The sequence below is a fragment of the Myzus persicae genome, unplaced genomic scaffold (genome assembly GCF_001856785.1).
Source record: "Myzus persicae strain clone G006 unplaced genomic scaffold, MPER_G0061.0, whole genome shotgun sequence".
Lineage (NCBI taxonomy): Eukaryota > Metazoa > Arthropoda > Insecta > Hemiptera > Aphididae > Myzus > Myzus persicae.
The window spans coordinates 47,736-191,914 of NW_019103923.1; the positions used below are offsets into that span (position 1 = coordinate 47,736).

General features: G+C 27.0%; 10 protein-coding genes and 1 long non-coding RNA gene across 15 annotated transcripts; 7 read left to right on the plus strand and 4 right to left on the minus strand.

The window, feature by feature from the left end:
• Positions 1-9,041: 9,041 nt before the first annotated feature.
• LOC111036390 (meiosis-specific with OB domain-containing protein-like) lies at positions 9,042-9,821 on the plus strand. The gene is made up of 3 exons (XM_022318404.1): positions 9,042-9,159; positions 9,551-9,679; positions 9,748-9,821. Exons 1-3 carry the CDS (start codon positions 9,042-9,044, stop codon positions 9,819-9,821), a joined length of 321 nt encoding a protein of 106 aa, XP_022174096.1.
• A 58-nt stretch (positions 9,822-9,879) lies between these two features.
• Positions 9,880-11,306, plus strand: LOC111036391 (protein hold'em-like). Its single transcript, XM_022318405.1, has 4 exons — positions 9,880-10,092; positions 10,153-10,306; positions 10,779-11,104; positions 11,295-11,306. The coding sequence occupies exons 1-4, from the start codon at positions 9,937-9,939 to the stop codon at positions 11,304-11,306; spliced, it is 648 nt and encodes a 215-aa protein (XP_022174097.1). The 5' UTR covers positions 9,880-9,936.
• Positions 11,189-12,187, plus strand: LOC111036397 (protein hold'em-like). Its single transcript, XM_022318413.1, has 2 exons — positions 11,189-11,703; positions 11,919-12,187. The coding sequence occupies exons 1-2, from the start codon at positions 11,521-11,523 to the stop codon at positions 12,105-12,107; spliced, it is 372 nt and encodes a 123-aa protein (XP_022174105.1). The 5' UTR covers positions 11,189-11,520; the 3' UTR covers positions 12,108-12,187.
• A 599-nt stretch (positions 12,188-12,786) lies between these two features.
• On the minus strand, positions 12,787-18,310 carry LOC111036401 (probable dimethyladenosine transferase). The gene is made up of 7 exons (XM_022318418.1): positions 18,113-18,310; positions 16,455-16,641; positions 15,728-15,895; positions 15,405-15,540; positions 15,110-15,331; positions 13,068-13,174; positions 12,787-12,921 (listed from the first exon to the last, which is right to left on the minus strand). The coding sequence occupies exons 1-7, from the start codon at positions 18,159-18,161 to the stop codon at positions 12,879-12,881; spliced, it is 912 nt and encodes a 303-aa protein (XP_022174110.1). The 5' UTR covers positions 18,162-18,310; the 3' UTR covers positions 12,787-12,878.
• A 2,204-nt stretch (positions 18,311-20,514) lies between these two features.
• On the minus strand, positions 20,515-22,712 carry LOC111036402. Its single transcript, XM_022318419.1, has one exon. The coding sequence runs from the start codon at positions 22,370-22,372 to the stop codon at positions 20,585-20,587; it is 1,788 nt and encodes a 595-aa protein (XP_022174111.1). The 5' UTR covers positions 22,373-22,712; the 3' UTR covers positions 20,515-20,584.
• Positions 22,713-40,710: 17,998 nt separating this feature from the next.
• LOC111036395 (kinesin heavy chain) lies at positions 40,711-52,337 on the plus strand. The gene is made up of 19 exons (XM_022318410.1): positions 40,711-41,252; positions 45,002-45,089; positions 45,503-45,730; positions 45,810-45,953; positions 46,025-46,149; positions 46,245-46,498; positions 47,302-47,439; positions 47,496-47,593; positions 47,825-48,015; positions 48,077-48,283; positions 48,366-48,512; positions 48,588-48,734; positions 48,805-48,973; positions 50,131-50,249; positions 50,905-51,183; positions 51,247-51,456; positions 51,532-51,667; positions 51,730-51,822; positions 51,906-52,337. Exons 1-19 carry the CDS (start codon positions 41,106-41,108, stop codon positions 51,923-51,925), a joined length of 2,940 nt encoding a protein of 979 aa, XP_022174102.1. The 5' UTR covers positions 40,711-41,105; the 3' UTR covers positions 51,926-52,337.
• Positions 52,338-55,707: 3,370 nt separating this feature from the next.
• On the plus strand, positions 55,708-56,496 carry LOC111036400. The gene is made up of 2 exons (XR_002604763.1): positions 55,708-55,818; positions 55,966-56,496. It is a non-coding gene; the product is annotated as an uncharacterized LOC111036400 (long non-coding RNA).
• A 1,240-nt stretch (positions 56,497-57,736) lies between these two features.
• Positions 57,737-60,863, minus strand: LOC111036399 (bifunctional coenzyme A synthase-like). The gene is made up of 7 exons (XM_022318416.1): positions 60,630-60,863; positions 59,863-60,469; positions 59,166-59,314; positions 58,893-59,102; positions 58,568-58,822; positions 58,316-58,492; positions 57,737-58,057 (listed from the first exon to the last, which is right to left on the minus strand). The coding sequence occupies exons 2-7, from the start codon at positions 60,419-60,421 to the stop codon at positions 57,860-57,862; spliced, it is 1,548 nt and encodes a 515-aa protein (XP_022174108.1). The 5' UTR covers positions 60,422-60,469; positions 60,630-60,863; the 3' UTR covers positions 57,737-57,859.
• A 10,735-nt stretch (positions 60,864-71,598) lies between these two features.
• Positions 71,599-83,649, plus strand: LOC111036394 (cyclin-dependent kinase 12-like). 3 transcript variants are annotated; one of them, XR_002604762.1, is made up of 13 exons: positions 71,599-72,169; positions 74,459-75,426; positions 75,584-75,703; positions 75,771-76,019; positions 76,799-77,859; positions 78,343-78,705; positions 78,838-79,001; positions 79,095-79,291; positions 79,871-80,075; positions 80,293-80,561; positions 80,656-80,787; positions 80,872-81,134; positions 82,651-82,755. XR_002604762.1 is itself a non-coding variant. In XM_022318407.1 (13 exons), the coding sequence occupies exons 2-13, from the start codon at positions 74,681-74,683 to the stop codon at positions 82,756-82,758; spliced, it is 3,792 nt and encodes a 1,263-aa protein (XP_022174099.1). In that variant the 5' UTR covers positions 71,599-72,169; positions 74,459-74,680. The 3 variants fall into 3 exon arrangements, 2 of the variants coding, with proteins under 2 accessions (XP_022174099.1, XP_022174100.1); XM_022318407.1 differs by having other exon boundaries at positions 80,872-81,049; positions 82,651-82,758; XM_022318408.1 differs by lacking the exon at positions 71,599-72,169 and having other exon boundaries at positions 74,681-75,426; positions 80,872-81,049; positions 82,651-83,649.
• A 5,915-nt stretch (positions 83,650-89,564) lies between these two features.
• Positions 89,565-114,321, minus strand: LOC111036396 (leucine-rich repeat flightless-interacting protein 2). Of its 2 annotated transcripts, XM_022318412.1 has the most exons (12): positions 114,046-114,321; positions 111,802-111,935; positions 95,381-95,510; positions 92,659-92,813; positions 92,451-92,597; positions 92,265-92,381; positions 91,742-91,877; positions 90,385-90,528; positions 90,231-90,310; positions 90,050-90,154; positions 89,714-89,855; positions 89,565-89,638 (listed from the first exon to the last, which is right to left on the minus strand). In XM_022318412.1, exons 2-11 carry the CDS (start codon positions 111,892-111,894, stop codon positions 89,745-89,747), a joined length of 1,218 nt encoding a protein of 405 aa, XP_022174104.1. In that variant the 5' UTR covers positions 111,895-111,935; positions 114,046-114,321; the 3' UTR covers positions 89,565-89,638; positions 89,714-89,744. The 2 variants fall into 2 exon arrangements, with proteins under 2 accessions (XP_022174104.1, XP_022174103.1); XM_022318411.1 differs by lacking the exons at positions 111,802-111,935; positions 114,046-114,321 and adding an exon at positions 95,746-96,419.
• Positions 114,322-116,493: 2,172 nt separating this feature from the next.
• On the plus strand, positions 116,494-133,988 carry LOC111036398. Of its 2 annotated transcripts, none has more exons than XM_022318414.1 (22): positions 116,494-116,676; positions 117,383-117,516; positions 117,679-117,824; positions 118,936-118,995; positions 119,072-119,222; positions 119,292-119,455; positions 120,316-120,402; positions 122,279-122,447; positions 123,053-123,201; positions 123,294-123,414; positions 124,008-124,159; positions 124,244-124,315; positions 124,377-124,563; positions 125,892-126,034; positions 127,206-127,401; positions 127,633-127,829; positions 127,905-128,042; positions 129,158-129,203; positions 129,272-129,410; positions 129,802-130,006; positions 130,091-130,185; positions 133,774-133,988. In XM_022318414.1, exons 2-22 carry the CDS (start codon positions 117,477-117,479, stop codon positions 133,793-133,795), a joined length of 2,679 nt encoding a protein of 892 aa, XP_022174106.1. In that variant the 5' UTR covers positions 116,494-116,676; positions 117,383-117,476; the 3' UTR covers positions 133,796-133,988. The 2 variants fall into 2 exon arrangements, with proteins under 2 accessions (XP_022174106.1, XP_022174107.1); XM_022318415.1 differs by lacking the exon at positions 116,494-116,676 and adding an exon at positions 117,087-117,105.
• Positions 133,989-144,179: the final 10,191 nt, after the last annotated feature.

Here is a 144,179-nt window from a genome sequence, read left to right on the forward strand (position 1 = left end):
ACATTTCTATTTTAATAAATCTATATACATAAAAATGGAGCCAAAAATGTATAACAATTCATCAATTAAGAACGGCTGGGCCGATTTGGCTCAAATATTTTTTTAATTGTTCGTAATTGCCAGGAGAAGGTTTTTACCAAAACAATTTTGGAAAAAACCCTTTTTTTAAATTTTTTTCTATTAATATAAATTATAATTGCGTAGGTTTAATTATTATAAGGTATAATATATATTTTAATGTTCAATTATATATATATATATACGTATGATTCATGGTCTTACTATTATATTTTTATCAATAATTGTTAGATACATATTAATATATTATTATATTATAATATGGTATAGTTATTATATATATTGGCTATAGGAGAAATACAAATTTATTTAATAGAAATTGGTAATTTTATTTGTTAACGGTCGGCAGTGGTTATTAATCGGGCAAACCAGGTATATATATATAGGATGCATAAAATTGAATCATTGCACATCGCCCACCAATCATACTGGCAATTCTACTACCACTTTAAGGTGGCTAAATTGCACTTATGTATAGCCCCTCATCAGCGCGGCATGTTCAAAATAAAAATAAATAAATAAAAGAGAAATGTGTTTTTTGTATAGATGAGTGGGCACTATCACTAGCGAGTGTCACTAATATAAGACTTGGCATTTTTAACGGGCAACGAAGTGCACGTGATCAGCTAGTATTTTATAAATAAATTAACTAATAAACATAAGTCATTGGTAGCGATGAGTAAAATAAATAAATAATAGTAATTGTATTTTTTTTCGTTTCAAAAAAAAAAAAAAACATTGATATAGATGCTTAGAGATAGAAAAAAACAATTTTTAAGGAAACAAATATAAAACTCTAATATCATATAAAATATATCATGACTAATATATCATTAAACTATTGCAATTATTCATTAAAACTACCAACACAAATAAAATTGTGAGCAATTACGGCACTCCAGCATATCCTTAGGTACTCTTTTTCCATTTCCTTGAGTTAACCTTAAAGATATATTAAAGACTTTTACAAAATAAAATGTCAGTGTCACCACTATCCAACAAAATGTTAATATTAACATTGGTAAACATTTCAAGTATCAAAGGATATTAGTTTTTGAATTTTAAGTTATAACAAATTAAAAGAATCGGTTTTGCATAAACATGTCGATCTTTTTTAGCTATTTATAGGCATTAGAAATTTTTGATTTTTTTCTTTAAAAATTGTCAAAAAAATTACAATTATGTGTATAATATAATTCATTTATAATAGTTTACAATCTAAACGGGAACGCTGGCTTAGGCAACTATACAAACGTCTTGGATTGTAGGCAACTACACACCATAATTATATATTATTATCGTTATCCATCCAAAGTCCAAGAGACGTCGCAGGATATTGATTAACATTAATCTCCCACTATTTGCACCTATATGCTTAAAGGTTAAGTTATTATAATATTATATATATTATATAATATACATTCCTATAATTAATTTTAACTAATTTTTGTGCCAATAACAAATTTAAACTTATGTAAAGTTCTACTGTTTTCCTTCAATCAAAAATCGAGGTTGTGATTTTCAAACGAATCAATCATGCTTAATATATCTTAAATATATAAAAAATATAAATATTCTGCTATAAGAGTTTTAAAATTTGTAAGAAATTATAATAACTATAATATATTGAGCTTTTTAAACGGTATTTCACACATTCACAGTTTAAGTCTACATATTTGATATAGTTATGTAGGTACAATTGTTATAAATATTAATATAAGACTATTTATTACACAATGTTATATAGTAAACTAAATTACTATAATATAACTAAAAAATTGTATTGTGTGAAAATAATAATTTGGGTGGTTCAAACATTGTTGTTGGACAATAATTGATTAATTCCTTATTTAAAAAAGTAAGTTGCGTTTTACGCGTGACGTCTTAAAATCACATCGTCCGACGGGTTGTATCTAAAATACACGCTTGGTATTTATTTCGCGAGATTAAAATAACTAGAGAAACATTGATTCAAGGTATAAATTATTAAAGTACATGAATAAAAAGGTTATACATTTCTTTTAGATGATCATATTATTTTTAAAGTGTTAAAATTTTTGTTTTCTAGTTAGTTTATATACCTATACTGTCTTTAGGGAAGACAAAAAATAAAAATATATAAAAGAGCAAACATAAATAATATTATACGTATAATCCGTTCTCTACAAGACAACGTTCACTATTTTTTTTTTTGACTTCATATGATTAAATACCAACACTATTCTCTATGGCCTATAGTATAAGAAATGATCAATAAATAAGAATGAATTATTAGATTTAGTCACAGACTTTGACTTGGACTAGAATGGTAATAACACAAATGTACGGAAACGCTGTTTTCAAAAATGTCTTCAATCGTTTTTATCATAGCAAGTTCAAAATCAATAGAGAATGACTTCACTGATAAAAATGTGTCTTTGAGAGTCATCAAAAGTTCTACATAAACTGTCTGTGTTTTTTTTTTTTGGAAATAACGCATAAACGACAGGTAAAATTTCATTCTATAAATTACGTTTAGTGCATAAAGTTGATAAAATCCTTTAAGGCAAAATGAAAATGTTCCGACCATGCAAAACATGATCACTTTATGATAATATTTCTAGGCAGTCTGGAGAATCAAATATAACTATGCGACTATTAATTGATCGATTATCATAAAATAAAAACTTTTTTTTTATTAGGATCATTAATTCGTTTTCACAATAAATTTCACAGTTAAATACATTGAATATATTCACAATAAATTTAAATCCCTCGTAATAACTAACTACAATCTGTCTGTACTCCAAATAATCGTAGTATTCAACATCGGTAACCAAATGCTCAAAATTGTACAGAATTACAGACATAATAAGGTATCTATTCAATTTTTTTTCATAAAATCCGAAATAGAATAAAAAATCTTTGCTGTTTTGATTGTAGTATAAATAAGTTTAATAATCGCGCGAAATGGGTCAAAATATATTATGATGTATAATAATTAATAGGCATATCTAGAAATTGTTTAATATTTGGTAAAAGTGTCAAGTATTTGCTCGATTATTTGTTTTTGAATTAAACCAAAATATTTTCGTTTTCCGAAAAGTTTTTGTGATTATTTAAAAATTACTGGGTATTTTTGTACTTGACCACCAAAAGTATTTTTTGTTTTTCTTGACACTTAAAAAGCACTGGGAATTTTTTGCTTTTGATCCCTCGAGGACCCATGCTGGAGTAGAAAATCGAAGTATTTTTTTTGACCTGAAAGAAGATAATAGACACACAGTTACAAAGACACAAAAAAAATACATATCATTGTAAAATCAAACATAATAATGTGCTACTCAGCCTACTCACAGAATCTGAAATAGCGAGAACACTTAAGTGATTTTGAAGAGTTAATTGGTTTTATAACTGTTTTAAAAATAACTTATTATAGGTAGGTTTAATCGAAACGATACTAGAAAAAATCTAAACAGTCAAATAACTATGAATAATAGCTAAAAAATATTTTGAAAACTATTTATCAATTCCACACAAACAGCTAATATAAATAAGTCCATGTCCATAGCTTAAAGCTTTATATATGGTTATTAATTTTTAAATTATAGGTACAACATAAAAACAAAATCGATTTAAAAAAACTGCAGGTGTTGAGTAAATATTATGTTTTCACTTTTTCCCCACACTTTCCACGTTATTACTTATAGTGTTATAAATAATAAAATACTAAAATACGAATAATGCAGGTATCTACATTTTACATTTGCCTGAAAAACATTGTTTATAATACCTTGGAGAAGTATGCATGGTACTTAAAAGTTTAAACCCGTTTAAAATCATTTAAAATTCTTCTATTTACATTTAAAAATTAACAAGATGTTAAATTAAATTTTAGATTTATTTCATTACAATAATAGTTAAACAAATTCAATAATTTAATATTAATATAATATACAATTTATATTGACATTTTACATTCGACATATTCAATAGAATCGTATAAAAATAAATTAAATGAATACCTGCCTAACCACCTATGTATAATATATTCATATTTTAAAGGTAATATAATTATTAATTTACTAACGTCAGGTACCTACTCAGATAAATACCTTGATTTCAAATAAATTGATTTTTAAAAACAAAAATTTAAGTCAAAACCATAATTTTCAATTTATTCAAATTAGATATTTATTAATTGTTATATCATATTTGTTTTCTATTTCCATAGTCATACACATATACGTGTATACACAATACCTATATCATAGAATATGTATAATATAACAATAGGTCGCTATAATTTTCGATTGTCATACAGATATAATATGTAGGCACCTAATACCTATACATATTATATATTCAGAACTAGGCATAATTTCAAAATTGAAGTAAATCTATTTTTAAAACCAAAATCAAGATTTTAGGTTTTCAAATCATTTTTCCCGAATTATTGTCAGCGACGCTGTGTCCAGTTCCCTTCATGATTACCATACATACTCTGCCTAGCTAAAGAACTCGCCGATTCTGGGCATTCCCCTGCGTCACCCTGCTATCGAAACATGTTCCTCTGAGGCAAGTTGTCGCGTAGGGATGCTCAGAAGGCCAGAAAACCCGATTTCATGTGCCCGCTGTCCCGCTGGACAAAGTACAGGTCGTAGGTGGTAGGTATCCCGTGCTTACTTACTTGTGTTGTTAGTTTGTCATATATTTATTCTTGGTTTTTATGTGTAATTTCGTACAATTTTGAATTTAAAATAACTCTTTTGAAAAAACCTGTGTTTATATACAGTTTTTAGATTTTGTCGGTTACAAAATGGACTACTTATATGTGACTTTGTTTTAAATGTTCAATCCTTAGCTTTAAAAATTGAACATTTTTACATAGCTAAACATTTTTTTTATATTAATTTTCAAACTAATAATCACATAATTTAAGCATTGGTAATATGTTGAGAGAGGTGTGGGGAGCAACCCCCCCCACGGATATGTGAGCGATTCATAATTGTAGTACTCCCAATATTTGAACTATATATATATATATATAGTTGCGCCACTAGAGTGTTTATATTGTTCATACTATTAGGTATATAAACTTTATTCTTCCATCACAGTGTCAAATTTTGTTTTCGTATTCAATTTAATAAAACTGGTACAGACCTAGTGCAACACTCGTGGAAAATAGAATTACTGGGTGTACCCATAAATCTTCAAATCAAAAACGGTACCTAGCTATATGAACCACGGCTATTGTAAGGTTCGTCTACCATCGGCAGCCCGTACATAAGATATTCGTTCCCACCGCCCAAGCTTTTTTTGTGTACCTATTAACTCATTTATTATTAGTTATTACTTGTAAGGTACTATTAATATTATTATACTGCAAAACGTAATACAAAAGCTGTTTGTATGCCATTGCAGTATATTGTATTTAATCTTATTTTAGATTCTTATATCTAAGATTTAAAAATTTAATACATGATTCCCTACAAGTTTGCCTATCTTTATCAAAAAAGAAAAAGCCTCGATGTTCTTAATTACATTTTATGAGCGTTTGAAGTTGAAATTTTTACAACACGGATATTCACTTGATTTTTCTTGTAGCGATTTTTTTATTTTGTTGTAATTCAAAAACGAATTTCTGTAGACACTTGAAATTTACACCAAATGTTTATTTCATCAATTCATATACTTGATACAATTTTCAAAATATTTTGACTCGTTTTAAGCTGTTAATGGACATTTTCAATTTTCATTTTTTTTTCATTTGTATTTCTATAAATGTCAATAAAATTGTATTTGTTGTGTAAAAAAACATGAAAATTTAATACAAGCCTCTTGATAACTTATTACAATAGCAGGTGAAAAATATTAAAAATACATTAGCACGATTTGTTTTGATAAGCATTTAAAGTTCAAGTTTTGACAATATTTATGAAAATGGAAAATTGAAAATGATTTTGTAGTTAAAAATGTATATAATTTTCAATTTTTAAAGCTAAGGATTAAAAACTTAAAACAAGGTTCCACTTAGCAGTTTTTTCCGTAACTAAAAAATCTAAAAAATATATAAATACAGTTTTTTTTACAGACATTTAAAGCTCAAATTTGGATAAAATTGCATATTAATAACACAAAAGAACAACGTGTATCAAAAAACAGCCCAATATAGGTATATTTAATATTTTTTCAGAATCACTGAAAAAGAGAGCAACATTTTCCGAGTAACATAATAGTTTTCATAATATTACATTATTAGATATATAACATTCTGCACATATCAGGCAACTGTGCAGAATATCAACGAACAAAATTTCCTATTCCTATTATGAAATTCTGATAAAATGAGTTTTAAAATTTTACAGCTGTGACAAAATGCTTTTAAGTATTCTAGTATTTTAATATATTTAAATTCAATATAATTCATAACTACTTATACTTAAATATTTTGTATGTTCTGTGTATTGTTGATTTTTACGATTTTTCAATTTTTAATTGAATTATGAGCATTTTCAAATATTTATTCTTAACATACACATAACTCACTTTAAAATTAAAATATCGTAAAAAACCAATGAGAGAACACAGATAATGTTCATACCTGAAAGTTTGAAAATAGATCAATATTCACTCTAATATCATAACATTCATAACTGACAACACACTATTGAAACTAGTGAACAAAAATTTGTCATGTCGTAATTACAATTAAGACAGAGACAACACATTCGAGTGTGACACCGAGACGTCCTCTTAACAATGTTTTAAAAAATGCTCAAAATTTCACAAATGCATCAAAGTCTAAAAGAAACATTTTAAACACTATTACGGTTATATGGTTCGCAAAATCAACTCTGAAGGATATAAAAAATGATGAGACGCTTAGCAAAGTTATGTGTGCAATGCAATAAGTGCCAATTTAATAACAATATTTAATAGTTCATTTTTGCCTTTGAACGTCGAATGCACGCCATAGGTTACATATAACAGTATGTATTCAATTGACCAGTTTTAGCTCACTCAACATAACATTCGACAATACACAATTAAGACGTTGATTTCTCTCGCATATTTCTACCTGTATAATTCTATAACGGTAGATTTACATAAAACGACAATTAATCTAAAACTCAAAAAAAAATTTTCATGTACCTATAGGTAGCTAGAAATTACCTACGTACCTAAGTAATAAATTATTATAATTTAATTCCACTGACCTTGTGTGTGTTTATTTGTCTTAGCACCCATGTGCATTATTAGTCACTTTAACTTAAACCTTGTTCTATAGGTACCTACTACCTAGCCTGATAATTATTTTTTACTACTTACAGTTAAAAATTGATTGCTGATCAGGTAAAAAATATTATAAACGCGTAAAATGTATGATAATATCCAATATTTAGTCATGCTATGAAGATAGTAGGTAGGTACCTAAATACGTGTAGTGCCTAATTCATGATTTAAATGTACCTACACCTTGTGGCTTGTACATTGTACATAGAACCACGGAGGCACAGAAAAACATAACGTCTCCTTATCATAGACCTTTAAGGTCTATGCTCCTTATAGTATTTAAAGATTTACTTGGATAAACTCTGTGTAGAGTCCGGTCATCTATTGGTTATTTAGGTAGATACCTCGATGATGAGTCCGGTATCCGGTTCGCTACCATTTGCCCGCACATACTATTATACCACAGTTGCGTCTGAGTGGTTTTTAAAATTAATAGCAAAATCTGTTGTTTTTTTTCCAGTCGAATCGTGAATAGATAATTAACGTTTGACGTTTAAAGTTTAAAGTTCGAATTCATTCAACTTTTCGGCCTTACCTAGTGCATGCCGCGATATGCGATTTATGTACCTATCGATTTATATTGTATATTATGACATAAATATGATTATACCGATGTGCAGTGTGAGACTGTGAACAGTGAAGGCCAGATCCTGGCTCCAAAACAACAGTATGTAATTATATGTCGTATACCAATATCATTGATTGTATTATATATTTTGATTGTACTTCTAATTAGATTATAAGTAAGTAGTAAGTACCTAAATCCTAATCAATGGGTTGCCAAAAAAGGTTTATATTGTTTTTCGTTGACACCGGTCCATACCTATCTGAATATTAGGTACCTAGTTGGTATATTAACAGTAAACACAAAAAATTGTGTAGCTATTTGGGCTGCAAAGTACAGATTGAAAATTATAATAGAAAAATTAAAATACTAACCTATTAGAAAGACGCAGATCAGTCTTCGAAGTTGATTAAAATCCTAATCCCCCAGTTTTATATGCATTTATATTTTGTATAATACTACCTATTAATAATACGTATTATAATTTGTAAAACTGAATTCCTAGGTACTTTTAAATTAATTTATTGGCTAGACAAAAAAAAAAGAATGTAGACATTTTTTGGCTTCATTAAAGCACTAGAAACTAAAAAGTTAATACATTTTCCAAAATAATAAGTTTCAATGATTATATTTTAATTATCATACAATATAAGAAAATAAGTATCAATAAGTATGTAAAACCATTGAGTTTGGGTAAAAGTATATAATTGTACAGTGATTCACCAAGCATGCTCATTGCTCGCCACCCTTTTTCCTTGAATATGTCTTTAACTATATTTAAAAATATGCTAAAAATCTAAATTATTGAAATTCATTATAAAAGGGGAACATAAGGGTAGGTATTTCTAATGAATCACACTGTAATTAAATCAATATTTGATTGCAGCCAATATTTATAAAATAAGTCAATTTAAACCTACTACATTACAAGTGGTATTATCACATAATTTTCTTAAATATTCTATTCCCTTTCTATAATTTATAAGCTTTAATCCAAATTTATATTTAATTATTTTCTACATATATAATATGACGTTATCTATTCATAATTATATTATATAATATTATGCTGTTTAGGTGTATTATAGGTACTTATAGAATTACTAATTACTAATTTTAAAAAATGAATACCGGAGTAATGAAACTCAAGCTTAATTCAATTTTCCCAGGAACAACAAATATTTTGGTAGTTGGCATTATTATTGCTAAACAATATCCTAAAGTAATAGTATCAAAACAAGGTAAAGTAATAATATTTTGGAGTAAACTATTATCTGTTAACATTAAACAACAAATACAAATATAGACTTTATGTTAAATTTTAATAAAATATAATCTATGCATATTATATTTATATAAATATATATATAATTATTAATTTATTTAATTTCAAGTTTCAAATCATATTTGAATATATACTAATATACTTATCCAAGACTTAACCAATACGCATAGTGGAACAATTTTTTTTGATTCAAAATAATGAAATATTAGTTTTACAATTTATTATTGAAACTATTAACAATAATTTTATATAAAAATTGATTATAAATACCTTTGTGGTATTAATTATTATACAATATAAAAAAACTAAAAATATGAATACTTACCTAATTATATATTTTTTAACAGATAATAAAGAAAAATCTGTATTTTCGTTTACTATACGTGACTCTCCAGATGATGTGGTTAATATAAGTGTTTGGGGTTCTAATGATTATACTAGACGTTTATATAATGATTTTAAAATCGGAGATGTTGGTAAATATATAATAATATGCAATAGATCATTTCTGTAAGTTTTTGAAATGATTTATTTATGCTTATAGTTGATTTAATTAATTCAAATGTTACTTATAACATGGATATCAAAGATAAATATATGCCGAAAAGTTCAAGGTAAATGTAATATACTTAATGACTTAAATGTTTACTTATGTTGCATACCTACCCATCTAATTTCATGTTATTCAATATCTAGTTCATTTTATTTGACATTAAATGAAATTTCATCTCAAATGTTGCTCCATGATATTCATGATTCTATGAAGTATAAATATCTTCTCAGAATTCCCACTTGTCCACGACACATGTATATTAACATTGAAGATATCCATTCTAGTGGAAAAGAGATGAGTGGGAAATTTTGTTGTTTGTTGGTTGCAGTAAGATGTGTAAGTTATCAACTTCTTAAAAATGCAAAAGTGTTATTTAACTCCTAATTTATTATTAAGGTTAAGTCTACAAAATTAATAAAAACCAAAATTGGCAAGGAAGCTTTCTTAAAAGAAATTATTGTCATGGACAAAACATACCCAACACTTTTAATAAGAATTTGGGATAAGGAACTATCAGAAAGAGCTGCACAATGGATACCGAAAAAAACAAGTAAGTACATAATTAAATATAAAATTATACAGTTAAATGAGGAACAATTTTCTTTTTATTTAATAGAAGAATTTAAGGATTTTTTTGAATAGCATTGAAGTATCTTTAACAATAAGATGAATTCAAATATATTAACTATTTTTACTAACAAGTATATTTTTTGAATTTGATCTAGTGGAAAACTTTCAAATAGGTTTTAAATATATAAAAGCATCGTTTCATTGAAATATATATATATAGATAATTTTTATTAAATTGTCTACTGACCATAATAGTATAATACCATATACTACAGTTCAATGGTATAATTTGTTTTATTCACTTTAAAAATTAAGTTTTTAAGTTCCGTGTTAAATTAATATTACCTTCCACAACTCACAAGTCCCATTAAGGTGTATCAATTAACTAAATATGCATTAAGTTTAAATTTAAAAGAAAAACATAATTGATTGGTTATATTTTTGTATTTTAGTCTTGGCTTTCTCAAATTTATACTTGGAATGGAATATTTTTAAAAGAAGCATGACAGCTGTTGTTTCCAATAAAACCATTATTACCGAGGATCCAATTACAAATGAAGCTAACGATTTAAAAAATTACGCAAATACACACTTGACTGGCCTATCTACTATTTTAAACATTAACATTCCCAATTGTAATTTATACTTATTAACTTATATTTATGATTATAGTTATAAAACTACTAAGTGTAATAATAGTTTTGAAGGAAAATTTGAATGGCTGTACATTGTGGATACTATTGTTGATTTCTTATACAATTTCCTACATAATATACAGGCATATAGTTTTTGTTTTTTAGGTATAAATAAATTAAAATTGGATTGTATTACTCTATAATAGATATTTATTACACCGTATAAGACATTTTGTTTTATTTATCTAACACCCAAAATTTAAAAATGTTATACTTAGGTTTGAGTATTTATTCTAACCAACTAATAGTGTAAATAATTGTTTATGTTTTCAGTGTTATCTATAACAGACATTATGACTTGTAAACGAGTTTTAGTCAGGTCTAATGAAATTAATAGACAGTTTACAGCTTTATTATATGCCATTGTGAGCAAATTTAATATTGATGGATTATCTCCATTGGTTCTAACTAAGTGGCAAGTAATTTTATTGCTCTACATTTTAATTGTAACAAACAATTCTTAAACATATGAAACACTTTATGCAGTAATCTATGTGGTATGAATGTGAACAGTACATACTTAATGTGTCTTAATCCAGAATGTACTTCTAATTTTGAAATGGAAATTGGATCACATGAATTAGAAACTATATTAAATATACGATTATCAATAACAGATTCAACGGGCACTCTAGAAAACTGTATATTGCATCATCAAGTAGCCACAAAAATATTAAACGAGGTAAGTAATATTGGAAAAAAGAAATAAGTTTGGTATTGACGCTCGTAAAATAAAAATTAAGAAAAAATAATGAAACGCTTTATTTAATATCTAACAGTATCTTTAAACATTTATTGATATTTCATTTAACATTAATTAAATAGTTTAAAAATTAAAATATATAAAACTTATCAATCATAGTTAGTAATTGTTAATTACATAATATTTTTTATCAGGTTAATTATTTTCAAAATATGAGCTTGAATCAAAGAACAGAATTAAAATGGAAGTATTTATTCACTAACTGTATGGTCAAATTAGTGGTGACAGAAGCCCATCCTTATGAAAAGTTAACAATTTTAGTAGTAGATATAGAAAATGAAGGGCCAATATCTAAATTTATATCGCGTATACCAATATATTAAACTTAATATACAATTTAAAACAAATCTCAAAAATTCAAATGTATTCTTGTATTTAAAAAGTATGACTTCATGATTTGTAATTAAATATTTTAAATGTAAAAAATTAATTTCACAAAGCACTATGCATGTGTAAATACTAAAATTAAGTAGATAAAGTTTAATCAACATTATAATTTATAACTATACATGGAGTTGCTTATTGCTTAATGAAAGTATATCTAAACCGTACCATCTTATTTTTAATTTTCTTAAAATATACAAGCGTACGATCACCAGATAATTTAGCAAAAGAGTGGTGATGTCTGTCTTTAAGCACAATAAAAGCGTTAATATTTTTTTTATATATACAATATACATATATATTAAAAATTAGCAACATTTGTTAGTTTACAATACTGAATACAAGCCTATAATTTATAGTATGTCAATATAAGTTTTTGGATTATATACGATTACTGATCACAGAACCAAGTCTGGGAGAAATAACTGATAAACAACAGCTGGAAAGCCTTAAATAGCCATCAAATTGTTTGGTAAAGACTATAAAAAATATATTATATTTTTATATAGACAAAACTAAAAAAGAGTTAATAATATTAAAGTTAAACAAGAAGTTAAACTTAATTTTTATTATTTGTAAGTCCTACTAAAATTGTAAGTAAAATAACTTAAAAAAAACTGATTGTATACTTGAACATATTTCTTTATTTTTCAAATCCAAGTTGTAACAGTTTAAAAAATTAAAAATTACATTTTCTGATTTTTTTATGATCATTGAAAATGAATTCCTTCTTTATTAAAGGCAAGTAGTAGTCTGAAACAAAAAAACAAAAAAAATCAAGCAGATATTACACATAAAAAATGTTCAATCGATTGATAGCTTTCAAATATGAAATTATTTTACTGGCCGAAAACAATATCCGTTCATGAAATTTTAAATGCATATAATGGTTTACTTACTCAATAAATTCATCAATGTCCATTTTTCTTGCTCTTTTGTCGCAAAAATCACTTTTATTTAAAACTTCGTCCAATTTTTGTTTGATGTCAAAGTCATCTCCTATTTCCTAATTTTAAAATAAATAATTAATGGATTTATAAAAAAACATAGCAATATAATACATTTTATTTTGAACTAAACATATTATTAATGGACTTAAAAAAAAAAAATTTACAAAAACCAAATCATAAGTTGAAAATAATATCGGTCACTTCATTTATTTAGTAGACGTTTAAAAATGGTACATAATATCATGGGTTCTATGTGCTGGCCTGCATGACAATACACCCATCTCCTTAAAATTTCTTCATTATTTTATTTATACAACACAAGCTTATATATTTTCCAACATTTGAGACCAACACCTTATTGAAATAATAAATATTAAAAGTAGAAATCATTTATTTCATCCATAAATTAAATATTTGTTTGTTATTTAATAATATTTTACAAATGGACACGAATACATGTAGTGCATGGTATATGAAATGATGGATTTATTAACTTAAGGGGATTCGATACCATCATTTTTTGTTTTTGCCAAACATACTAATTGATCTAATGAAGCGATAATAAATCTGAAAACCGATTTGAATTTTTCGTTAAGTCTACTTAAAATCAACTTTCCCACATTTTTGATATTATCCCCCAAATTCCTAAAAATGTCGTATTAAAAAAGAGCATTTAAAAATTTTTGTATTTCAATTTTTGGAGAAGTTAAAATCAAAAAATCATAAATGTGGGAAAGTCAATTTCAAGTAGACTTGACGACAAATTAAAATCTGTTTTTAGAATTCTTATCGCTTCATTAGATCAATTGATATATTTGGCAAAAAATACGTCTAAATTACTATGTCACGAGTGTGTTGGACAAAAACAGAAAATGACGGTAGCGAATCCCCTTAAAGAACATAAAAACACTAAAATCAAGTTTGCTTAGATTTAAAGTCCATACACTGTGTGTATTAATCTTAGATATATGGTGTGGATCTCATACTTCAACTCTAATTATTCAATGTTTTAAAATATGTGCGTGACAGAATTGAAATCTAAATAACGGTGTATGTATATTGGCTATACTCTGTTCAAGTTAAGAAATACTTTCATGCTGAAATGTGAGCAGGGGTGTGGTAATACTACACAACAGGTGTACAGATAATTGTCAGCGGGGAGTAGTCCGACTACCGTTGACGGAAACGGGTCACTATCGTTGAACAGAGTATAGATTAATACAACAATTTTAATACCTAACTAAAGTTAACATTTTTTTATTTTACTTAAATGTAATCTGATGTGTATTTGTGAACATGACGCTGGTGTGATTTTGATATACTTTGTAATTTGTTCTTAGTGTTTAGAACTATTAGAGTGAATTTCGTAAAATGTTGTTTATACTGACTCAACAGCAGTTAACAGTATATATATATATTGAACAATATCACATTATTGTCAAAGACACAAAAAACATAAACACCCATGAGATTAGAAAAAAAATTAATAGTAACCTAAGTTATTGAAACATTGTGTAAATCTAGCAAATTAGACATGTAAAATATAGGCTGTACACTCTCTGCTCTATGACATCACGTAGCTATTTATCAACCTTCATTATCTAGTCGAATAACCATTTTTAACCTCAGATTATACAAAACGTTTTTCATTTTATTGACTACAAAACATGGAATACAATTTTATAAATTAGTGTTATGTCCTTAATTATTTTAATAGATTGTTGGAACCAAATTATAGGAAAATATCTTAGTTTTTGAAAAAATAAAAACAGATTTCATTTGAAGTAGCACAAGTTAATATATAAATAAATGCATGAAGACACCAAATAAATGAATGTATTGTGATGGACTAGTGACCTGCAGATAGAACCCGGGACATAGCGCATCATTTTTAAACGACACTTAAGATAAAAATTAATTCAAAATAGATTTCTGAAAATTCCTCATTGAATAGTCCTTAAACAAAACATAAAAATTGTTTCTCAACTAACTTGATTTGTTAAAGAACAATAAACTCTATAATTTTTCTCTAGTGTTACTGCAACAGCATTTTGTTTAAAAATTGCACCTAACGTTTTATTTTTCCGAGAGAATGCAATTCTTGTTAAGCCATCCCATTCTTTGAAGTTAATTGGAGGTGGTGGATTACGAGGTTCTATACGCACCACGTTAGACTCTACTTTTGGAGGAGGTCTAAAATTATTTTTTCCAACCTAAAACATTTGAAGAAATGAACATTTTAGTAACAAATAAATATTTAAAAACTAAAATAAATCTATAACTTACTTTCATTATAAGATCAACTCTAGCCAATAGCTGTGTGTTGATTGATAAACGACAGTAAAGTTTGTCTCCAGGCTTGGCCACTAGACGATATGCAAATTCTCGTTGGAACATAAGTACAGCACACCGGAAAAAAGGCCTGTGCAAAAATTTAAAGTTATGAAATGTTTTAATTAAAAGTACTTAAGTACCAATCAATATACTACAATGTTATATCCTTCTTTTTACATAAGGTAAATAATATCAATAATACTTATTTAAGTACTATTTAAATAAATTAACTTTTTTGTGTAAAGTTCATAAAACAATATTTTATAATATTTTACCTGTGTAGAAGTAGCTTGAAAACCAACGGAGATGATATTTGATATGGAATATTAGCTACACAAACATTGAAAAATGGTAGTTCAGATTTAAGGACGTCTCCAACTCTTATTTGCAATTTATTTTGGTAAGGGGTATTCATAACACGCTTTTTCAACTCAGCCACTAACCTATAAATACAATAAATTATAACCAATTTCCAAGTTCCATTTAAAATATATTGATTCATTTTGATTTTCGATATAACTTTAATTAGAAAAAACATTAATACCTTAATAAATTTGATTATTTAAGAAGACATGGTACCCGCTACGTCTCTGTCTTTTTTACATTGACAATTTTTGTTCAGTAGTATCAATAGTGTGCTGTTAGTTTTAATATTTAAGTGAAGTTACCTATTTTAAAAATTTCAGGTAAGAACATTTTTTGTGTTCACTCATTCGTTTTACGATATTTTAACTTTTTAGTGAATTATGAGATTTTACAAATATTAATGCTTTGCATACTCATAGCTCACTCAATAATTAAAATATCTTAAAAAACCAATGGGATAGTACAAAAAATGTTCTTACCTAATAGGTCGATTCACTCTAGTTTCAAAACTAACATCACACTGTTGAAACTAGACAACAAAAATTGTCTATGTCATGAGTGTAAGACGGAGACAACACATGCTGGTGCAACGCCCTCTAACATCTGAATCAAAGATATTATTTCAAGTAAATTTACCTGACATCAATTTCACAAGCTACCACTGTTTTAACACGTTCCAATAACTTAACCGTTAAGTTTCCAGTTCCAGGGCCAATTTCAAGTACAGTATCTGTAGGTAATAAAGCTGACTTTTCCACCATGCCTTGAATAATGAGTGGATTTTTCAATATATGTTGTCCAAAATCTTTTTTGAACATTATACCTAAAAATAAAAATAACATTAATATTGTGCAGAGAAGTAGCTCACTAGATGCAAAATACTTTTAGTGTCAATATAAGCTAATATATATTTTATTGATACATTAGTTTAATTTTTTAAGTTATATCCAAGTAGAGCTTTGGAATAAAAGTTAATGTATTTTTGTTTATTGTAGTGCACTACCTTTTTTTACTAATTCATCACTGGTCAATTTTAAAATGTTAGTTGTAATTTTCAGCATTAAATGTAATTGTTTTACGATACACTCAAAATATTAATATAAGTATTTACGATACAATAAACAATTCATGCATTATACATAGCAAAAATCAATCCAAATTGGTCAGACTAATCTACTAATCAGAAAAAAAATTGTGGAATATCTACATAATACACACTAACTACATATTAAAGTAAACAGTAATAAGTAATAACTATTAACTATTAACTAATAGTACTAACTAGTATTTTAAAGTAAAAGTAAATAATTATAATATATTGTCTATTGCTTAAACAAAGTTATCTAAAAAGATTACTTTACTATCTTGTGTCATAGTTTTGTTGATTTGATCAAATAAATCGATATTTTTTTCAAATTCTATTTATTAGACTTAGACATAATATTTATTTTTTCTTATAATATTTGGTTTGGAAATAGGAATACTGAAAAGTCGTAAGCATGAGTTGCTGAATATACCCATTATTATGTATCACTGATAACAAAATTAATAATAATATCATTAGTGATCAAAATAAATGTATTAGATGCATATTATTATAGTTCTTTCGTAAATGTACTCACGTTGGCACTAGTAAGTACTAAAGTGCAACAGACGACAGTTTCTCAGAATATGTACTTAATATTTTCTATATTAGGTAAAATCTTAGACATTAATTTAACAGAGAAGATATTTCTATACTTATTATTTATTTGAAAAATCCAGATTGCAAACTAACCCCCCCTCCTAGTGTCATTGGTATTGTGTATTTTATTAATATGAAATCCAGTATTCTTACGCTTTTTGCCACAGTTTAAAACCAAAACATATTGAACTACATGCCTAATTCTCATAAACAGTACTTAATGAATAACAAAAATTAAAAACACACGTGCTAGCGTTAACAATTTTAGGATAGTTTATCTCTAAGAATTAGCAGCTCTCAGAGCTTATCATGAGTGACCACTTATTCACTCCAGACCTATGTGACAAAAAACCATAACATAATGAAAATCAATAGTAAAAATTCATTATCAACTGAAACAATGAATTATTCACTGAACTTTTCTAGTCAATAAAAAGAGCCTAAAGTTGGGTAAATGTCATCGAGACTAAAAGTACTATTATAGTAACAGTTGTGAATAATCGGAAAACTTTACTTAGGTAGGTTCAAATGAATTACAAAATACCATTTTGAAACAAAAAAGAGGCAGGATAATGGAGTAAAAATGTCTTTACATATTTTAAAATATTACCTTGTTTGCCATAGTCACTAGGACCTTTTTCCTTTTTCACTTTGGGCATATTGAACAGATAATGCTATTTTGTTTATATTAATATACTTCAACTTTAAGTATTCAAAAACATTAGGTACCTAGCCGTAAAAAAAAATAATACATGAACATTAAACACTTCTAACAATTCACATGTGCTGTTGTTCAGCACTAATGATAAGACTTTTAATCAAGTCGTCGCCTTATCATTATTGTTACCAGTCATGAAGGTAAGTATGCCTGGTTTCTGGTATTCTGGATCATATGAAATTTACGTCTTGTTGCTTTCGGAAAATTGATAAGTGATAACATGTCAATTGATTTTTCGATAAGTACGTACTAAAAGTATTTTTATTTGATTTTTATGCAAGTAAAATTAAATAAATTAGTACTATTTAGTGGGTACTTACTACCTACACATATTTATCTCGTATTTACTTATGTCTTAGTCAAGTATGGACCTTTCCACATGGGGCATTAGGCGGTATTTAAAGTTGAAACGCAATGATGTATTGTATTTAAAAAATTGTATGTAGAGCATTTTGTTTTAAATATCTATGTTATGTTTTTATTTTATTGAATAATATTTGCACTAATTCAGTTACGTTCACAGCCAGATAGGAAAAGTATCAGCCCATTGAGTCTTTAACCATAAGGTTATCATAAGGTACATCCCATTTTTCAATAAAACATAATATTTATTATTTTTTATCATTCATATTTCATTATTCAGAATTTGAGATATTTAAATATTTTTGGCCATATTTTACTAAGCCAGCCCAAATTTTAACTTGGTAACTCACTTGGTCTGGTTGTGTGTAGTAATAACTTATGTTTATAATACCTATTGCCTATTGGCCATATACTGTAAATCACCAGTTAGTAAGGTGTTGGCTGACAGAGTTATAGGATTTCTAACGTTTGATAACAGTTAGCATTAGAACTACTGTGTGGCTTTATAAATACATTCAATTATATTTTCTACTTATGTTTATAGTCATTCTTCATTATCAACCTTCAGTAAAATCATTTTGTGATTCCACAAAATGCAAACTTACTCTTAATATGTTTGATTGGAAAATTAGTTTTTTTTCAGTGACATTTTTGATAACTGATGTCTTAAATATTGTTAAAAACTGATATTATGACAGTTTTATAACTAATTATTAGCTATGAATTTTACCATTTATGATTTACATTGCATAATATACCTTCATTAAATATTAACATTTTAATTGACTATTTGTATTTTCTATTATATAAAGATCAATCATCAAATAAATTGGCTAACTCCTATGAATATATATTTTTTTTAAAATGTTAATGTATGTATGAAAATTAAATCAAACAAAATATTATCTTTACAGCTTAAACCACCCTTAAATAATCTCTGTCCACAATTTGATGCAACATTATCATTTCATAGTTATTGTAATATTTAGATTACAAGAGTTTTATAATTAATGATTCAGCCCGCATTGTCTGTCAATATTTTTAAGTTACTTTAATACTTATCTTGCATACATTTTTATCTTAAACTATTCTGTTTACGCACCACTAAAAATAAAGAAAAGTTTATAACATTTTTATTAAATGCTTCTAATTTTTTTGTCTATTGAACCTAATAAGTTTGTTATAGACACGTTTTTCAATCACAGTTTAAAAATTTAAAAATGATTAAAAGCATGCAGCCAGTATATTTTATTATTTTAATAACTTACTTAAATATCATATGCTACGATAATCTTCAATAAGTTTTTAAATTAGATATTTCTTCTTGCTATAAATAAATTTAAATGGAAAAGGAAATTTAAATAAAAAACAAGTCAAAGTACACATTCTGTTAATTTTATTAACACTTAAAAAATTCAGTTGCGGCAAAATTGTAAAATTCTTAAAAAATTAGTAAATAAATAAATAAATAACTCAAAACAAATATTTTCAAAATAAGTTGCATAATATTATGAACACGTTAATACCAAAAAAAAAAAATAATAATATTTATGTATAATCAGATCAAAAAGCGATTCATTGACTATATATTAAAACATAAACCATTCTAAAAATGTAAATAAAATCCAACATTCAATAAATTAAGTTAAAATTTTAAATTAAAAAGTAGTGCTATTAACAATCAAGCAATATATTATATAAATACATAATAATAACATTTTCTCTCAATAAATAAGTATTTTACTCTCAATAAATAAGCATTTTTTCTCAATAAATAAGCATTTTTCTCTCAATAGACAAAGATTTTTTTTTTATCAATCAACAATAATTTTTTTCTACTAATAATAAATAAGTTGTTCCACACTTTTTTTGTATTTTGTATTTTCTTATTTTTTTGTATTTTTCTTATTATATTATTTTTTTTTTTTTTTTTAATATAATACAATTGTAAAAGTTCCCAATCAAATAATTTATGCACAATTTAATACAAAATAAAAATTATCAAAAATCAAATAGTATACCTTTAGGTTCTTCAATAGACCCAGTACATAGACTTCTTGACAAGAAGCTATTTAAACGAGTAATAGGTCCTCCATTACCTTCAGGTGTAACCAATATGATTTTTTTTAAAAAGTGTGAATTAATATGTTGTAATAATTTAATGAACTGACTTCCATATCCTTGATGCATTGCAAAACCAACAATTTTTAGAAATTCAACTAATATAGTGGCTGTGATGTCTGCAACTGGGTTTTGATTTAATGTTCCGGCCACAAAAATCCATGCATGACTTAGACCAATTACAGGTTGGTCACATTTCGATGAGGTAACTATTAGAGATGCATAAAGTCGAATAATGCCTGTCATCCGCTGTAGATACTTGGCATCAGATTCAACATTTCCTAAAGAATCAAACTTGTAACCAAATGATTCATGGTCTAGCTGCTCACAATGTAAATGTTTTGCTATAGGGTAATAAAATGGAACTAGCAAAGGACATTTTTGTTTCATTTCGGCAAAAAGAATTTTACCGAATTGCTGATGAACATTCCAAAGCTTAGTTACAATTGTTGCAATTTCATAAGCAGCTTGAGTCTTTACACATATTACTTCCTCTGCATAGTTTACTATTTTTGTAGCTAAAGTTGCCATACAAAATGCCAATGCTTCTTTATTCTCACCAATCATAACTCGTGTGTTTGCGACACAGACAAGTTTTCCGCTCAACAATGCGTTTAGCTTATTATATTTATCAGTTAAATGTGTGACATTTGTAGTTGATATAGTATTAACTAGTGTGTTAATTACTTTAATTACATTTTGTCTAAATACTTTTGTGTTTGGATCATTTACAAATGGTAATTCTCTTACATTAGTTAAGTTGTTAATTAATACTTTATTATTTTTCACTAAAGCAACATATTGTCGTCTGACATTTTTTACCAAGTGATCAACAGGCTTATTAACAGAAAATATATGCAACATATTCTTTTTTTTATCCATTTCTATTTCTGCTTGAATTGGCATAACTACATTATTTTTATATAATGTTAGGTCCTTTAACAAGCTTTTTGCGGCAATTAATGGGGCTTCTTCGACAACTTTAATATTCTTTAAGACATCTAATCTTGACTCCATTGAATGATAATCCTCGATTTGTTTGCCAATTTTTAATACTAATTTTTGATTGTTGAAGTAACTGTTCAAAATATTTCCAATTAAAACCGCTTTTGTCAAGACGGCTTTAAAGCAAATTTCTCTACTACGTTGTTGGTGATCAATGTTTATTGCCTGTTCATCTGTGATGTGTGTGCGTTTTTTAATTTGATCGAAAATCATTTTGTAATTTTCTTTTTTAACCAAAATTTCATCACGTTGAAATTTTGATTTGAACGAAATGTCAAATTTTCTATTTCGTGTCATTTCATCTTTTTTCTGTTGCCACAACTCCATTTTTTCTCTCATTGTTTGTTGAATAGTCATCTTACGCATAAAATCCAAACGCATACATGAAACGGATCGCATCTCATTCAGCCATGTATTTTCAGTTTTTTCCCTTCTAACAAAAGTTGAAGGCGAATAATGACTGACTGGTTCTATGACGTTTTCCCTTAAATAATGGCTGTTGACTGCTACAAACTGTTCTCTTATTGATTTCAAACGACTTCTGAACAGCGATATTGTACTAGTTTTGTTATTGTAATTAAAATTATGGCAGACATTTTTTTGAATATGAACAGCGTGATTGTCCATGTTAAAATTAAAGAATGGTGATGCATTTGGAGCCATTGCAGCATAGGTAACGAATGTGTACGGATTAAAAAAAAAAAAAATTTACTCAATAGTGGTGTATAGTACTCACGTGGTTTTTTGACGTAAAATCCAAACGTAAAATTTTGAACATACAATATTATTAAAACGCACACCGTTCACACTCCTGGCGTGTTTGGTATTAACTGAAAACATTAATCTAAAGTACCTAACTATACACGCCACACTGTAACGAGCTATGTACATTATCTGTCTCGTACCCCCATAAATTACACTTTTATAAAACCCGTTGTACCTTGTGTAGCTGTATGCCTGTATGACTATATTATATCTGCTTTAATTGAACAACGATAAACATTATTACGATAGTGAAATACCTACCAATTTCCCAATGATAATACAAAAATGTAACTTTATTAATATCGACCGACGATCGTGAGTCGCGATTAATACTACTACAAGACGTCTTCAAAGTGTGCGTTATTCGTGAATGACTAAAATGAAAAAAATACATTTTTAAAAGTTCTTTGCTTGGCAAATATACGCTTTTGCGGCTTTGGTTACAGCCATTGCCGAACGAATTATACAAATTAATAATTATTTTTATAATATATAGTATAAGAGTATCTGTAGGATCGATAATAATATTATAATGCATTTTTTGTTGTAGATAAACGGTATTCCTACCTACCATATTTACCCGAGTCCAGATGCAAACGTCATTATTTCGTAAAAAAACATAATCATATTTTAATATTTTATAGTTCTCATGCGACAGTGCGGTAGACGGTAGTGTATATACGTCATATTGTGTTTAATGGTGTGATTCCTAAAGCTGCCCACACACTATATTATACTATTTTGTATTTTTGTTTGTTCGTGAACAATGTTCGCCTCGGTTTAATTCGAAGTTAAAATTATGTATACAGATAGTGTGTGGAGTTTAAAGTGAAAATTTTAAAGAGAAAAAAATCCGGATTATAATGTTACTTACAATCATATGAAAATGATTGAACAATTAATATTTTTTAAACAACAATAATTACCACATTATTAGTATGCAATTACAAATAATATGCCCTTAAAACTTATAGTATAAATGTACTTTGAATATTTAATATCATTTATCAGTAATTTAAGTATTAAGTATAATACATTAATACTAATCATTAAAACAATTAATATATATTTTATTATAAATAATGTTCAAACAATTACATTTAACAATCATTTTTTGTTTTATACAACTATATTATTAACATTTACAATTAAATCCCCGAAATAAAATATTATGTTTCCTATAACATTTTCCTGATTTTTTTTTTATTCAAAAGCCACAATATTAGGAAACAGTTGGTTAGGTAACTACATTCATCAACTATTGTTTTTTATATTTGTTTAATTATTGTTATTATTTGTACCTATTATTCGATTATTCGAAATATTTGGGTAATATTGCATATTTTTAGCTGCGACTATACCTACATAATGTACGTTCAAACTATTGTTTGATAATTATTTTTGTTTTCTATTTTATACGATCTTTTAAATAATATTGTGTCTATAAACTATAAAGTGAAACTTGTAAAAATGTCTCCTAATAATTATATCAAATATTAGATAAAATATATTATAGGAAACGTTATATCTGATTTCGGGAATTTAATTTTTGCAGAATTATTCATAGTATAAAACAAATTTTACAAATTATTATAAAAAATTTTTGTTCTATCATTTTCATATGGTTGTGACTTGTGAGTATTATTGTAGTCTTCAGATTTTTTTTCCTATGGTCGGGATTTTTATTCCGATTACCGTTTAAAGTATAGATACCTGCACCATACACACAAACGGAATAAAAACTGATAAATTGTACCATGTTTATTGGTGTTCAAAATAAGTATAAGTAAGAAAAAATGCGTGTTCGAACTCTACGGTAATAATACATAATATTTAAATATTATTCATTGACATATTATAATTATGGCTAACTATTAAAAAAAGTTCATTACATTTAATTAATAATAAAAAAAGCGAGTACTAAGCAGATGTCGCTCATCTGTACGCAGTAGGTTACAAGTGGGTCATTGTAATGAATGGTGTTAAATTTGAATAATATTCTGATATAAAATCATTGTAAACGAAAAACGATTCTGAGCGAAGACGGTCTGTACCTACAAATAATATTTTTTAATTACAACAAAATAGCTTAAATCCTTATTCTTGGTTATTTAATATGTTATTTCGTCCAAATATAAACATAAAACAACTTTAAAAAAAAACTGTGCTTATACATTTTTTTTATTTTTTGGTACAGAAGAACCTACTTACGTGGAACCTTATATAAATATTCAATCCTTAGCAATAAAATTTGAACTCTTTATACATTTTTAACTATAAAATAATTTAAATTTTATAAAAATTTGAATTTTAAATTACTATGTATTTTAAATCTACTGAGAATAATGATTTTACAATGATTTGGTTTTTTAATTAATTTTTTTTGTGTCTGTCATCATGGTTTCTTGCAGTAAAAGTGCTTCGACTTTCTTCAACAACAACTTTTTTGGTAGGAAAGTGAATCTAGTTGGTGCATTCGGGAGGTAAGATTCAAAATTCCCAATAGTTTTCAAAAGCAACAGGAAAAACACACAAAAAAATAAGGGAAACACGAGCATTTTTACGTAAAACCATTTTTCTAAAAAAATCAATATTTGTTTTTAGCGTAACCTTTTACAAAAATGACCACAGGTACCTACATGAAATTTTTATCACTAAATATTTGTGTAAGTATTAGCTGTACACCATACAATTTTTAAAATATTTTGATTTGTGTTAAACTATTAAGGCATATGACATTTTCGATTATTATTTATTTTTTTTAAACCCAAGTAGATAAAAAAATGTTCGCTTCTTCAAAAAAATTGAAAATGTAATACAAGGTTTATGGTTTTTAATGGAAATCAAAAAAAAAGTTCACAATAATTTTTTATGAGCATTTAAACATAAAATTTTGACAAAATTTGTAAAAATCATGAAAATAAGCAAATTATATTTAGTTAGAAATTCATAAATAAATGTTCTACTTATATCTAAGATTTGAAAATTTAATACAAGATTCCTTACAGGTTTGTCTACCTTTATAAATAAAAAAAATATAAAAAATAATTATAATAATCTAATTATGTTATGCCTATTAATAACTTAACACTATTCAAAATATTTCGAAAATTGTTTATGTATAGCAAATGGTAATATATGCATTCAGTAAAAGTTTCATGTATCTACGCCGTATCGATTCTACGGTAATTTGTTTTAAAGTACACCAAGAATCTAAGTCTATATTGTCAAAAAAAAATTTTGCTTGAAAATGCCCGTGTTTTCTGAATTGTTGTTTGTTTTGCCTGCGCTTTTGAAAACTTTAGGGAATTTTAATTTTGACCTTCCAAATGCACCAACCAGATTCAATTTCCTAGTTGAAGAACGAATCATTATTTCGACTACTTATTGTGTACACGGCCAAAAATAACAACACCCACACCATGGTAAAATAAAATCAATACATTTCATGACTCATGACTAGGGTTCGGGACTTGTTGCATTTGCATATTGTTTAATAATGACTGCAGAATAGTCTAAGTAAGTTATATAAAATTGTTTTAAGCCATAATGGACTGACATACAAAAATTGTAATTGCATATTTTTGCATATTTCACCGTTTTCTGAGCAAAACCTATACTTCACAAATTTTGGCAATTTATATGTTATTCATACCATATTTACCCAATGTTCGTGTTATGTTAAGTCAATTTATTTTAAAGGTTAACACTAATATTTTTTTACTTTCATGTTTCGGTCAATATGCGTTATCATAGAACTAATCAGGGCAGGCCAACTACGGAAATACCTAATTGTTCCTGCATCTACTATCGGTTATCGTTAATAGTGTTATTAAATTACGAATTAAAAAACATTGTCTACATTTAAATGAATAATTCAAATTTTTAATTGGGATTAAAAAAATATTCTGTAACATATTTTTTAGTATATTTCGGTTATTTTAAGTGCATATGTGCATGCAAATTTCCTATACAATTTGTGTGCAATAAGTTCCGAACCCTACGTCATGACTTTAATCACTCCCGGCCCTTCCCCTGGAATCTAAAAAAAAAAGAATTTAATTTTAAAGCTAGGCAGTAGATTGTATCTATCATCCACTCATAATATGAATACTATAAATACATTGCGTAACAAGCACTAATAGCAGTATGTAGGAAAAAAGTTTAAATACCAATACAATTTTAAATCTAACAACATTTCAAGGAAATGGAAATGGGGTAAACAATTTTCGCTCCATGGAACTTATAAAATTAATGAAAATATTATTTATGATATTTTTAAAATACGTTGGGAATTGTATCTAGTTTCATAAGATATATATATATAGTAGCTATACGTTCATTATACATAAATATGTACAGACGAGCAGACTTATAGTCATACAATAATTTATACATAGTTGTAAGTTTGTAACTTATAAAACATAATTTAATATTAATCTGCATTTAGTAAATAGGTAGTTGTATAGTTTTTGGGAGGTGATATAGTCTACAGAATGATAATGTTTTTTCGCTGCGTGACTAAATACGAGTAAGTTTCTGTATTTCTGTAGAATTGCAGCGGCAACAGATTCTAAGTGAAATGAAAAGTAATAAATGAATAGGTATATTGGCAATTTATACAAATAGGTAGGTATACAATTAAGTATCATAATAATAAATTAATATTATAATAATTTTGTTATTAACTTATAAGTCAATACTGACATAACACTTTATATATATATTATATATCATATTCATATATTATGATTATGAACTATGGTGCATATACTTGCAACTTCAGCGTTTTAAAAATAACTTTTAATTAAACTAAATAATTATATTATCTACATAATGGCACAAAGTTTCCAATCTATATATGTGGTTCACTACAATATAACTAAAAAAGTTTTTTTTCGTTTAAATATCCAATTTTGTCAAGATTAATCGAACTTCGAAGGTCTATAAATACAAATATTTATTATACTGCTGTATGAATAACTACCGATTAGCAATCTTGTATTAAATTGTCAAACCTAAGATATAAAAATTGAAAATTGTATGAAATTCAACAAGAAAATAATTTGCAATTTTTCGTGATTTTTATGTATACCTACATTCATATATTTGTCAAAATTTAAACTTCAAACGCTTAAACAAAATAAATTTAACCATATAGATATTTTAAAAATTCTTAAGTTTCTGTTTTAACATATTTTAAGGAACCTTGTATTACATTTTCAAACTTATTGACCAAGAGACAATTTGTATCAACATTTATACAAGTTTTAAAGTTTATACTAAAGTGAGTATGCGCCATGCGACTTTATTGCACGTACCTACGCCACTAGGGGGACATACATGGGCGGATAGGCCCATTGGGAAATCGGGATATTCCTGGTAGGCCCCCATCAATATTATACTCAGAAGCCCCAATCCCCCCCCCCAAAAAAAAATAAAAATAATAATAATATAAAAGTAAACTTTTATGATACTGGCTGCGGTTGTACAGAATTAATGCGTATTTGTAATATTTGTATACTCCATTAGGACCTAGGGGCCTCTGTACATACTCGTCGATACCCGACGATAAATAAATATCTATTTTGTTGTATGTACTATTGTGCTAAAATTAAATTATGTATAAAATATAAATACAAATAAATATAATCGATGTTTGAATATCAAAAATTAAAAAAAAAAAGAATGGATTAACATTTGTGAAGTAAACGTGCCAACGATAAAACTTAAAAGAAGTTAAATTTTTTTATATACAATATATAGGCGCTATGTGTATGTGGCCCTAATAAATACATCCCGGCAAAAAAAGTACCTATTCGCCCATGGGGACACACGCATGCGGCTGTAATCGGCGAGACACTTCACACCTATAGTATTTCAGTACCTATAATACTCGTATTTATTTATTTCATACGGAGTAATGAACCTATATTATATAGACGTATTACACTATTAGGTATCTTCCTACCTACGGTATACTGTTTTCATATAGTTCAGACATATAATATTTCTATAATTATAACCTAATCTGTAATCTGTACCTACATTGTAGTTACCATAATATGATAGCTTATCTAATATTTATTTTAGATTCTAAGCGGAAAGATGAATTTGATTTTACAATAATGTATGTTTTTTTCTTTGTGTTTGTCATCACATTTTGGGACAGTAAAAGTACTTCGATTTTCTTCAACAGCATCATCTTTGTAGTAGGAACATGATTCTAGTTAGAACTTAAAAAAGTACACTAGTAGCAAAAAGTAAACATTTCCCAATAGTTTTAAAAAACGGCTGGAAAAACAATCAAAAAATTAAGGAAAAGCGAATTTTTACTGAAATCCGACTTACAGAAAATGTAATACAAAATTCCTCGTAAGTTGTCATTAGTGGAGATTAAAAAAAAAGTTGAGCATAAATCCCGGTGGAAGACATAAGCGCCGAAATAAGATAAGAAACAAAAAGTCGTATCGTACAAAAGCGCCAGAAATTAAATAACAGATATTAAATTCCGGATAATGAGGTTATACGAACTACAAATGCAGCTGAATCATATCATTGACATTTAAAAGACCAATTTTATGGTTCTCATTGTTCCGTTCATATAGTAATTGATGTCTTATTAAAATTACAAAGCGAAACATATTTATTTACGAACTCTCCTCCTGTAACAATAAATTAAGGATATCTCACGATGAAATAATTGTGGAATGGAAGAAATACCAGGATGGTGAAATAAATCGTATGGAATATGTCAAAAAAATGGGATTAAAAAATCAACCAATTTATTAAATGTATTAAATATTGATATGCATGTACCAACCTATATTATAATTTACTTTCAATATATAATAATATTAATACAATATAATTTTTATAAGATATAGAAATTTTTAAATTACTACTTACTTAATACTTATATAAAATATTAATTTTGACGCAAATTATAGGTCATTTTTGTACGTCTGGCGCTTAAGTCATACAGCCGTAAATCCACAATAATTGTTTATGAGCACTTGAATTTAGAATTTCGACCAAATTCGTGGAAATTACTCAAATTATTTTGAGTTAGAAATTCATAATCATTTTTCCTATTATATCTGAGAACAAAAAACACAATACGAGATTATTTATAAGTTCGTCTAACTTTATCAAAAAAAAAAAAATGTTTAACGGAGAGTCAAATTAAACTTTTATGAGCGTTTGAAGTTGATATTTTTACAACATTTGGATATTCACTCGATTTCTCGAATAGCGATTTTCTTATTTTGTTGTAACTCAAAAACGAATGACTGTAGACACTTGAAATGTACACTTTATGTTTATTTCACCAATTTATGGACTTGATATAACATTTTCAAAATATTTTAACTCTTTTTAAGCTGTTGACGAACATTTTCAACTTTCAATTTTTTTTAGTTTTTTTTTTCTAAAATAAAATTGTATACTCGAAGTACAACGATTTTATTTTCTGCTGAACTGCTGCCGACTGTTGACGTCGTAAATACGTAAAATTTACGTGAGTACAACATTTTGGTAATTTATTTGTCTAGCTTTTAAGCCTCTAAGGACTCGTACAAAACTACAAACTATAATATGTAAAAAAATATTTAAATTAATTAATCTATGTATATAAAAATGGATTTCTATCTGTCTGTTTGTCCTTTATGCATTCCTAAACGGCTGGACCGATTGCAACGAAATTTGGTACCGAAATTTGGCCACAGAGATTTTTTAGACCTATACGAGCAGAAGATAGGTTAAATTAAAAAGTGATAGGCCCAATTATGATTCAATTGAATATTTGAATTGTCAGACTTTTCTTGATAAAACGAATAAAATTACATAATGATAAATTAAACTGAATATTGGTGTGAGCTATACTTAGTACATTTTAACCATTATCTGTCTATTAGAATAAAAAAATATACTGCTAGCATAATCACAGGAAACAAATTTAACACACAGTTTGAGACATACAAAAAGTAAGATTTTTAACGGGCTACAGAGTGCACGGGTTCAGATAGTTTAATACAAAATTAAAAAGTATTTGATAATGTTTTTGTGTTCTTAAATCAGTGAAAATGGCATAAAAGAAACAAACTTCTATTTCGTCTTTTATGAAAATATCTAACGGTCGCAGTCAATCCGATTCTAAGCAGGACATTTCCTCATGTATTACGTCTGAATTAGAAGATACGTCACGTTCATTATCATCTCCCTCCAATAACCAAGCACATTCTTCTATAATTTCCTCAATAAAAAATACAGATTTTTCAACCACTATTTCTCTCGTCGCAAGAAATCTAACAAAAAAATACTCAGTAAATGTAAGTGTTAGATTTGTTTTATTTTATTCAGTAAAATTGTTCATACTTTATTTCTGTCATAATTTTATTACAATTAAAAATTTAAGTATCAATCCTAAAATGTTTTTACAAAAACATTATCACTTATATAAGGTATTAAGATGTATTATAAACAGGTATGAATTTGTGATGGAACTATTAATATTTGTGGAGATAAAGTATTGCTAGGAGTTAGGACACCCACCAAAAAAAATCCCAAAATATGCCACTGTAATACCCTTATTTTAAAATATAATATGTTTTAAACTTTCAAGTAACATAATAATATTTTCCTCACTGTAATATTTAAAGCTTAAAGAAAAAACAAAAACTCAATAACATACCATAACTATCATGATAAACAAATCTATTTAGTCATGAACAGGACAATATTGGCCTGCCTCTAGTGCAGGTCGTGTGGATCGCATCACTCGCATTCACTCGTAGTACTATCTTTAATTGCGATCGCATACTCGTTTATGTGAAGTGTCGAGAAGCGTCAAACCATAGACATAAATACACAATATTACAATAAACAATATTTATATATTTTAATCCGTGCAACAGACAACAACTGTTGTGTAAGGTAGTATAATGAGGAAGGAAAATATCAATATTTTAAAATCCTCATAATTCCCCTTAAAAATTCAAATATCGTAAAAAAACATCACGAGAACACAGATAATGTTCGTTCATTAACTATTTAAGTTTAATAACAGGTCAATTCACTTTAATATTTAAGCTAACAAGTAACAACACAAAATTGAACTGCTAGACGTACATTTTGGTACATTAATATATTATGCGTTAGTAAGACGAAGACAACATAATAAGCGAGTGCGACCGCGACGTACTCTTAAATTTCAAATTAAGCATGGTCCGTGTGCCCGACAGGACAATTTAATGTTTGTAGGTACACACTTGTATAAATATTTATTAGTATATTATAGCTGCGTTCAAACCACGATTTAAGATTATAGATAAATTAGCTATAGGCTATAGCCGTGGTTGCAACCGAAACGCATAGTGTATAATGACTTTATCTACTCATGTCGCATGGGTCATGGAGCGATAAGCGAATCGACGGTTTTCGTGATGTTGTATACACACTACTTAGGAACAGTAATGGGCACGATCTTATTGTTCACAGGACTGTGCTAATAGGTATATATTAGGTATCATTAATCACTTATCATCGGCGTCCTATATATGGGTCATATGTAATGTTCGAAAAAAATAATTGACAGTGCGTCAGTACAACAAACGACAGATGATGCAGCAATAGTTATATAATTTAGTTGATCTAATCGTGCCAGGTATTTCCCGCACAAAACAGTTTTTGCTATGTCTTACATTTGTAAGACGGAGACAAACCATCATGGTGTAGCGTCCTCTTAAATTCAGTTTTTCTCTATAGGTACAACATTAAAAGTGTCATTTTAGGGTTACCAATATTATAATGATAAGGTACGTATACGTTACACGGACAGAATAAATATAAATACAATTAAGAAATTACCATTCCAGTATTTAAAAATTAACGAAATATGAACTAATACGCATAAAAATGTATAGAAACAATTAAAAATATTTAAATATGCAATTTTTTCTAAAACAAAATGATTCATTTTTTATTTTTATTTTATGAACTCTTCACTGCAGTATAGGAAAGATTTTTATCCTGATTTGCTATGAATCGAAATCGGAGCCGTAATGATTATTGTCAGTGGTAGTATCGTAAAAAAACTGAAGGCCGTAGGATGTACGTTTATTTATTTAAGAATTTATTTAATTTAAGACAAAAATGAAAATATGCAATGAACATTGTAATTTTATAAGCTCACAATTAATCAAATTAAACCTATCAAAAGTCCGCTCTCTTCTCTCATGAACAATTATTTTATTATTACGTAAATACTGAATACATTCATTAATTTGCAAACTTTACAAAAGTACATTTTTTGTTACTCAGTTTTAAAATTTTTATTTATTTTCCTAGAAAATTATCTTGGGAATTATAATTATTAGGTACTCTGTGATGGCGACAACAAACATATTTTTATCAAAATAACTGCAATTTAATCAATGTCGTCACCCGTCGGTCACGAACGTTAGCATACCAATGATAGGTACCTAAACACGTATACTATTGTTCTGTGCTTATACGACATACGTGGTAATAATCAATATTAATTATTTGTTGATTGAAAAATATCATATGACGGTAAATAATAATAAAAAACACGGATTGCTTCATTTTTTTTAAATATGAAGGTAATAGGAATGCGATTGTACATTATAGGTATACGTGCGTATTTGTAGTTTGTACCTACCTATACTATTTTTACACAGTGTACGCTAATTCACCAAATACTAAATAGTATAAACCTCTGAAATCCGAATACCCTCCAAAACAACACTTTTTATTGTATTACTATACTACTCGACATATAATAAATGCAACATGTAATGAAAAATAACTAGTTTACTTGTGTATATTTAAGTTTTCTATATTTAACTATATTAGTACCTAATAAGGTCAGTAGGATTAATATTTGCGAAAACTGCATTTTTTTTACTATTATTGATATTTGGTTACCTATTACTTATTATAATGGGGAGTGCAGTGTGCGCCTAAGTACAATATATCATTTTTTTTTTTTTTTAATTATTAGCTGCTAGCGCGAAACTATAATAGCTCAACAATTATGGTTTTAAACAAGATAAAATAATAATCATATAGAAGCTACAATATATCATTAATATTAACTCTTGAGTCAATAATCATTATATCGAATTACACAGTAATAACAGAATAAGTTATAGTCATAAAGAGACTACTTATATAGTATATAGCTTGATATTAATTTATAAATATTTTGAAAAATACAATTGCTAATGTATTATAGGTAGGGATATAATAGACGTACGGTAAATGATAATATAGGCAATAAGCATTAACGAACAGATTCAAGTTGTAACAAATATTTTTTTTAAATCTCAAAAAAATCTCAATAATCGTTGTTTTACGTGTGTATACTGCAATTACTATATATTATGTTTTCAATATCGTAAAATTTTAACTTTAGACGCTCATAAAAAGTAATTGTGCTATGTTATGCTCGACTTTTTTAAAATTAATTTGTTAACTAAAAATTATGACGAATTTTGTATAACATTTTCAAAACTTAGGTATCGCAATATTAAACATTTTATGAATTTTCACTATAAAATCATTTGCAAATGTTCGTGATTATGATGAATTTTGTGAATATTTAAACTTCGAATGCTTACAAAAAGAAAGAATAAATATGTTTTTTTTATTTGATGAATGAAAGCAATTATGAGGAACCTAGGATTAAATAGTCAGGGTTTTTTACTCACAAATTACAATTTGGTCGTATATAATATACAAATCAAAATAAAACTAAAAACATTTTTATATATCTATAAATAGCACAAAATATTTTGAAAATTATTATTTGATTTCTGGTAAATGCTTATATTAATATTTGGTAAACTTCAAGTTTCTGTTATTTATTTTTCAATATAAAAAAAAAACAAATTTGATTTTGTCAAAAACTAGTTTTGCTTAAGAATTCCCGTTTGTCCCTATATTTTTTTTTTTTTGTTTTTTTTTTTTATTATTATGAAAAATATTGGAAATTTTAAATTTTAACTACACATAAGTACCAACTAAATTTACTATCGTAGGTAAGTATCAAAAATTCAGAAACTTTTCTCAAAGCCTCAAAGTTGAAAATCGTATCATTTTTTTCTGCTATAAACCGTGTTTACACATACACGACAAGACACACATCATTGTAAAATCAATATCGATTTATCATCGATATCCTCAAAATCTAAAACGGAGAAGTGAATCTGTTGTATAGTAAGTTTAGAAACGTTTTGAGTAGGTATACCTCGTCATTGAGTTCGTAATTTTAATTGATTTGTTAAATTTGAATTCAATAATAAAAATTGTATGCGAATTTCGGGCGTAGCGGTATACATATATGTGCTCAAAAAATACGACCCGTATTACAATTAATCTATTAGATATTGCTTAAAGCTTAATATAACTATTTTATTGAGATCGCTAATCGGACTGGTAATTCCTATTTCATGAGATAAGCGCGTTCGAACATACAAACTGTTTAGCTTATATATAAGGATATTAGTACCTAGCTGAGCTAGCTGTAGAATCACCTAATACTTTGCCCGAAAAAAATTAACAATCATAAATACGGCGTTGAATTTCAGTATAGGTACCTTTGTAAACTAATTCGATCGAAATAGGTAATCCGCGCTTGTGGCCGATTAGATGTAGGCATAGTATAATAGTATAGCACTTTTATACAGAGTGCAACAGAAAGATCGCCAAATAAAAATAAAACATTCATACTAGTTCAACGCATGACAGCAATTGTGAAAATTATGAATAATAAATAATTTAAAAAATAATCATGTCGGAAAATTCCAAAAAAGAATATCTTGAAAAAAGTTATTACGTTTCAAATTAATTTACAACAAAAGAAATATTAAATATATATATAAATATATAAATATATATATATATTAAATATATTTAAAAACAATTGTAAAATTTAAATAATTACTATTAACTTAAATAAATGTTTTTACATTTTACTATCAAAATTTGTCTAAACATTATATTTAAAAATCGACTATTTTGTAATTATCTGATATCTCTATAAAAACAGTATCTGAAACTTAAATATCCGTAAAATTAGTTGAATAGTTGTTGAGTACGGTAAAGTTATATTTTGTCGTGGTTTTCGGACGGCGATTCAGGCGATTGCCGCTTTTGTTTACTATTTAATTTTAATATCACAGTATAAAATCTCAAAATAATTTGTATTTTCCACTAGCTATACTTGTAGAAAAATAGTTCTATGCGTTTATGTTTTCGACGTATTATGTCGGACACAAATATAATATTATAACGAATAAGGATAACCACATATTTCTAAACCTCGAACAAATAATTTGCCTGTTTTACAAATAATAGGTTATTAATTATATGTTGACGCTGTTCTTAAAATAAGAAAATTATAACACCGGGGGCAGTTGACCACTTTGCCCCCTTTAAACATGCCTCTGAGTATACTAGTATATGTATAATAGTTTTACATAAATATTATTATTTAATGTAATATTATAATTAATATATACCGACACTTATGAAAATGGCTATCGTAACATTAATAGAAAAAATGATAAAAAAAAATAAGTGTCAAATGTCTGTAAACAACTTAAGTTGGGTTGAATTATTTTGACAATTTCTTTGTATATATACTGTATAGAAGATTATAGCAGCAATACTATAGAATGTCTCATAACTTAATTTTAATTTTTTGAGATTTATTACAATAAAATAAAAAAGGTGTGTAAGTGGGTGTCACCCGCTGTACCTACATTAGGTGTGTGGATCATTGAAATGGATGTATCTCGTGTACTCATGTGTATAAGGTGTAACTGTAACATTTGAATTCAATAATATTATTATACCATTGGCCGTTGCATACAAAAAAAGATTTTGAGTGAGTGATTTAGTGATTACCTATATTAGTATATTAGTATAGGTATTACTGAGTAGGTACATATTTTATAACATTATTGCTATAATAATAATTTATTGTAGCCTGTATAGGTACTCTACTAGCACGTAATACAGTACTATTATAGGCTACAGCTATAGAATTAATTAATTTTTGCCAAAATAATTTTTCATTTGAAAATGTCATTGTGTGTATAAAATATAATAATATACTTTAAAAGTGTCAAGTACCCACAAATTATGCTATAAAATTACAACAAAAATAACCAAAATCGTTGTTCTACTTTTAAATCAAATTTCCTAAAAAATTGAACTTCAGATATTTAGAAAAAAACGTGTGACACGATATACTACATCAGCAAGTTAAAAGTAATAACGACCTATCTACTTTCTATCAACCAACACCGCAGGACACACTGACACCCACCAGACCCGCGACTCTACGCAGTCGACTCTCCCACCGAGCCGCAAAGGCGCAAGGCGGGACGGGAAAGCAAATCGGCGGCCATCGGCGATAGTCCTACGCATGATAAAAGAACATGGTATGATGACATCTTTTCCAAATAATTGACGGACCGCGTACACAAATCGTGTTCTTTTATCATGGTCCTACGCATATTATGTCGCCAAGTCGTTCGCGGACAATTTACTGTGTTCTACACTTCTACCTTCTACCGCTGACTTTCGTATTCGTACTTCTTGTAAAACCAAATCCGACACGTCGTGTCATCCTGTACACATTCGTATTCATAAATAAGTGATTACTGATTATTATATTAATTATTAAACTCAAGTGTGGTGTTATTTCGGTGTTACCTCCTACCTCCCTCCCATCATACACTGCGACCGAACACCGCAGACATACCTAAACATCACCGCCATAGCCGCGTCAAATTGGCTCCTCGGCTTGAACCCCGGTCACCCGCGTGACATGCGTTGATACTAACACTATACCTTCGAGGACTTACCTTTTATATATTTTTTGGTTAAAGTAAAACTACTTGTGAGAAACTTTGTTTTAAATTTTCAACCCTGAGCTGCAAAAATTTAACTAAATTAATAATTGTTTATCTACAAAATGATTTGGAAATTGTCTTGACTTTGATCAATTTTGTCAACAATTTAACTTAAGTGTTTATACAAAATTATCATTCCAAAGTATGTATCTTCAATATTTTAATCTGCAATTATAGAAACTTATGAGGAACCTTATCATCATCAATAATCAATCACTTTCATACCTATCTGACCCAGAGAAAACTTTTATCGATATTTATAGGCTAAAAAACTTAGAAAATTCAAATGCCAGTAATGCCAGTAAGTATTTTAAGAACATTTAAAATATTTTTTTTAATTTATCATTTATAAGAAATTATAAAATAAACATTTCGTGAACATTTCAAATATAAACTCTATTCGTTAACAACAAAATAAGAAAATCGCTCAAAGAAAAATTGTTAATTTAAATAGGTAAATGCTGCAATGTCGTAAAAATAACTTCAAAGGCTCATAAAAAATGAATGTGAATTTCCAGGAAACTTTTTTTTTCTTCAAAGATATAAAAACTTATAAGGAATCTTGTACTAAAATATCAAATCTTAGATATAAAAAGAAAATTGTGTATGAATTTCTGACCTAAAAATAGTTTACAAATTTTCATGATTTTGTCAAGTGCGTATAAAAAATATTGCGAATTCACTCTCCATTTTTTTGGGTTACAAAAATAACAACTTATCCGAAATCATGACAAGAAAATACATAAATACATTGTATCAAATTTTCAAGTGCACTTCAAACATGTTTGACCAAAAATTTTTTTTAAAAATCTAAATTTTTTTATTCCAATAAATAGTTTAAATAGTCATACTATTTTATAATATAATATAAAACATTCAGACATTCATTAAATATTTCTGGTACCTACCTTTTATACTTATTGTCAAAACCTAGTTTTGTGTAAAAATTTCCGTTTTTCCTTAATTTTTTTGTTTTCAAGACGCATTTGAGAACTATTGAGAATTTTCCATTTTGACTTCTTGAAAGTCTCAACTAAAATCCACTTTCCCACCAGAAAATATATTAGTATTATTAGCACAAAGTATTATTTTGACTATACTTTCCTTTAGTAATATCAACTATCGTGTATTAATCAAAAAAGCAAAAAAAAGTTTAAAAAAATAATAATAAGTTTTCATGTAAGTGAAGAAATTTATTGATATTATATACAAATAAACAATATTAAATTTCGTCAAAAATTGAACTTCAAGAGCTCAAAAAAAAGAATTTACATTAATTTTATGTTAACTTATATTAGGAAAACTTGTAAATTGTAATTAAATAAACCTTTTCATTTTTATCATATTTTCAAACCTTTGGTAGGCATTAAATGCATTTTTAACTACAAAATAATAATAAGTACTAGGTAATTCAGTAATTTGTAAATTGTAAGTATTTTAAGTTAAAAGTATTCTTCTCAAGTGTTTATATTTTATAACAACACTGAATAAACCTATAATACTACATTAAAAAAAAAAAGAGTAAAAAAACGTACCTATAAATAATATTATAAGCAATAACATTACGCTTGTATGATACAATAAGACCGCGGGAGGCCAAAATAGTACTTCTAAAATCACGATATCAACGCAGAATAACGATGCGACTGAAAAATTGTCTGATGGCAACATCTGCTCCGACTTAAGACCATTAACGATTAACCATCATGTTGCAACTTATTATTGCACATATGATGTGCCTACGATGTAGGTAACTAAATCCTTACAACAGGCAATAATTATTAATTTTTGTGCTAACTGTCATGTAATATAATTTCGTATTTTAATTTAGGTGCTTAATTAATAACCATGACGGTCTACGATAATATTATACTATCTAACCATTATTGAACCGTTGTCTCGCGTGCTTGTGAGTGTGCGACACATGACAATTGGTCAATAACTTGACAACTTGACGAGCTCTTAGTGAACTTCGTCGTGTATCTACTATGTACAGGTAAAGTAAGCGTTTTATTAAAATTTTATGTATGATACATATACCTTAATATTATAATTGATTATTTTAGACTTTAGTTCAAGATGATCATAAATCATAATAAGTTAGGAGCCCCAAACTACCATAGGGAAGTTGGATGACTTATAAAATCATATTTAGTCGTAACCAGTTTCCTGAACACGTGATGCAAAGAAAAACGAGTACGGAGTAGCTGTAGATTAGTCCTGACTCCTTCAGATATATCAATTTCATTAAGAAAAGCGGCAAGGGGATTATTAAATATTTTAATTTAGGACAAGGAAAAATGTAAATCAAATAATAAAAGTTCAACTAAATACATACCTAGTTAGGGAATAATATCGATAAGGCAATTATATTTTATTCGCTATTAAATACCTACCCAAGTAGGTACCTAAATATTTTTCCAAATAAAAATTATTTAAATTTATTATGGCATCCGCCTACTACAGATTTAATCATAAAAAATAAATTAAAAACGATTTTGGTTTACGTCGTCCAAGCCAGACCGGCAAAATTCTACATGTAGCTCGGGCAATGTCTATTATAGTTTTGTTTACACAGCCTATCGGCCGTCGTAATCGGACGATACCATAATGCCCGGGAAACGTATGCATTGCGACGCATTAACCGTCGGCTCAATTAGGCGTGTTACATGATTAAAGAATAATTAATATAAACGCTCCCGTCTGCGGCACTCGACGCCGAGCCGCGCGGTCCAGCCCCAGTGCTCCTGCAGTCGTCGAACGCCGCCTAATTTTCCGACTAATAAGACGAACGCAATATAAACAATAGGGCGATAGGTGCGCACTACAGCTGCTGCAGCTGGCAGCTGCTCCGAACGGTTACCTCCATGCCCCCGCGAGCGTATACCGAGTATAATATTGTCGTTCCGGTCCGGTTACCGCGTCCGCGATTGCTTTGTGCCGGCGACGACTGCCAAGACGAGACGGCTGCTAGATATAAAAAAAAAAAAAAAAAAAAAAAGCGTTTCGCGGAATATCAGCAGCTATTGCCCGTATCGATGTGGCTCAACCTCGATCGCTCGGCGCACGGACATTGCCGTAAACACGTCATCGATATTTATTACCGAAAATTTAATTAAATTTAATATTGTTTTTTTTTAATTTTGTCGACCCGCGACGGCCGATCATCATTACCCCCTCGCCGCCGCTGCCGACGAAATTTGTCTACGCTTTTTCCCGTTTTTGTTATCGGCTTATCGCCGAGCGTTCGTCGCCCCCCAAACCCCCCCACTCCCGCCGCGCGCTCTCCGGCGGCCGCCGCCGACACTCGCGCCTGTACGGCTATTATACGTGTATTTCGTCCACACACGGACACGGTTGCGGTGCGTGCGTTGCCGATCGTCTGATATAAGTGATATTGTTATAATATAATAGTGATAGACGGGTAGATGTCATAATAATAGAGTAGTAGTCTCGCCTGCAGCGGTAGTGTGATGTGTGATTGTCAAACAATAATAGGAAATTAGAAATTAGAAAAAAATAAACTGCGTAAGCTCATCGTCAAGGGTGTGGGTGGCTGCCACCTACTCACGAACCGTTGCACTTCGATAATCGTAGTCTGCACCTTGTCCCGGCAAATCGTGGGTAACGACGAGTGATACGTGTGATTAAATTGCAATCGTTTTTGGAGTTCGCGGTCTGATACAATGGCAGCCGAGAGAGAAATCGCCGCCGAGGACAGCATCAAAGTCGTCTGTCGATTCCGTCCGCTAAACGATTCCGAAGAAAAAGCTGGGTCCAGGTTCGTTGTTAAGTTTCCCACCGGACCCGATGAAAACTGCATCACGATCGGCGTAAGTACACGATACTGGAATCTACGTTGTCATTGCGTCAACAAGTACCTATGCTTTTGCATACTTACCTTTGTTAACTAGAAACTACTTTCAATGATTTTTCAATTGATCTGTTAGTTTGAATCTGACAGTTTAAGAAGTATTTTGTTTACCAATAAACCTTTTGGGAAGCTCCATTGTGTGTATGCTAACTGCCCAATACTAATCATTGGTATATTATAGGTAGGTACTACTAATTGTCCTTTCTGTTTTGGTAAATTCAACCAAAGTATACAAGTCTAATATGCAATTAGATTTTAAATATAAATAAATTCAAGAACAAGTAGGTAACAACAATTTTAATAAAATATAATCATTGTTCCTTAAGGTAATATCCACCTTTAATTTTTAATTTTTTGATATGTTCTGTGAACTGACATTTTTAATGTAGGTACCTATACATTTACCTCTGCATGTGCTTAATTTTAATGTAACAGAACTTTAAGGTTTTTAATTCATTTACTCACAAAGTGATAACAAATTTTTCACGATAAGGTAATTAATTGAGCTTACATAATTTAACTAACTACCTATTAATAGGAAGGTTTTAAAAAAAACTAAAGACAGGTACAATAAATATGAAGTTACAATGATATAGGTACCTACATTTTTTAATGTCTGTTTATTTATTGATCAATCAAATGGTTTTCTTGATTGCTTAAATCAAGATATGCTATAGATGCTATTTATGCTAGATGAAGTATTTTAGAATTTTATAGTTCACAGACAAAACTGTAAATGATACATAAAGCTATGATAAAGAAAACAGTAGAAAAATTTAGTGTAAAAAATCTATTAATGATTAGGTTACCAATAATATTTAGAATAATAAATTGAGATAGATCATTATGAACTTGAATAGTTGCTATCTTTTTACTTCGTGTAGGAAATTTAGAGTATAAAATATAACTATATAATATTAATATATCTATACCTAAAATAGGTATCTAATAATTCCAATAGTAAATATTTAAGAAACAAATTAATAATTAAATGTTCACTTTTTTATACTATTTAGAAACTATTGTTATTTATTTGTTGTGAAGGATGAAACTGTTTTAAATTAAATAACTCATATTGTTTTTTTTTTTAATAAAATTCCAACCAGATTTGACTAATTTAAAATTAATTTATTAAATAGTTTATACTTAATATGAAGGATAATTCTTTCAGGAATCAACATCTTAGGAAATATAAGGAATTTTTTTTATTTATTTGATATTATGTACCTATAAATTTACCTACCTATTTAATTAATATTGGTTTTACCTATGACATTGTTGTCATTATAGCATTTTAATTTGGTGATTGGGGTTTAAACCAAGTTTTAATCTCTTGGTTTTGGCCATGCTTGAGGTGTTAGAAAATGGAAAACCTTGATTTTAGTTGTCTAATCATGTACCTAATCAATTTCTAAAAAAAACCGGTTTTAGGCACTGTTTACTTCAATTAAATAAAAAAATAAAAAACATTTACCATCGAGTTTGTACCAAATAAAAGAACCATCTTATATATATTTGAATGTATGTATATAAATACTAATTATCTACTTGACTTTAAAAATAATTTATCTTTACTCTTTTTAAGGAATTTGCAAAATATTCTGAAAACATTTATTGGATTTGGCTCAAAATTCCTATTATCTATTTCAGTTACCCTATTTATTATTTCCTACTGAAAGTTTTCTCATTGTTTTCAAAATCGCATTCAGGGCATTATCTATTTATAAATACTTTTTACATTGGCTTAATATCTTGTAGTTTTTTAATTTAATTTAATAAATATAGGTAGGTAATAGACTCAAATAAGTGTATATTTTGTTTAGATTTCAAACAAATATAATCAATAATAAATTATTGAACAGAGTTATTAAATTTCCATTATGTTATTTCCATACCTAAAGTTTATTTGTAGGTTCACAAAATGATTTGTGATTCAAGTTTAAGTTTAAAAGAGTCTGAACATTTCAGTTAAAACTTAGTAGATGTTACTGACCATAATTTTAAGGATATCATTATTTAACAAAAAAAAATCAATATTATATCTAAAATGTAAATATTTGTCTTTACTTAAACTAATTTATCCAAGTAGAGGAAACTTTTATTTTCTCCCTGAATTGAAACTTATAAATACCAATTCACTTGTAAAAAGCTTGATTAAAATTATTTTTTAGAGTACACATTGTTTTTATTATTATTATTATTTTAAATTTGTTATTGTTATATTTTTGAAAATTCAAATAAGACTTGAGTTTTTGTTCAGGCAGATCAAAAAAAAAAAAAAAAATGAAGTATGAATTCATGAAAATTCAATTTTGACCTACCTACCTATTCCTGAATCTTGATACTTTTTTTGATTACCGTGCCTATCTTTAATAATATTTAGAAAAGTTTAATCAATCACTAGCAAAATAATGAATTTAAAGTTTTTAAAATAAATTAAAAATGAATGTTTAACAATGAAAATTATCTATAAGTACTTTCCTAATTACAATGGTTAAGAGGGGGCAACACCCTCATGCATCGTCTCCATATTGCAAGCAAATAACTTAGCAAACTGTACGTTCTGAATAATCCATTTAACTATGTTATGTTTTATATTAGAATAAATTGTTATATTATCATCAAATTTTCAAGTAAGAATATTATCTATTGAATCTCATAGGTTTTTTTTATATTTTAATTTTAAAGCGAATTAGGAACATATCAAAATTCTAAATTGCATATACATTTAAATTAGGCATAACTCTCTTTAAAATAAAAAAAAATATAAAAAAAACTTATGAGATTCACTAGACAATATTCTTACTTCTAAATTTGATGATGAATTAATGATGAATTAATCAGAACCAAGTTAAATAAATTATGCAGAGCATACATTTTATAACTAAAGGTTCATATTATTGAGATAGTAATAAACTAATCTTTTTTGGAAACAGTTATTCATTCACTCAAGTATGTACTTTTTAGTGTGTTTACTTTAAGACTTTATGATGATGACCAATAGTTATTTTATTTACTAAACATATTTATTTATTATTATTTCATTTAACTAACATTCATCATAATTTAAACAGTGTTCTTTTAGTTAAGCACATTTTATAATCCTAAAGAAAACTTAATGCATACCTAGATTTGTATTAAAATAAAATCATAAACATCTGAGCATGATGTATTCACTCAAACATTCTACATTTCTAAAAACATTTAATTCGTTTGTCATGTTTAAACATCTTTTTCTATACCTAGTAAATATTAATATATGTAGGTTCATAAGAAAAACAAAATATGTATGCAATAGTAGTATATACAATCAATATTTTTTCAAACACGCAAATTATGAATTTTATGATGAACGTAACAAAATTAATTACTGAATGAAATAAATATTAGTTACAGAGATTAAAAAAATAAAGTAATTCTTATCTTTTTTTTTTTACAAAGTTTACTTTAAATGTATTGTGTACATACATAATATACATTTATATCTTGTATTTCTAATAATTTCCTCCAAGTTAGACAGATAAGTCTACTACTCTAAGTCAATAGTTTTAAAAAGAATCGTTCAAACCATAAATTATTTTTTTGATTTTAATTTTACATTTGTTTTTATATTTGGTTTAAAATATACAAGCAAAGTTGTTAAAATTATTTATATCAGTTAAGTGTAATTGACAATTAACAAATTGTTTTGTTTTATTTTGTGTTTAGGGAAAAGTTTATTTGTTCGATAAAGTCTTCAAGCCAAATGCCAGTCAAGATAAAGTTTATGGTGATGCTGCAAAATCAATTGTATCAGGTAAAACTTTATTTTCACTATATAGCAGTGTTTTACAATAACCTAGAAAAAAGGTTGATCAACTCAAATCTTTTTACAAAATTGAAATCTGGTTATTCTAAGTATGCCTAATCTTGTGAGGCTTTTAGGTGTAAAACGTGAAATAAATACACTGCTTCCAATCACCTTAAACTCATTGTTTTTCCAGTGATTTAGAAATGAAATGTTTATAGTATAATAAGTATTTAAATAATAGAATATAAAAATAATATTTTGCTTTCTTCTTGAAATGATGTTTTTACAAACTTTTTAGGAAAGTAGGAACACAATAGTCAGGCATAATTTAACAAGTACCTTAATAACACATAGTAGTTTTGTTACATCTATATTTAAGTATCTTATAAATGTTAATTAATTAAATTAATTTTAACTAGATGTACTTGCTGGTTATAATGGAACCATTTTTGCATATGGTCAAACCTCTTCTGGTAAAACACATACTATGGAGGGGGTTATTGGTGATCCATCAAAACAAGGTATTATTCCTCGGATTGTAAATGATATATTTAACCATATTTATGCAATGGAAGAAAATTTGGAGTTTCATATAAAGGTCTCTTATTTTGAAATTTATATGGACAAGATTCGTGATTTATTAGACGGTATGTTGATATTTTGTTCATAATTATTTATTTTAGTGTATGGTTTAAATTATTTTGCATTATTATTGCCCGTTTTTAGTATCAAAAGTGAACCTGAGTGTTCATGAAGATAAAAATAGAGTTCCTTTCGTAAAGGGTGCTACTGAACGTTTTGTTTCTAGTCCAGAAGAAGTTTTTGCTGTTATTGAAGAAGGCAAAGCCAACAGACATATAGCTGTGACAAGTAAATTTATGATAGTCCTAAAAATAATTATTAGAATATGTTTAAGTATTATATTTATATTTAAATTTTAGACATGAATGAGCACAGTTCCAGAAGTCATAGTGTGTTTTTGATAAACGTGAAACAAGAAAATTTGGAAAATGAAAAAAAATTATCTGGAAAACTTTATCTTGTAGATTTAGCTGGTAGTGAAAAAGTAAATAATTTAATAATTACACTTACAATTTAAAAAAAAATTGTTCATGTAAAATTTGATCATTAATATTTATATAAAACAATTATTATCTCAAGGTAAGCAAAACTGGTGCAGAAGGTACAGTATTAGATGAAGCAAAAAATATTAACAAATCATTATCAGCTTTGGGTAATGTAATATCTGCATTGGCCGAAGATAAAAAAACACACATACCATATCGAGATTCAAAACTAACACGTATATTACAAGAATCATTGGGTGGAAATGCTCGTACTACAATTATAATTTGCTGTTCTCCTGCATCTTTCAATGAGTCTGAAACAAAATCAACTTTAGATTTTGGTAGAAGGTGAGTGAAACATATATATACCTCTAAGTTAACATCCTAATTAACTAGTAATTTAACACAACTAAATATAGGGTATATTAAAAAAATTCCATAGATTAAAATATGTTTTAATTAAATCACAGTGTGTTTTAAGCTTATAAAAAGTTGACAATTACGAAGAAAAAAAAACATTTATTTTTCTCATAATTTTAAAATTTAATAAATATATAGTGTGCTGAATCAAATAATAATTTGGTTTTATAGATATTAGGGGGTTGCATCTGCATTCTGCATCATATATTATTTTAAAAAATGAAATAAAAATATTATAAGTGTTAAGACTATGGCCTAATTGTTTTGTAATTATAAACACAATGTTGTTAATATTCAATATTGTATGTGATGTATAAATCTATATCATGTATTCCGTAAGGCATAGCCTGGAGCCCTGGCAGACACCGATGTTATACACAGTGGAACATCAAATTATTACCCTTTTTTTTTTGCTCTGGCCGATTTTGATCGAATTTTACTGTAGATTTTTAGTTAAAATAAACTATGGGGATAAGTTATTCATTGCAAGGTTCCCAACCTTTTATGAGCGTAACCCTAGCATTTTAAATTTAACGCTATGCAACTAAAAAAAATCACTATTATTGCAAACATACTGAAATAATATGTGAATTATGCGCTCTTGGCCCACTATAAAAGATTTGAGGTCGGAAATCGCAGAGTTATTAATATTGACATAATAGTCTCTAATAGTCGATTTAATGTAGGTAACATGTATAAAACATAATCATTTATTTTTTTTTACTTTTAAGAGCAAAAACAATCAAGAATGTTATTACTGTTAATGAAGAGTTAACGGCAGAAGAATGGAAAAGACGTTATGAAAAAGAAAAAGAGAAATGTACACGTTATAAAGCCAAGTGTGATAAACTACAGTCTGAACTTAATCGGTAAACAATTTGTATTATATCTATTTTTTATAATTAAATTAATTCAAATTGCATAGTTGGAGATGCGGAGAAACTGTGAAAGAAGATGAACAAGTTAATTTACAAGAGCCAATGGAAGCATCTACACCCAATGTCCAAGTTGATATCAAAAAAGGTATTAAGATAATCTTAATATTTATAGTCTACCTATTATGAATAAAGTACAATTAAATGAATTTTAAATTCTATCTATTTTTTGATATAATTTGTGCTTCCTGCCTTTTTTGTGTGAAAAACACAAATAAATCATAGTAATTTGCTTATCAAAGCAAAGTTTTGTCATCTATTTTGTGTTCTAAAATTACTATACAATAAATAACATCTATTAATTTAATTTTGTACATAGAATTAGTGGTTGGTCCAGTTCCTGCAATACCAGGAGGCGTAATGACTGAATCCATGTCAACCGAGGAAAGACAGAAACTTGAAGAAGAACGTGAAGCATTATATCAGCAATTGGATGATAAGGATGAAGAAATAAATCAACAAAGTCAAGACATAGAAAAATTAAAAGAACAAATAATGGAACAGGAAGAAGTAAGTTTTAAGTCAATGTAACTAAGGAAAAAGTATTACATTTTTAATTTGATGTATATAGCTTCTTACATCAACTCAAAGAGACTATGAGCAGTTACAACAAGAAATGCATAGAATAACTCAAGAGAATGAAAGTGCAAAAGAAGAAGTTAAAGAAGTTCTGCAAGCTCTTGAAGAACTTGCAGTTAATTATGATCAAAAAAGTCAAGAAGTTGATGTGAAAAATAAAGAAAATGAAACTCTGATGGAAGAATTATCAATAAAAGAAGTATACAAATAAATACATTTTATTGCCTATTGTAATCATTAACTGTACTATAGAAAATGTACTAATATTATTCTGTTTTTAGTCATCTTTGAACTCGACATCCTCTGAACTACAACAGTTAAAAGATATGTTTGTACATCAGAAGAAACGTACAACAGATATGTTATCAAATCTTCTAAAAGATATAGCTGAAATTGGAGCAGCAATTGGAAGTGAAGCTGAACTTAATGTAAGAAATTTTCCAATCTACTTTTGCTTATAAAAAGCTGTGTTTAATAAAATAATCTAAATTTATTTATTAAAGCAACAAGCTATTAGTGATGGCAATAGCAAACTGGATGAAGAATTTACTGTTGCTAGACTTTATATTAGTAAAATGAAATCTGAAGTAAAAAACTTGGTTCAAAGATGCAATTTCTTCGAATTAAGTCAAACTGATATGAACAAAAAGGTAATGCTTAGTAGACTTCACAATTGATTTTATTAGAATATTAGTGTATATTTTATTTTACAAAATTTAGGTTAGTGATTATGAGAAAGAACTTGGTGAAAGTCGTTTGAAAATTTCACAAAACGAGGCTCGCCTTAAATCTATGCAAGAATCCTTAAGAGAAGCAGAAAATAAGAAACGTACATTAGAAGAAAACATTGATGCGTTAAGAGAAGAGTTTGCAAAAATGAAAGCAGCTGGTATGACAAGTAGTATTTATTTTCAAAGTCTATACTTAAAAATTGTTTTTGATTAATGTTAAGTATACAACAATTAGAAAAGTAATTATTAGGCTTTTTAAATTAATTTTTGAGATTTTTCTTAATTGCTTTAAGGCTGTTGAAAACGAACCATTTTAAAGACTTAGGCAATATTCTATATCCATTGAGAGTGCTTTATAAATGTGTGTGTAATGACATGGGTTATTAGCCTGGGTGAGTTCATTGAATGCTTGATGTAACTACAGCTTAGATTCTAAACCTGTAACTTCCACACATGCAGTCGCTCGTTATTATATTATGTGACTAAAAAAGTTTAAACCTCTGTGGCTATGAAAATCCCAAAAAGTGAAAGAACAATTCACCCAGCATAGAAAGCCCAATTATAATTTTGAAAGCATATATGAATGCCTTATTCTTTTTTCTAGGTTTTGTATGAAATTAATTTTCATTTTTTCAAAGTGTACTTCACTATAGTGTCACTAAGAAAATAAAATAAAAAATGCAATTCCTAGAATGTTAATTCAATTATTGTTTCAAAATTAAATTGGACTTCTAAAAGTATAAATATTTTTCTTTTGCTTGTTGGTCTAAATGCAAGAAAAAATTATACACCTTCAACAATACATTTTATCAAAAACTTCTTATGATTATTTACAGTGTTCTTTGTAAACATAATCTATTGATAAACATACTATACACAACATAGTTATACAATTTTGATTAAAGGTTATTCGAGTCATTGCTCAAGATACTTAGGTAGGTTGTAGGGCTTTAGATATTTGAGACAATTAGTGTAGCTGAAAGTGGCAAATAGTTTTTTTGAGCCTAGCATTGTTAAAACTAAATAAAAAAAAACTAAAGTAATCATTGCCAAAGTTGTCAACTAACTTTCTAGTGTATTTGTTCAATGATGTTGTTTTTTTATCAGCAACCATTGTTTTCAAAGTAATATGCCCCACTTCTCAACTTATGTGACAATGATAATGTTACAGTCTTTTTAAGTTGCCCCTTCAGAAATAATCCATATCGTGAGGCGGGAAGATAATTGTTGATATAACTCCTATATAATATGTATAAATATATTTTTTTAAATAAAACTGAATCACCAAGATAACCACGTGTGTTCCTGATTTTAGAACAAGTTCACATTGTATCATCATCAAAAGAAAAAGCAGAAGAAAAAGAGAAAGCTACTAGCATGAGAGCTGCTCTTGAAACACAAATGGACCAATTACGTGATGTCCATCATAAACAAGTAAAAATTTGCATTAAATTGTCTATAGCAATATCGATAAATGTGTATGCTAATTGTATACTGACCATTAACAATTTTACTGTGTTAACCAATTTAGATTAAATTCATATTAATTATATGGTAATTTCTATATCATGATTTTGTTGATTGACAAAAGTTAAGACATTTTTAATGATTAACTATTAATATATCTTTCTTGTTGAGCTTCAATTTTCAAACCAAAAAAGTTTGTATGCAGCTTTAGTTGTAACGAAAAGTTTTTTACTTAACTGTATCCTGTTGTTTTCTATTTTTAGTAGGTTTATTTAATATTTATTTATTTTTTACTTTTGTTTCACTTAAAAAAAAGTAAAAATATTCTTAAGCTGCATAGCCAATTTATGCATATTTTAAATCTAAGTATGGTGTAGAAAAAATAAGATTTACAAAAATGATTCACATCATTATAATCAGAATTTATATTAATATATTGTACTGTTATTACCTGATAATAACCTAAAACATTTTCATATTTTTTAGTTAAAATGTTACTATTTTTAATTAAATAAAGTTTTCAACAATAATTAATAATAATAATAATAATAGTTTATAAGAATATTTTCAAGATTGGTTCAAAATTGATAGATATTAATTTGAAATTCATCTTTTTTATTAGGTTGCTGATTTAAGAGATGAGATCAGTGAAAAACAAGCATTAATTGCAGAACTTAAAGATCAAGTTCAAAAATACTCTTTAGCACAACAGCAACTGCAAATAGATTACAATAAATTGTTGCAAGAAGATCAAGAAAAAAGTCAACGCCTCCAAGAATATGTTTTAGCCAATGAGCGTCGCGAACAAGCACGTAAAGATCTCAAAGGCTTGGAAGATACTGTTACCAAAGAACTTCAAACATTACATAATTTACGTAAAATATTTGTGCAAGATTTACAAGTATGTTAAAAAAATTATATTATTTTTGTATGGATGTATGAATAAACTGTATTTATCTGTTAGTCTCGCATGAAAAAATCAGCTACAGCTGAAGATACAGATGAAGCCAGTAGTGGAGGAACATTAGCCCAAAGACAAAAAATTAGTTTCCTGGAGAATAATTTAGATCAACTTACCAAAGTCCACAAACAACTGGTCAGGGATAATGCAGATCTACGATGTGAATTACCCAAATTGGAAAAAAGATTACGAGCTACAATGGATCGTGTTAAGGTTAATTTTAATTTAATAACTGAAAATTATTGAATATAATATTTCATCTTGCTCTTCCTTGTTATTGTTTCTTAGGCACTTGAATCGGCATTGAAAGATGCTAAAGAAGGTGCTATGAGGGATAGGAAAAGGTATCAATATGAAGTAGATCGTATTAAAGATGCAGTAAGACAAAAGAATTTAGCTCGCAGAGGACCTAGTCCACAAATAGGTAAATTTATCAACATAATAATATTGAAAATATTTATTTAATTTCATTATTTAACATTTTAGCCAAACCAATCAGAGCAGGACAACATAATATTATTTCAATTAATCGTATTAGTGAAGATGAACTAAAAAAACGTAAAGCTGCTGCTATACCTGGTATGCATTGATTATTTAACTATAAGTTCTAATAATGTATAACACCACAATTAATTAATATACATTTGTTGTTTAATTTTCAGAGATTGCTGAAAGTAGTTAAAGAGCCTTTCTATGATAATTTACATTTATGCTCTTGCCAAACTGCAAGTGGTGGAAGTATTTGATACAAATTGAATTTATATTATTTACAGAAATAAGTTTTACTATATAATTTTAGAAACCTATTTAATTATTGCACCTTCTATAATATTAATATATACTTACTTACATATTTATATATGCGAGTGTGTATCAACTATGCAGCAGCCATCTTCCTTCTCCTTGCACATACCTTTAAAAAGCTGGATAGAGTGGCTTTTGAAATGTATAATGGTGCTGTTTGTCATTCGCTTTCACATTGTCTGTACTTATAAAAATCTAAATAACTTGATTTTAAATTCATTTTACTCTCCACTACCAAATTATACTTGGCTTATTTAATTTATACATAAAGTTTAGAGGAAAATGATAAATATTATTGTTTTTTTTTTTAAATTAATTAATTATTTAACGTCTAATTTTATTTATTTTATGCAAATGGCATGTATTTTTTTTAGACGGCTGTTTATGCAATTATGTCTTATATTTATTTATTAAACATATTTTCCTATTTTTTTCAAACTTTGTTTATTAACCAACACTAAGCATAGGTTATAATTATATTGAAGCTCCAAATAAAGTTTTTTACATATATATTACAAAAATCAAAAATTTTTTATATCAAATCGGTTTGTGTTTAAAACGAACATAATAATATAAAAAATAATTTTTATATAATTTTCAATGTATTATTAATTTTTAAAATATAGACCATTTGAGTAAAAAATTAACATTATGAAAAATCATGGCATAATAAATAAATATTATTGTCCATTGTTATATTAAAGAATTGTTTGGAGCAATAATTTAAAATTGTTTTTCAAAATCAAACATAAGGACAGTTTTTCGTGTCTTAAAAAAATATTTCTGTAAATGAACAGCAAAGAATGGACAAATATAACACTTGAAGAATGTTGATTTGATCAAAATCATTTCTTAAAACATATTTTTTACTATCTAGAAATTATAAAGGTAGCTTGGAAAAAGTTATTTAATAACCTATGTATATGCACATTTAGTATTGTCTTTTGTAAGTACAAATTATTTGGTGTTTAGTATAATATGATTAATTCATCATGTACTGTAAAAAAAATTGTTCAGGTTTCAATTAATTGAACTTAACGTCATTGAGCTAACCATCCGAGATTTACTTGTGTTTAACTATTTTTAAAGTATTTTTTAAAAATATACATAAAATAATAACATTTAAGTCGCATACTATGCGGTATTTACTTAATTCAGTGTGTTTCTCAAAATTAGAGACTCGAATCTAGTGTGACTGGTGGTAAAAATTTGAATTTCAGTGTAGTCCAAATATGCTTAAAGCAAGAAATTTTAATTTTAATTCCTATAGATTTATAAAAATATATAGCATATACAATTATAGCTATTCACAACATAATATTAACTGTATTCAGTTCATTAAATCACAACCGTTATACTTGTAGTAGAAATATAACAACTTATTTTCTTGAAGGGTAACAATAAATTACACTATAAATTTAAAAAAAACTGTTTCAGTCAACTCAGTAGTGGTATGATTAGGCAAGTTGATAAAAAAACTTAAGGAGTTCCTTTTTGATACAACCGTTAAACTTTTTATTAATCCATATATAAATTTTTAAAAATTATTTATGGCTACATTTTTCAATTTTTGTACCATGACAGAATTATTAACAAAAATTATTTATATATATATTTGTTCTTATTATATTTCAAGTCTCAACTATTAAGATATCTATTTTCCCATGTACAAGAACTGTGAAATAAATATCTTATAACAGTTACAACAGTTAAACACCTACATTCACGATTCAAAATCTTAATCAATCCTTTGCGAATTCACCACCAAATAGTAAAATATTGAACATCTGTAAGATTAACATTAAATGTTTATACTCTTAATCTCAAAAAAAATAATAAGTTATCACTAATGTCCAATTTGGTATCAAATGTTTTATGCTGATATTGACTTAAAATATTTATGTATAATTTACAACTAGAAATACAATTTTATATTATTGGTAAAGCAGCTCCAATAGTGTCACTATTAAAAAATAATACAAAATATCTGGCATTTTAACAAATTCTGTTCCCTGATTATAATGCTTTTTAATAATAAATCAATATCACTTGTCTTAATAACAAAGAAAAATTGGAGAGAAAGTATGTTCGGTTTAAAAAATATTAAAAAAATATGCACATTTCATAACAGTTAATTTAAATTTCAGAATTTATTTATAAATTTATAATAATCATTGACAACAATGTCAGTTTAAAATGATATTGCATAAAAATTGAATCTTAGATGTGTTCCACTATTTTTTTTTCTGAAAAAGTTGAACCAGTTTGGGCTTAGCACCCACGCTATCGTTATTACTTAAGTCTTATACTTTTAACGATTACAAAAAATTTACCTACTTAAAATATTATTAAACTTCAGTAATTTAAATTTTCTTATATATTTTTTAATGCACTGAAAATAGTATGAATAATGACCCATATGCCTAACAATTATGTCTATTTAGGTTTAATAAGATTCAATCTTAAATTGTGCTTGAGAGGATTGGAAGCGATGATTGTTTATAAATTGATGATTGTTTCATATTTGTCTAACACACTTTGAACATAGGAATTTAGATGTGTTTTCATTCCAAGTAGGTACCGAATACATTGATCTAGTGAGGATAAGAATTCTTAAAAACAAAGTTGAATAATTCACAAATAATTCGTCGTCATGTCTATTTAAGATCGACTTAACCACATTTTTGATTTTATCCCTTTGAATCATAAAAAGTTCGTGCTAATAAAGGAAATAGAATATTTAAATTTAAAAAATAGTTAAAATCAAAAAATGATTGTATTGTTTTTAAAATATATGTTAAACTAAGATAGAAAATCACCGCTTCCAATACCCTTAATAACACAAGTCACAGATTCTTCCCCGTGATAAAATGAAACAAAAATATTATATAAATATTATATTATAAGAGTAAGTATGACAGGTATAGCCGGTATAGGTATGTCATATATTATGCTACCTATTTGCGTACGGTTTTTTTTTATAGGTAGCATACACAAGTATCGAAAAATATGTCCAGTAATATAACTTTAAATATCTATGAAAATTTAGAACAAACTATTGATTATCAAATGTGGTAGAAATATCATGTATTTTTTGTTTTGTTAATCCTACAGCCCTACAGGCGTTCGATATAGATTTTTGGCATTTTGGTCTTTAACTTTAATCATAATATTAAAATATAATAACATATAGGTAACTATAAATTTCTGCTTACTAATTAGAATCTAAGAATTTGGCAGTGGGGGTAGCGGCATTTGATAGCCAGTAGAACACTAGTGGGTCTAGATCTAGATCTAGAACCATGACTAATAGGTTGTCAGTTGTCACAACCATACTATTCCATAATCTATGGTCTGGTCACAATTTGATCCGACTGGTGAAGACTGACGGCTCGTCGCTCGTGATTTTCGTATCGTAGCATCATTAGTCATTAATCATAAAATATAAACCATTAGCCATTAGGAAGCTCCACCTCCACGAGTCCGCACAACAGTATGTTATGTATATCAGTAGAATAAATTAATTATTATTTATTATAAACTTACATAGTTTGTTTTGTCCATACACGTATTGGTCTATGGTTATATCTATATATCATGGTGCACACGGTCATTTTTAATATAAGGCCGTGATCATGCACATCGCACATGAACTGCAGCGCGCGGGCTAATGAATCGTAGAGTATGATTGATGTTAATTATTGGTCGTCGGATTCATGACGTGATGAACAGTGAAAGTGGCGTCGAGTGAAACTGTAGAAAATAGATAAAGTGAGTGAAACTATGTCCTAGAAATGAATCTCGATAGACTATACTCTATTGCATTTATATTATGACCTAAGATAAGATCATTTTTCATGATTTAAATTGAATGTATGGATTCGGCAATCCCTTCCTTAACTAAACATACACTTTTAGGCCAACATAGCGGAGAGAGAAACGATGGTTCTCACCTACAGAAGCATTAGGTATAGCTCATTTAAACATGACTGAAAACAGATGCAAATATGCAATGATGTTGCGGTTTACAGTGGTGTCTATATCGCTTGTGTCGGCTTACAGAGTTTTGTGCAATGCCGCATCCGTAAGTTGAATATGAGAACTCTATTGAGAACTTCTTTACATAGTGACTATGTAACACTAGAGTACTCTGTAGACTCAATGAATTTATAAAGTTTATAATTATCCTTTACACATCATAGTGATATTGTGCTGTTTGTACACAATGCCAAAATGGACTTAATCAAACGGTGTCAAACCAATAAATAAATTTAATAATGAGTTTATTGAACATTTTAACAATCATTTAAATTTTGATTTAATGTGCCTTGTTGGGTGAAGGTAGGAACTGAATTATTTATTACTTATCATTTTATCAATTTCAATGCCCATTTGGATTTTCAAGATTGTAGTTATGTGGTATTAGTAATAAAATTACAGTAATTATTTTATGGCTTTTCAGTTTAGTAACTGATGACTGATACATTTTTACATTTATAAACCTCAATTTTGTGAGTTGTAAATTGTTATAGTCTATCAGTCATCATTTAAGGTAAACCATCAATCAACTTATCCCAACAGCTAATAACAGATAGTAAAAATTCAGATTGGTACATTTGTTGAAAATATGATGTAATAGCAATACCTACACAGATCTGTTCATTATTTTATCTTAAACTATGATAAGCTAGTGAGTTATTAAATAATGTTTCTAAATTACAATCTTAAATTGCATTGAATAAAAAATTTAATGGTTTAGTAAAAATGAGTGAGGATTTCATTTTGGATACTATAAATCTTGAGTATTTAATTTAAAAACACTAGTATTTTGACAAAGACATTAATAAATAATGATTGGCTACTGTGCATGTCTTTTAACAATTTCAGAAAATTTTACAAAATAATAATTTTTTTAAATGTTTAATATATTTATTGATAATGTATTTCTCAAATTCTAATTGCATACGGTCATCACTCACTGGGTATTTAAAATAATTCTTAAAATATGTCTCAAGATTACAATAATTTGATAATTTACAATTTTAATCTTCTCAATTAAACTTTTACTTATTCAATTAGTATATAAATAATATAATTATATTTTATCAAATTGATTAAGCTATAATTTTATTTTATTATAATAATTAACAATGCATGACAAGTTGGAGACCATCAACTTATTAGGAAGTCTTGTACCACACAAAACACAGGATCTTTTCTATTTTATTTTAAAACAAAGCTCACTTAAATAACAATCCATGCAATTAGGACCTATTTCATTTGTTCCAGTTAGTTAGTTTCATTTTAACAATGTAAATTATCTTTGATAGGACATAATATATTTTTTTATATTGAATATTTATAAAACTAATAATCAAAATAAAATACTTACGCAAAAAAAATTGTTGTCATTGTTCAATGTACTCAAGTGGTAGTTCAAAGGATAAAGATCAAATTTTTTAGTCAAATAGTTTTTAACTTTAAATGCTAACATATTAACATCAGTTATTCACAAAATATTTATTTTGTTAATTTTTTGACACCGCCCTACATTTTCTTGACATAACTATTTTACACCTTTTCTTTACATTTATAAAATTCATGTTTTTTTTGTAAAATTTCCAAATACAATATTGCCATGTTATTTCTTTTTATTACATAACCATTTTATTATGAATAAAATCATTAAAAAAAGATAACAACAAAAAAAAACATTTCACCAATTAATCTTAACAGTATACATATTGTATTAATATAATAAGCCAAAACCTTTTCAATAAATGTGATAAAACATTTAAAGACCTGAAAAAAATCAGTGCGTACTCGAAATTCTACTCAAAAGACTATTCCATGCTCTTTTAATTTGAATATGAGTAAAATTATAGCTCCATAATGTTGAAAATAAAATATTTGCATTTTTAACATATTCACAATTTGATGGTTGAGAATTAATTCGGTCAAGCGCTTGTTTTTCATTCAAATTATTGCGCTCTTGAAGTCTTTTTGTAGCCTATAAAACATAAACTATGTAACTTAGTTTTTAAATTAGACTCTAGACTATACAACATATAATGCAATTACAATTTTTAAGAGGTTTATTTAAATTAAAATAAGTAATTATTTAATTGAGTCTGTTATCTATCAAATATATTCAAATATTTAAAAAATTATATGTTATGAAGTTAAGCTTAAGTTTCAACAGTTAGGTCATTCCCTCCAACTTAATTAAATTTTTTATATAGCTATTATTTAATGAACCATGTTTTACTTCGTTTGGTGGAATAATTGAAACCCATATTTCATGACAATGGTATTGCCAATTTGCACTTAAAAGAACAGCTGCTTCTAATACAACTATATTATGACCTTTGGTCGATTGGATTATTGATTTTACTCTTTGCAAAATTAGAGGCCAAATTATTGTGTTTAATTGTTCCAGTTTATCCTAAAAAAAAATAATAACATTACAATAATTATGATATAATTTTAATCAATACTGACATAAGTACATAACCATTACCTTGTTATTAAAAACTATAGCACCTAATTTTTTTCTGTCTACTTCGTTATTTGTTGTCAGTATGCTAGGACCAAACACATCAATGACATCTTGATATGCAGGCTGATTTATATCATAAAGTCTATGTGCCAAAGTATCAGCATTAATTACAAAAGCTCCTAGATCTTTTAAATAGTTAGCAATAGATGATTTTCCACTTGCAATTCCACCAGTTAATCCAATAATGTATGGAGATGAGGGTATATTAGTATTTGGCTAAACATAAAAGTGTTGAGTATAAGCTATCAATACGACATAAAACTTCAATTTTTTTTATTTTATTTACTTGTGGAGGTTTTAAGAGTGTACCTAACAATCGCATGCGATAATTGCTTGAACTTATTTTTTGTTCTTCTTCTTCACAACAATCACTCGTTGATTTATCTTCTTCTAATAATGGCACAGGTAATATATCAAGTGGTCGCAAACCAGCTTGAACTCTTTTCTCATTAATTAACTCTCCCCCTTTGACAGTTTCTTCACTTAAAATAATCATCTAAAATATAAAATTTAAAAATACTTAACTAATAAATACAATTTTAAAATAAAAATTAAAAACCTGAAATGTAGGATCATGAATTGTTGGACCATAAATATCATAAATAGGCAATACTTCATATTCTAATGTTGGATCAATATCTCTTAAAAATCCTTCAACATTACTTATTCGAGTATTACAAGGTTCGATTAGTTCCTTTAATTTTTTGGCTGTAAAATTAAATAGAAGTGCACTCAATTCTATGGTTAGGCATGGTAGTAATTAATAATCAATAAAAATAGGTAGCTTAATACAAAATAAACAACAGTTATTATTGTATAAACTCTAATTTACATTATATTAAATGAAAAATGTTTTCTACTTTTACATAGAAAAGAAAGGTACTGTTGGTAGTTACATAAATGATAATGCTTTATCATAATCATTATGTAATTAACAAAATATATACATTTTAATTGTTGCGAAATAAACATAGCAGTAACGATATAAAATATTCTTATTTAATAGATTTGTACTGAACTAAAAGGAAAATGTAAAAATTAAACTAATAGTTTCTTCAGTCTACAGTAATTAAAACTATTTGCATAATATTATGACTTAAAATAATATACTGATATTATCAGTATTAAAATAACAGGTAATAGGTAATAATAATATTACAAATCTATGTTTTTGTGAAACATTTGTTTATAGTATACGTGTAAGTTTAACCTATTAATAAACTTAATTTTATTAAGATATAAATATATAAACTTACAATTTAACATGGAAATGTCGGTTACGCCCACAGTTAATTTTTTAGTGCATTTTAGAGCAGCTGTACTTAATAATATTTTATGACCTTTGTGAAGTCTATCAAAAGTTCCGCCTAAAACCACACTCTCGTACAGTTCATTTTCCATTTCATCGTATTGATTATTTTCTTTTGTATCATTTGAATTGTAAGTTTCATTTGGTGCTACAAATACGGTCTTGCAATTAGGAGACTTGTTACTTAATGACGACATCACATGATGAAGTTGTTCAGACTTTATATGGTCATCATAGAAAATCACATCTACTGGTCGTTTAGTGGTGATCTGAGAGTCTAAAGTGCCCTTGAGACCACATAAAAGGATGCGCACATCCACGTTCATAGGACTTAGATTTTTGTAAGCATCTATCATCATGAATCGATGTCGTACAGTTTTCTTATCCGGCATTGGAATTGGAAAGAAATGGACGTAGAGCGTACTTTGTACATCACGTTGTATTTGCGGAAATATGCGAAGCAGTCGAAATGGATTCGAACATATCAACAATCCAGTGTTAGCCATTATTTATTTAAATAGAACAAACACGTCTTATCGGTAGGTAGGTGGACGCTAATGAACGATTTCAAAAATTAGTGATGTAACTTGAAAAAAACATTTAGTTCGTAAAAAAAATTTGTTAAAATTCAGTATTGAAACTCAACATTTCAATAACACGTGAAAGTTATGTAATATAATTTTACCAACACCTAATTAAGAACAAATATTTCACCTTGGTAATTTGATGAATGATATTTCTATTTTCCGATTTCGCGCTCGAGACTCGAGAGTCGAGAGATCGGATTAATGTAATGATAACTGATAGCAATGATAGCATTGATTACATTATAATAATCAATTGTTGATAGGTTATCAATTGTATCACTTGGGTGAACCCGGCACTTTGGTAGTGATTTTAAAACCTGTTAAGACTTCGCGGAGTGAATTCTAAAATTATATTTTCCTGAACTCCAATTACTCCGTGGTTAGAATAATAATTACATTTTTCTTTTAAGCATATCGCTTACAATATCAAGTACCTAGTTTACCACCGTCCCCCGGTATTGTCCTCATTCGATTATTTGTTTAAGATAATGCAGTAGGTGTATAATATGTGCAATGTATAGCTGCGTACAAGTACCTTTACCTGTCTTGAATAATACAAAGTTATACATCTATAATGTACTAATTGCTCAGACACTTCGTATCTACTTCGGTACTTATCTTAAATGCAGTATAAACAGTAAAACAATGCATATATGTAGGTAGGAACTGTCGTAATTTATTACGTATAGTTAATTATAGACAATAATGACACATTGACACAAAAAGTAAATTATATAATCGATCTTTAATTATACCATGCCTATTATATCCGTAATGGTAATGCGTATACACATCTACAAAATTATTGTGTAGGCGCCTACTTATGCTTAAGTTTACACAGGTATTTAATAAATAGATTTTCTTGTATAGTGGCTAATTCAATTATAAATAATATATACAATTATATTGTATGTAAATATGTAATATGTATTATATGGATTGTAGGTAATGTATGATAATTAAATACAAATTATAACTTGTAACTTATAACTGTTAGTGTTACCGTCACCTATCATAATTCATAATAGAACACGCAAAAGCGTATGTACCTACCCGCGAAATGCGCCTAAAGACAATACTTTTATGTTTTGCCTGCGCTCCAGTACCAGCTGATATAATATATCGACTCCGCTTGCTACGGTTTATAATATCTGCACATCGATTCCACCACATGTGTTCACATTAAGTTCCTATTGATTCTGCAGTCTCAATTTTTTTTTGAAAATGTACAATAACATTTTTAAAAATTATAACAATAAAAAACGAAACATTTTATAAAATATTTTTATTTTTTATTACTTTTTATTAACTTCAAAAACGGAGAATGTCAGCGCAATATTTGTTTCCTTCTTAGACCCTCGCGCAACATGAATGAAACGCAGTCACATAAAATTGTTGGTTTTTTTTTAAGATTTTTTAATATCATCTTATTAAAAATTATTGAGTTTAATATTGTTGGGTTTGACATATTGGTTTTATATTTTATTATTTTGACCTTTATATTAGAAAAAGAAAAAGTATTTTGCATAAATGCGTTTTTTCTCAAGCATGTGAAGCATGTGGGGCGTAGAGGGAAAACAAAATATAGGCAATATGATAAAATAATGATAAATGATTATATAAATTTAAAATAGTATAAAATATGTAATTGTGATTTACGGCATATTGAATTTCTTTTAAATTTGTATTACCTAATTTCTTTGTTTTCGTGATTGTGTTCATTTTTATTTAACGTGATTTTGATTAAATATGATTAACTGGTGTGAGGTATGCGATGTTAGATAAATGTGTATATGTTATTGATACATATCAGTGTGTATGCAGTAGTGAATGATTTGTTTTGGGAAAACTAGTCGGTATTGGTGTATAAAAGTGCACGGATTGTTCAAATCATCGTTCAGGTGACCTTTTTTTGAAAGTTTGCGGTTATGACACGACCTCCAAAACAAAATGTAGTGTTTGGACATCCTTTTAATAGTTTTTGAAATAATGAGTAGATATGATTCATCATTTATGATAAAATATCACCATTTACCCATATGATTAATTCATTTTTTTTATTGATCTTAATAACATATCGGCTACTAGGTCATTAGTTCACATTATATTTACATATAAATATGGCTTACAGTTGTAAGTTTAGCTTAAATTAAGTTATATAGTTGAATTTCCTCAAGAAGCTAATAATGGAATATTATTTTGGAGAGTACAAAAGATTTTTATATATTTATTAAATTACTTATAGCATTTAACTGTAGGTATACATTACATGTATTGTGCATGTACTAGAGGAGAGGCCGAGGACGGTTCCTTTTACCGGCTCTATTTGCTTCCAGATGACCAGATGATTTTTGTTGTATCCTATGTAGTTTTCTTAAAAGTTTGATTTTTGAAGGCTGATTACCTATGCGTTGTGAGTTGAGAGTTTGAGTTCTTTTTTTTATGTATAATACTATTATATAGTACCTATTTATTTTAGTGCAATATGAATGTGGGTCCTCCGTTAAAATGACGTAGGTACATTACATACCTAGTCTCGTGAACCTGTTTTTAATACTGTTTATTTTTTATTTTTGGAATAATCGTGTTATGAATTTTTATCATTTCCATAGCATATAATAGATCGAGTTGTTTTAATACACTGTCTAGATTTTGTACTCCAAGTGTGTTTTCTATAATGCTGTAGTTACTTGAGCTTGTTATTAATGATTTATATTTGTTGGAAAGTTTATATTTTTTTAAATATTTTATACTAGGTGAAAACTTTATCCAATGGGTTAGGTTAGATTATCCAGAGGAATCGATATTTAGATATTATAAACCATAGCCGTCAGAATCAGTATAATTATATAATAACCAATAAATCCAGCCATTGCCCTGTACAATAATTTTTCGTGATAACACATAAACGTTCACACACTGGCACTCATACCTCTGCTATTTTTTTTATAAAAACATGTGCTCCACATACATAACTGTTACGTCAGCGCTAACCAAACACACTGTTGCATATATGTGGCACACCAGTTTAATAATTTATACACTAGTATACTACCCATAGACTATGGTATACACTATACACATACCAATTGTAACAATAACCTATTGGTAGGTATATTTTAGTAATACATAGTCGATTATAATTTGTTCGAGTAAAATATGTAGGTTATTGTAATTTGTAGGTACTATTTGGTAGGTACATATACCAGTACATATGCCAGAAGCAAATACAATGAAACAATAAATCAATTTGCAGTGAATGGTTTTCTAGAGGTTTCTGTTTATAGGTATAATTATTATTATAATTTATAAATAAATGTAAAAAACTTTTTTCAAATTCGATCATTTGAAAATATGTAGTTAACAAAATGAAATAAGATTTCAAATGTTGGCCATATTGTACTTATATTCACACTTAAAATAGGTAACTATATTTATTCTCAAATGATTTTTGAAATTGTTTTGTAATTCAAAAAAACTATAGAAACTTAAAACATTTCATTTATTTCTTAAATCTTTATTGCCAAATAAAACACAATAAAAATTTCAAAATATTTGAAGACTAATTTTATGCAATTTATAGGAATGTGATGTGACATTTTTTGAATTTACCCTTAGGTACAACACAATATTAACTAATTTTGCTTTAAACGCTTATAAGTCGACCATACATAATTGTATATTTCATGTATCATGTATGTCATATATTATGTGATATTTTTAACTGGTGTAAGAATAATTTATACGAAGAACCTTGTAATTAATTGTCTACAATATCAGCCTTATAAGCTAGGTATTAAAATCGACATTTTTAAATTTGAACTATCTACCTATACAAATTAATTTCCAAATGTTCGTGATTTTAAGAGTTTTGTCTTCATTTGAATAAAAAAGTTTCCCCTTCCCACTTTAGATGTTTCAAAACCTATTATTATTTTCTATATTATTAATATACCTAGATATAAGGTCTTTCAATCTGTTGCTGACAAATGACAATATTATATAACTGTACGTTCTAAAAACTGTATACCAACATATATTTCAGAACATATTGCACACATATTGCAAATATATCTTCAAAATTGTTATTCTTTAAAAAATAGATGTATACCTGACAATTAACAATATTTGTTGCACACTGACCCTAAACTATTACATCAACGCAATCTTAAACTGCGCTATATATCCTCCGATTTACCGATTTATTATAGAAATAGAATGGTCGCATATTCGCATTATTCGCACTCCTCTACTATAGTCGTAATTAATAATATTATTGTTAACCTTAAGAAAAAAGATAGAATGTTGAAATAAATAGTACACAACATATTTCACAGATCGATTGAAAGCTATTGTGCTTTGGATTTTGAATTTTAGAAGATTCTAGCGATACATGCGTCGGTTTTAAAATTTTGTGTTTGTCATAAATCATAGTGTAATAAAACCTTTTGGAATAGTAAAAATTATTCAATCTTCAATCTTAATATCTTTTCTAGTTTCAAAATGGATTTATTTGGTACCTATTTTGGATATTTATACTATAAGCATTGTAGTATACTGCATATTATTATTAGTACAACAGTGTACCTACTGGTATTATTGACTATTGTATAGTAATGTAAGAACAGTATGTTTATTGTCAAACATATAAATATTTATTTATTTAACCATACACAATTTATTATTGGTATATATTATATGCATACATTCAATTTTACTACCTCCACCTTTATATTTATATTTAAACGTATTATACACTCAATGGAGCTGAAGCGTTTAAAATATAGATACTTTAACGTATATATCGTCAAGATGCCTCCTCCATCACCATTTTCTCATTTTTCTTTCGATTTAACAATGAGATGCAAAACAAAGTACTCACATAAAGCCATGTATAATAATTTATTTTTAGTTTTTAGTCAAATAAAGATTAGGTTAGGCTATAGTATTTTATAAATAATTTACTACAAAATAGTTTGTACATTTTTAATTTGATAAACGTTATCAACATTTGAACTTCAAATGCTTATAAAACAAAATCGGGCCTATGGCTTTTAATATTTTTAAACTGACAATATATTAGGGATCTCGCATTAAATTGCCATGCTTTTTGACCCAACAATTGCAATTTTATGGACATTGAAAAAAAAACTAAAAAATTTTAAAGTTTAAAATGTCCGTGATCAACTCAAAACGAGTCACGAGTTTTAATTGACTTTCCGGTAGACATTTTTTTCGATAAATATAGACAAACTTATGAGGAATCATGTATTACATTTTTAAATCTCTACGTATTTTGTCAACATTTGAAGTTCAGACGCTCATAAAAAATTATTGTGGATTTACGTTCAACTTTTTTTTTTATTTTACATTACCAACAACTTACGAGGAACCTTGTAATACATTTTTATTTTTTTTAATCGAGCAAAAATTTATTTATCGATATTAATTTAAAAATAACTAATAATCATCGAAAACTGCATGTGCTTCTCAACATGTGTTAAAATATTTTGAAAATTGTATGCAGTATAGAAAATGCTAATGTATATGTTATAGGCATATAGTCAAATCAGGCATTTTATTAAATGCCTAACATTTGATTAAATGTCTGTTTCATGTCAGGCAAATAATAAAAAAACATTTTGTATTATTTTAAAAATTTAAATATATTTTCTATCAGTTATTTATTGCTATTTTATATATAAAAAAATGTATGTATTATTTATTAATATGTCAAACACGTAGAAAATAAAATAATAATAATAATAATAAGACAATAGTTATGTGAAATAATATATATAATTTAGTGTCCACTTTTACTATTATTTTAAAAATGAAATCATAAAAAATAAATAAAAAGTTATATTATAATTACAAGTTTTTGTTACCTATTATTTGTTGTCACATTTTGTTATTTGGTGGTATTTGCTGGAACATTTGAGATTTTTCTTAAAACATAAGCACCGATTAGTTTTACATTGCCGCTTTCCTGACCTTTGTAAATTCATAAGTTTGCTACTGCTTCGCGTATGGACACAAATTTGTCTTTTTTTACTTTGCTGTCTTCTAAGCCATTATTTGACACCAATTTTTTATTATACCAACTTTTGTGCCAATTTGATAAACGCCGTTCCAAATGTCTATCACTAACCCATTTATATTTTGACTATCGAGGGGTTCTTGGTCTACTTTTGGAACACTTAGTAATATAATATGATCACCAACTTTTAGTTATTTAAATAGTTTTTCACTATTTTACGGTACTCACGGTAGGTACTCAATATAGATAAGGTTCTCATACAACCAATGTAACTTTTATTTTTATTTAATAAGAATTTATAGTACCACTACTCGTATTATAGACTAAACTGACTATATAGACCATAGGCCATAGGATATACAGTATACTCCTATAGTCCTACTATCATCTTCGTCTATCACATCTAATTAGTTATTACCTGGATGGCTGTATATATTTATGATTTAATTTTTGAAACAATAGTAATAATGAACACGAAATTAAACTTATTATATTTTCATATACCAACGTGTTTTTCATATTAATAAATAATACATAGCTTTTTTTATATATAAAATAACTGATAGAGAATATATTAATTTTTAAAATAATACAAAATGATTTTTATTATTTGCCTGACATGAAACAGACATTTAATCAAATGTTTAGTCATTTGATTAAAGTCTAGGCGGATAGTGAAATTGCATAAACATTAAATTCGTTGACTATATGCCTAGGCATTTCATAAAATGCCTGATTTGACTATATGCCTACGACATATACATTCAGTAAAGGTTTCATTAATCTATTTTTTCAAAAACCTAATTTGAGTAAAAATTCCCATTTTTCTTAATATTTTATTTGTTTTTCCAGGTGCTTTTGAAAACTACTGGGAATTTTAAATTTTGACCTCCCGAGTGCACCAACTAGATTCACTTTCTAGGCGGAAAAGATACTGAAGTTGAAAATCAAAACATTATTATTTCGACTACTTAGGTATCGACGTCTCGTGTACTCAGACACAAATAAAATTAATTAATTAATAAAAACATACATCATTGTTAAATCAATATATTCATTGCTCCTTTCAATCTAAAACAAGTAAGACATTTACTTTTATGAATTAAGGACAATTTATTTAGATTGTATTGTAATATTATGTACAATATATTAGGTAATATTTAAGTAAATACTTGCTGACTAGACGTGGATATAATAACCAATCGGTATATAATGAACGTCAGATTTAGTTATAAATAGAGCGTTGATTTAAATGCAATAAAAAAACAAGAAAAATGACTTCAAATTAATGCTAAAGCTATTATAAAGCTGAATAATATCTCCAGATAAATTAAAAGTAAATTTAAATTAATATAAAATAACATTTAGATGGCCACTGCAGTCTATGGACAATTAACTGTTATTTAATATTTTCAAATAAAAAGCTTCTTTCATTTTTAAATTCAATGATGATGTATGAAACAATTTTATTGCTTGTGATGCATTGAGATGGTTTACAATAATACCAAAATCTAAAATTTTAAACACCCATTGTAAGAAATTTTGCATACTCACGCATCTTGATACGAAAATGTTTATAATTTATATTTATACCGACTCAGACCCTCTTTTCGGTCAAACCAAAAAGCTTAATAGGTTTTTACTTAATTTATACATTTAGAAATGTATTCAATTTATATAATAGTTGTCATTAATTATTTGATTAATAATAATTAGACACATAAATAAAAACATTGTATATTGGTATCTCTAACTTATATTTTCAATAATTTTCTATATTATGTATAAAATAGAGTAGTTACTTATCTATAAATGTGAACTATAGAAGAGATCGATCAATAATAACTGTTGACAAATAATATACGAATATTTTTACTATTAATTTATATATTACATTATTGTATTCAGCTTATATTTTTAATTATTTTCAATATTTATAACGAAATAGTAGATATTTAACTATATTTTTGCTCTAATAATCAATAATCCACAATAATAAATAGTAAAAAATATAAGATATTTACTACTTTCATACATTAGTACTGTTTATTAGAAAGATTCAAATTTTGACAAAATTCATTAAAATATCGAAAATTTGCATATTATTATGTACTAAAAAATATTCAATTTGTGTAGTTAAGGATTTAAAATTTTAAACAAGGTTTCTTAAAAGTAATGTAGCAAATTCTGTTAGTAAACTATTCATATATAGTAGAGCCTAAATATCTAAAAATTATATCTAGTTTTTTTTAATAGTTTAATTTAATTTATTTTATTTTATTCACGAAATAACGATTTCTAACAGATGATTTTGTAACACAAAAAATATTAATCATTTAGAAACTTGAAATATTTTATTTATTAGGTACTTAAATTATCAATATTCAGAGTAATTTTAAGCTATTTATTGGCATGTGAAATGTTCTAATTACACTTAGGTAGCTCAATCAAAATATCGAAAGTTGTTCAAGGAGAAATTATTTTTAAGTAGTATCTAGGTATCCAATTTCGTTAATATTTAATATTCAAATGGACAATGGTTATAAAGTTATAAATAAATAATTGTTCCTTCGTATTTTGGAGGTTTTCATTTTTAAATTGCTATAATTTATAAGTTCAACTTGAGGAATCTTGTAGTACATTTCCAAACATTTTTATTAAGGGGCTTGCAAACGCTGTTAATTTTTAATCAAAACAACCTAAGCGACTAACAAAATTAAGGTACTTCTAGACTCTAGTGGTTCGGTTTAAAAAAGTAAAGATGTTTGAATTGGTGAACACTAAACAAGTATACTTTGCATCGATCGGAGAATATATTTTATATATTTTAAATCTCTTAATATATTCAATATTAAATATTAAGAATTGACAAATGTATAAAATGTAACATATTTATTCTTCTCATGAATTTGCTTAAATTGAAAAAGAGCTCTGACCTATGCAAAGTAAACTCGTTTACCAATTCAATTATCTGAATGATTTATCGAACGACTAGAAGTATCAACATTTGTTTCAGTCGTAAAGCTATTTCATGGCCATTAATTAGTTTTGAATATTTCAATCTAATGATTAAATGATATGTGCATGAGGATGTATGATTCGGTTAATAACCTAAGAATTGCCTATACCGAACCCCTTAAAAATTGTACGTTTGCAATCCCGTTAAACAAAAGAACGTATAAGAATGTAAACAAATTAATAAAAAGACTCATTCATTTTTAGGAGCGTTTGAGGTTCAAATTTTTAAAGGTAAAAAAAGTTGCAATACATTTACAAATTTTGGAACGGATGCAGTTTAGCAAGCGAAGCTGTCACATTTCCTCTACGGCATTAGCGTGAGCGCCTGTAATTGAATCTTTAAAGTTCATTGAATGATTTATCTTAGAATATTAGATAATTATTAAACATTTTAATTTAATAATCATGTATCAATATTATAACATTACTATAAATATACATATTTATCAATAAAATACATTACTTCCGCTGTATATATTTTAGTTTTTTATTGCTTATTATTTTAACCTATTTCGTCCAACCAAAAAAATATAAGTTAATTCTGATTTCCCCAAAAAATTATTTATGTTATAACAAACCGAATGAAAAAAAGTCCAAAACATGAACTTTGAGTTATACATTGATATGCAAATGTTTGAAATAAATACGTAAATGACTCCATAATTCAGTTTTACATGGTTTATTAACATAAATACTCACATTCAAAATTTTTAAAAATTTAACATGTTGGTATTTTAAACTAAAAACACGATTTTTGGACCATAACTTGTAAATTGAGTTTTAGCGACTTTTTTTGAAAGTGTCATCAGTTTAAGCATACAAAAACAAACATTTTGAAAAAAAAATTCCAAAAAATCGCTTGTAGCTAAACTGCATTTATGCACACATTTTGGATATAGAAAGAAATTGTTTATGTATTTTTTATTCAAAATAATTTTTGGCGAATTCTCGCGATTTTGACGAATTTTGTCGAAATTCCGACTTTAAATCCGGACCGGGCTACGTTTACGAGCACCTTCAAAATATTTAACCTTTGAATCTTCGATCGGTAGTAGGTATATCCACAAAGCGGCCGAAAGATCGATTCTCGAACGTTCCGCGGAAAAACACATTAATAAATATTATATACCGTTACTATTCAGTCCCGTCGTCCGCGGCCCGCAGGTGGTACGACTATTGGTAACCGGTGAATCTATCGCGAATACAATTGATCGCCGAACAAAGAATTTTAGTTTTATAGCTATTTTTTTACAACGTTTATAATTTTACTACATACTATACTTCCGAGTTTTATGTTTATTAACTTAGACTATTCAAATAGGTACCAACTCTTACTTATTTCTTTTTAAATAACGCATTAGTGTTATTTAATATGAGATGATAATTAATTAAATGTTTAAAATATAAATTGAACTTAAAGTTAAAGTTGAACATGATGGTTGATTAATATTAAAAAGTTTATTTTGTATGATAGTCGTTGTATTTTCGTTTATGAAATAGACTTTTTAAAATCAATAGCGCATAATTTTCAACTTCAGTTCTAAACTTAAGAATTTTTAACAATTGACGATGTAATGTTTAATTTATGTTTGATTTAATTTTTTTATAATTTAATTAATTTTCATTTCGTATTAATTGTTTTTAATATAATAACAAGAGAGTTATTAAAAAAAAATAAATGAGAGTTGGTACCTATTTGATGTATAATATTATACGACATAATACGTAGTGTGATAAAATAACTATTTTTTTTTTTATATTTGTTCGGCGATCAATTTCACTGCGACAATCCCACGACTATTACTGTCGTAGTATAATAGTCATTAGTAGTAACTACCTCCACGCAGAAATATTTCGACGACCGGTGACGGTGAACGTTTGTCGCGCGCACGTCGGTAGAACGGTCTCAAGTGAACCGCCAGACCGCCAAAGACTCGGTAAATAAAACGGAACCGGGGACAAAAAAAAAAAAAACAAAAAAAAACAAAACTGCTGAAAATGGCCTCGGCGATTCTTTTTTTCCATTCGTCGACGAGCGGTCATCACTGATAACCGATTTTCCGTCCGTCGTGTACGTCGCCTCATTGCCTCAATAGGGAACACCATTGATACACGAAACGCACGATTATGCGAATACGCTCGTCATATTAAAATCGTGAAAATACGACTGGACGCCCGTAACCGAAAACCAAATGGTGGTGGTTATCATCCGGAATTATTGTTATTCTCGTAAGACCGGAGTCGCGGCGCCTAACGCATCCGAAGGCGAGATCGCATTATTACAATGTTGACACGCGCGAATCGCGATCATAACGTTTTACATTACATTTTTTTTTGGACGTCAGTCATGTGCTAATATAGAGGCACATAATATTATACGCTACATTAATTTACGAGACGTATAATATAATACCGAATGCTGTGATTCACACGTATTTGGATTTTTTTTTTATCTTTCACTGTAAACCGCGGATTTGTCGATTCTCGATTGCAATCACCTGCCTAACTATCTATTATTTTATTTTTTATTTCATTCGTTGAATCATACTTCATGCAGTCAACAAACCGGATTTTTCAAACTGCAAGACAATGCCTACTGGAATACCGAGGTAAGACAATTTTAAATGAATCATATCTTATACGTTTTTGCACCGATTTAATAGACTGGCATTCTCCGTCATGGATAATTGTGCTCGATCTGTATAAGACGTTTGCCGATGTTTTAGTATAGTCTAGATCAGTATAGATAGTATGCATTTTATGGAATTACTGACTGGATATGACATTGGTACTATTTTAACAAACATTAATCTTGCAAAATGTTACTAGGTAATAGGTTTAGTGAACATTGAAATAAATGCATGAAATTATTTTAATCTTTAATACTTATACTAGTTGAAATTAATAAAGTACCTGCCTAAGAATATTTGTATTATGTAAAGTAGGTAGGTGCATACTACATATTATTATGTTTTTGTTTTATAATTGTTTGTAACAATTTTAATTTGTAGGTACTAGGTTTAATATGTTTGAAGATAATCAAATTTTCTTATATTAGTTTAGTTCTACTAGATTAACATTGTAAATTTATAATTTGTTGGCACTTAAAATTATTAGACTTGCACCCACATTTGTTCTATTTTACTAATGCGTAGCATAACTTGCTTACACTTATTAACTATTTAGTTGTAAGTAAATTGACTTATATCAAATTTTATAGTGAGAGTATTATCCCTCAAATTATCTGTGTTCTCTTGTTGGTTATTTCTCAGAAAAAGGCAATAAGAGAATACAAGGTTTTTGCTTTTAAACTTGGTAAGTTAAAGACAAAATACACTTTTCTCAGCCAAGGACGGACTGGGAATTAAAATCGGTACTTGGGAAACAAAATATTCTGGCCAATTCCATTATATTTTTGGCTCAAATTTATTCAAGCAGCCTCCCACCCACTACCCTAGTGGACTGCCCCTGTTCACAGCACTTAAAGCTACTAAACAATTAGTGTATTTTTCTATACTGTATGGAGAGTAAAAATAGGTCAATATAAATCAATTATTTCTAAAAATAATTTACATTTTATAAATATAATTTAGGTAAACTCAAAACTATGGTCGTTTTAAAAGTTTTTAAAAACATATTTTTTAATCATAAAGCAAATTTTGACTATTTACGTAAGTTTTTTATGTTTAACTTTTGTATGAAAACAATCTATCTAAATTTTAAAATATTTAAGAAAGCATTTCTTTGTATATGTATGCTTTATTGCCTGATAAATACAATGGAAGACTAAAAATGTAATAAAAACTATTAACTTGAAATTGTTGAAGTACCTACTTATAGGTACACAAAATTAAATTAGGCCTGGCAATTATTCAATTTATATGTAGTTATATATATTTTAATTTAAAAATGAGTGTTATACCTAACCTAGCTTAACTTACCTAGAACCCATTTTGTCCATTTATTTTCTTTGTCTGATTTTAATTTCATCGTCTAGTTACTATTTAGAAGAACCTTTAACTTGAATAAATTATTATTTGAAATGCAAAATTGTACTTCAATATCTGTATTTTATTTCAGTCTTATTAAATGAAACATTTATTCTCCTATATTTTATTTTTGGATGTTAGTGTATTTTTTCTATAAATCAATGAGATTATTGTAATATTATGTATTATACCTTCCTATTTGTAGTCTATGACTGCTGCTCTAGGTTTACTGTTGTCTTTTGTAGATTGTTGTACATCATAGTGATTAGTTATCAATAATAATACATTTGTAATATTATATTATCCCTATCTCAAAAAGATGAATATTAATATTGAAATATGTACTTATTTAAGTTTTTTTACATAGGTACTTATCGTTGAATTGAAATTTATTGAGATTAAAAAATGTTTTTTAAACTATCATTTTATAATTTGTTAACATTTACATTTAAATATTACAAACTGTAAAACTTGTAAACTAATTTAAATTATACAATTTAACACAAATGTCTATTTTGTTCTATTCATGTTTTATTTTTATGTAATAAAATAATAAATAAAATATTAGTTATAACCATACATTTTATTTTTAGATTAGGTAATTTTAATATTTTTAATACATTTGTTTGAACTACTTATCCATAGATTACTTCTGTGATTAACTCATAATAATTAGAATTGATTTACTTAATCACTTTTATGTACAAGTATATAAGAATACATTGGTTACACATAAAATGTATGACCGACTTATATGATTAAAATACACGCTAATTGTGTTGCTTTAAACATAGCTATTGATGTAAGACCTATTATATTGTTTTAAATAATATCTATAGAAATGTTTTTTAATTGTTATTATTATGTTATTTAATCTTGTTATCAAAATAAATATGTTTTTTTTTTCAGATCCCAACAGTCTTAATGTAACAATTTAAAACAAGAAATGGTATACAGTAGTTGTAAGTAATTACAAAAGACATCTTTATAGACCATTTATATAATAACTTTCAAGTAAAATATATGGCTTAAAATTATTGTTTATTTAAAAAAAAAAAATTGAAGTACCTAATATCTTATAACGTAACTGTTACTAAAATTGACATTTATGAATGGGAATGAATAATAGATATGCTCCCAGCACTGGTTAGAAAATGCAGCACAGCAAGCAGAGAAAAATCTTACCGAAGGACAAAAGAAAAAAAGAACAAGCACAAATTAAAATCAAAGTCGCACAAAAAACCTGCTCTAATTACTTCAAATAAACATTTAGTTCAATATTCAGATGTTAGTTCTGAAGAACTTAGTAGTCCAGAGGCAGGTGAAATACATAGTGATTTTGATGAAAAGCATGGGGCCATACGTTTAAAACCTCCTACCAGAATAATAACTAATAATTTTCGAATTACTACAGTCACTTCACCTAGAAATCTAGTAGCAGCCTGTTCTCCTATAAGTAATCATTGGGAACTAGATCCAGTACTAGAGAAATCTTCAATGTCTACCACTATCAATATAAATAATTGCGTGGACATGACATCAGAAATATCACGTTTAAAATTAAAAAAAGTTAAAAAATCTAATAAAAAACCTAAAAGCCCTAGCACAAAAAAGAAAAAAAAGAAGAAGGAGTTGAAACATACATCTGATGTATTACCAGCCTGTGATAATAGTTTTGTGAAGTTTTCCAAATGTTCTAATTCGGAACCTTCCAAACGAAATGGTGATTTTATTGAACCTGTTAAAAAGCATAAACCTATTGAGGTGTCACATACTCCACCATTAACAAAATCAACTCATATCAAAGTTTCTAAAGTTGAGGTAACACATAAGGAAGAAGAAAAACACACCAAACATCATAGAAAAGAAAATAAAAGGTAATAAATTATCTGACAGGCTCTTGTTAACAAAATAACATTGGTTTTGTTTAATATTTTCTTAGGCGAGTGGGTTATTGTAGGGTTCACAGAAGTATTTTTTAATATTTTGGTAGAAAATAATTAAAATGTCTAATTTTATAAATATATTTTTAAGTTGGATGAAGAGCCCGCCATTATTAAATATAGCAATAAGGAAAGAATATAGCCGTACTCCTGAACCTGTAGATGGTAAATATAATTATCGATCACGAAGTGTTTCAAAACAAAATAATCGGTTTGTGTTATAATTAACTATAAATAGTTATTACTAATCAACCTATTTTAATACAATACAAATTTAGGGATCACAAAAGACGTATGGATGAGTTTGAAAGATACGACACTGACGAACTCAAGTCTAGTAGGACTCGTGATAAACACGAGAGCAAATACGAAAGTAAGCACGAAAGCAAACATGAAAGCAAACACGAGAGCAAATATGAGAGTAAACATGAGAGCAAACACGATAGCAAATATGATAGCAAATATGAAAGGAGTAGAGTACGAAAAACTAAATCTGATAAAGATAGATCACCAGTACATAGTCACAGGTACGTTATTTTTATTCTAGGTTAGTTGTTAAGTCTTACTTAGTATTGATAAATGTTGGTTGCTTAAAGAATGTACCTAATAATTTAGTTTTGATGGAGCAATGAAGGCATAATTCTCTACATTTTTGTGAAAATTACACAAAATAATTTTAATAAAATATCGCATAACGTCAGGTTTAGACATTTGATAATATGCTAGCAATAAATACTTTCTGTAGTGCAACAATCATTTATGTTCTATTACATTATTGGTATTGGTATTGTTTTAGCATACCAATATTGATAGTGTTAGTTTTTTTTTGTGGTTATGTTAATACGGCTATTTATATTATTTTTAAGATGACAAATTTAGTTATTAACAAATTGTTGCTATGGATACCAATTCTTTATAATCTTAGATCACATACCTAAATCTAAGATAGTATATTATATTGTTTCACATTTTTACCTAATTTGAGCAATTAAAACATTGTTTTACCCAATTGTTTATTTCTTTTTTTTAGAATTTGAATTTTATAGATATTAATTGATTTCATACGATTTGTGATACTTTATACATTATAATTCTATTAATTTACCAGATGATTATATTTTCAAAACACTCCTTTATGTGTTTATTTGGGAGTTATTCAATACTTTCCAATAGTTTTAAAATAATATTGAAGATAAATAGTTGTAAAAAAAAAGTTTGGTTTATTTTGTGTGGCTTTAATTATCTTTAACAATATTAAAGCAAATTTAATGAATTCATATTATACATTTGTTAACTGTGATTTTAGATTATCACGAAGTCCAATTCGAGATCGTCGACACCATGAACACTTGAAAAGTTCTAAAGCGGGATATTCACAATCCCATTCTCGTTCCCGTTCCCATTCTCGTTCTCGTTCACATTCCTCTCATCAAACAAGGCATGATCATCATCATGCACACCACTCACCGAAACGTAGTCAGAAATCTCCTCCACGTACTACTGCTTCCAAATCATCAAAGCATACTTCCCATGTACCACGAGCTGTTTCACCTCACAATTCTCGTTCTTTGAAAAAATCAAGTCATATTCGACCAAAATATTCACGTTCTCCATCTAAAAACATTCGTACTCAAAGTAAATCATCTTCTCCGGTAAAGGATTCAAAAAATTCTAAAAAACATTCTGATAGTGATTCACCTGGATGCTATTCTTCAGTTTCTAAGAAAAAAAAATCTACTAAGAGTCCAGCAAAACAATATAATTCCAAAGTAAAACTTAGTGAAACAAGTCTGTTTGCTGAGTTGGTAAAAGATCGGCAGATGCGGGAATTAGCCATGAAGTGTTTAACACAAATAAGTTCAAAGACTATTGATGAAAATGAAGTAGTTGAAATTCATGATGATTCAGATAATGAACAAAATAGTTCTAAATCAAATGATTTAAATACAAAACTACACACATTGAATGTGGGCGATGATGTTGATTCTTGTCTAATAGTAGAGACGTCAGAAAATATGAGTCAAACTTCTAAACTTGATGATGAAACATCTAATGTAAAATCAGTTACTTCACCAATTACAGAAATAGCTCCAAAAATTCCAGTGATTCCTCTAAAAAGTCAAAGTCCATCTAATATGAATGTAGAGATCATAGAAAATGGAATTGAACATTCTGTAGAACTTAAAGAGCATAAGATATCATCGACACCCAAAATAACCCCACCAGAGAAAAAAGCAGAAGTTGTAGAAAATAAAGATATGTCAAAAATGCCATTGCCACCTGTTTTTTCAGTACTTGATGAAACATCACCAGATTCAGAACTTAAGAGTTCAAAAAAAAGCATTAAAGATTTGCCTCTACCACCAGGTAAAAAGTTTTCTTTTGGAATATTAAAATTAATTGATATTGTGGTTTATTCAATAATACATTGTAGAAAAGTTAAAAAATATTTTTATTCAATCCCCATTAAATCCATTATTAAGGTTAATTATTTTAATATAATTTATTCTTATAAAAACATCTAAGTAATTTATTGTTACATTTAAATGTTACCATTTTAAGATCTGAATAACCATAAATTGGGTTTATACGTTAATTAATTAAAAGTTTTAATTTTTGAAACAAATGCATAAAAACAATTGTTACGCTTTGCATATTAATATGCAAGTTTCAATGAACAAATGGTTATACTATATTATTTTTATCACATATTTGAAGATTTTTTTAATACTGATTTAAGCTTAAATTAAATATTATGACTCAATAATAAAATATAAATTTTCCCTTATTTTGGTTATTATCTAATATTTTTAATTTGAATGCGTATAATCTTTAATTGATTGTTTTCAGGACTCATTCAAAATGCGGATAAGATTGATGATGATAAAAATCTTTCCTTGTCAGAAATTGTATCGAATCCTTTACCTGATCATCAACAAAGTGCAATTAAAAGATCAATTATGTTGGGCTTAGGATCAGGGTTTCCACAAAGTTTTTCATTCACTTCAAATGTGGATCGGCCCTCTCGTCCATTAGACCCAAATGTTAAGATTAAACGACCTAAAGTACTTTATCGAAGGCGGAGTACAAAATCTACTGCAACCAATAACCCTATTGATTGGGGAGAGCAGTGTGTTGATATGTTTGAAGTAATAAATCAAATAGGCGAAGGAACCTATGGTCAAGTTTACAAAGCAAAAGATAAAACTTCAGGTATTATACAATTTGTTTAGATTTAATTTTAAGCACCACCAAATGTATTCATAATACAATACAGTGTACATAACCAATATATTAAATTTATGCAATATGTTTAATCACTTTTAAATATTGTTTTACTTTCAGGTACATTTGTAGCATTGAAAAAAGTTCGTCTTGAAAATGAAAAAGAAGGGTTCCCCATAACCGCGGTTCGGGAAATAAAAATTTTACGGCAATTAAACCATAAAAATATTGTTAACCTCAGAGAAATTGTAACTGATAAACAAGATGCCCTTGATTTTAAAAAAGTAAACCATAGATTATATATTTTATAGAAATCCATTTGAACTCTATACAATATCAGAAAAATAAATATTATTAATTTTGTTTTTATTATCTAGGATAGAGGATCATTCTATTTAGTATTTGAATATATGGATCATGATCTTATGGGATTATTAGAATCTGGAATGGTTGACTTTAATGAGACACATAATGCAAGTATTATGCGGCAACTATTGGAAGGTTTAAATTATTGTCATCGTCGAAATTTTCTTCATAGAGATATCAAATGCAGCAATATCTTAATGAATAACAAGTAAAGTTAAAACTTAAAATATTAAAAAATAAATGGCACAATGGTTAAGATCGTTTCATTAAAAAAACTTAACTGTACAGTAAACTTTGATTATTTGAGGAATAGGGTGACACAGAAACCACATAGAACCCCATTAGAAATCAAATTGCCACGTAAGGAGGCAATAATTTGACAACAAATTTCCATTTTTCAATTTCAAACCTTAGAGTAGGACGGTGCATTATCAATCAGCAATACAACTTCTGTGTAAGTTTTGAGACTTGAGATGTTCTCTAACTCGCCAAAAACTGATTCATGGAATCATAATGACTTTTTTACATAAACTTAATTCCTCAAAATGTTGCCAAAGGCCATGGGTAATCCAGAGTTTACTACAGTTCCATATTGAATATTCTGGCTAACTATGTTTTATAATAAATTTATGCATTGACAGTAATATAATATTTGTTAATTGCACAATTATTGTATTTAATAATGACTATTCATTATTCAATTAACAGCTTGCGATTGATTTTAACATTTTCAAATTGTTTATTATTTATGTTTGTTACTAATTTATTGATTTTTTTCTAACTTTAGAGGTGAAGTGAAGTTGGCTGATTTTGGCCTAGCTAGGTTATATAACGCTCAAGATAGACAAAGGCCATATACTAATAAAGTAATAACACTTTGGTATAGGCCACCTGAATTATTACTTGGTGAAGAGAGGTATGGAACTTCAATAGATGTTTGGTCTTGTGGATGTATTTTGGGAGAACTGTTCTTGAAAAAGCCTTTATTTCAGGTAATATTTTATGTGAAATTTACATGCAATTACATTGTATATTACAGGTTTTAATTTAGTGTGAATTTAGCACTGTAAATTTTTAATATACAGAATCCCCTCATACTATTATGAAATCTTCTATTAAATTTAGCAATGTAACAAATTTAATAAATCATAAATAGGTTTTCTTATAACAGTGGTTTTTGATATGTTAATGTGTATAATATGTTTACAGGCCAATGAAGAAATGATGCAATTAGAAACAATATCTCGTTTATGCGGTAGTCCAACACCTGCTGTATGGCCTACTGTGATAAACTTGCCTTTCTGGCACTCCTTAAAAGCTAAGAAAGTACATAGACGTCGGTTGCGTGAAGAATTTACATTTATGAATGATAGTGCCTTAGATCTTTTAGATCACATGTTAGAATTAGACCCTAGCAAACGAATTACTGCTGATAAAGCTCTAAAATGCAATTGGTTAAAAAATGTTCAACCCGATAAGTTAGTATTGAACACTAATTATATTTTCATTAAAAATAAATTGGAAATTAGTTTAAATATTTTATTATAAAATATTTATTTATGAATTGTATAGAATGGATGTGACAGCATTACCAACATGGCAAGATTGTCATGAGCTTTGGAGCAAAAAAAGAAAAAGAGATCAAAGAGTACGAGAAAACCAGCCTAGGACTAACGAATCTGGTGAACCAATACCGGCTGGAGGGTTAGTTTCATATTTTCTTTTATCTGTACATGTTATTGTAAAATATTCATTTTAAGTTAATTATTTATTGTTTTTTTGCTTTAGAATCCCCGCTGATGTACAAAATAATGAAAATAATGTAGCTGATGGTTTAAAATCAACCATTGAAAATAATACCAATGAAGCAGAAAGTGATATTTTAGCATCAAAACTTGCCAATAATAGTTCAACAAAATCTGATATTGAATCTGAAAAACCTAATAACAATGTGGAAACAGATGAGGTACATACACATTGATACAGTATTCAGATAATATATTGTTGTTGATTAGATAAAATAATTAGCTTAATGTTATCTATAGAAATTGGTAAATATAGTAACGTGATGTATTTTATTATTATTCTCTATTAATCACATCTCATTTGACGAGATTTACAAAATATTTAAAAGTGTTTAAAGTAGTATGTTTAATTTATGATGAAATCATTATATTTTTGAAAATCATATTAGCTGATATGAACATTTTACATAAATTATTGAAATGTGTTTAAATGTAAATAAGATAAATTTACCTTATAATGGAATGTTGCTTCAAACAAACTTTTTTCTGTAATAAAAAAGTTCTTTATAGAGAGACTTTTATAGGGAATATAGGGTACACATAACTGTTATTTTTTGTTGTAAGGAGATTTTTGTCTGTTATAATTGACTTTTAGTACATCTGATTTTTAACTTTTAGAAACTAAAGTAATTCTTGCTGTAGGGAAATGTACTTTTCTTTTTATACATAACTTACACTGAAATAAAATAGTATATTTTAAATTACTTGTGTGTCACACAGTTGAAAATTATATTTAAATACCAAATTGAATTATCTTAAAGCGCAAGTTCTAATATCTGATATTAATCTTTTAATAATGGAAGCAAATCTTGCCACATGAAAATGTTTTTGACCAACAACTCATGAATTATACTGAAATAAAATAGTATATTTTAAATTACTTGTGTGTCACACAGCTGAAAATTATATTTAAATACCAAATTGAATTATCTTAAAGCGCAAGTACTAATATCTGATATTAATCTTTTAATAATGGAAGCAAATCTTGCCACATGAAAATGTTTTTGACCAACAACTCATGAATTATACTGAAATAAAATAGTATATTTTAAATTACTTGTGTGTCACACAGCTGAAAATTATATTTAAATACCAAATTGAATTATCTTAAAGCGCAAGTACTAATATCTGATATTAATCTTTTAATAATGGAAGCAAATCTTGCCACATGAAAATGTTTTTGACCAACAACTCATGAATTATACTGAAATAAAATAGTATATTTTAAATTACTTGTGTGTCACACAGCTGAAAATTATATTTAAATACCAAATTGAATTATCTTAAAGCGCAAGTACTAATATCTGATATTAATCTTTTAATAATGGAAGCAAATCTTGCCACATGAAAATGTTTTTGACCAACAACTCATGAATTATACTGAAATAAAATAGTATATTTTAAATTACTTGTGTGTCACACAGCTGAAAATTATATTAAAATACTTTATTGTTTTATCTTAAAACGCAAGTACTAATATCCGTTATTGATCTTTTAATAATGGAAGCAATGCTCTCAACATGAAAATGTTTTCTCTGACTATTAATTATACAACAATAAAATGTACAGTGTGAATGAAATGTGTCATACAGCTATAAACTATTATTTTTGTTAATTTGTTCTTTTTTTAAAATTTTATTGTTTTTTATTTCTTTGTTTAAGTATGAATTTGTCATAACAAACATACTACATAGCATGTTCTTTTAAATTAATTAATTTAGTGTAAGTACACATTTTATAATTTATTGTTTTTATGTTATAGGTATCAAGTACAACTGTTGATGTAATTGATGATTTAAATCTGACTCCACCTATCAACAATTTTAATCCATGCTTAAACACTTTCCTTCCAAAAACTGGTCGATTTTAAGTCTAGTAATTTTTTTTTAAATTCTATTAATTTCTACACTCATAATGGTTTTAATTATTATTATTACTATCATCATTATATATATTTATGTATACATATATGTAGGGTATTTTCCCATTTTCCTGTATTAGTATTATGGGGGAAAAAAACTGGTCTACCGTACATACATCTATATTTATATATATATATAAATTGATATATAATAAATAATATATGTGTATGTATATTTTAGATTTATAATATGTTTAATCATTTTTTACTTCGTTATTACTTAATATTATATAAAGATAACTATATGTTTATTATATTTTTTTCTTAGAGATGATAGTTATATATTTTTACATTCAATTTGGACACGCGTACAATTAAGTTTAGTTTAATGTTTTGTGTTGTATATTTAATATTTATCCATGTAAAATTATAAATATATGTAATTAAATTATTATAATTTAATTGTTATCCTGAAAAAAAAAATTATTTAATGATGAAGCAAATAACAACTGAGCATTTTCTTAAATGTTTGAATTTTTTTTTGTATATAAAAAATACAAAATCGCTCACTGAAAAAACTGCATGCACTTTCATCACCATATTTGTCGAGCATAATTATACAATTTAACTCATTTGAATGAATTATAGTACCAGTATATAAATATCTTTTACTATAAAAACTGTTTGCCTTAATTTATGAATAGTCATATGTTCTTTACAATCAACCAGATTATACCAAAGTAGATTTTTAATCAAAAAATTGTCCTAATTATTAAGTTAATTACTGTTATTTGTGGTAGTATATTTTTATCATTAATAAAATAATAATTGTTAAATAGCTAAGCTTAAATTTAGATTTTCATCTATTAATACATTTGATATGAACTGTTATCAAATAGATAATCAATTTATCTTATAAACTTAAAGCAATTGTTCGTCAGGGTATTAATAATATTGAACTTGCTGTAGCTTTTTTTCCGATAAATCCTTCTTTATATTTTACAAATTAGATTTAATCCTAATAATAGTCTTAAGTAGTTGTATATTTAAGTATATAATCATTATGAACTGATACAAATTGTAAATATTTTTGTTACATCTAATATATAAACTGTTCATTTGTGGTAGAGTATAGTATATATTAAACATATACATATTATATATTATATTTTTTGAATAAAAGGTATTATTGTTTCAATTTTTTACAGTAAGTAGCATTAAGAAAAAACTATTTTAAGCTAAATTGACTTGAGAAAAAAATATTTTGCGAACAATTAGTTCAACTTTATGCTTGATGTACGTTGTTATGTGTGTATAATATTGTATATTTTTTAATATAACAATAAAATGAATTTAAAAAATATTTCTAATTTTGTTCTTTAACACAAATCTTTTGGATTAGTTTGAAGATTTACTCAAATTGTTGAGACAAGTATAATATCACAATCACAATGATGTTCTACATTTAAAATCTTAATAAATTATTGAAATGTATTGCGGTAAACGTTGTTTTGCCATATAAATTATTTTGAAAGAATATTTTTGTAAAATAGCTTAAAAATCCAAAATTATTGTGAGTGTGTGGGGATGTTGTATACTGGCATATGATTGAAAGAGAAATGGAGCACTGTGAATAATGACGGCCTATAAAAATAAAAAAATAACCAAATATTCATGTTTTTCCTAGTCCTCGCCGCCTATTAAGTAAATTTGTAAAAATTTATGTTGTTCGTTTGGCATCGGTTAGGTTGCTCTCAATTCCACTTTATGTTAAACTTGGCTTTTGATTTTGACTGTTGAATTAAATTGTTGATAATTTGCTTAAATGCCTCTTAAGTGACACCTTAACCCATTCTTCCACCACTGCTGTTGGAATTATGGGAGCGTAATAAGATTGTTATGCCCATGCAGTAAACCCATGTTAAAATTTTAATTATATTAATAATATTTTTTAATTTTTAAGTTTTATGTCAGCAATATTATACATTGATGGATAATTTTTAATTTGTTTTTTTACTATGACAACAAACAATTTAAACAATATTGGCATTTACTTTTTCTAATAATGATTAGATTAATTAAACATTCATGTAATTTCTAGTAAAATAAAATAAGATTGTATACACGTAGTTTTTCTGGTAACGCCAACAACGGAAAATGGAAAATGAATAATTATAAAATAATAATCGAATAATCACATTTCATATGGATAAAACCCAAATTTTATCTCTACTATCGACTATTGCGTTCTGTATAAAGAGAGGGTATTTACGGCTACAAATAAAATCGAATGGAATAAAAACGATACGGAAATTATCACTTTACAAAATTTAAAATTTACTTTACATAGTGAAAGTGAAACATAATATTAATACCTAATATTCAATTCATGACATATTTCTTCATGTTGATCAATTTTTTGGTGTTGGCCGGGGGCTATATTTTAACAATTAATTATGTCATATGGACAATTTTATAAGCTAAAGCTTGCTGTAGCTTTTTCAATTTGAAAAAACATTCCAGGACTCAAAAAATAAATCATCAAAAAATTGTTTAAAAAAAGGATAAATACGAACAATTAAAAAAAAATTTGAGCAAAATCGACCCAGCCGTTTTCAATTGATGAATTGTTACACATTTTTGGTTCCATTTTTATATATACAGATTATTGGGGAATATTTTGGTTACAATGATAATGAAAAAATAATTCATAAATACATTCAATACTGTATCAACTATTTATTTTAAATATTTAAATTCCAATTAGGTTTAGGTATTAAAATATTTATCCAATTGCTGTTTGAAGTTTTATTTTAAAATCAAAATAGTACTTATGAAACTTCATTGCGAAAATAGTACTCAAATAGAAAAAACAGTTTAATACTGTTTAATAATTACCGGTGCATATAATATATATTTATGTGTTGATTGATACCTACATCATAAAGGTTATTGTGAATCAGACATTTTAACAAAAATAGCATAAATAGATCTACATAATATATGTCTGCTTTTGCTAATCCAATTGATATCTAATAGATACCTAATGGTCTCTAAAATTATGATGTACCCATGGGCGCCGGGTTTTCCAATTTTCATGGGGTGCCCAAAATCCTAAAGTGATTGAAGTAGGTAATAAGCAAAAAATGCAAAAAAATTCAACAAAGCATTACTTGTTAACTCGTTTAATGACTTTTTTTTGTTTATTTTTACTATGTACCTAATATAAACAAATTATACACAAATAAGCAAAAATAATCTTTTTGTAATAGGTATATAATAATGAATTAAAATGAATTATTATGACATAATTGTATAATGAAATTTATGTATTTATAATTTATTGTATTATAAAATTTCTAAGTTTCTAATAATGAATTAAAATAGCTTTACAAATTTCAAAGGTATTTTGTCTCACTTTGGTGGTCTTTATAAATTTGTTAGCAATATTTTCAATATTTATTTCTTCTTGTTTAGGTACATTTAATAATGCAACATCATTAAGCCGTATTTGCGTCATTGTTGACCTTAAACATGTTTTTAAACGCCTAAGAGCAGAAAAAGAACGCTCAGCAGTACACGACAAAACTGGTACGGTTAACATAATTTTAATTAATTTTACAATTTCTGGTACCAAATCTTGTAAGTACACTTCTTGTTTTAAAAAATCAATTGCGTCTGACACTGATGATATATTAAAATGTTTTGCTTTAACGACATCTAACATAATATTGCGATGCAATTTTAATTTTGTCCTATCGAAATCAGAGCCCATAGTATTCAATTATAATGGATGTGTTTATATTTTGAGGATCTACAATAAAGTAACCAAAATAACAAAAAAACCCAAAACATATATTATTTGAAAATTATTATTTCTTCATGTATTGTAAATGTATAATATTAACGTATTAAATATTTATATGTTTTATTTATTTACCCTATAGAATCAATAGATCATCAGCCTAAGAACGAGGACTTGTAGCCCTAAAAAAAACACTTGAAACTCCTAAAATATGCAATTACTTTTTTTAAAAGTTTAAATAATAAAAATTAAGAAAATACAATTACCTAATTTAAATACATTTCATACTATTGACAAATAAATAATAAAAAATGTTTTATCTTAATGAAATTAACTAATCTTTATTTTTATTGATAAATAGTAAATTACATTGGTTGTTGATTGATGAACATCATGAATTGTTAACTAATTTGGAATTTTTTCATCCATGTGCTGGTTACCAGTCATCATGTGTCTATGTTTAAATTATGTTTAAAGAAATGTCGTTTTTATAATACAGTAGTCTCGCTAATCCGGACTAGATGGGAACGGAACTCTAACCAGATTAAGCAGAATGACATTTTTTTTTAAACTTACATATAAATATTAACAAAAAAAACATTTAATGTATTTATACAAATTCCAAATTTATTGATTTACAATTATACATTACACATCATTATTGTTATTATTGTGATATATGTATTACATATGTACATAATATATCAATACAAATTTAAAGAAAAATTAAAGAAAATGAGAATGAACTCACTTGAAAAAATAATACAAACACAAAACATATGTAATCGAAATGATAATATCTTAATTGTGGGTATTCCTGAATATAACCATCGCACACGAGTACTAAAGAACGAAATATAGATTATCCGGATTAGCTGGACTCTACTGTACATATTATTATAAGAAAAGTTGTAAAAAAAGCCAAAAATAAAGAAATATGCCTCAAAACTCAAATATAAGTCCATATATGAACAAAAGTATGCAACATACAATTATAGATTTGGATTTTTCATAACATGAATCAAATTTGTATCTCATTAGTCTTTTATGATTGTGCTAAACAAATAGGCAAATACTAGATGTTCTCCGCTTTAATCATCATAGATAAATGTTTTGTTGTTGAACAACACAGAACTCAGAATCCCGAACACAGTTATGATGTCATATGCCACATTTCTAAATTATTAGGTTGGTAACTTAAAATATTTTAGAAAATAAAATAAAATAAAAATAACCGTTGAAACATGAGTGACATGAAACATTTCAGTGATCTATACTTACAGATATAGGTTAAATATTTTAATTTCAACTAGTTAATATTACATTCTTAAGGATTAAATTATAAATATTATAATTTTTAATACATAATAAGCAATGTATAAATATTCATTAATCATATCAATATCATTAAACTTAAGTAAATAAGTATCATTGATTTTAGAATAACAAATAAATTGTGCCAATGTGGTATGAAGTTAATCGTATTCACCAAACAAAAATCACTACACAACTTAAAAATGGTGGGTACCCTCACTGTTGAAGGAAATACTAATATGCTTAGTCACTCTCTATATTTTTAAACATGAACATTTATCAGTATATTCTAAAATCAAAGGTAATATATAGTATAGGGTGTTGCTATTTTTCCAGACAAGTTAATGCTTTTATTTCATTTTAGTATAGTAAATATATTTATAGAAATGCATTTAAAATTATTTTGATACCTACTTTTTTAAATAACAATTTTAATTTTAATAGTATATAAAGATAAAAATTAGATAGAAGACTAAACTAAATGATTGTTGTAATTATTATTTTTAGTAAAATGCACATGTTATCTGTAATAATTTATATAATATATATTTCATAACTTTAACTACATAAAATATGTGTCTCATATAAGAATAGTCTCACGTGGCGACTTAGACCGTCACACCCAAAGATAAATCTGATTAGGTTTGCCATGGTAAAACAATAGTTTAACAGTGTTAATCTAAGCAAGCTCTCGAAGCGAGATGTTAGAAATACAAGAAACACACTTTGGTCAGGGTGAAGCCGTCAGATTATTCTTACATGAAACTGAGTGTAGGAAATTAATTTAATTTGGAAAGTCTATAAATGAATAACAAAATAAAATTACCGTGTCTTGTATTTTTTAAATATTTTAATTCAAAACTAAATACAGTATAATAAATTTATAAAATAACAAATTTTAACTTTAAAACATTTTATTACCTAATGTCAGTATTAGATAGGAACATTTAAAAAATGTTTGTTTCATATTTTAAAAGATGATAAAATGGTTACTTTTTCTAGTATGAAATAAATTATTGGTAATTTTATCTTGTTAAGGGGAGACAAGTTTAATTTACCTGTGATTCTTATTTACATATTCATACTTCTAGAGTAATTCATAAAGTAATTATAATAAAATAAACAAAATATACATACAAGTTTTGTTAATTAAGATGTTCAAGTAAACACTTCAGTGATAAAGAGACTAATATGTTTTATAATGTAATGTTATGATGTTTATAATAATTCAACAAGTTTAGGAATTGTAAATTTAAGATTCATAGTAGATTATTCATAGAAAATACACTAGACATTATATTCAGTAATAAATTATACATAGAGTGAGCCACTTATTTTGGTTTAACAATGTTCAACTCATAAAGACAAATTAATAATAAAAACATTTATCATCAATAAAAGTTGGATTATTGGTTGATAGCTTTGAAACAATAGTAAAATCAACAAAAATAAAGAATTTTATTATTTCAAAATAAAATGATAGTTAAGTATACTTAATATAAAATAAAACATTTATAAAATGATAATGTTAGATTGTAATTTCAATTAAAATAAAACAATTTTTACACGGTAATCATATATTTTTTTATAATTATTAGTATTTTGTTATTAAATATTTATTAATATAAATTTAATTATTCAAAAATTATATACTAAATTATGTTTTTAATTATTTTATGTTTCTTGTCCTCTTTTGCACATCTTCCCATTATCAACTGTGTGATGTGACACTGATGATGAATGTAGATTGTATTGCACAACAAATCGCATCTAATAAAAATTTAAAAATTAGCAAATTGTATGAATGGTTGTGTTTCTGGAACTTTTAGAAAAATGATTACTTACAGTTTTGTTCGGTAGTGAATAACATAGTCTATTATAAATCTTTTAGTAAACTAGATTTGGCGTTCTTTAATTTGTCAAAGCGTTTCAACAAATGCATATTGGATGTCTCCAACTCTTCAACTTTTGCTTGAGCTTCTCGAAGCTATAACAAAAAAAATGTCCATTAAGAGAAAATAAAAACTACAAAATAGACAAATTATTATCATAATTTATTGATACCATACATTTGCTTACTTTTTATTTATAAAATTTAGATTATTATATCATATGTATATATATTTATGTTTAATTTAAAGGTTATATAAAGTAAACTATTTTATAAACAATATTCAATACCTCACGCTGTAGTTTTCGTTTTTCCAATTTCAGTTCATCTTCAGCTTTTTCAGATGCTTCCGAAGCTGTCTTATATCTAATAACTTGACTCTCAAGCCTAGCAACCTGAAATTAAGTATTATTATGTTAGTGAATGTTAGTTAAAATTAACCTAGAAAATAAAATAATGACTTTTATTTACATTTGCTTGTAATGTAGAAATATCTTGTTCAGCCTTTTGCCACTTGAATTTATAATCACCAAGAACTTTATTAGTTTCTTCTATAAAAAAAATGAATTATTAAATTTAATTATTGGTACTTTTTAAATTGCAATTGACACTCAGCCAATCTTACTTTGGGCATCTTCCAAATCGTCTGAATCTGTACCATTGTAATGGTTATCACTATGACGTTTGGCCTCTTGCAACTCTAATTTGAGCTGGTTAATTTCATCTATATAGCTGTTGCGTTCTTCAGTAAACTTTTTGAGTCGTACATCTAAATAATACCAAAATTATAAAAAAGAAATTGATTAAAATGAAAATCTAGTACTAAAAACCCTATGTATCATTGGATTAAACATACACTATTGTATGCAAAATGATTTTATATTCTATATTGCTGTTTTCAAAAATATTTTTTTATGTAGTTACTTAGCATTTTTGATACTAAAATTAGATTTTTTAGTATTTTGTATTGCATTTTTATATAGGAGCTAAAATGTACCAAATGAGCAATTTTTTTTCATAGTTCCAAATAAAGATTGTATAAACCTATACAATATGTATTAACTATTAATTGTTAACAATTTTGTATTATTGTATATTACTATATTCATTTTTTTATCAAATATTTGAAAAATATAGATCTGAAGAAAACTGCTTGAAGGTTGTGATTTTTACTAGTGGGCTGAAAAACTTTTATTTTGCAAGGTATATCTCAATATATATTTGCTATAATTTATAATTCCAATTATGAGTTATAACTAAAGAGCTGATTCTTAGAGTTTTATATATATATACTTAGCTTTATGTAGCTCAACAAGGGTAAATAATCTGGACAATTTATTCAGTGTAGAATTTGTAGAAAAAAATGTATTTTTAAAATCCAGCTCATATTTAATATTTAAGATAATACTGTATTATTTGTTCATGAAAGTCATATTTGTTAAATTCTAGGGTTGAAATGTTTCATCACACACACACAAAAAAAAATGTTTTTAATTTAAAAATAAAAAATTATAGAAATTGTACTATAATTTGTTTGTAATTGAAATGAAAATGTTTTAATTTATTTGGTTGTTTCAAGTGTCACTGAATTTAAATAATTTACCAAACAAAAAGTATGCAATAATTATTTTCAAGTTTAAGCGTATTAATACATTGTGTACAATTAATGGATGGTAAATGTAAATATTATTAATTTATAAAATTTAATGTTAACTTATATTATAATTTTTCTATAATATTTTCTTATTGTAACTGGTATACATAATTTTAAATTATATGAAGCAAAAAAGCATATTTTACCAGCTTGAGGATTATTAAGATAATATTTTAAGGTTCTTTAGAGCATATTAGAATTATATTTTAAACTTTCAAGAACTTAATAACCAGCTCTTTAGTTATAACATATTTATATACTATAAGTAATTAAAAGAAAAGATTGAAACAAACTAATAAAATATCAAACTTCATATTTATATACATACCTAAGCAACCTTCTCCTGCATCTTGTAACAATTGAGCATTTTCAACAGAAACTAAGGCACGTTTTATTTTACTATTACATTGGTCACTCTCACTTGAAAATTCTTGTTCTGTGCTGATTATTACTAGTCCTTTTTCCTAAAATTATAATTACAATAATTATTTATTCTTTAAATAGTTTGAACCAACTAATCCATATTATTTTAGTTTGTGGTTAGTAATAATTGTTTGTCGTCATACTACTTTCATATTTTTTTCCATTGTTCAAAATTATTTTCAAGTAACTTTAAATCAATCTACAGGAATTGTAACATTAAATAAATATAAAACACTGTTAGTAATAAAATAATACTGTACTAGTATTGTGCAAATTATACAAATTTTAATCAAGAATATATATTTTATATAATACAATTTTTCCAAAATGTCTAGGTTATTAAAATATTGTTAATAAAAAAAATCAAGGAAAAATTAATAATGTATTTAAAATTATAAATTAAACATTAGATTAGAATATTAATTTACCTCAATGAGTTTATCACGTTCTTCTAGTTCTTGTTGAAGTGTTATAGATTCTAGTTTTTGAGTAGCCAATAAACGTTTTAATTTTTCATTTTCCCTACAACTTTCTTTATGTTCTCGCTATAAATAAGTTAAACAATACAAAATATAAAAAAAAATTCTTAATAACTATAAAATAATTTCAAATACTTTTATATGCATAAGCTCTTCTTCAATATCAGTGTACTTGTCTTTATACAATTCTACCATATATGTCACAGCTGCTTTTTCATTGTCGAGTTGAGCATTTTGTACCATAGCTTTTCGAAACTTTTCTTCTAAGTCTTTTAATTCCATCTGAAAAATTTGATTATTATTTATTTCTTGAACTATTTAGAATTACACAACTCAGTCATACCCTAAAATCTCGAAAGTTAGGAGTAGATTCATCAAGAGAATCAACTGAATTACGTCGACTAGATTGGTAACTGTTGGTATTATGTATTGAACTAGCTGCTCTAGGACTGGCAGTGCTAGCAGCTACTCGTGATACTCGATTTGCTATAGTCCCATCTAAGAGATAAATTAAAATAATATAATAACTATTGTTGAACATAAATATTAAAACAGAGTATTTTTTTTCTTAATCAGACAATTCTTTAATTACAGGAACTTTATCATAAAACTTTGAAGTGTCACTTATCACAAACCAAACAATATGTAATCGAGTATAATATGGTACTCAAATATAATAAAAAAGAACAACCTTAAAAATTAGTCAGGCAAATATTTATAGAATTATATATTATAATCTAAATAAATAACTATTTTCATTTATTTTCTCTTTAATATTCTTTGATTTATTTTAGTAAAGCATTATTACATTTATTTAAATCATATAAATGTCCATAAAAAAAATTGTACATTTATATTTTTGGGAATTATTGGTTTTAGTAGGTATGAACTACTTACGAGGAACTATGTGTTAAATTTTCAAGCATAGCTATAAAAATTGAACATTAACTACAAAATAATTTGCAAATGTTTGTGAATTCGACAAATATTGTAAACATTTTAACTTCAGATGCCTATTAAATAAATCAATGGTTACGTATCTTAAATATTGCAAAATGGCTAAAATAGAAACTTAAAAGGAACCTTCTATTACATTTTCAAGCTCAATGACCGGAAGAAATTTTTTATTGCTAAAAAAATTTTAAAATTTGAATTATCTAGGTAGCGTAAGAAGTTGAAATGATTTGAAATTATACCCAGGGGCGCAATTTCAATAAAAAAACTGGGGGTGTTGAAGCCGGTGAAACTCGATTGTGTACGATTTTATCTCTACTTGGAACTATTTTGGATTGCCATTTTTTACCTTCTCAAGATATTTGGTTAGGTACTTGGTGAACTCATATCAATTTGATTTAAATATTGGATGTTTGTTTTCCGACTACATTTTAAACATACATACTTGGAGAATAGTTGTTTATTTTGGGCACAAGAGCCATCCGATAATCTCCGGTAAATATGCAACTATATATTTGATATAGCTAGGTAAAATAAATATAATTTTGGATTTATTTTTATTTTTTTTAAGTAGGTACGACTGATCGGTATGGATCTGAAAGTTTCATCGAACTTACAACGCTCAATTTCATAGCTCCCATCCTTCTGTCCATGCAGTTATAAATATTTTAAAAGAAACGCAAGAGATAAAACCTGCACGACAATTCAATCAGTATTCAAAGGTCGGATTAAAAAAAAAAAATGCTGATTTAATTCATATAAAAGAAGACAAGAAAGAATATAACAAGTATAACATTCATAAAAATACCATAAGATATTTGTCAAAAATTTGTTATTTAAGTGGTACCAAGGAATAACATTTTTTATTTTATTATTTTTAATTATTTTATTTTGTATACTATATTATAACATATTCGTCAAAAATTGAGTTTTTAAGTGGTGCCATAACTTAAGTCATTTTTTCAAAATTTAAACTTTACAGATCACAAAAAAAACATAGGTACATTAGGCAACGTTGCACAGCAAATCATCCGCAATCGTTTGAATTTTGGGTAAATATTAAAGTTAATGGTTAAATCATGTTCTCAAAAAGTTACATCGTACGCAATCGTGTGGTACCCGTTGAAGCCCCTTTATTTTTTTTCATATTACCTATGGTTGTGGATACCTGTATAATGACTATTCAAATTTAAATTAATATGAAACAATTTGAACTAATTTAAAAATTGAGGGTGCTAAGCACAAGCAAGCACCTTCCAAATTGCGACTATAGAAAATGATTATATATAAACATTTAATGAATATTTCAAGTATATACAGTATCCTACCTATATTCCTTTTTGAATTACAACAAAATATTTAAAATAGTTTAAGGAGAAATGGTTATTTTACGAGTATGAGATATAAAAAATTTTTTTTATGAATTTCAAACAAAATAATTTTACAATTTTGACAATTTTGACGAATTTAAAAAATCTTCAAATGCTCATATGACATTATTGTAAATGTACGCATTTTTTTTTATTCATGTATTTACAACTTACAACGAATCAAGTATTACATATTTAAGCTTTTTGGCCAAACAAATATTTTTTATAGACATTTATGGAAAACAATTTTAGGAAAGTTCACTGCGATAGTGCTGAATTCCCGGTTTCTAAACTAATTTTAATGTATATAAAGCAATAAACTATATAATTCTCCATTAGCTATTATACAGTTTAAAAATATTAAACTAGTTCTCCTATACGAATATTTTTAGATTTTGGAACAAGCTGAATATAATAGTGAAGCATATGATAACAATTTCAAGCAATAGTTAAGCGTAGAACAATGTATTTCAATGTTTTTAGATTGTGTAATACTGTATAACATTTACTAAACAAAAATTCAAGGACAGGAGTTTAGTTTGGGATGAAGACGATGATCACTTTCTGGTCTTAGTTTTATCTAGTGACAATATTCGTTCAGTAGCTTCAATATACTGTTAAAAAGCTTCAAAATCATTTATACCCAGCGTGTAGCGTCTAGTTAACAATACAATGTAACTAATAAGAATAACATACACACAAAGTTACAGAGATAGATACAAAAGTTTATTTTTTACTTGCCTGCAGCATGCATGTCAAAAGCTTTGTCTGCATTTTCTTCGGCTTCTTTTTGTTGGCGTTCAATTTCTCGCATACGAATTTCTCGAGCTTCTGCACGGGCTTGACGTCTTGCAGCCAAACGAGCTTCCGCCTGAAACAAAATAAAAATATTTGAATTAATAAATAAATATTGGCACTTAAACGGTTTAACTATAAATACCGTATCATGTACATCCTAAAAGATATGTGCAGTTTGCACTGTTAGTAAACATAAGAAAAACAAATGTACATGTACAATAAAATAACTAGTTTTAAGGTCTTATAACAACACTAGAATGTACCATCCAAGTAACCAGCAAGTTAATCATAATTATACTTATACGTACTTCATTATTACGCTTGTCCAGAAACGTTACAATTCCACCAGCTTCAGAATCACCACAGTAATTATAGCCATGACTAGAACCATTAGTCTGTACCTTCGTGTGTTCCCAAAGTGGACTAGACTGACGATCATTTAAAATACTATCAGATAACTCATCGATATCACTGATATCAGCAATAGAATATCCACAATAACTTTCGTCATCCTCTGACGAAGGATAGATATAATTAGTATCAGAATTGTATACTGGACGAATAGAATCAGTATTAATAGTCTTGCGCATTGAATTGAGAGCGGTTTTATCATTAACACATATGTGACAAGAATATGATCCATTATTATCTAGTATCAACTGGGATGATTGAACGACTTTAGAATATTCATATGGAGTCTCGTTGTTTAAGATATTCACCGCCGCATCCCTACAGTCATTAATACTGCTAGAGTACAGTGATGAGGACTCTTTCGGCGCAAAAGTAGAATTAGATGTATTCAATTCGATAGGCTCATTTACGAGTAATTTAGTATCTAATGATTTTTCATTTAAATTATCTTGAGTTTGATTTATGTATATATGAGTAATATGTGCTCCAGTAATCAGATCACACGATGTTACGTTCATTTTAATATGACTATCATTCTGCATGTCAAATGCTCAATTTGATGTATTTTTAACTAAATAAATAATAAACTAACAATTAACTGTACATGGAAATTTTAATTTCAATTAAGTGTATAGCATTAAATATAATTATTATTCACTGGTATTTTAGTAAGTTAATTTAAGTAGTCCATCAAAACAAAATATAAGTACCTAACGCAAACATAACACAGGCATACTTAATATATTGAATAGCTTACAACATTACATTAATACATTATATTATATTATTACGAAATAGGATAAATGAGTTTAGGTAGAAAATATAACCAAAACTAAGGTCATCATTTTTTGTAGATTCGGAGTAGAAACGTATTCCGTTTTTATTGAATTTTACGGAAAACAGTTTTGCGGGAAATAAAATAAAGCCTAAAAAGTTGCACTTATGATTATAAATTATACACGTCATACATTGAAAGTCAGCAATTTAATTGATCATATTCCTTATTTTTCTGAATCAGAAGTACAGTACCTATAGGTAGCTTAAATATTTAAATTTAATAAAAATATTATAATTAATACGAAAACAAAACATAATTAATACCGTAGTCAAATACCTATTTATAATTTAGGTGTAACTTGATAATGAATCAATAAATAATAATAAGTTTATTAAAAAAACTAGGTATTCATCATAAAAAAGGTTTTAACAAGTTTCATAAGTTTAGCAATAACATAAAATACTTCTTTGAAAGCATGTCAGCAAGCCATATGTTTTCTCATATTTTATCGGTATTTAAATTTTTCTGCGATAATCACCATTTTTAAATTATTATATTAATCATACTCATAACTTGCATACCATTTTAAATACTGTAAAAAGCCAAAGTACAAACGAAGGTAACGTTTTTAACTTACAGTTTTATAATAGATAAATTCACTTAAATATTAAAGCTGAACAACACAATATTAGTTCCGCCAAAACTCGAATTTGGTACTTACGATAATATGTTGTGTGAGTAGTTCAGAGAAAAATTTAATATGTAGTGGAGTAAGTTCGTAAACATCCTCTTAAAGAAAAATAATTAACTTATTTTAGTTAAATTGTTTATAGGTACAATAAGACCTTTCAAATAGTGAACATTTAAATTTTATTTGACAAATAACCAATACGTTAAACTTGAAGATCTCATACTGGATAACGAACTTTCAAAAATTTAAAAATATTAAGTCGATGATAAACTTTGAACTAAAAAAAAAATGTATAAGATACCTTGAATTGTACGGATATAGATATACCTATCATACCTATAGGATGATCTTTATTTTGGTGTGAAGTGAGTTAATTAGTTTTTCTAAAATACAAAAAGTTATAGGTAATAAGCTCTAATAATATAAATAAGTTAATAACAGCATAATATTTTACTATTTATACTTAATAACCACGTTCATGTTCTTCTCGATCGTCGATAGAATAATATTAGGTACTTTTATTAACAACTAACTTAAGTTGGTTACCAGTAACTAATTTTATCAAGTATAATAAGATACATACAGATACTTAATATGAATTATAATACTACTAAATATTAAAGTACTACATTATATTTAGAGGGAAAAATTCAGTATGTAACAATTAACAAAACAAATCAATGTTATCTATACTGTCGGTAATATACTACTACTATTACTACCACTACTTTTACTTATATTACTTTATCTATTATACATAATTTTCAAAGATATTTTTTGTGACCTTAATATTTTTATACCAATTGTTTCTTATTATGTGCGTTTACAGACCACAAAACAGAAAAAAATCTAATCAATATTCAAACTATTTATTGTTTAGGTCTAGTACCTATTATAGAGGAAAAACCAGTTGGTGATGTCATAAAGCTATTCGCAACAGGCAGAATGTGATTTACAGTAAATCATTTACTCACAAGTACACATTCACTACCGCAGTACCTATCGTAACATTTTTATACACGTATATGGTTATGTCTTAGGTATCAAATATAAATTCATCAAATTCGAAAATTATAAGCTAATTTCAACTTTAAGTTTAATCAGTTGATGCATATAATATTTAAAACAATACAACAAACATCAAAATATAATAATTCGAGACACCAGCTGTTCGCAGTGGTCTTGGTCCCACACATAGCGCGCGTTTTATAGTGGAGCATTAGTCATAGAGTTTTATTATAGATGTTTATTATGTTTATATTTGTACATTATGTAATTACTTATTAGTTATTAGGTACATTAGTTTATTAGGAACATAAGTAATTAAACAGCATAGTGTATGATGTATATTTGCCGGTAAATAATACAAGGATGAATGCAAACTTTATCTACCTATTGATGCAATAATGTGGAGTTTTTTAATTTTAATTTTAGAACAATTTGGTACGGTGGCTAAACAATAAATATTTTTGAAATTTGAAATTACTGAGTCGTTCCAAGGTGCAATGTATGGTTTTGGTTTATCTTTATCTTTAATATTTTTATTGATTTACTGTAAAAAAAACATTAAAAGGACACCCCACACCTGCATGTGCTGTCTCCGTCTTACAAACGCTTAACATAGCAAATTTACGATCAGATCACGTTTAATTCCGTTAGTTTTAAAATTAGAGTGAATTGACTTATCATGAAACGCGATGGTAAGAATATTATCTGTTTTCCTATTTTATTTTTTACGACAGTTCGATTTTTTAGCAAGTTGTGTGTAAATAATACAGCGAACCAACATAGGAACATAGATTATGTTCTTACTATCAAGTTTTATAATAGATCGATTTACTCTCATTTTTAAACAAACGTAATTAAACGTGATCTGCTAAGGTTAAATTTACTATGTTAAGCGTTTGTAAAACTTAGACAACACATGCGGGTGTGGCATTTTCTTAATTTCGTGCATATGAATGTAAGTAAGATAAATACCAAAGAAATATTGTAGTTTTATATTTTAGCATAATATAAATGTATTATGTATGATAGTTAGGTGGATCGGTTGTAATGGTGTTCGTACGTGACTTGTAGATTTTATCGGGTACGCGAGTCGGAAAAAAATATTAAAAATTCTAATTAAGACAAACTAAAAAAAAATTCATACCCTGAATTGATAAATTAAGTTCATAGTATTCTTAGGTTATGAGTTATTTTTTAAAAAACTAACATTTTAATTTTATTCTCAGCTCATAATTGGCAATAATTTGGTTTCTATTGTTACTTAATACGGCTAATATCGGCTATAAAATGATGCTAGTGAGAATGATTTCATATCTTTACATCAATAAGATATTAACCCAATAACTCATACTACCTAAGACCAATAACCAAATTACATAAAAAAATTAACTATATTATAGGCGACGTATTAATAATTTAATAGCGACAATAGCGTACTATTTTAATTACCTAACATTAATTAAGTAAAAGTTTTTTAGATGATTTAATGTCAGTTAATAGTAATAATAATAATAATAATAACGATTTAATTAATGCTAATATTTAAAAAAAAAAAAATTAAGAAAGTAGGCAATTTTTAAAAATTCAAAGAGAAATACGTCACGAATTTATGATGTAGGTCATAATTGAGATGACAAAAATTGTCAAGGATCAGTATTCAGTCACAGTATCGTAAAAAACGAACACAGAAATAAAGAAAACAAAATATAATATATCTATATTGTAAACTATATTTACTTATTTGCCTTATCTAAAAAAATACATTTAAATTAGTATTTTAAGTAAAACTAGAAGTATTGATGGTAAATACTAAAATTGTATTTACAACGAACATTTATTAATTATTAATAATTTTAAAACATTGGTAACTACATATGCCTCGAAATAATGTCACGCCTCACGACGGGTAATTTAATAGTCATATTATACGAAACGAAAAACCCTTAGTAAGTACATTACTCATTAATACTAATAAGTAGTAGTAAACCACAGCCCACAAGTAAAAGTAATATTAATCGTATACAAGTATAAGTCACGGCAACGTCATTCAAATAAAACGTAAAATGAATTACTAATCGAGACACAAGTGCAATGTGAATATATTAATAATGGTTACAAAGTAATTCAAGATTAACGTATAATTTAAGACGAATTTCGTACATCAAGACCATCACTAGGTATTGTTCTAAAAATTGGTCGTGATTGCTTCTGAAAATAAGGTAACTAACTAAAAAGTTATTTTCAGAGTATGTTTCGCATACTAGCTAATATAGCTAACAAGAATACAATATAAAGTAAAGTCTATACTTATTTAATACCTACTTACTTTTAGTTTTAGTACTTAAATTCGTAAGTAAGAACACAATATATATAGATATTGCCTTTAAAGAAGTTTTTGAGCATAAGATAAGAACTTTTATAACTGTAACTTGTTAGAATGAATGTTTGGTTGAACTGTATTATAGCTAACAATGATTTTAATTGAATGAATAATTCGAATTCAAACATACAGTTGTTGTTATTAACAGCGTAGTAATAAGCATTTTAAGAACTAACAGAAATAGTTGCAAACTTATACCTACTCTTAAAACGCCTACATAAATAAGTAATCTTATTTTCAAAACAAATAATACAAACTTTGTTTCTTATTTATTGTTATTTTAACATAATAAAATAAAATAAAATATATACCACTCATACTACTAATGAGCTTGGAATTTTTTTCACTTTGGCCACCATAATAGCTTCGAAACGAGTCAGAATTAAAATAAACGTAACGAAGCATACCTAAGCAATATGTATTACATCATAACAATTAATTTTAATGGCTTATACATACAATACACATATGCACGATTATGTATTATTTACTCTAGGTATACAAGTACAGTAAATTATTAAAAATGTAAAGGTTTTTTTTAAAGGTATTTAATGTCATAAAAAAACAAAATATTCATAGCATTTCAGTACATCAAATTGACGTCGTGCATACTGTATACAATTGTTGTAGTCGAATAAACTAAAGAATATACAATTATCAAGAATAAAAACGTAAAACAATACATAAATTAAACAAAATACCATAAGTTACTTCCCATATGAATATAATATGGTTACAGGTAATTCCCACTGAATCTATTCATCGCGAGATAAAATAATAATAATTTTATAATTGACCGACCAACGACCAAACAAATTTAACTATGAAAATATATTGAGATATAAGTATAAAACCGTTTATATTTTATTTTGTGCAACACGAGAACCACGATAATTGATACATTTTACAATATCCACAATAAATTCTATTAGCCATCAAGAAATAAATTGTCTAGTACTATGGACTCCATACATAATAAAAATTAAAAATCAATATACACTGCAGTATGAAATAAAATGTATTTCTAAGAAAAATATTTGAGAATAAAATTATGTATGTATGTATGTATGTATGTATGTATGTATGTATGTATGTATGAATAACGTATTGAATAATGACCAAAAATAAAGAAACTAGAAACAAGAACTCAGTATTTTAAGAACATGAAACATGATGTTTATTTTAATGAAATATTTTTCCTTGGATTAGAAAAGTATACAAAGAAATAAAAATATTTCAAGTTCTCACGCGGACACAGTCACACACCTTTAAACCTCTTATTGGTTTGACATCTTATCGGTTTATAACATATATTTACATCGTTAGGTTTTTTTTTTGAACAAAACAAAAATAAAAAATATCAGTATCGAGTAACGACAGAATAATGATGGTAAACACAAGTCTAGACTAAAAGTAATTTTCATTAAAACAAACGAAAAATAGTTATCGTGAGAACGATCGAAGAATGTCTAGAAAAAGTCCTTATAGACATTACTATAACACTGTAATATCAAAACCTCAATTCATGTACAATGCACAGGGTGTATTTTTAATGTAAGAAACTCATTATTTTGAAAATTATCAACAATTTTTGAGAATTTTTAAATTTTATATACTCATAGCTCGCTTGAAAATTAAAAAACACCGTAAGAAAACATGAGATATGTAATATATTTTTACTTATAAATTTGATAATAGGTCAAATTTTTCTATTATTTAAGTTCACTAAACAAAATAAGAAAGGGTGATCTTAAATGTACGTGGTTCGTTTTTCGTAAGACAGAGAAAACACACGCTGGTGTGGCGTTCATTAAAAATGCATTTTTTATTTAATCTCTTTTTTTATGATAATAAAAATTTATAACTTCTTACCTTCGCTCATTTTAACTTAAACTACTTTTATAATTTATAATTTGTAAAACAATAAAGTTATTAATAATCAATTACTCGTTCGAAATTCCATTTATATGTATAGAAATATTCCAAAAAATAATTTTCTTTGAAATATGAAACTGTATGTTGTCATTCTAAAAATTAGAAACTTAAACAAATGATAATGATAAAATATAATAGGTAGTGAAAATGTTATTACTTATTTTCAATGATTTCAAATAATAAAGTAAATAATTTTCGAAATAATAAGTATCTTATGTTTTAAAAAACACCCTGTTTATATTTCTACTGAATATGCTATATGTACATCTTACACGATTGCAAGTTATAACATTGAAATAATGTAAGTAAACAATGGTTTTATATAAGTATCTAATAAAAATACAAATCAAATGGAATATTTTAATTTTCATTAAACCACACATTTTTAAAAAAAATATCGAGAACCCGATGTAGAATAAGATAATAATAATACAATAATAATAAAATATTAAAATTCTATATTTGCACCGATGTTTATATTGTTATCTATATTTTACGAATATTTTACAATGGGTTAGTTAGTAGCTACAATGGGAAAAACATAAGATTTTATGTAACCATTTTAATGAATTTTTTTTTAAATAAAGTAAAGATATATCGAATAATAATCTTAAGAAACCATAAGAAACCGCGTATATAAGCTCAAAGTTTCAAAGATATAGACGTAAAAGTTAGAAATATTTGATATGTAAATCTAAGGCTTGTTAGGATAATTACGAATTAAAATTATACAAAAATAATATTTTAAGTCTTATTATTCTATAAATGGAAAACAGATAATAATCATTCAGGAATAAAAATTCTACCGAGCAGTATGTTATAGTGAAACTAATATATAAAATTCTCAACATACATCTCGTTTTAAGAAACTAGGCGCCAATTGATGCCACTGATTACATTAAAAATATTAGTGAATTATTTCAAAACAAAAAAAGATCTGTAGAAAAAAATGTATTATTGACATTCAGATATTTGTGCAAATACATATTCTATTGTACATTTTTGGTAGTTATTGAGAACTAACACTAACATTATACATTTGATCAATATTTCAAAAGTCAAAACTATTTTATATAATACTTCAGAGTTAAACATATTTTATATTTTGCAATGATGGAGCATAAATGTTTAAATACCAGATATTTGAATTACTTTAAATATGAATGCTTCAAAAAGTTGGTTTGATACATACAAAGGAGACTTCGAGTATTACGCATTTTAAATATTATAATGCAATATATTCGTAAATAAATAAAAACAATTTAAAATTATTTTAAAACGGATCTAAAACAACAAAGGTACAACAAAAAGAACGCGAACTACATAGCACAAACACGTACACGGACGCACACCCGTCGATAGAACATAGTATTGTATGTAATGAAAAATTAATAAGCAATACGGCATATCAAACCTAACCGTACTAGGTGTACGTAGCGAACTCTGGAAACCGGTTGGGCACGAGAAGCTAAATATTTCATTTAATAGGTCTAGGTGCTCCAAAGAAATAAATTTGATGCATGATAGCGTTATTAACATGGTTAATAATTTATTCTATTATTTATAATGTGAAATTATTCGGTCTAATATTTTTGAAGATACATTTAATAAATTTAAATATAATATCCTGCATAAAGAAAAATTTTGCATTTCAAAAAATTAGGAAGTTATTAAGTTCTAGCAATTATAACTTATCATTGTAAGTTATATAAAACTTATAACATACTACGTATTTTGACAAATATATATATATATCTACTCAAAAATGTTATAGGAATTTTAATATATTTTTAAATTAGATAAATTGATGTATCACCAAAAATCATAAATAATAATAACTAAAGTTAGGATGTTGATGACCTAAATAACACACAAAAATGCCCTAAAAAAAATGCAAAAAACCCCTAAAAAATGCTGTAAAAACTTCAAAAAATGACCTTAAAAATTATCTAAAATACTAATTAAGTGAAAAAACTTATTTATAAATAATAATTTTTATTAGAGATATGGGTAAAATAATGGGTGTAATAGTAATTTAAAATATGAATTATAAATATATTAAGCATTTAAATAATTCAATATATAACACTCAAAGAGTAAATCTTATCGGAACGCGATAAATGTAATCACAACAAAAACCCCACAATAATAATATTAAAATAATTATTTACAAATAGTAAAAATCCAAAGTTAGATTTTAAATAAATTAAATTTGTTTCCAAACTTGGGTGTAACATTTGCCCTAAAATCTATAATTTGTGAAAAATGCCCTAAAAGATGAAAAAATGACTTAAAAATGTTGAAAAATGACGTTAAAATAAAAAAAAATGCATTTATAGCTGAAAATGCAAAAAAATGCAAAATAAAATTAGAATATTCTGCATCAAGGGAGCATGAAACAAATTTTTAGCTAGGATAGCATTGTACAGAATAAAAGGGAAAAAATGCAAAAGTCATCAACATCCTAACTCTAATAATAACTAACCTAAACCAGAGGTTCCCAAAATTATTTTACCACACACGTATATGTTTATTACGGGCCAGATAGTACAAAACCGTGTTCAATATTTAAATTTCAAATTATCAGTGATAGAATAGTAAAAAATAAAAGTATTCGTTTATAACACCTCTGTATTTTTAAATATCTAATTAACAATAACAAAATGTCAGTACAAAGATGCACTTGAAAATTTGAAATTGGCAGGAAGTGGCAGGTTCAACTGTACTTAATATTACAAGTACGAGGTTATGTGTCGACGATTAAGAATTATTTACATATCTTCTCAAATCCGTGATAACAGTAATAATGTACAAAAAATATTAATAAATAATAATAATTTACAAAAATGTAAAATAATATTTTAATTTACAAACAGTGGCGTATTTAGTAATTTCAAGACACGTGCAACACAATATATTTTGCCTCACTCCCAAAATGTGAAAAAAAACTTTTGTTATTACTATTTCTTAAAACCTCTGAAATATTTCTAGGTTTTTTCCTAATATGAGAAGAGGGTGGGAGGGTACACATTTGCAGAGAAAATATTAATGAATCGTCAAGTCAACGTGTGTAACATACAAAATACAAATTTTACTCTCTGGGAATCGGGACCCATAGCCCCTACCTAGATACGCACCTGTCCACCACAAACTTCTAATATTTGGCCTTACGAATACAACTAGATGGCATTTTGTGTGCCACACAGTTTGTCGACCTTTTGGTGTGTTAAATTATTAAAATATGTATAGTTAAGGTATCAATGCAAATATAAATAAATAATAATGCAAAACATTTTTTGATTGTTTAAAGGTAGATTTGCATAATTGTGAAAGCAAGGCCCAATATTTCTTAGTACAGGTTTTTTTATGCAAAAATTACTCTTTTAAAATGTTTAAAATTTATAATTATTACTCATTATGTCCATGGATTGAAAATGCAATATAATTGGTACGGTCAGGACTCAGTAGCATAAAAAACCAATTCTCATCAATACACAAAAAAATAAGTTTTTAATTTCCTATATTTATTATAATAGTTATTAGTTCTGATTGAAAAGGTTCTATGCAGTATATAATAAAATATGATAAACATATGGTTGAAACTGAATTTAAAGGAAAAAAATGAACAAGTTGACTCATTTAATCCTAAAATGATTTATCAGACTAATTAAAATATTTTTTCATTTGCAAAATATTGGTTATACATTGCCAATAAGTTGAGTATATTATAGCTGTAAAGCATAACACCTATTAAGCCAATTATAATATGTATTGATATGAAATTTGATAGTTTGTTACCAAATAGAGCCAATTAATAAATTAGCTAACTACTATAGTTATGTAATGGGAAAAGTTTTTGTCCATTTTTCCTTGGAAAAAAGTGATAACATATAATATATAGATAATTAAAATACATAATAAAAAAATATTGTGATACAAATTAGATAAAAATTTTTTTTTATATATATTAAGTGGGAGCTCCAACATCTTTAGCTACCCCTATAAGTTAGCTATTGACACAAGGACTAAGAAATTTGACAATTTTATAACTTCAAGTGGTTATAATAAATCTATTTAAAATATTTTTAACTAGGGTCAATTTACAATAAGAGCCACAGTCACAGCGACAGTCACATGAGTTGTCTCTGTCTTACAAACATACAACATAACAAAATAAAGAGAATTGACCTATGACATTTCATATTGTATTGATATTTTAATTTTGAAGGAAGTTATGATCATTTTAATATTTGTAGTTGTAAAATGCTCATAACATGATCCATCTTCTTAAGAATTAGTAATTAATTTTTATTATAACTTGATACCTACAATTTACCACACATTTTATTTTATAACAAAATAATAATAAATTTGATAACATATACATACTAATACAATATTATAACACATTGAGTGTACAATAATTATATCAATACAATATCAAATACTAACATGTTCTGTGCTGACTGTTGAGGCCTACTGGCAAACCCAGGATTTTTCAATGAAGGGGGGGGGAGTGACTAAACAAAGTGTATTATAATTTTATATCTGTTACCTTACACTTGGTCATTTTTACTATATCCCGTAACCTCTACAGATAGAGAAAATGGTTCTATAAAACCGTTTTCAGAAATATCATGGTGTCTACTTTGCTTTTTATTATGTAAGATATATACCAAGAATGGGCAATTTAAAGTTACTAGAGGGCCAATTTTTAGAAATTTAAAATCTAGCGGGCCAGAGCATAGAAAGCAAAAAAAAAAGGTCATTCAAAATATACATTTTAATTAGCATTTATTTTGTTTATAATGATATAGGTAATACAAAAAGTGTTATTGAAAATAATTTAGTTAAATATTTAAATATAAATAGTTAAAATCGACTTGTGTACCCATACCTAATGCAATTTGAAAATGTAACGCGGGCCAGATAAAAAAGACTCGCGGGCTGAATGCGGCCGCCAGTTGCCCACCCCTGATATATACCATAATATGGCCATTGGGGGGGGGGAGGGGTTGAAGCTTCCTTAGCCCCTACCTGGGTACGCCAATGCTGAGTTCCATAATCTTCTTGAAGAATAAAATAAATATAAACTAAATCATTTGATGCAAAAATGTTGGTAATATTATTAATTTTTATGTAAAAACTAGATCTTAAAATTAAAAATACATTTTCATCATATTATATAAAAAATACCAACAAAGTGAATGATTAATAAAAGAAAAAAAAAATTTTGTAGTTTATTTCAAATGCATCACCATGCTAATCAGTTCCTTTGATATCTAACATGGCAATAAGTTATAACTAGGGCCAACAATTATATGCCCTAAAAATCTATAAAATATGTATGCAGTTATGCCCTAAAAATTACCAAAATATGCCCTTAAAATATGCTCTAAAAAAAAATGTTATTGTAAAAAAATGATTAAATGATTTTTTTTTTTTTTATGTATTATACAATTTATACTATAATAATACAATATTATTATTTATTGCCAATGAATAATGATTCACAAAAATGTGTGATATTAAAAAATATTTAAAATTAAAAAATTAAAATTAAAAAACAAAAACATTAATCAGATGATAAACATTTTAATTTTTACCCGATGTTATTACATTGAACAATTAATGATTTGTATAAGTTTTCAAACAGCATTGAGCGTCGATTGTCCGTTAACAAATTTTTGTAGCATGAAAAGGAACGTTCTACATCAACGGATGTAATAGGTGCGTATTTATAATGTAACAAATCGTTGCTGGTCAAATTTTCTGGAATACCTTCTAATGTGGATACATCACCGGATAATACTTTAGAAATTTTCGTAAGAATATGAAAACCATTATTTTTTTTAAAAACATCTTCACATTTTATATTAATATCAGTGCCATTTGTACCAATAACTTCACATATTTTACTTCGCGCAGTTTCTATTAATTTAATTGAGTCTGCTAGTAAAACATTCTGGCTTTCTAAAGATGTTATGGTAGTTGGTAAAAATCCATAGTTTGAATAAATAAAAGTTAAATTTGCTTCAACTTGATCTTGAGAAATTAATTTTTGAACTTTGTCTATTGAAACGGCGTCTTCAGGGTTCAATTTCTGTATTACATTTCGAATAGCTTCTATATGTTCGCAATAATACATTGAAGCAGAAATCCATGTACCCCATCTTGTTAATATAGGCGTTGGAGGCAATGGTATACCTGGAGCCTCAGTTTTAAACAAATCAATACGACTTGGCGCTTTTAAAAATATTTTTTTTGTGTTTGAGACAAGTTCGTCAATTTTTGGAAATTGACCACGAATTTTTTCTGCCACCCGGTGTAGCCCATGGGCCACACAAGTAACGTGGACCATTTTTGGATAAAAAGCTTGTAAACAATTAGCTGCCTTGACCATATAAGGAGCGGCATCGCTCAAAAACAAAAGTACATCAGGATGTCGGATTCCATTAGGCCATAATGTAAAAAGATACTGTTACCGATATAAGGACATATAATTGTTGACCCTAATAATTAGCGATTAAGATTAGATTACCACTTTTCATAAATGAGCTGAAATACCAATAATAAGGTATATGAGTGAAACAAATTAATATTTTGTAATTCCCGAGTTTTTAAGATCTTAAATATGCTCCAAAAATATACTAAAAGATAAAATATGCCCTAAAAATGCAAAAATACCATAATATGCAAAAATATGCGAAATAAAATTTTGTATACAGCATCGTTAGGTTATAAAACACATTTTGGTATAAACTAGCTATTTTTTTGACCAACCAATAAAAATATGCAAATTCATACAAGTGTTGGCCCTAGTTATAACTAAGTAGTATCTGTTTATCATGTGTTTTATGTTACTGATCAAGAATTTAGTCTTAAAATGATTTTAATGATAACTCTACTGTAATTATTGTCAGTAATGAGTAAAACATCTGTGGTGAAGTAATAGGTTATTATGAACCTATTGCCAAATAATGAGTGTACAATATAAGAATCATCCGATATACCCCCTATTATACATACAATTTTTGATGCACAAATATGTTGTAAAAAAGTGGTAAACATACTAGGACTAAGATCACTAGCATCCGAGCTTTCTCTGCTTATACTATAGGAAAAATAGTAACTAAAAAGAACATCATACTTTAGATTACACTAAAAAATATTCTTATGTTCGAACCTTAGTGCCTTACTAACAACAATGCAAATTTGCATTCGAACCATTTTTGTGCAGTTAGCTTAATTATATGATTGAATAATCAAACTTAAAGGGAATATTACCTGTGTTAGTACATCGGTATATTATGATTATAATCCAGAATTATATTCTCTTAAGGAGATTCGATACTGTGATTTTCTGTCTTTATCTAACACATGCACAACATAGGATTTTAGATGTGTTCTTCGCCAAACATACCAATTGATCTAATAAAGCAATAAGTATTCTAAAATCAAATTAGAATTTGTTGTCAAGACTACTTCAGATCAATTTCCCCACATTTTTGATACTATCTTTCAAATTTCTAAAAACGTTATATTAAAAAAAAAGTAATTAAAATATTGTCATTTTTCCTTTTTTTTGGAGAAGTTAAAATCAAAAATTTGGGGAAGTTGATCTCAAGTAGATTTGACAACAAATTCCAATCTTTCTCCAGAATTCGTATTGCTTCACTATATCAATTAGTACATTTGGCAAAGAACAAGTCTACAATCTGTGTGTTAGACTAAGACAGAAAATCATGGTATTGAATCCCCTTAAGACATCTAAAATATAATGCTTATATTGTCTCAATAACCTAAAAATCTGCTCCTTACATTCTCCTTAAAATTAGATAAATATTCAAAAACAATCAATGAACTTTGATATATTATGCTTTAATATTCAAATTTATAGTTTTAAAAAGTATTTTTTTTCATTTTATTAATTTTAAAATCTCAAATTCACAAACTATTTGGACATCTGATAAAAAAATATTTTATTTTAATTTTTTTAATTTTTATTTATTTAACGCCAAACGGCAATTTATAGATACATTGTAATAATTAGTGGATTACAAGAAGTGATAATAATGAAATAATATACAAGGAAAACATAGTTATAATTATAGACTTAAGTTTAAACTTATACTAAATAGTGTTCAGTTAAAAAGAGTACATGCTAAGGTAAAATAAAACTAAGTGTGTAAAACTAATATGTTGTTCTTAATCAGTAAAGAGTAGGTAATACTTAGTATGGTAATACCAGAGAACAAACATAATACAGTGACTTATAAGTAATATCATAGCATCTTTTTTCTTATTAAAATGAAAAAAATTGATGATATAGGTAAATGTTTAAGAAATAGTTTTTCAGATAACCTAATATAAAATTAAAGTAAATAAGGTAGTATTTTCTTCTCATAATACACAAACTATTCAAAATATGCTAAATAAACTAAATGTTCCATAACCCATGACATACTCTCAAATATGCAAGTGCAACATTTTGTCTATGAACTCTGTGTTGAATGGACTGTCAAATGTTTACTTTCACAACTTAAATTTTCTCATAAGACTACAAAATATACTCAGTACCGACAGTACCTGATGTTATGTGAAAACATATAAATCCGGACTATAATTATGATATCTTAATTTTTGAGTGAGTTATGATCATTTACAAATTGTATAATATCTTATGAACTCATAAACTCTCTAAAAAATTTAAATATTGTAAAATAACACAAATTTGTTTGTAGGTTTATTTGTAAGATAGAACCAACAGTTACAAGGGTAAAGTTTTCTTAAAGTCAATATATAATTATAAATTATAATGTATTATAAATGTATAATATAATTTATAGTATTCTGCTTAATACATAATTGTATAGCATTTGAATAGGTATATTCATCTAAATACACATTCTGATGTTAAAATTAATAAGTAGATAACTATGGGACAACTTTTAGCAGTATAATCAATGCTTTTAGTAAGCATGTTCCTTATCTATACAATAGTATAATAATTGAAATAATATTCTTACCTTAAATAATTAAAAAATATAATCATAACAAATAAGCATACCAAATAAAAACCAAGAGGTACAAACAAAAAAAATAAGTTAAAATTTTAAAGTACCTAAATCATAATACTACCATTTAACTAATTTACTTACTTCTTTAGCTATTTGGTCAAACGCTTGGTCTTCAGCATAATGTGTAGTAGGAAGTCTTCGACGACCACCAGTTGTTGAACTAGGACTATCCATTATAAAATAAATACCATCTTTGATTCAAATCTTGGTTGTTCCTAAAATTATTAAATTACATAAATTAATACTATAAGTAAATAATTTAATGTCTATTTAATTCCTAGACCAAATAAACAAAACCCACAAAATCAAAAATGGTTATAAGTTAAGGAGTTTAGTTGGCAGAACAAGAAAATTATGAAAAAATACTATATTAATATTTATAAAAGTAGTACCTTCAAAATATTTTATTATCAAACACAATATGAAATAATTAAGTAGAATAATAAATATAATTTAAAATAAAATATTATCTAGTGTAAATAGAAATATCTAGTTAATTAATGTAAGTATAATTCTAGATTATTAGATTCTTAGAAGTCACAATTTTGATTGGCAAATGAAAAATATCACCTTTAGTCAGTCAAACTACATTCAATCCATTTAGTATATACATATCATTGATCAGTCTAAGATATATTTAAGACTACAAGAATTTAGAATGAGATATTGGCTATTCTCCAAAATGTCATCCCGAGTGTCTTTTCATTTCCACATATTTTGATGGTGGCATATATAAAATAAGTAGTTAGGTATTGAAAACAACAAAATAAATAAGAAACTTATTGGGAACGAAGTTAGGTATCTATAGGTTTATTTACATTTATTTTAATCAAAAACATGCAAGTATGATTTAGAATTGACTTATAATTTGCTAGTGAAAATTTGATGATTTAATAGGTATCTAATTCGTAGGGCTCAGAACTTGATGCACTTAAAAAATACTAAATGTTCATGCACTTATTTGCGTGTGATAGAACAATAAATATGCTTTAAAAATATAAACTTATATTTTTTTTGCTCACAATTTTTGTATTTTATTATTTGTACTAAAAATTTATTAATAAATAGGAGAAATTCCCAGAAAATTGTGAAAATTAATTTCAAGCTTACCTACTCAGCAATAAATCGAATTGCACAAAAAAAAAAAAAACAATGCAAATGCGACAACTTCTGATCTTTACTAATTAGTATTTAGGTATAGAATTAAGTTTAAAATTGTAAATTGCAATTAACAAATTATTCGCTTAAATATAATAACTAGGCTAGAACACTGTGTTCAAAAACTAAAGGACCTTAGCTTTAATATTAATTAACAATGAAGAAGTTACCAATAAAGTCCAAGATTTCATTATTAAATAGCATTACCTATTTAGATTTTACTGAATGTATAATTTTGAGCTACTGTTTAAATCTACCTTGGAAACTAATAAATATAGATTATAAGTATATTATTAGATAAATTTAGGTACTAGGGCACTGTAAAACAGTGGATTGGGTAGTGTCATTGTTGAAGTTATTTATGTTTCTCAGAAATTGTTATTTTTTTACTTTACAGATTGCTTTTTTTCTTTTGAAAGCTATTGTTGACATTTTTTCATTATAAAGTTAAAAAAAGGGTTTTAACAAATTTGTATTATTAAATATCAAAAAAAAAACCTAACAATTAAAAAAATAGTAGTTTTTTTAACACTACACATATGACATCAAAATCAAAACATCAGAATCGTGTTAATATTATAAGACCAAAAACCTATTTAAAATCTATCCATCTGAATATAAAATGTTAGTATTGGATTTTTAATTAAAATGTTACAAATTGTATTGGCACCTACTATGTAGGTACAATCAATATTACAGATTTAATCAAATACACTCATATGTATGCATAACTTCAAAAATAACACAATGATTTTAGATGGCAAGACCAGAGCTACTACTTTCAAGTACAAGCACAACATTGCCAATAGGAACATAATATAATATCGATTGACGAGCACTAGCCAAATGTACAAGTCAAGTGTAAAGACTATAAAATACTCATATTCGTTAATAAGGCATGGACTGAATAAATAGTATGTGAAAACTCAAATCAAATGCATGGGCAGCTTTATTTTCATGGAAATAATATTGCAGGAACCAATTTTACGACAGCCCAAAACAGCCACCGTGCAATAGATTAATAGGTATGTTTGTAATTGGTAATATTGTTTAGAAAGCGTTGTGGAGCGGTGATATGAAGCCATGACCCGACAAAGCGTTCCATCCAGCACACATCGTATGCCGTCCGTTTTTCTCAACTGAAAAAGACTCAATCGTCGGACTTACCGTCACCGTCGTCGTTGATGTTGTTGTTGTCAGGCTGCGTCGTCTCCAATCCGTATGAGACGCGGTCCATCTGCGAGCATAAACTACACGGCACACGCGCGCGCGTACTATAATTCACGATTCGGCCCTAAGAGTTTTCAAAACATGTTTTGGAGAGACGCGAGAAGGCAATCGAACCAGCGAATTCGAAACGGCACTGGTTCTGGCGAAAACCGTGTAAGAGACAACAACAATAATTAAAATAATGATAATAATAATAATAATAAATTATTATTATTATTATGATGGTGATGATGATGATGATGATGATAATATACTACTACAACTACTACTACTACTACTACTACTACTACTACTACTACTACTACTACTAATAATAATAATAATAACAAAAACCGAAATTATTTTTCGAGTGAAAAAAAAATATTAAATAATAGATGATGTATATATAGGTAGCGGTAGGTAGTGAGACGAAAGAGCGTGTAAGTACGAGTATGTTAAATGTTTGAGTCGAGAAGAGAAGGATGCAGACACGCAGTGAGATTATAATGTTGTGTATATATGTAAGTATACATATGTATATATATTATATATATATATATATATATATATAAGTAGTACTTCAAACACAACACGGTCGGAGAGATGATAAAGTGAAAATCTCGTCGCGGCGGGTCGGAAAGAAACGTCGGTGGCCGTCGTGAACGATGGTGAAACGAGGCAGCGGAGGGAAACGAAAAATTGCCTATCTAGACCATACTGGCTCATATGTGTAGCGACATCTGTCCGCCGAAAATGTTATTCAATTACCAAAATTATTTTTAATAATAATAAATAATAGAATATACATTTCTAATATCACTCAAATATATTATTATAAATTTATAATCTACCTATATCCAGGGGCGTCTTTGAGGGGAGGAAGGGTGTGCAACGGCACCAGTAACTTAAAAAATATTAACAATTGGCAATCCATTAATACTCCAATGCGCCATCATAATTAACTTAAACATTATGATTTCGTATACGATATACCTAAAGGTAATATAAATAAAATATTTTTTTTTTCAAGTTTTTGTATATTTTTGGTCCATCAGGTTTATTGATTATACCTTATTTGCCTTTTTTTTCAAATAATAGTGCAATGGCTTTAATTACTTATAAGCTTTTAATTCTTTGAATTGCTAGCTATTTAAAAGTTGCATTGGTGGTGATTAGTCGTTATGAGTTTAAATTGGGATTATAGAAGGGAATGAAAGAATATTTACATAGGTTTGCATAGGTTACCAACATGTATGTATATAAATATATATATTTTTTAATGGCCTGGTAAAATGTAAAAAATTGGCCTGCCTAAAAGTTTGTACACCCAGAAAAGAACTGAAATAATGCCCCTGCCTATAACACTATTATAATAAGGAAGAAAAATCGATTGTTTGTTTGGAAAGCACTGTAATTCGGAATGGCTAAACTGTTTTTAAACATTTTTCATCACCAGTACCAAATAACTAAACTATCCCAACTTCAAAGGATCCATAGACTACAATTTATCTCGATAAGTGGCCTTTCGGTTTTTTTTTCATTGCAAATTTAACTTTTTATAGAAGATGAACCAATAATGTATTATTGTTTATCATAAGGTTGCTAATGGTTACATAAAATAAAATAGTTATTATGAACTCCTATGATTGAATATAATTTAAAAACTGTTTTTTATAGTCTGTTAAAACCATCAAAATTACGGTTTAAAATCTTTTAAGGATATTATAATGGGATGAATTGACTGGCATTATTGGAACTGTTAATTTCGATAAATTATGTTTCAAAAAAAGTCTAGGAACGATACTTCTAGCTTTTATATTAAAGCCAAAAGAATGTTATTAATGAAAAAAAAACAATTATGTGATTATGTCAAACAAATTTGAAAATTATACAATGTATAGAAAATGATAACATAAAGACAGAATGAAAATATAAAGTATCCTCAGTTATTGGTTTTTCAGTTACACCCCAAAACCAAAATTTATTTAACGTAAAAATTTCAGTTTTTCCTTCATTATTTTATTTTCTGTTTTTTGAAAACTACTGGGAATTGTATACTTTCATCTTCCTTAAGTGCTGACTAAATCCAATCTCAAAGTGGAAAATCGAAGCATGATTACTGCCCAAGAATGTGATGGAAGACAGAAAAATATAGACACATCATTAGATACATAAATTCATTACATTGTTTAGAATTTAAAAGATAAATAAATATAAATTATAATAACGTCGACGGCCTAACGTAGATGAACAATAGATTTTTATGATTGTTATCATTTTTAGAGTGATAATATTATCAATTTCTTAAAAACATATGGATTTTCGTTAGTTAACCAAGCCATATTTCACAATGCACTATAGAATTGTTGATTAGGAGTAGTCGGCCGTCGGACATAGGATAAAGTGTTATCAGTTATCTTGAAACTTCAATATCATTTGTACACAATATTATGTATTATGTACACTTAATGTAAATTTAAAAACGACGTAGCCATAAAATTTATTATAATAATTGTACTCAATGTTGGATTTGCTTCCTCAATTTCAATAAAAGCCGAATGAGGAATCATTGAATTGCACCACATAATGGTAGGTACCTTAAGATGTATTACTGTGGTGTCTTCTGTAGGTTAGCATTATTTATTACAATAAAAAATATACTTTTTAATTACAATTTTTATTAATTTAAATCAAGCATTGGCTTGAATTTAAAATAAATATATTTTTAATTATGTATTATTGAATTATAAAATAGATAGTATGCATAAACTTATTTATTTTCTTTAATTCAAATTAAAATACTCTATTAAAATAAGAAAGAAGTATTCTACTATCAATGGATCGAATAGTAAAAAAAAAGTGGGTTTATGATAATTGTTCTCTTTCTGTGTACTCTATTATGAAATATTGTAATTGATATGATAGTGGCATAATAAAAATATAAAACCAAAAGTGATGAGTACTTATGCAATTTGGCACATTTCTTTTGTTGTAATTATGGACCACTGATTATAATCAGTAAGTTTTTTAGTAATTTTAATTTTCTTTCACATAGAATAAGTACAACTACTAGGTAATCAAAATAATTTGTAAAATGCTTTCCAATTTTAATTGTTTGTGGTACACAAGATTTATTTCAAGGTTCTCGTAATAATTCCTGTAAAATTGCTTTATTTTGTTATGAAATAATGTACTTATTAGTGATTTAGACCTTACATAGAATCACAGTTATTTTACTTAACAATTAGTAAGATACTAAGTAGTTAAATAATATATTTTGAATTTTTTATTTCAGTGTTTTTTCAAAAGTCAAATGGAGTTATGTCATATCAAATGTTTGAAAAAAAAGTAGTCCAGTAGATTTTTTAAGAACTATAATTCAGTACATTATGTCAACTTGCATTTCTGATGATTCAAATTCAATAAATGGTAATAACTAATCATGAGTTAAATCCTAATTTATAAAAACTTATCGTCAACTACATCGTTTTTTAAACTAAAATACATTTTGTGTTGTAACTTGTAAAAATGTTTTTTTGGATTTGAATGTACTTAGCTTCATACCTAATTGATTATTTTTAAATGTTTAAGGTATCCATGAGTCACAAGTGAATTATTTTTGTACTTATTGTCAAGATGAAATTTCAAGTTTTCCATGTCAATCAAATAATGCGTACAACTCAATGATTATTTTTGTCCGTTGTGCAATTTGTGAAGAATTTTTTCTTTGCTTAATGGTAACAATTAATTTTTACGTGCTAAAACTAACCTATTTATTCAATATTAATATTGTTAAATTATTAAAATTATTAACATAGTTCATTTTTAAAGATTTCATTTTTTTAATATTACTTAAAAATTAAAATATATATTTAATATTATGTATGGTTAAAAGATTTTTGGTGACTTGGGTAGTATGCTACTTACCGAAAAATATGATCTATCTACCTGTTATACTTACTATTATATATGTATATATTATATTGTTTTTTTTTTCATTTTATCATTGGAAAGTACCCGTGGCTTAAGTTAAGATAAAAGACATATTATAACAGTGATACATTTCTATAATAGCTAAATAGCCATTGTGATAATTATTTATGACTAATTTGGAATAGAATATATTAAATTTTATTAATACTATTGTTGTAATGCAGATTTTTATCTCACTTAGCATGGTTACTTATGTAAAAAAAATATGCATGAACTTAAAATCCCTTATAATAAGTATTTACTCCAAATTGAAATTTTAAAGAAATAATATACTTAAAAGTGTGAATAATTTTATAATTTTAAAAGATCTCAATGTTTTAAATTTATTTTAATATGATAGCTATCCTATATTATTTTATTTCTTTAATAAACCTTAAATATTTTAATAACTTAAATAAGACAACAAGCCAAGAATTAAACATTTGGCTCACTTCAATTTATCAATTTAATGGTATGTATTATGTAAATTATACTTTATTATCAATTACCAAGTATATATGTAATAAAACATGATGTAATATATATTGTATGATGAAATAATGAAAGCCTGGATATTGTTAAATGTTTTTAGAACCGAGGTTTTTAAAATTTTTTTTTCTCAATATCTCAATATTTTCATGTTTATTAATACTAATTTTTATTTATAAGTAGAAGTCAAAATCCTATTATTATTGTATACGTACATATCAAAAAAATGTTTTATTGATGAGTTCAATATTGAATCCAATTTTATTCAAATCACAATAATATCAAAATCTTAGTTACAATGTATTTATTTAACTAAATTAAACATTTAAAGTGGTAGGTATTATTGAATTTTAAATATATTAATTACTATTATTCATATTGTTCTAGTGTTTTTCCAGTGGGGCTGAAATTGGTCTTCATAAGAATTACCACGATTATAAATTAGTTGTAAGTATAAGGTGTTGATATGTGGTTCAGAATTAAAAATATAAACTGACATAATTTTGCATTAATTTAATTATAGACAGTTTTTAAATCAAGTACGTTTTCAACAAAACTTTTGGATGCTTTAGAAGAGTGGATTTCTGAAGACACTGAAAAACATTTAGGATCAAAAAAACTTGTAGATAGTTGGGAAGATGTTGCTAGTGTAGTTGGATCAGAATATCCTGAAGGTATATTCTATTAGTTAACTGTTTATTTACTGTTTTCCTAATGTTTTATATTTTTATATATTTTTTAAGATGTGAAAAAAGAATATTACGATACTTTTGTCAACGGTTATTTTGGTCAAAACATTATTAAGTTAGTTAATAAACATACAGGATATCCTCAAGTTGTGACATTAGATCAAGCAATAGCAATGGGTTGTCTAGAAAATTGTCCTATTTATTTTCCAACACGTAAAGTATGTTTTATGTGTTGTGTGGTTAAGGATAAAATATCCTGTACTAAAATATCCAAGTTAAAAATCCAGAGATAAAATAATCAAAGTATAGCCAGTATAGGACAACATTTTAAAAACCAGTCTAACATGTTGAGCTCTGCTAGTATTATAGCGCCTAGCCCGTGTCGCCACGATATACTTAATCCTATGCATGTAATTAATATTCATTTATGAAAAGAATAATTAAATAGTGTACACATTGTAATAAGAATTACCACCTACCAGGAGACACCCACCCTACTATATGTGTTGAGAGGAGGTCGACAACGGCAAACAGGGCAATGTTTATGATTTCGACTACCCATTAAATGTGTTAAAAAGAGAATATTGTTATTAATAAAAATTACATTATTTTTTTAATTATATATTTTTAGAATAATAATAATAGGAAAAAGAATAAGAAATGTTTTCATTTGCAGTAGCAGAATGATACATTAGATCATTAGTACTCTTTTTAAACGGATTTTGTCCTACATAATCATGTTTTGAAAAAAAAAGTTGTTATATTATTAAATGTTTTTAAAATATGATTTATAAATAAAAAATGCATCGAATTAAAAACAAAAAAACTTAATTTATAATAATTATGTTATATTAATATTCTCTTTTTATACAGGCTTTTAACATTTTTTTTTACCTGGATATTTTAGTATAGGATATTTTATGCAAGATTTGTGTTGTATGTACTTAATAATAATTATACTATGTATTTTTATCATTATGTATATTTTGGTTGATTGTTGTACATTCTTGTTGTTTTTAAACCATTTCCATTAATTGTAAGACCTTAGGTTTTATCATTATTTTTTATATTTTTGCAGTACCTAAAAATTCCAGCAGATACAGAAAAAGAAGATGATTATGAAATTGTAGAGGAAAATATAAGATATAATCGATATAATAATCAGGTATCTATAATATTTAAAATAATTAGGTAACTTGTAGGTTGACACATATTATTTATTTATTTTATATTAACAATAATACTACACCATAATATGATACTTTGTGTTCAAAAATCAACAGTAGGAAAATAATATTTTAATTTTATTGTACTATTATTTATTATGAATTTATGCATTTAGTAAATGGTGATTGGTATTTATTGTTTCATTATTTCAACATTATGTTTGTAGACAATAAAACAATAGGTGCATAATAGTGCACCTTTTTATTAATACAATTACGTTATTCAATTTGAATTATAATTTTAAATACAACTAATTACCTAACAAATCATATAAAAGCGTACATAAAATCTAAGAGGTAAGTGGTGTGATAACTAGTAACTCGTGATCGTTTTGATTAGATTGAGTTTATTCCAATCATATTTTTTGGTTTGTAGGTGTCTAGTTTTATTTTATTTTACAGTACAGGACAAACCCATTAGATATATATATATATACATAACAATAATAAAATGTTTTATGAAAACTATACTCAAATTTTTGTGGGAGACAAAATGGTCGGTATTGCCAATGTGGATAAGATTTGATATAAGAGTTGAGATTGTAGTTTGAGGATGAGAAAAGAACTGATGATTGTGTACAGAGGCAGGGGACATTGAACAAAATATTTAATAGTTATTTAGAGCTGTCACTTTTAGAGGGAAGCAATCGATAGTAAGAATATATTTGTTGAGTGACAATGATTCTCTGAGAAAAAGAGAAGTTGTATTGGTGTGTAATCTAGGGCAGCGTTTCCCAAAGTGTGTTCCGCGGAACCTTAGAGTTCCGTGGGACAATATCAAGAGATCCAAAAGATGTATGAGATTATTGAGAAAATTATGTTTATTAATTATGTTTGTTATTTAAAATATTTTTGATTGAAAATTTTTTTTAACTAAGTTTAATAATGAAAAGTCATTAACAATATCATTAAAATATTATTTAGACTTGAGAGTTTAGAGAATTGATTTTCCTTTTTTTATTTAGAAAAATTGTAGTTGAGTTGGATTAGACATTAGGGTTCCGCGAAACACAACCAATTTTTTAAGGGTGCCGTGGTCGTAAAAGTTTGGGAACCACTGATCTAGGGTGCATTTAATTTATGAGTAGTTGATGGAGGAATTTTCTTTGGACCCCTACGATCATATAACTAGCAGAAGCAGTGTATGAGTTCCAGAGTGTGGTGCCATACTCAAGAATGGGACAAACTATGGAACAGAAAAAGGCGGCTAAGTTTCAATAGGTTACATGATAACAATGAAGAATTTTTATTAATTTTATCTTTTAAAACATTGTAAATTATAATCTTCAGGGATCATCTTATCATCTAATTATATAAAAAAATGTATCATTTCCAAAATATCTCAAGTAAAAAATATAATTAATGATATTCCTGCACAAAATCCCCCAAAACAATTAAATAATTTCTAAAATGTTATTTTTATGATTTCATATGGCTATATTTAAAATATGTTCTTCTCAGATTCAGATCGTATGATATAGTATTATTATAATGATATGCTATACATTGGACATTTGTTTAATCTGACTTTATAGAAATAGTCACTAGTCAGTAAATAAGAATTTATACAAGCAATGTACTGTGTAACTTTGTGTACCTAAGAATTAATACAATAAATTATTTATAAATATGCTATGAAATAATTTAAAACCTTATAATAAAACTAATATTAAATTTTGGGCTAAAAAATGAATTTATATTGTGGAAATTGTATGCCAATGGACAATTAGTAAGAAAGTTCTTATTACTATGGTTATTTTAATTAACATTATTTTCTGTGCATTGAAGAACTATTTTGTTTTATTTTTTATTTAGGATCTGACAATGCAAAATAAGAATATATTAGATAGTTACCAAGTACAATTGTTATTGCAATGTACTGGAGAATTTGGCTATGGGAATTGGGAAGATATGTGTAAGCAATATAATACAATTATACACACGGAATATCCAAGAGGAAAACGCACATATTTATCAGCAATGAGTAATTCATTTTTATTTAACTTCTTTGGCATATTATTACTACAATATTAAATTTGAATTATGTTGCACCTATCATCAGTGGTGTAACAACCAGGGATGATGACAATGCCAAATATGGTTGCACCTGGGTTTTAAAGGAGCTCCTGATGAAGGATCCTATGTTCCTTTATTGACACAAGCATACAACCACATTTATATACCAATGTGATAATTAAATTCAATATACTCTATACCTCCATTTCCAATTAATTATCTTACTATTAAACCATAATATATTCTCTATACACCTTGAACATGTTCAGTTGCAAAAGGGCTATTTGTTCAAAAAGGCCCCTTTTCAAATCCAAGTTGCGTCACTGACTCTCACGGGGATATAATAGATTTGTTATGTGTATACATAGTTTAGTTAATTGCTTCTATTTTAAAATAATCAACATATTTCCAAGTACCTGTCATTAATCTTCAATTTTTAGTTCCGCAATGGTTATAACTTATAAACATTATTAATTAACTTAAGAGTATTGTTGGATAAAAATACTTAGTATCAGTTTTGCAAATTATTTATCCGATTTGTCAAATTTAATATTAATAAATATTTATAAATAGAAATTAAGGAAGAATATGTATTCCGTTTTATTCAAAATCCTATTTTGCGTGGAACTTGGTTACCATCCTTAATTACAAGACCTCAAATACCTGATCGAACAAAACGTATTGAAGGACCTAGATGTGAATATGAACAAGTTTTAAAAGAAGTAATTAACTTTTTTTTATGTTGAAATTTTACATTCAACTAAAATATTTTGATTATATCTTTGATAAATATCTTCTTAATTATTATTTTCAGCAACTTCCTATTGAAGATTTGGATATTTTTTTTTATCCACCTCCACTAGACGATGTAGATGAATACAAATGTACAATTGATGAACAAAAAATTGTAACTGATGAATCTTCTGAATCCAAAAGTTTGTAAAAATAATTTTTAGTGTTTTTTATTTGTTACTTCAAATTTAATTTCTGTTTTGTTTTTAATCCCCAAGAGATTTTTTGAGAAATATTGAATTTGAGGAAATTTAAACTTTTAGCACTGACTTAAGGCTTATATTATACCTATTATGTTAAGACCAAAATTAGTTAATAATTATAAAAAAAATATTAATTTAATGTACACACAACTGAATATTATATGGCAATTTAAAATCACTAAGATACAATTATAATTCAGAATTGAATTATTATTTTTATGTATATGTTAGTTATTAATTCATTAAATATTGAAATTATTTTGTGCTAAAGAAATTACTGGCAAAATATTCGATCAATTAGTTTTTCTTCTAGTTGAAACTAATTGTTTGTACCAAACAATGTAATTATATAGTCTGAATGAGCATATCAATATTAATAACTTAAACCTATTATAAAATCGTTACGGTTTCTTGATCTGTTAAAAATTTGAAATAATCATCATTATCATTATTGTTCCTATACTAATATTTGATTACATCAACCAATTTTATATTATTTGACTTTATAAAAACATAAATTATTTTGGTTTTAGGGAAGTGTTTAGTTTGTACATACTGTCAAGATGAATTTGAAGTTATTGGTTATCGAACAGACAGTCATAAATTTTCAAACTACAAATTAATTACTGTATATACCTGTTGCTCAAATAAACAGACTTGTGAAAATTTTTATTTATGTCTAGTGGTTAGTTATTTATTAATATGCATTATACCATTATTTGTTACATTTATATTTATGTTAAAAAAATATTATTCTACATGCTTTTAGTGTTTTGCAAGTGGAGCTGAAATTGGAAAACATAAAAATAGTCATGGCTATACTTTGATAACTGAAGTGAAAGTATGTATTTAATTAAATTTTTTTTGTTTTATTAATAATATTTTTGTTTTATTTTTTTCAGACTTATTCTAGTAATGTTTATTTTCAAGGATCCAATTGGACTGCTATTGAAGAGTTAGCGTTTTTATATGCTCTAGAAGAATGGTTATGTGAGCACTCTGATAAATATATAGATCCATTAAATTCTGGAAATTGTATTACAGATTGGGATTCTGTTGCTCAACATATTAGATCAAAAAATGTTAATGGTAAGTTAAGGAGTATTTCTGTCTTTAAAGTTTTTAATATTTATTAAGGGCAAAATTGTTAAAAGTAACTTGCTTCTAAAACATAGGTATTTAAAATTAAAATCAGAGGTTTCAAACTTAAATTTCTAACTTTTATGTGTCCTTATAAAATGTGCTAGTAAAATTGCTGATAAGATTATTTTTTTTGTATCTGTAATTCCACTATTATAATACTATAACTATTTTAAAAACTAATTGAAGGTTAATATGTTTGAACCTAAAAACCTCATTCCACAATCTGTTATATCTGGACATAATAAACAAATTATGAGTATAATACCTATTAAAACAAACACATGTTTCACACAATAAAGAACCTTCCCGCTGAAGAAACTTTATCAACCACTTAGCCCACAACGTTTTGTGATATTAATAAATATCTAGCTCGTTTATGAGAGAATGTGAGTATTGTCAGTATGCAACCACTTCTTTAAAATTATTGTAGTTACTTTCAGAGAGATTTTCAAAGAATAGTTGAATTAATAAAAATAAACATAATCTTAATTTTAATACAACTCAATTAGATTTATTTTTTAAATGCTGTTAGAAATGTTAGAAAGTAATTGTTTATTATGGCTTTCAAAAATAATACACTATATATGTAACAATTTGCTTAATGGTTTTAAATCTTTGAAGGTGTGTTGCTTAAGAGAACGTGATACCTGCATGTGTTGTCTCTGTCTTACAAGTGCGTAACATAGCAAATTGTACTCTCAGTAGAACACGTGTAGCTCCGTTAGTTTAAAAATTAATGCGACTTGACCTCTTCTAAAATCTAAAGGTATGATTATTATCTAGGCAACCTCATAAGCTTTTTATTATATTTTTATTTTAACTTGAGTTATAAGTATTTTAAGATGTATAAAAATTTACAATTTTAAAATACTCATAACTCGCGTTAAAATAAAAATATAATAAAAAGCCTATGAATTTGTCTAGATAATAATCTTAACTTTAGATTTTATAAGAGGTCAATTCACTTTAATTTTTAAATTAACAGAGCTACACGTGTTCTGCTGAGTGCACAATTTGCTATGTTACGCACTTGTAAGACGGAGACAACACATGCGGGTATCACGTCCTGGTCCTCTTAATGTGTAACATCTAAATATATGAAATAAAAAAAAGTTCTTGCTACTGTTAGTAGTGGTTGATGGGCTTTAATATTTTTTCAAGATAATCATAAATATATCTATTATATTATGAGAATTTTGTTTGCATAATTTTATTATGTTGGTTTAAGGTTGTAATGTTTTGTTTTTTATATTTAAATAATTTTACCTATATAGAAGCAAAAACAGAATTTGAAAATTTAATTTTAAATCGGAGAATTTGGCAACTTCTTGAAACATATGCCCATGTTGAACCTTTAATTACATATGAAGATGCAGTTGAAATGGGATGTTTCAAAACTTCTAATCTAACATCTAGTGTAAGTTAAATATATATATTTTGTATAGTGGGAGGGAGTGGCCGAGTAGACTAGGGCGTCGGTTGCAACTTGCGCATTTGAACCTCAGTCACGGGGGGCATTTTTCTCCGTGCATACACATGTCTGGAGAGAGAGGCCTCCATCCCCCAACCGGGTATGGCAGGAACCTACGGGTGCTCAATCAAAATTCTGCCAAATAGGCATCTGAACTAGGCTGTCGGCCTACTCCCAGACTAGCGCCATACGAAAAAAAAAATTATATTTTATATTTATTGATATTTTAATAAATCAACAATATGGTATGGGTAGCTTTTTGTTTTCTTGGTGGTATACCATTAAACCACAAACCACACCTAAAATAGTAGTTACCAAGGTTTGCAACTTATATTCTTAAATCACTAAAATATGCTCTTGTATACGTCTCATCCATTTAGTGAAATCGCTCATTTCATGAAGTGGACATCCACTATTTATTAAATAATTATAAAAATTAATTGATTTAATTTGTAAAAAATTTTGTTAATATAAAATAATATGATATAATAAAATGATAAAATTTTTTAGTTAAAATAGAATGAAATATGAAAATTAAATCATACAATTTCTTAATATTTTATTATTTATTTGGACATTACTGAGAGTTATACAATGTACAAGTTACAAATTATATCAATTAACTTTTATATTTATTTAATACATAATTACCAAATAGATAAGTGTTTTCCAACTATTGGCCCTTGGGCCAGTTATAGGTGGCAATGTACAAATAATAAATTAAACTTCACAAATATGTTTCAATTCCATTTTTAAATATTTAATTCATTAATCAATATCATTAAGGCATGATATATTTAAAATTTCATCAATCCTTAGAACACAAATTGATAAAAGCAAAATGATTTTAAAATGTAAGCGGAATTTAAGTATTGTAATTTGACTTAGCTTTTTCAATTTATTATGTTTCAATTTTACCATTAAATCAATGCAAAGATTTATTTTTGTACTTTTAATTTTAGTTTTTTTATATTTTAAGTAACAAAATATAAATTTTTAATTGTATGCTTTAAATCTTTGTATAGGTACTGATAGCTAGCTATCTACTTAATCTCTTGTAATTGTTTAATAATTAATTGTTATGATTTTTATTCAAGTCTAATAATTAATTTTTTAGATAACAACAGATACAGAAGAAGGAATAATAGTAAATGAAAAAAATACATGGAATAAATCAGATTTAGAGTTATTATTAGATTACACGGCTATATATGGTTATGGTAATTGGGAAAAAATTTCAGAAGAATTCAATAAAACTAATTTTTATGAACATTTTGGAAAAGTTAATTATTTTATAATAAGAACTCCTGAAGGTATATACTACATTTTCGTTAATCATTTTTGAATACATTCTGTGTATAAGACTATTTAATTTTTTAATATGTTTGGTTTTATGTAAAATTATATTTGTATAATAATTTAATAATATTTTTTTAATAATTTATTATAATTCGTATAATTAATAGGTTATTATACTTCGGAACTAATTGCAGAATATTATTATCATATTTTTATTTATGTATTTATCTATGTTTAATGAATAGAAATAAAAAAAGAGTATTTACTCCGATACTTTGATGATCCAATTAGACGAGGAACGTGGAAGCCACCATCAAATAAACCAATTATTTTAGATCGTACGTGGTTTTTTAAACAACCTGTTGAAATGAAGTATCCTATAGTGGATCATAATTTATTCTCTGATACTAGTTATGATAACATTGCTGATGAATTTGAATATGTATGTTGTAAAAAAATTATATTATATTATTTATGTTATTGATAGTAACTACTTTAAGTTTATTATTTTCATTAGCCTTACATGCATACAGCCGAATCTTCCTTGGACAATGTGGATGATTTTGAAACTAATTTAGACTGCTTTCATTCAAAACTTTCTAAGGAAAAATTTAACGGCACTACAAAAGATGTGATGGATACTAAAGATACCTTTGTAAGATATACCATCATATAAAATATAGATCAATATTTTTAATTTAATATATTTATTATATTTTATATATTTTACTTGAAATGAAGATGTTCTATCGTAAATTTTTCATATAGTTATATTTATTATATTATATTAGTATAGCAATATACTCCTATACTGCCGTCATAAGCGAAAACGCCGTAGGTCACCGAAAAACCATTTTGAGAAAAACGCGTTTTTGTATTTTGTATTTTCATAAAATCATAACACCTTGTACATTCTAATTATTTAAATATGATACATGGTTTCTTATGTAATTTTACCTAACGAATGCAATGAAACAATAATAAATATGATTAAATTAATAATTGACAAGATATTTTACTTTACTCATTGTACCTTAGTATTGGTATAAACTTTTGCTACACTATTCAAAAACAAGAATGCCGTAACTCGTAATTAACAATTTCTGATATGATAAAATTATCTATATTTTTTTCTTTTACCTTGCATCGATAATATTCATACGAAATAAAATTACGGTCTAATTCAGGGAACTTTTCTATAAAATGTTGGTGCATAAAAGTTTTAGTGACATCACTTGGTAAATAACGAATGTTTGGAGCGTCTTCACGGCGATAATGTGAAACCAGTCCGTGTTACTAAGCCAAAATGCCGCCAATTAAAATTTGTACTATGTACTAAAATAAAATACCGTATCTTCAATATTACTTACTGCGTTAATACTTAGTATGGTGATTTTACGGCGTTATTACCTAGTACCCATGAATTTTTCTACGGTTTACGGCGTTTGAGTTATTTGATTATTGATCGTATTATATGTTTGGAGTAATATTTCAGACGTACGGCATATTCATCTACACAAGCCGAATTTCATAATAATTTTTTGTTTATAACCTCATTTTTTATTTTTTTGGGACTTACGGCGTTTTTGCTTATGACGGCAGTATAACTATGATTCTTGTCCAAAATAATCTTTAAAAAAATGTCTTTTTAAACATTAAATTAATTTTAATTTAGGCAAGTAATATTAAATAGTGATTAAAATTAAAGATATCATATGGTCGTATCTTGTGAATAACTATAATTAATATTAACTTAAATCAATTTTCTAGAAATCAAGAGATTCATGTACGAGCGCAGTGTTCAATATTAAAAAAGGTATAATGTTGTTTATAAGACATTTTAATATCTGATTAATGTTACTGATGTAATTATTTATGTTACAGTAAAAGCATTAATTGCTTTAGAACGTTATAATAATATTTTGTGGGATCGAAGAATAGCTAAAAAATGTGTTCACAACTATAGATTGATCGAACATTTTGCAATGTACAAAAATAAAGATTTACCAAAAATAAAACAATTGTGAGTATAATAGTTTTTTAAAGTGTATCGAAAACCAAACCTTAAAACATAATTTTCTAAATTTTTCATTTATTTAGGTATTGGTAATATTTTTTACTCCAAAATGTTTTGGGTGTAATATTAATATAGTGTGTTCTTATTTTTCTAAATAAATTACATAAACTAAATTTAACTGTATATCATATTATTGTGAATTTTTTATCTCTAAATAAAATAATATCTAATACAATTATTGTTTATGCTTGCTCAGTGGCACCAAACCATGAATATTATAGTTTTATATTTATTAAAAAAAAAAAATCCTATTCATAACTTTTAAAGTTGCATTTTTTAACAAGTTTTCATTGAAAATTATAGTATGTACAGTTGTATATTTTTTTTACATTTTTAGTTCTGAACAAACGTTTGTGGAGCGTTTAGTGAAAATGTCAAGATTTATGACTATTGACACTCATAGAGCCTTGATTGAAGGTGTAAAAAATGAAAAATTACTGAGACTGCGATTAAACGAATTAAAATATTACAGAAAGATAGGTTTAACAAAACTGTCTGAAATCAATAAGTTCAATAAATTACAAAAACATAGACGTCAAAAAGTTAGTGAGATTTTTGTAGAAATTTATTTTGAAAATAAACAGTCATGTGTATTGAACATCTTTATTTTCTATTTTATTTTTTAGAAATTTTCAACACTTCTTCATACTGAAGACTCATTGGATCTTAGATGTCAAACATTTAATGAACTTCTAATTCCTTCAGGATCTAATGAAAATGGGTAATTATCTAAGTCAATATATTTAATCTTAGATAAACAAAAATATGACTATCCAATAGTTAAAGTTTGTTATTATTGTATTTATAATTTTAAAATAAGTTCATTCTTTGAACTTTTTTCTTCATATATGGGTCAATATTATGTAAAAATAATATAAAATACATCTTGTATGTAACTATAAAATAAGGTTTGTCAAATTTAAAAGTAATCCTTAAAAAAAAAAAATTAAGACAATATTAATAGTTATTACTAATATACAAATATGTTTTTAAAATTCTATAAAAATAGAAAAAGTTTAATTTTGACTTATTACTTTTTTATTTTATATTTTTAATTTATCGTGTTAGATAACCAATTTATTACAATAATTGTGTTTTTAATTACGGTACAAATTTATAAGAATTTACAATGTTCGATGTTATGTTAAAAATAATATAATTAAAGTACTTCCCATATATCATAAATGCTGATAGATGTATCAGTAGCATTAGTATAGTACTTGGAAGCGCTAGTTTCTTAAGCTTTATGAATTCATGTTTAGGATGTTTATGACTTTTAAAATACACAAAAATGTACAACTCAAAAATAACCAATAAATATCAAAATATGGCAAAAATATCCAATATGACATTTTAAAATTGTGTTATTAAATACAAATATACTATAAATTAATATAAACAAATTTTTTGACTAAAAATATGTGAATTTCCACTTTGCAATATTATGTTGTTTAATGTAAATTTTTCCAGGCTGTAACTTTCACGGGACGAGGTACTTAACAGAATAATACTAAAACATATGTTGAAAATACATCCACCCTAACCTCTAAAACAACTTTGTGTAGTCAAGCCAAAGCTTGGCAAGTTAGACATTTTTTTTCAAATGATTTAAGTTAATTTACTTTAAAACAAAAACTAACAAGTTAGAATATAAGTTAGTTTTGAAACTTTCTAAATTTGTAACTTAGTTAAAAGTTAGTTTGGTGAAAATAGAAACTTAGAGTAGAAGTTAGAAATTATTTTTTTTTTAAATATTTGAAAATATAAATTTAAAACCCATTTGTTGAAAATATGTTAGTTATTACATAAATTAATTACTCGGTGTCTCAGTATCTAACTTAAATTATTGATGACCTAACCGATAATTTGATAAAGTGTCTCAACTTTTAAGTAGGTTGGTACTGATACTAATAACCTCTATAACTTGGAAACAAATTAGAATATTAGTCATTAGAACACTGAATGTATAACAAAATAAGAAATTTACGAACAGTATGATACTATATTTGTATAATATGTACTGTACATATGTTGGCCATTATAATTTTAGGCATCGCGGTTTAAGTGCTTTACAAGAAATAGGTGTATTGTATTACTACAATATAAAAATATATTTACTAATATAAATAATTAATAAGAAGTAATATGATAAGAGAAATGATTTTATCATAAAATTGAAAACATTCAATATTTGTTATTAATAAATTATGATCATGGCTATAGATACTAATAGGATTCATTATTTCATTTAAATTCAGCAGTTTTGTGAGAAATTTGGATTTTTGGAATGAAAAATAAACTGCTAAAATAACCAGTTACTTAATGTTGGATTAGATAATTTTACACATCTAATTCAACTAGTAAGTTACAAAGTTATTATGAATTGAAACCAACTAGTTAGTGCCCAGTTTTGAGCAGACTACATATGGCACACAATACATTAGAAAACTGAAGATTTTATTAGGTAAAGTCACTATGTTCATTAGACATCATCACTCTTTTATCAGTCTTAAAAATTATGGATAAAAGTAGAGCTAGTAAAGAAAAGCCTTCTATACAACTATATGTATAATATTTTCTCATTTATCTTCCTGCAAAACCAACAATCCTTACCTTATAGTTTATGTAATATTATAAAAGTTGGTTAAAAAACTAAGCTACAAAAATAGTTTTTTTAATTTTTTTTTTTTTTTAACATTTATTTGGAAAATATACAATCTGTAAGGTTAGTTTACAATAGGCATATATGTGGTGTTTATGTGTTTTTACGTGAATTTACATGAGTTTAAGGAACTATCCAACAGCAGTATTTATGGTGTGAGCGATTTTCTAATTTAAAATACATTTATTAATTGTTCTCAGAAAAATATGCATTTATTATTATTTTTTTTTCTTCAAAATATATATTTATTCTTAAAAATCCCTAAATTTGCAAAAATATGTAAAAGAAAATTGAATGTAACAGATTCTATGTTATACAAAATAAATTTATAACTTGGCATGCATTGAGCATGGCTAAAAGAAAAAATATGGAAGTCATAAACATCCTAACTTTATATTATCATTGTATGTATTATATTATAGGGAATCTACTGTTAAAATCTGTTTTTATTAGTATAGGTAAATTGTCTTGTATTGCAGCAGTTCTCAACCTTTTTGAGTTGGTAACTCAAGATATTAATCCAATCTTTTTGAAAATAATGTTCAATGGAAGGTTACCCATCCAACCTCTCCACCTAAATTTTTTCAATTCCTATAGCTAAAAGAAACTATAAATCTTCATTTGTATATATATTTTTTACTCATATTACTTATATTAATAACATTTTTAAAATTAATTTTTGGCAAACCATTTAAAATTATTTTCAACCCTATGAGAACTATTGTTATATTGTATTATAGTACACAGTCAAAAGTTAATTGGCAGAAACATAATACATTTTTTTACTGCTTAATTTTACATAAAAAATTTTGCTCATTTTAAGTGTTCTTATACTGTTTATTTTCCCTCAAAATCCAAACCCTACTGTGTGTATGAATTATTTCATCAACTTGTTTTTTTTTGGTAATGAAAAATTATTCAGTGGATGTTTATTTATACATTTTAAGTTGTAGAGGTTAAAAATATAAACTTTAATCATCGTCTTTTACCGTGTTTCTTCGCCCAACACTAAATCTAATCACATATTTTTCTACAATATTATATCATAGAAAATTATTTACTTAAATATAAATCAGTATCTGTACCGTACACTATTTATTACTTATAATTCATTAGTTACTATTCAGTATTCATTTTAAGTATAGCCATACTTGCTTCACATATTTCGTATTATTTTGTATGTATATACATTATTATGAAGTCCAGAATAGTGTGATATACTTTGACAGTACAGTTAGGTGCCTATTTAGAATACATATAATAGAATAATTTATAAACAATATTTTATATTTCTGACTATTCATTTTTTTTTTATATAAAGAAAAAATGTACAAAATAAAATATAATATTTTAAATGTACCTATTAGGTTTTATATATAAGTAAAAAAATTTACTTAATGTGAAAATAAAATAAATTAGGTAACAAAATTTAAAATAACACTTAAAGTTTTCATCTATAGATTTAGATTTTGGAATATATTTGCAAATTTATTACTAATGGTGATTACTGATTTCATGGACTTAATATATTGATTTGATATTTATAAATATTATCAGTAAATTATATATAATACATACATAAATTAGTTAATTTTCTAGTATTATACATCAATATTATTTTTATGACGTGTATCTTTATTATTTCAGTTATGTTCAAAATACAACTTAAATTCAAAGTATTATTTTAAAACAAAATTGTGAGATATTAAACGTAAGTACAAATTGTGTTTATGGTAAATCTAACTGTAAACTTCTGATTGTAATATTAAATGCTATCATTAGTACCTAGTGTTGTAGTATTTGTATTTATATTTATGTTATAATAAACAAATTTTCTTTGACATTTAAATTTTTTAAATAAACATATTGTGTATGTTAATTATTCTATTTTATGTTGTTGTATTTAATTTTTATGTCTACTAATAATATAAAGGCAAATAAAGAATATACAACATTTTTAAAAACAGAAATAGGTGTTTGGTTTTTAAAATGTGCCAGATAATTTTCACATGATATCTACTTGGTTACATTTAATATTTATGGGTGAAAAAAATGTCCATTAAGCATTAGTATTCAAAAATGATTTACAACTTATTTATTTAATGTATTTTTATTTTAACCCAGGGGAGGTATCATTGGTATTTTTGACTGGAGCTATTTTTTATCTTGGTTATTTTTGAATGGTATGTTACTTGAAACAATTGGTCATTCCCAATATCAATATTAAAAAATATAAAAATTATTAATCCATAGCTGATGTTCCTTTTTTTGTTTGTCTAAAAGAATAATGTACCTTTACCCGCAAAAATAAATTATTTTGTTATATATTATGTATTTGCTAGTAGGTATGGAGGGGTTTGGGCCTTAGTATGGTTTTGCATGTATAGTATATAATAATATGTAAATTATATAACCAAGTATGTTAGTAAACTTTTCAGGATTAGAAAAATCATTTCTTATGTGTTGGTTAAGAAGACCAATGACACCCCTCATTAAATATGTCAACATGATACCTCTCTTGGATTATGGTCTTCGGGAATATTTTTTAAAAACAACTTTATTATTTATTCAATTATTTATTATTTTACATTGATAAACTGAGAGATCTACAACCAATATTAAAGTTGTCATATAATATAAAATTAACTATACTAATAATAAATATAACTATGTAAGTATTTACTAAGTAGCCACTTATTATTTTAATTCTATTAAAACTTATGATAGACATCTAATCAGTGGCGTATATAGGAGGGAGGAATGCCCTAGGCCCGAGCCCATAGTGAAATTTCAGATTCAACTAAGTAAGACATTTTATGCATATTGCTTTAGATACAAATACAAGTTCAAAGGTAATGTGTTGCCTATTATATTAAAACAAATAATGACTGACAATAAAGACGATGATCCAATAAGTCATTCATTCCATAAAAAAATCTGTGATTTTGAATTTATTATTACTCTATTTATTGTTAAAAAATTGTAAGGTATAACACACCAAGTATCTGTTAATCTCAAAAAGCTCATAATATTTATTTATATACAGCTGTTGAAAGTATAAAATTTGTTCAATCATTCATCAGTGAGATAAGGTCAAATGTTGAGAGAAGATTTAAAGAAGTATTTAAGTTTGCGGTTAATGTAGCTAATAACCTTGGTGTTGTTACAAAGCTTAAATAAAAAAAAATAAAAAAAACCTTAGTGTTACAAAGTTTGTGCTAGGAATTGTCAGTACACAAAATCATAGACAACTATTCTACCAATTCTTCAGAAGTGTATTTTAGAATTAGTTTGTCAATTGGCCCATAGTGAAAATAATTCCTATGTACGTCTATATCATACCTTATAAGTTATAGTTTATAATAACATATAATATAATTTCTTTGTTATAAAAAAAAATATTCGGTATTTCATTTTTCACCAACCATGATTCTTTAATAATTAAAAAAAATGGTACAAATGACAGTTATGAGTTTAAAGTTTTGGTTGGCAAGCAAGGGATAAAGTCCTCTAGCATAATATAAATTAGTTAATGTTATAAAATAAACTTTTTTTTTCTAAACTGCATAGATAGAAATTATGTTTCAGTTATGAGTATTTAATAGTGGATTATATTTTTAATCATGTTTGTTATCAAAACCATTATCATGATGTTTTTGTTATGTTATAAAATATATCATTGTTGTGAAGAATGTAACATTTTTGTTCAAGTTGTACTACTAGTATGTAAAATAGTTAAAAATTATTGAATTAACTATAATTAAATAGGTATAAATCCAAATGTATAACTTATAAATAAGTATAGTTGAATAGATACATTGCACAAAGATTAATTTTGGATTAATAATGATGTATTTATTTATACTATTCTTGTGTTTTATTGACACAAAGATTGAATTATATAGAAATGTAGAATAGATTAAACAATCAAAATAAGTTTGACGATATTATTATTATTATATATATATATATATATAATTGTAGTAATTTATTAAATTCAATAACATATACTATATAAGGTACCAATGCAATTCGAAATTGGTTAAAATTAGTAATTATATTAGTAATTAATCAATACATTAAATTATACAAACGAGTTAAAATAAGTATGTATTCAAATTGGATTGTTTATGAATGAATAATAACAAGGTGTATTCTCTATATGTATTCATTTATTTTTATTTGAAACATACTTACATATACCTAGTTATGTTGTTTTTATTCTATGTGAATAAAATTTGTTTTATGCTCAATTTCTCATGTGTATTCAACTATTTGCAATTATATTTCCTAATTAATTTCTATTGATTTGTAAGAATATTGAGTCTATAGGTACTATTTATTCATTCTCAATAAAATATAATTGTTTAGGATTTTGTCATGTGTTAGGTACATTTTTGAATCAATGAGGGCTAAATTCCCACATGATATGGTAAGTATCGAGTTAAATATCTAATTATATATTGTCAGAAGTGTACTCAGGTATAGTACGTCCTTAATAAAGGGTGTCGAGCGTGGTTACCCATTAGCCGTAGCCCGTAGAGCAGGACTCGACGTCTGGACAAAAACCTGGTTATTGCCGTTTTACCTATAAACAAAAAAATGAATAAAAATCATAAAGTGTATGAAAATAAAATGTTGATAGGTCAATATTTTCAGAAAAGTAAAACTACAAAATGGATCCTTTCAAATGTTTCAAAAATAAAAGAATAAAAAAATCAATTTTTTAACTTTTTTACCAAAAAATAAATTAAATTAAAAAATAAAATATATTATGTAATCTCTGTGAGTTTCATAAAAAAAAAACAGATTTATGATGTACAGTGAAAACTGTGCAATGGGGACCCTGAATAAAACTGAAAACTATCCAATACGGAATTTTTTTATCGTGAAGGCATGTTCCTATATAGTTGAACCCCAATAAAAGGGAACCCTCCTAACGCGGAAACGGAAAAATTTTGTTAGTTCCATGCAAGTAAAATCCTTGCATAAGCCGGGAATATGACACACTTACATGTTACGTTGATATAAGTATGTTGTATGTAGGTACAACGTAAAACGATAATTAAGATAAAACTGAATATTATTAAAAATAGATTTAGGGGGAGGGGGCACCTTGGATAAAATGTCAGCCTAACTCTGATAAAAACTGTGAATGCTATGTAAGCTAATAGATAAAAATTAGGTATTATTTAAATTTAAATTTGTTAGTTTGATTAGATAAAATGAAAATTCAATAAAATGAAAGGTGAATAATTCTCAAGTTAAATAAAAATTTTACTTAACATACATTAATGAAACAAACATTTTAAATTAAAACAAAAATGAAAAAATGATTTTGTCTTCTCGATTTATATTTATCAGCACAATCAGATTAGAAAAATAAATGGTTAAACGATACATAATATATAATAAATAATAATTATAGTAATGAAATATAAATTAAGTTATGTACAAAAATATAAAAAAATGATCACAGAACAAAAATGTTTCGTCTTCTCGATTTTGCAAATTTGTCTATAACGACGTCACAGTTACAGTCCTAAGTAATGCAAGTCCAATTAAGCGCTCTTCTGAAATTCTTGATCGCATTCAAGTTTTTAATCGGCGAAGAGGAAAAAAAATTTCATTTGCAGTTGCTTAAGTGGCTGGTAATGTTAGAATGAAAAATATGATGAATAATTGGGAACGTTTTGGGATCACATTTTTCAAAAGCTTCTAAAGATGTATTTGAAATTTCTTTTTCATTTATCCAATGAGTATGCCATAATTGAAGCTTTCCTTCAAAATATTTTTTTACAAGGTCTTCTGATAAATTCAAATTTATATATATTAATTCACAAAATTGTGCTACTATATTGTTAATTTTATTTTGTAATTCTGTTTGGTTGTAAAAGGCTTTTTTATTATGAATAAAAGATGACAAAATTAAATTTATATCAAACACTGACACTGATTTGTCATCAAATATGATTTTAAAATTCATCACATAAGAAAATATTGGATTTTATATTTTATATTGGATAATTTATTTTTAAAATTAACAGCGTTTTCGGTTGCTAATCGCTACTATTATTACTTTAATTTCTATTTTCTACTATGATCTGGGACTAGAAGGATGTTTTTGTTGTCATACACTCATACGTCTTAGAGTCTCTAAGTCTTTAAGTCGCAGCCCCACCACCAGCGTCCAGCACCTACGAGTAACCACTGCCGTTCACCCTTTTCGGGGTAGACAAATGTAGACACATTTAACAAAATATTAAAACCTGTGAAATTATAATTCATTTTTTGGTGCTGGTCTGCTGCCTACTTAAATTTATAATTAAAAAGGTTTATAACTTCATTACCTTTTTAATGAAAAAAGTATAATAATAGTGTAATTACAGAACAATTAAATTTCAATATAAATTTAAAAGGATGCATCAGTGTAGGTACTATTTGTTTTCTCCCACTGATCCATGTACAACATAACAAACTTGAGTTCAGCAGAACCAGGGTTAAACTTTTATGTTATTTTTTATTACTTCCTTACTGGTTTAAATTTTGTCTGTTTTTTTAAACATGTTTTAAATTTTTTGTTGACCACCTTGTAGTAATTTAAAATTAAACAAAATAAACAATAGTACATGACGGTCTTGAATTACCCGACTAAAATCAATGATAGTTAATAAGAATGCCGAGCGGTTGTTGGTTTTAGAATTTGTATTAGTTTTAGATTTTACAAATACAAATTCATAATATATGGAATTGTGATACTGTTATTGTTATTTTATATTTTTATGAATCGAAAACGCCCCCTCCCCTCGTGCCTTCCCAAACGTTTCATTAGAATTACCTAAATGAGCATTTTTATCACAACTCACAAGTAAATTAAGTGGGGGGACTCCGCTAAAAGAACCGTGGGTGGAAAGGCTCGGAGAGAAAGTTCAATACCGATTCTTCTTCACACAACTACTGAACTATACAACACACACATACAACTTACAAGTACCCAAGCATTTACATATACGTATATTACGATTATTAATTAAATATTAGGTAATAGCCGAGTTAACATTGTGTAATAATGTTCAAATTATATAAATATAAATAAGACTCCACGTAGGTGAGAGTGAGGGAAATTCATATATTAAAATAGAAGAGAGGAAAAAATATTAAAAGTTGGAAAGTTAAAGTTTAAATATAATTTAAATTGGGCATATGTAATTGTTTTGTTTATACAATCTTTTTTTTGGGGGGGGGGGGGGGGGAATCGATGACTGTTTAATCATTGAGCTGACAGCGCCGCCATTGTATATTAATGTATTTTTCAAAACATGCAACATACAACAATTTGCTAAAATCTGAGTCATATGAAAGGTCAACGGTATCATAGGCAAAGTGTGCTCCTCCCACCTGACGATATTTGGGACGAGCCTGTAGTGTCACTCCATCTCTTGTCTCATTCTCAGATGGTGGTCTTCTGTCTTCGGTCGGCAGAGTGGGCAGTGGGTCAGCGAGCTTGGTCCAAGGACAGTAGCTTAAGTTTCCTTTAACTCGGCCGTCCAATGTGTGGCATGAGTCAAGCCAGTGTCAATGTATTCCGGATGATTCCAAGGCTATGGAATTTAGATAACGATTTGGTGTCCGCCTATGCTCAGATGTGGAGGAGTGTAGACCTACTCTCTCGTCAAAATTACCACTTCGGTTTTGTGGTGAGCGAGTTCTAGTCCGTGAATCTCTATTCGCTCATCTTTAAGGACCTGCCCTAATCCGGCCACTCCAACTACTATCAGGTCATCCACAAATCCCACCAGAAGGACCCCAGGAAAGATGATCGATTTTAGGAGGTCATCATAGACAACATTCCATAGCATCAAGACTAAGACAGAACCCTGGAGTACGCCGCGGGTAACGGGTTTAAAGCTATTTTTACTGATAATCAGTACCCTATCGGAGAGCCATGACCTAATCATAAGCACCAAGTACTCAGGGGTATCTTTTCCGCAAACCGCAGCATCAATGATCGGTCACCACAGTGAATTGAGAGCCGATAAATTTTAGATTCGAACATTCGAATTCCAATGTTAAAGAAAGAATTCTTTACATCAAGCGTACTCAGGACGCACAGATTTCTAGTGCAGTGGTTGCCAATAGCGATCAAGGCGGCTATGCGGGCACCACATCAATATAGGTCTTGGTTCTGATTCTCCAACACACAGATTGGCTTGAAGCTTGAGGAGAAGTCCACCGGCTTTGTGAAGTAGGATGAACTTCACTTACTTCCAATTTTGAAATAACATCAAGAATCTCAGGCAATGGTTATGCACACCAGGCGCGGATCTAGAACGTATTAACGGGGGGGGGCATCTTAAATAAAATTTCAGCCTATAAGTCTGATAAAAATGCAAGCAATGCAAGTCCATTTAAGCGTGAGTCTACGGGGGGGGGGGCATGGCCCCATGCCCCCCCCTTGGATCCGCGCCTGATACACACGAAGTGCACAAGTTTGTCGTGTCGTAATTACCATTCTGAGCACCTCGTTAGGTATCCTAACTGGGCCGATGGCCTTGCCCGACGGCAATTTCATAGCTGCTTTAACGAGATTTTCGTCCGTGACGTCTGGAATGACCAAGGTGACGATGACTTCATCCACTTCATGATCGAAGGATTCAAACATGTTATGTACAACTAGTGATAGAGTCTCGTCCCAGAGTTGAATTAGGACTCCAATAGAATAGCAATTGAAAATAGTGAGGTCGTATAAGCTCATAAAGGCGTACTCCAGGCTTGATCCTTGGCTAATGAGAGCGAGTTGAGTGATTCTGATGGCGGCTTTGCAATCGGAGCTATTGATCGCGGCTGCTCTGATAGAATTATCACTGACAGGTAGGGCATCCGACGTGTTCTCCTCAGAGGTTTGAATCAGGAGCGGCCGAACTGTAATTTAAACTAACCTGAATGACTGTTACCATTGAGAGCGATTCCACTGCTACTATCAACTTAACGCTCCGCCCCAAGTAGACTAGTAGGTCTCCGTTTCTGGTGCGTCGCAAGGCCTTAACAGTTTTCGCTGAACATTCAGGACTGACCCCTCACGCCCTAAATCGCTTGGGAGTGTCCTCTTAGGTCAAACAGTCTTGTACTTTGATGAGGACTGCAGCATTTTGAAGGGGGGGAGCTCTCCTTGTGGATGCCGCTGGGCTGGATGGGAGCTTGGGGAAGTCGGCTTCACTTGCCTAAGGGGGCCTTTGGGCTGCCCCTTGCGACCAGGTCTCATCGTCAGTTTCCATTGCGGTTTCAGCCTGTGTCCAGAAGCGGCCGAGCGGGAAGGGTAGCTGATATAGGCGCCCTTCGCTGTGCTGCTGACCTTGCTTTCAACGAGTCATCACTGTAATACCAGCTAGAGGTTCCTTATACAATCTATAAAATTCGATGGAAATAAAATTAAAGTGAACGTACATAGTAAGATATTGTGCTTCAATTATTGTTTATGTTATTGTATTAATGTTTATATTCAATGATTGCTATACAATTTTTTTATTAAATATCAGTGGTATGCAATACTGCAAAATATTGTCATATTTACGTATCATAAGTTATTTTTAAAAATACGTGAAAAATCTAATTATACATATTATACTAATCTAATGAGTCATTAGTAATGACACATTTTTTTTAATTTATAGATATTCACATTCTTTTTGTTGTGCTTATAATCTACTATCATTTTCAAACTTCAGAACTAATTATGTTAATTCTTACATTTTTTGTTTGTTTATGCATTTACTTGCTTTAACATAATTTTTTTTTAGTTTCTATTTGTTTTAATTTTTATTTTCTTACTTACACTAATTTGACTTATGTTTTTTTTTAAATTTATGTAAAAGTGTCTTGTTTAAACATGTTGAATATTTTTATATTTTGTATATATTTTCAGTAGGCTTTCATGTAGTAGCTTGAGTATTAAGGGTCTTCATTTGTAAAGAATAACTATTTTATATCCCAAGTATGGGATACCTTCGTTTACCAGTATTTCATTTTTCATATGATAGCATAATTTTATAAAGATATCTAAGAGTGACTTAGAGGGCCACCCATTGAAGTAAAATTCAATTAGTTTGCTTTAGACTGGGTCTAATTCGGATTTTAGTTTTATATCGTAGAATTTGTTGTTGTCAAATCTATTTAAACAATTGACTACGCCAATTGTTTCAAATTCATTAGTTAAACTTTCTAAACAAAAGTCTGTAGATAAGAGGTCAGCAATGAGCATTTTTTTTCCTGGAAGGTATTCCAAGTTAATATTATCATAATTGAGTAATTTGAGTCTCTTTTTTTGACGTCTATTAGAAAAAAATGTATTAATATCTTTTTGCATGAAGGCAACGAAAAATTTGTGGTCAGGTAACGTATGTACCAAAGATATGTAATAGTGAAATTTTCTATAGGAAAATATGAGGCTTAAAAATCCATTTTAATTTGTGCATAAGCTGTTTCTGCTTCAGCCGTACAATGCGACACGAATGGGCTTCTTTCCTTGAAGAAGACAGCACATTAGACCATTTTTTGAAGCGTTACATTGAATAGTAATTTCCTTACCTGAGCTAATGTGAAACACAGTATTTTAGTTCATTTATAGCTACTGTGTTTCTTTAGATGCCCTGTATTACCACATAACCAGATTACATATTTTTTTAGAAGTTCTCTAATGGGGCAGATAAATGAGGACATATTAGGTGTAAAATCCTTTTTCGGGGAAAAAAATAGACGCAAAAAAATGATGTTGGTTTTGTTCTTTTGTTTAAACCATTTCAACAACAACAACGAAAAAAACATAACCGTCTCGGCGAAACTAGACATGACTGTGTAATAATTTACATTTTTCTAAATTGGAGGTTAGTTTTAAAACATGATAAGTGTAGTGGACTGTATTTTAATTGATTACATTTTTATGATAACATTCTTGATAAATATCCTTTGATCTATTAAATTTAAAAAAGCCAAACGGGGAGCTAAAAGTACATAGATCAGATGACTTTTTTTGTCCAGTTTAACATATCAGAGACATTTTTTTATATCTATAACAGAAAGAACTTTTTTATTTATAACTTTCACCTTGGAGCAAAATAAAGAATACATGTACAACTTTCTGCAATTAGTGAGAGAACACCAGATGTAACAAAAGTATGCCATCAATTAGCTGTTGGTTAATCACCATCAGACGAAAAATAAAAATAAAAAGAAAGTTTAATATTGCAAAATATTTCAAAGATATAAAAATACTGGCAGCAGTAAAACGTGGTAAAATGTAACAAGAAAACTGGATTATTTTATATGTTGTGGTTATATGCTACTGGGCTTTCTCCTTAAGCACTGCATGTCAGCGGAACCTTCGACCAAAAATGAAAAGCGCGATTTTTTGTTCCAAACACTCTTAACAAAACCCACAAGCATAGTAGAGTGATCTGATTTTATAAATTTTCTTTCGTTAGAAAGAGGATATTTTCTATAGGGCACATTGGACTTTGATTATTAATTTTGTTGCTTAAAACAAAGATAATAAAAATAGCAAAAGCTTGTGAAAATTGGTCATATTCAAAATTGTATTGTACTCGTATGGTTTAAAAATAATTTTTTTCAGTTTGAAATCAAAGTTCGATGCGCTCTGTAAAAAAGTTTGGTTAGAAAAAAAATATCGAAATTGGATCACTCCATGATGCTTGAGAGTTTGTCCTGTAAATCATGTATTTTAAATTTTAATACAACAATACAACAGTAAATTATAATGGAGGGGCGAGTAATGTTACGACTGACTCAGAAAATTGATAAATTAGATTGTGAGTGGTTTTATGACTTGCATCCAGGTGGATTCAGTATTACTAACAGTCTAATCGTCTCACTATGTTTCTACCATAGATTATAAAAATAACACTCGCCAAACAATATTTGATGCATTTTTTAAAAACATTTTGATTAATTATTCAATTGTATCATGCAATCATATTAATTAATAAAAAAAATATTAATAAATTGCAAAAAAAATGTTGGGAGACATGTTGTAACATGAT

What these genes read in the sequence shown, in the direction of transcription:
- LOC111036390 (XM_022318404.1), top strand. Translation starts at nt 9,042, where the DNA reads ATGAATACCGGAGTAATGAAACTCAAGCTTAATTCAATTTTCCCAGGA. An exon ending in AGTAATAGTATCAAAACAAG is followed by an intron (nt 9,160 to 9,550) that starts GTAAAGTAATAA and finishes ATTTTTTAACAG; the next exon opens with ATAATAAAGAAAAATCTGTA. An exon ending in TTTTAAAATCGGAGATGTTG is followed by an intron (nt 9,680 to 9,747) that starts GTAAATATATAA and finishes TTATGCTTATAG; the next exon opens with TTGATTTAATTAATTCAAAT.
- LOC111036391 (XM_022318405.1), top strand. Translation starts at nt 9,937, where the DNA reads ATGTTGCTCCATGATATTCATGATTCTATGAAGTATAAATATCTTCTC. An exon ending in TGTTGGTTGCAGTAAGATGT is followed by an intron (nt 10,093 to 10,152) that starts GTAAGTTATCAA and finishes TTTATTATTAAG; the next exon opens with GTTAAGTCTACAAAATTAAT. An exon ending in ATGGATACCGAAAAAAACAA is followed by an intron (nt 10,307 to 10,778) that starts GTAAGTACATAA and finishes TTTGTATTTTAG; the next exon opens with TCTTGGCTTTCTCAAATTTA.
- LOC111036397 (XM_022318413.1), top strand. Translation starts at nt 11,521, where the DNA reads ATGAATGTGAACAGTACATACTTAATGTGTCTTAATCCAGAATGTACT. An exon ending in CCACAAAAATATTAAACGAG is followed by an intron (nt 11,704 to 11,918) that starts GTAAGTAATATT and finishes ATTTTTTATCAG; the next exon opens with GTTAATTATTTTCAAAATAT.
- LOC111036401 (XM_022318418.1), bottom strand. Translation starts at nt 18,161, where the DNA reads ATGCCCAAAGTGAAAAAGGAAAAAGGTCCTAGTGACTATGGCAAACAA. An exon ending in TAGTGACTATGGCAAACAAG is followed by an intron (nt 16,642 to 18,112) that starts GTAATATTTTAA and finishes TTTTATTTTTAG; the next exon opens with GTATAATGTTCAAAAAAGAT. An exon ending in GCTTGTGAAATTGATGTCAG is followed by an intron (nt 15,896 to 16,454) that starts GTAAATTTACTT and finishes TTGTATTTATAG; the next exon opens with GTTAGTGGCTGAGTTGAAAA.
- LOC111036402 (XM_022318419.1), bottom strand. Translation starts at nt 22,372, where the DNA reads ATGGCTCCAAATGCATCACCATTCTTTAATTTTAACATGGACAATCAC.
- LOC111036395 (XM_022318410.1), top strand. Translation starts at nt 41,106, where the DNA reads ATGGCAGCCGAGAGAGAAATCGCCGCCGAGGACAGCATCAAAGTCGTC. An exon ending in GAAGTGAAGCTGAACTTAAT is followed by an intron (nt 48,513 to 48,587) that starts GTAAGAAATTTT and finishes TATTTATTAAAG; the next exon opens with CAACAAGCTATTAGTGATGG. An exon ending in GTGATGTCCATCATAAACAA is followed by an intron (nt 50,250 to 50,904) that starts GTAAAAATTTGC and finishes CTTTTTTATTAG; the next exon opens with GTTGCTGATTTAAGAGATGA.
- LOC111036399 (XM_022318416.1), bottom strand. Translation starts at nt 60,421, where the DNA reads ATGGCTAACACTGGATTGTTGATATGTTCGAATCCATTTCGACTGCTT. An exon ending in CGACATTTCCATGTTAAATT is followed by an intron (nt 59,315 to 59,862) that starts GTAAGTTTATAT and finishes TTAATTTTACAG; the next exon opens with CCAAAAAATTAAAGGAACTA. An exon ending in CACTCTTAAAACCTCCACAA is followed by an intron (nt 58,823 to 58,892) that starts GTAAATAAAATA and finishes TTTTATGTTTAG; the next exon opens with CCAAATACTAATATACCCTC.
- LOC111036394 (XM_022318407.1), top strand. Translation starts at nt 74,681, where the DNA reads ATGCTCCCAGCACTGGTTAGAAAATGCAGCACAGCAAGCAGAGAAAAA. An exon ending in TCACCAGTACATAGTCACAG is followed by an intron (nt 76,020 to 76,798) that starts GTACGTTATTTT and finishes CTGTGATTTTAG; the next exon opens with ATTATCACGAAGTCCAATTC. An exon ending in AGATTTGCCTCTACCACCAG is followed by an intron (nt 77,860 to 78,342) that starts GTAAAAAGTTTT and finishes GATTGTTTTCAG; the next exon opens with GACTCATTCAAAATGCGGAT.
- LOC111036396 (XM_022318411.1), bottom strand. Translation starts at nt 96,390, where the DNA reads ATGCAGAATGATAGTCATATTAAAATGAACGTAACATCGTGTGATCTG. An exon ending in CTAACTTTCGAGATTTTAGG is followed by an intron (nt 92,598 to 92,658) that starts GTATGACTGAGT and finishes CAAATTTTTCAG; the next exon opens with ATGGAATTAAAAGACTTAGA. An exon ending in TGCAGGAGAAGGTTGCTTAG is followed by an intron (nt 90,529 to 91,741) that starts GTATGTATATAA and finishes GGTATTATTTAG; the next exon opens with ATGTACGACTCAAAAAGTTT.
- LOC111036398 (XM_022318414.1), top strand. Translation starts at nt 117,477, where the DNA reads ATGTCAACTTGCATTTCTGATGATTCAAATTCAATAAATG. An exon ending in CACATATTTATCAGCAATGA is followed by an intron (nt 122,448 to 123,052) that starts GTAATTCATTTT and finishes ATTTATAAATAG; the next exon opens with AAATTAAGGAAGAATATGTA. An exon ending in AAAAACATAGACGTCAAAAA is followed by an intron (nt 130,007 to 130,090) that starts GTTAGTGAGATT and finishes TTTATTTTTTAG; the next exon opens with AAATTTTCAACACTTCTTCA.